At 43.7% G+C, this 144,179-nt stretch overlaps 1 protein-coding gene, 2 long non-coding RNA genes and 1 other non-coding gene across 6 annotated transcripts; 2 read left to right on the top strand and 2 right to left on the bottom strand.

Annotated features, from left to right (window-relative positions):
- Window positions 1-16,440: 16,440 nt before the first annotated feature.
- On the bottom strand, window positions 16,441-28,484 carry LOC129535121 (odorant-binding protein-like). Its single transcript, XM_055393730.2, has 7 exons — window positions 28,404-28,484; window positions 23,901-24,040; window positions 21,442-21,512; window positions 19,687-19,797; window positions 18,362-18,463; window positions 18,126-18,174; window positions 16,441-16,609 (listed from the first exon to the last, which is right to left on the bottom strand). Exons 1-6 carry the CDS (start codon window positions 28,428-28,430, stop codon window positions 18,155-18,157), a joined length of 471 nt encoding a protein of 156 aa, XP_055249705.2. The 5' UTR covers window positions 28,431-28,484; the 3' UTR covers window positions 16,441-16,609; window positions 18,126-18,154.
- A 14,651-nt stretch (window positions 28,485-43,135) lies between these two features.
- On the top strand, window positions 43,136-52,363 carry LOC148773014 (uncharacterized). 2 transcript variants are annotated; one of them, XR_016037017.1, is made up of 3 exons: window positions 43,136-43,220; window positions 46,604-46,741; window positions 52,098-52,363. It is a non-coding gene; the product is annotated as an uncharacterized LOC148773014 (long non-coding RNA). The 2 variants fall into 2 exon arrangements; XR_016037016.1 differs by lacking the exon at window positions 43,136-43,220 and adding an exon at window positions 46,378-46,504.
- A 268-nt stretch (window positions 52,364-52,631) lies between these two features.
- Window positions 52,632-115,958, top strand: LOC148773012 (uncharacterized). Of its 2 annotated transcripts, none has more exons than XR_016037015.1 (3): window positions 52,632-52,759; window positions 88,681-89,053; window positions 92,576-94,960. It is a non-coding gene; the product is annotated as an uncharacterized LOC148773012 (long non-coding RNA). The 2 variants fall into 2 exon arrangements; XR_016037014.1 differs by lacking the exon at window positions 92,576-94,960 and adding an exon at window positions 110,434-115,958 and having other exon boundaries at window positions 52,638-52,759.
- On the bottom strand, window positions 60,537-60,678 carry LOC148773013 (small nucleolar RNA SNORA67). The gene has a single exon (XR_016037022.1). It is a non-coding gene; the product is annotated as a small nucleolar RNA SNORA67 (small nucleolar RNA).
- Window positions 115,959-144,179: the final 28,221 nt, after the last annotated feature.

Here is a 144,179-nt window from a genome sequence, read left to right as displayed (position 1 = left end):
TTTGAACTGTGGCTTTGTAGAAGACTCTCGAGAGTCCCTTGGATGGCAAGGAGATCCAACCAGTCCATCCTAATGGAAATAAATCCTGAATATTCATTGGAAGGACTGATGCTGAAGCTGAAACTCCAATCCTTTGGCCACCTGATGTGAAGAACTGACTCATTTGAAAAGACCCTGATACTGGGAAAGATTGAGGGCAGGAGGACACGGGGACGACAGAGGATGAGATGGTTGGATGGCATGACTGACTCAATGGACATGAGTTTGAGTGAACTCCGGGAGTTGTTGATGGACAGGGAAGCCTGGCGTGCTGCAGTCCATGGGGTCGCAAAGAGTCAGACACAAGTGAGCGACTGAACTAGTGAGCTAACACAGTCTCTACAAATACTATTTCTTGAACAAAAGTATAATTCTCTTCATGTTAACTCTCATGTATGTGTACAACAAAGACTGCTCTTCCGTATGTTAGGATGTTGGTCTGTTTATGACACAGCATGGATATGTATGTAGAAGTGCAAAATTTTTGTTGGCATATAGCTGTTTTGCACTGTTGTGTTAGTTCTGCCATACAGCAAGGTGAATCAACTCTACAGGTATATGCATCCCCTCTTCTCTGGAATTCCTTCCCATTCAGCTCTCTACAGAGCATTGACTACAGTTCCCTGTGCTGACTGTAGGGTCTCCTGAGTTAACCTATTTATTCACAGTATCAGGAGTGTATATATGTGAGTCCTGGTCTCCCATATCCCCTCAACCCCCGCTTTCCCCTTGGTGTCCAGATGCGTCTGCTCTCTGTCTGGGTCTCTGCTTCGGCCCTGGATCTAAGCTCATCTGTACCCCTTTTCTGTTCATAGGTTCCACGCACATTAGTTATATACTGCGTTTGTGTTTCGCTTTTCGACATACGTCACACTCTATGACACTCTGTCGGTCCATCCACAGCTCTGCACGTGGTTGTGCGGTATTTCATTGTGTGTGTCCCAGATTCTTGCCTGGGAAATCCCATGAACAGAGGAGCCTGAAGAGGTATAGTCCCTGGGCTGGCAAAGAGTCAGACACTACTTAGCGAGTAAGCAACAACAAGTGTATCTTTACCCATTCCTCTCTTGGTGGACATTTATGTTGCTTCCATGTCCTGTCTATTGGAAATACTGCTGCTGTATAGTGTGGCACATGTACATTTTGGAATTGATGTTTTCTCTGGGTATACAGAATTTACCAAAACCTGGTGGAAGTACTTAATTCTGTCTACAAGACTCAGGATGAAATTAGAAAAGAAAATACTTTGATAGGAAGTCACGATCAGTGTCTGTGGGTGACTTTCTGTAAGTTTAGTGGAATTTTATCGGGGACCAGCCTCGATATGGCCCAGGGTATCCTCGGGATGAACGGCATCGGCGTCAGAGAGAGAGAGAGAGAGACAGGGGCTGATGATTCCTTGGTTTACGCTGGAAACCAATAAAACCCCAGCCCGGGGTTTGCTCTGTTTACGTAGGCCGCAGGCGCCCTCTCGAATCACTGGAGGCACCCCATCGGAGGCACCCCTTCAGGGCACCCCTTCGAGTGGTTCTTAGAAGCCCAGGCAGATAAGTAAACGCAGAGGGCCCAGCGCTCCAAGGATCTCAACCAGAAAAAGGAGAATAGAGAAAAGGACGGAAAAAGAGAAAGAATGACACGGGGAGACCAAGCTTCAGTAAGCAAGGCCCAAAACTTTATTTTCCAGTGCTGCTTTTATACCCTAAGTTATGCGCATAAGAAACAGACAAAGGGAGGTATAGAGTCACGCCAAAATCACGTGGGGTCAGCAGTCTTGACCCTTATCAGGATCAGGGCTTATTTTTGTGTGTCTCGTGATAAAAGTTTTAGGTGGTTTACATCATCTTCTGGCCAGGGGGCCTGATAACAGTGTATGGCCCTCTCTCCTAACAATAGGTTAGTTAGCAAGTAAAAGGCTTATATTCTTTTAAGGTGACTTTCCTAAAGTCAGGTGCTAGACACATAACAAAGTTATATTCCTATAAGGCACCGGTGTAGTGAGCTACAAGAAAGGAATTTATTAACTTAAGATCTGATGTGGTTAAATCAAAGGCTACTACTTATATTCTCTATATGTGATTAATATATTTCCAAGGATACAATAGATAGAGGAAACTTTGCAGCAAGCATTGATTCAACAATGAAATCTTTTTTAGTACTATTCTAATGATTTTAACTTCTTCAACAGATTCCTGTATTTTAGAATATTAGGCTTTCTGTCCTTGCATGGCTGGGAGGCTATAAACAGTCACACTCATAGTTGTAAGAGCCCGGACAAACTTGTCATGCAGGTTAGAAAGCTATCATAGGGGCTTGGATTGGAACACTCCTATTAAGCCGAGGAGAACTTTTAAACTACAGCTCTGAATTAATGTTTTCAGAGAAAGGTGGTTGGGGGGGAAGCCCCCGTAAGTATTAGAGGACTTGGTAAGAGGAGTAAGATAGTAAAGCAGTCAGACTCCAGTTTTCTTTGGGGTAGATGCTCAGGTAAGTCCAGGGGGTTCCTCGAGTCCTGATTAGCCTTTGCCTGTCAGGCCTCTTCCCCAATTGACCTTTGCCACGGGTAGGATTCCCTTGCTGGCTCCCGGCAGTATTTGTTCTTAGAAAACTTTTAATTAAATCTTGTAATCCTGTTGCTGCTGCTGCTAAGTCGCTTCAGTCATGTCCGACTCTGTGCGACCCCATAGATGGCACCCTACCATGCTCCCCCGTCCCTGGGACTCTCCAAGCAAGAACACTGGAGTGGGTTGCCATTGCTTTCCCCAGTGCATGAAAGTGAAAAGTGAAAGTAAAGTCAGTCAAGTCCAACTCTTTGCAACCCCATGGACTGTATCCCACCAGGCTCCTCTGTCCATGGGATTTTTCAGGCAAGAGTACTGGAGTGGGTTGCCATTGCCTTCTCCCTTCTAGCCCTGAAAACTTTCAAAGAGTCTACTCAATTTCTTCAGTGGATTAAAAGTTTTGGGTTTTTATTTTTTTTTTTTTTTGTCTATATCAGAATTAGTAACACACCTTTCAAGTAATGTCTGTATTTCATCAGGAGTGTTGTTTCCGGTAATATAAATCTGTTTATAGTTTCCTCATGATTTGTATCCATTGCGTTTGATGTGATGATTGGGTTTTTCCATATTAATATTGGCATCACAAATACACAAGTCACACATATATATGTGTATTATGTGTATATAAATCTACATAAATCCATATATGTGTATTTCAAATTTTTGACATATTTACGCCAGGTCTTCCTTTCAATATTACTTAAGAGATTCCCCATCTTAATTAGTGTCCAGTTGCCTAATTTTGTACCCACTCATTCAGTCCAGCATTTCCAGACCACCTGTGAAGACCAGAGTCCAAAGTCCAACAGCATAGACTCTGCTATACAGGTGGGAGGACTTAAATATTGCCCTTGACCTATGTTACTACCAACTAACCCATGGAAACATTCATTACTGGTGCTTTGACACTGGCCAGCTGGAACCCACTTGAAGGTCATGTCTATATAGGAACTAAAACATTTATTCTGTTAAATATCACTGAAGTCTAGCAATGCTTTCCCAGCTCTTGGACCAAATCCGTGAGCTTGGCCCCAACCCTTGGAACGTGCTGTATCTTGAAGATGGTTGATCGTTCAGACTGTAAATACCTCTAGCACCCTGGGGAGCTGATCCGTGTGCTCTGCCCAGGACAGTGGGAACGGCCTCTCCTTGGAAGGGCTACCATCCACTGCTCTCTGAAGCACAAGAGGCTGGAAGATCGTCTTTAGATGTTGTGAACAGTTGTAACTTCCTGACTGAGCTGTCAATCATCTTGTTCCTGCAAGCACTGCCCTGACTTCCTGTTACTATGAATTCACCAAGGCTCAGATCCTGGCCACCTCTGATTGCTAGTGATCCTGTCCTTAAGTAATTTCAGTCTTAATTGCAGAAGTCCAGGTGCTGTCAGACATTGTAATTTTCCTGTTGTGGCCAATGGCGTGTTACACTGTCTACGAAGCTAAGAGAGAGGAACACAAGTTCCTTCCCTGTAATGAATGAGATGCTTTCCAGGGACACTGTTCTTGACCAGCCTGCCCCCTCCCACGACAGTAAGAGGGTCCACAACCTTGTCCCACGATGACTTAGGCCTTTATCTCCTTCCCCCCAGACACCTCTAGAGAATCTCCTTTTACTTTCTCTCAGAACTGTCTCTGATGGAACTCCTATCCTACTATAGGCATATGTTTCCCTATAATTAAATTTAATATGCATATTTATGTGTTGTAAATTGGGGACTTTTGGTCCACACACAGGTGACTGAGCTGTATATTAAACCAATTTATTTAAACCCTCAGAAACAAACACCACCAAGCAGGACGGGATTAGTGACCAAGAATATGAGATGGCAGAGGGTATGCAAGTGTGAAGAGAGAAGGATCACGTTCATCAGGAACCAGGAAAGTTGTTTTCGTGTTGTGGATCTTGATTCCGTGGAGACGAGGATGTGTCTGGTCTCAGGGACTATTTCTGTAGGTGAACAAAACAGAAGCAAAGGTTTAGTAGAGTCGACAGAGCGATGACTGGCAGGGTTGAGCCTCAGGCAGTAGGCCGTCCAGGGTACAGGAGCTGGTCGCTGATCCAATGTCAGAATCCAGGTGGACCTCAGCACTCCACATCTCTGTGATATAGGTGGGGTTCCCTGTGGAATTTTCCCCAGGATGTACATGTGGGGTGACCTTTCCTATTGGGGGTGGATTCTAGGAGCTATGATTTCAGAATGCACGTTCAGGCTCTGTGATTGGAATTTTGTTTCGGGGGTCTTCAAGGGTTAACTTTTAATTTAGATTTTGTATTGGAGCACAGTTCATTAACAAATTTGTATTACCTTCAGGGCTACAGCAACCTGATTAGTTTATATGGATATATATTAATATCTATTTCTTTCATATTCTTTTCCCATTTAGGTTATTTGCAGAGTATTGCATATAGTTCCCTGTGCTATACAGTATGACCTTGTTGTCTGTCTATCCTGTATATAACAGTTTGTATCTGCTAACTCCAAACTCCCAATCCTTCTCTTCCCCCAACATCCTCTCACAAGGCAACCATAAGTTTGTTTTCTGTATCTGTGTGTCTTTTCCTCTGTTGTAAATTAATTGTTTCATGACGTATTTTAGTTTCCACGTATAAGTGATAGCATATGATATTTGTCTTTATCCTTCTGACTTCACTCACTATGACAATCCCTAGGTCCATCCACGTTGCTAAAAGGGGATGATTTCGTGCTTTTTATGGCTGAGTGATATTCCATTAAATACATACACTACATCTTTCTTATCACACTCACCTGGAAGCCAGTGTTTTCCTTTGCTTTTCTTGTGTGTGATTTTTTTCCCAAAGAAAACGAAAAACCACACTTTAGCCTAGATCAGTGTCATTTTCTGAGGCTGTCTTAGCTGAGAAATTTTAAAGATCCCACTTTAAGAAAATCTTCTCATGAGGAGGGATATAAACCAAATGCACATTTCAGACAGTGTGGTCGGAAGGGCGTTGACTGGTTTTGTCACCACCATGTGACATTAAACACTGATGTTGCAGGAATCCTGAGCTGTCTCTAATTCCAGTTTTCCTGGAGGAGGGACGTGTGTGGACAACCAAGGGGTCAGGACTGACAGGAAAACTAATTAGTTTCCACCAACTTGTGGGGATTCCTGCTTCTCTCTGATGACACTGGTCTGCAAAATTCCTGCAGGATAAGGCTTTCGCACCAAAGGTTCTCAGCATGAATCAATCAACCTCTTTGCAGTTTAATATGGCTCCAGAGAAGAGAAAATACCTAATGTAACAGGCAAAGTTCTCCAGTGATAGAATGTAAATTATTACGTCAAATGATCATTACCTACAGCATTTGGCAGGTGTGAAATCACCATGTGTCCTTATTAATTTATTCAATAGAACGGCGTTCAGAAACAGACTTACTCTGAGGTTGTTGAAGCGTCTTGGGTACAGGAAGGACAGTCCTCTGGGAGAAGATCAAAAGGACAGGAAAAAAATATCCACCGATTATTACAATTCGTTACTATTTCCAAGACCATTTTTTTTTTTTAAGTAATGCATTATATAAAAGACTTTTTATGGAGAACAAAATTTTAAGCAAATTGATTTGTTTTTTGATAGTATATTTACACATCAGGTGAATGATCTATTTAGGAAAAAGTATGATTCTGTTACCGCTTTCAATGAAATTCACAATATCTTTCTCTTCAATATTTTTCTTGGCTATCAGCTCATTGAATATCGCCAAGGGCTCCTCTTCAATATTCACTTTCACTGGAAAATACCACACAGAAAGCAGGATTTTGCCCCTAAGCACCCAGAGAAATTTTTCTGAATACAGAACAAGAAGCTGAGTGTGCAAGTCAGAGCTTCCCTTGTTATAAACTAAGCCTCAGACAGTTACCATTTCTCATGACTCCGATGTCTGCTGTCTGTCTTAAGAATTAAGCCCTGTCCAACTCTGTACATAGACACCCCCAACATCATCAGCAGGACCCCAAAGACTCAGGAGCTCCACGAATTTGGGGCTCCATGCTTCACAGTGGGAAACCAACTTGCTTCCTTCCCAACTTCCTAGTATCTGTACCTGCATTCCTGTCTTGTTCTGGATCCAAATAAATACAAAATAGAGTCCTCCCCTGACACACGTTATCACTCACACATGACAATGGAAGATGATGTGTTCTTTAATTAACCCACCATTCTACCCAATACCTTTCCTAAAAGAAGCACATGTTGTTCCGATGGTGTTCACACCTGCCAGCGCTTCTCTGTGGCTATGTGGGGCGATGTCAGTGTTTACAAGAACAAGGCATTTGAAAAATTGAACAGGATGAAGATTTATTGTACAAGTTTCTGTTTCAAGGCTTAGAATGTATCGGAAAACTGGTATAAACTGAGGAAATTGAGAATAGCCTCATTACAGCCACGGCTTGAAGTTAATTGAAGGGTTTAAAACAAAAAATAGAAGCCAACAAAAGATTGTAATTTCCTCCATGTAAAAAATGTTAAAACATAAAAGCTATTTCTAGTAAAACTCAGTTTGTTCTTTCTTTAATGTCAACAGGTGGGAATTTTTTTAGAAATCTCTGATGATCTGAACCTCAGATAAGCAGATGACAGCACCCTCATGGCAGAAAGCAAAGAAAAAGTAAAGAGTGGCAAAACCAACCAATATAATATTGTAAAATAATTTGCCTTCAATAAAAAATAAATTAACTAAAAAAAAAAAAACTATTAGATGAGACAAAGGCACTTTGATGAGATACGGAGGAGGTGGGAGTACAGGGATTAATTACATGTAAAGTGTCAGGGATACAGGAAAGGGGAAAATCTAGGAAACTTCCTGAATTTCTGGATCAAAACACTTGGTAGATTGTAATTCCGTTTATCAAGATATTAAAAATAAAAGAATTTTTAAAAATTAAAAAATAAATAAAAATTAAAGTTAAAATTATAAAGAATAGGGAAAAAGAAAAAAAGAATGGAAGAAAGAAAAAAGGAAAACGCCACAGAACCGCAAAAGCTCAACATAGAGGCAGAGGTTTGTAACAACAATAAAAAAAATGTGACTGAGGGGAAAAAAAGCTCAAAAGCTTACTTCAGTTCAGTTCAGTTCAGTCGCTCAGTCGTGTCCGACTCTCCGCGACCCCATGAATCACAGCACGCCAGGCCTCCCTGTCCACCACCAACTCCCGGAGTTCACTCAAACTCATGTCCACAGAGTCGGTGATGCCATCCAGCCATCTCATTCTCTGTCGTCCCCTTCTCCTCCCACCCCCAACCTTACTTAGATTTCATAATTCCAATAAAGTTGACAACTACAACATAGATGGGGGGAAAAGAAAAAAAGGAAAAAAAAAAAGAATCTACAGAACAAGTCAAAACATAAGAATAATAAATGTTTTTCCTGATCAAAAAAAAGAAAAAGTAAAGAGTAATGAAAGTGAAAGAGGAGAGTGACAAAGTTGGCTTCAAACTCAACATTCAGAAAACTAAGATCATGGCATCTGGTCCCATCACTTCATGGAAAATAGATGGGGAAACAGTGGAAATAGTGATAGACTTTATTTTTCTGGGCTCCAAAATCACTGCAGATGGTGACTGCAGCCATGAAATTAAAAGATGCTTGCTCCTTGGAAGGAAAGTTATGACCAACCTAGACAGCACGTTAAAAAGCAGAGACATTGCTTTGCCAACAAAGGTCAACCTAGTCAAGGGTATGGTTTTTCCAGTAGTCATGTATGGATGTGAGAGTTGGACTGTGAAGAAAGCTGAGTGCCAAAGAATTGATGCTTTTAACTGTGGTGTTGGAGAAGACTCTTGAGAGTCCCTTGGACTACAAGGAGATCCAACCAGTCCATCCTAAAGGAAATCAGTCCTGAATATTCATCGAACGGACTGATGCAAAAGCTGAAGCTCCCATACTTTGGCCACCTGATGCGAAGAGCTAACTCATTTGAAAAGACCCTGATGCTGGGAAAGGCTGAAGGTGGGAGGAGAAGGGGATGACAGAGGATGAAATGGTTGGATGGCATCACTGACTCAGTGGACACAAGTTTGAGTGAACTTCGGGAGTTGGTGATGGACAGGGAAGCCTGGCATGCTGCAGTCCTTGGGGTCGCAGAGTTGAACACGACTGAGCGACTGAACTGAACTGACTGATGATCTGATAATTCCACCCCTACAAGCTCATCTTTCTTGGGAGATTATGATCCAGGATTTAACTCAGTGCACATAAAGTCCAAGGTCCTGGAGACTGCATAATTGATCCTGTCACCATATCCTTATTTTATGGATAAAAGTCCTGACAAAGGAAATGTTACATGACCATGTTGACATGAATATAAGGATGTCAAACATACCCAGTATTCCAACAAATTGTGTCTCCCCACCGAGTGCAAACTTGTTGACAACACACAGCACCAGGACGTTGTCGGAAGCATACTTGATTCTAAGTTCATTTGTACCGAAAACTGTGAGAGAGAGAAAAGATGCAAATATCCAACTCTGCTTTGATTTATTATCAGTTAGATTTACGGTAGCAAATTGAGAATATTGGCAATGCTGCACCGTGTGCTGATCTCTTGCCTCACTCCACAGGTGGGATGAATACTATAGTTTTTATGACAGCAAGGAAAGCAGGCAAGACTTTTAATCCCACCATTTCATACAGTTGGGCTTCCCTGGTGGCTCAGATGGTAAAAGCATCTGTCTGCAATGCAGGAGACCCGGGTTCGATCCCTGGGTGGGAAAGATCCCCTGGAGAAGGAAATGGCAGCCCACTTCAGTATTCTTGCCTGGAAAATCCCATGGATGGAGGAGCCTGGTGGGCTACAGCCCATGGGGTCGCAAAGAGTCGGACACGGCTGAACGACTTCACTTTCACTTTTCTTTTATACAATTGACCTAATACTCTTAAATTGGAGTCGAATATGTACTCCTGAGGCCATGTAAAATCAGGAAGGTAGTTTAGGGCCGTTATAAAGAATTTAGGGATATAAATCTTAGCCAGCATCCTTGTGGCTTTGAACGGAAGTTGCCTTTACTGTTGAGCTCAGGGTTATTTCCTTGGGTTCAAGTTCATCCACCATACCTTTGATGAATTAAGATGTTATAAGTTTGTTTTTAAAAGGTATTCATGTTGATGTTTGGTAGAAACCAACTCAATACTGTAGGCAATTATCGTTCAATTAAGAATAAGTAAAATTGAAAAGTGTAAAGGACACTGACATGCAGACTCATGATAGACCCTTGAGACATGAGTCCATAAGGATGTTGGAAGTCCTATGAGTACGATATGAAATACAGGCCTATACATGGTTATGCTCATTGAGTAACACTCACAGTTGGGAGGAGACCTCCAGGCCGTGTGTCTGAACCCTTGTCTCATGACAAATCATAGTGCTTGTAAATCTTAGGGCCCAGAGCCTGCTCACCCCTCTGATTGTTAGTAAGAGTAGAATTCAGGTTATGGGCTACAGAAGGAAGTTGTACCAAGATTTCCACCCAAACATACTCTGAACAGTGAAACTCTCATACTTACAGTAAACAACGTAAGTGTTTTCATCTTTTTTTCTTCCCCAGAAATGCATTTTTTCCCAATTTCCATTCAACCTTAAAACAATAAATATCCACAGTGATTGATTTAAGTAATGAAAGCATGAGCTATAACTAGGATTTCCTTTGATTCTCCCCAAAGATTAAGCGTGAGGTGTCACCTTAGTGCCTGTGAGAAATGCAACCTTCAAAAGAGAAGAAACACATTTGCTAAGACCAAGTAACTATCAAGCGACAAGGATGGCTTGTCTAACGTATTAAATCTGAGCAGTAGTTCCAAAATTAACCGCAAAGACAAAGCAAGTCATGTTTAAAGCCAGAAGAACATGGAGAAATCTAGAGTTATAGGGAGAAATGAAAAGAATACACCTTTAAAAAAAAAAATACTTCCTGGAAACAGAGGTATAGCCATCATGACAGACATTGGGGTTCTCAAAACCCTGACAATGTTCATTAGAGAATATGATAGGAAAAATTCACAAAAAGTTAGAGAAAGAAATGTTTAGTTTTCTCAGAACACATACTTTTCTTCCATCACAACACCATATACAGGATTAAACACTGAAAGACACATGTACGCGTGCACACACATCGACAAACACACAAGTACACACAATATGCTTATATACCATAAGGAAGTTATGTATACATAATATAAAAAGGTATATATTGTCAGGGCTTCTGCAGTGGGTCAGAGGATAAAGAATCCCCCTCGATACAGGAGACCCAAGTTTGATCCTGGGTCAGGAACATTCCCTAGAGAAGGAGATGGCTACCCACTCCAGTATTCTTGCCTGGAGACTCCCATGGACAGAGGAGCTTGCGGGGCTACAGTCCGTGGGGTCGCAAAGAGTCGGATATGACTGAAGCGACTTAACACGCATGCCTGCATATATTGTCAACTGTGTAAGAAAAAAGAGTTTGATTGACTTTATATAGTCCATGTGTGATAACAGGTGTATTTGGTACATAGGAAGCATGCACATGAACCCAATATTCAAAGCGAAACAATCCAACAAAAAAAAATTAGATTAATTATCGAACAGACATCTTTGAAAACAATATCCACAGTGAATTGTGTTCACTGTTCTTAATAAACTGAAGTTACTCAAAACACCTAGAAAGTAGGAACAAAGCTACTTTCTATTACATGAAAAATATACACAACTTTCTGTGTACAAACAATATCCTTTCACTTGGCTTGAAACAAGTGACTCCCTGTATATGCAGACACTGAGATAAAATTGTAAACATTCTGCTGAGTGTTTAAGCCAGGGGAAAATGACGCAAGGTGCATAATCTTGCTGTCTGAAGTTCTAGAAGAGCAGAGAATAAGCAGATTCATTGTTATCTGCAGTTCAAGGAGAAGACATTAATGGCGAGAAAAAAAAAGAGATTTTTGGCAGAGTTGGAGGAATTTTGTATCTGGACTGTGGAGGTCGTGAAAAGGGTGTGCGCCTGTCAAACACGTTGAACTATGCCCTCCACAATCGTGCATATAATTACACATAAATACACTTCAGTAAGGAGGCTTCCCAGGTGGTGCTAGTGGTAAAGAACCCTCCTGCCAAAGCAGGAGACATAAGAGACACAGGTTCCATCCCTGGGTAGGAAAGATCCCCTGGAGGAGGGCATAGCAACCCACTCCAGTGTTCTTGCCTGGAGGAGCCCGTGGACACAGGAGCTTGGTGGGCTATGGTACAGAGGGTTTGCACAGAGTCGGACAATGATTGAGTGACTGAGCACGCGTGCACACTTTAGTAAAGCCGGTTTCTGAAAGAGCAGCCACATGAAAATTCAAACACAGAGCTCAAAACTGAAGAACAAAACATCAGCAAAGAGTAAGGCAATAGATAATCTTTAAAAATTTAGTGAAAACAAACAGGCATGTTTCCTAGGATCGGATATGTGTGTGTGTGTGTGTGTGTGTGTGTGTGTCTGTGAGTCTGTATCAGTACATGTGGTTGTAATTGATCCTAAGGATGCTATCAATACATACAAATATACTATATATTTATATATCTATAAACCAATCACTCCAAGCAGAAATAGTAGGTGTTTTTTTCTTAGTGTTTTTAATCCTCCATACACATCCCTGAGTTTGTATGCTCTTAGTAAACCATCTGCCGTGTAGTGGACATTCCCTGAGTGGTCCTTGAGGCTGTGAGTCTTTAGTAAACTCAGTGGTGATGAGATTCCAGGACATTCCCTGGAGGCTCACAGGGGAACTGACCCCATCCCAGCTCAGAGAGACTGCTCAGCCACACAGCTCAGGGGGTCACCCTATCAACATCATCCTGAGAACTCTCTACAGACGGGGAAGACACACCCTCCCTCAGGCTTGGGGTTTACAGCTGTTTTCCTTCCGGGTGATTTTTACTTACTCAACACAAACGTCGATCTCTATTGTGCCCTTTTTATCATCAATTTCAAGTTTAACAAGGGAAAACCCCAACTGGACGGTCTTGATCACTGAATTACTGGATGCAATGTATGCGACTCTCCATTTTCCTGAAAGCTGGGAGCAAAAATTCCGCTTAGAAGTTTTAGTCCTTGTCTTTTTCTTTAATGAAGCATAATCTTTCATGAGTTTCCCATCCCTCATGCAAAGCAGTCCACGTTGTCTAACTTGACTGAACAAAGCAGTATTCATAGCATAATGGAAAACTGAAGTCAGAGTGAAAGAAGGCATTGGAACATTTCTGAGAGAGGTTCAGCTCGGATGTCAAATGCAAGAGCTCCAACCGCTGTTGGACTGGTCCTCTTTCCATGTTACGAGAGCAGGAAAATTGCTTAAGAGTCAATTAATACACAATAGAGATGATACAGAGATCAAGTAGAACAGGTCCAGAGCCAGTAAATGGAGCAATGATCAGTTGCGGGGATACAAGTTTCTGATGGAGCCACAGAACAAAACCACAAAAGGGGCACACACACACACCCATATCAGACCACCCCTGGTACCTCCGAGAGACTTTGCTCAGCGTCCTCTTGGGCGGCACAAACCACACCAAGGAGAAGAGTCAGGAACAGAAGCTTCATCTTGTGTCTCTTGTGATCTTTCTTCTGTCAAGGCTGAGGGTGTCCCAGTGGTTGGAGAGGATGTGAATTGTGACGCTTTTTATAGGATCACTATGTTAGCATGACGCATCATGGACCAATGGTTGTCCCTCCTTACGACCTTGGTCTTCGAAGTTGTCTTTAATATCCTGCTCGGCATGGCTGAGCTTTCGTGGCATTTTGTCATTTTAATCACGAGGAATGTTTTAAGAGATGCTTAAGTGACTCTGCACACTTGACCTTTAGAGTGAGTGAGAAATCACAATACGCATCCGATATTTCAAGGTCAGGAAGCTTTCTTTTCCTTTATATCTTGAGAACAAACGGGGATATGCTGTCCAGGACACACATTCCCCACTCTTGTATTGTTTTCTTAATATTTAAGTTAATTTAAACATTGCCCTTAGGCTTTGTTGCCATCAACAAAGCCATGGAAATATTCATGACGCGTGCCCTTGTCATTGGCCACTTCTAACCCATTTGGAAGCTTTGTCTATGTAGGAAGTAAAACATTCGCTCTATTAATTCTGACTTTCTTGCTGTTCAGTCGCTCAGTCGTGTCTGACCCTCTGTGTCCTCATGGACTGCAGCACGCCAGGCTTCCCTGTCTTTCACTGCCTTGGAGTTTGCGCATGTCCACTCAGTCGGTGATACCGTCTAAGCATCTCATCCTCTGCCAACACCTTCTTCTCCAGTCCTCAACCCTTTCCAGCATCAGCGTCTTTTCCAATGAGTTGGCTCTTTGCAACTCATTGGAAAGAGCCAAAACTATCAGAGCATCAAAAATATCAGTGGCCAAAAATACCAGAGCGTCAGTTTCAGTATCAGTCCTTCCAATGTGTATTCAGGGTTGACTTCCTATAGGATTGACGGGTGTGATCTCCTTGCAGTCCAAGGGACTTTCGAGAGTCTTCTCCAACAGCACAGTTCAAAAATGTCAGTTCTTTGATGCTCAGGCTTCTTTATGGTCCTACTCACATTCAAACACGACCACTGGAAAAACCATAGCTTTGACTATACAGACCTTTCTCGGTAAACTGATGTTTTTGTTTTTATTACACTGTCTAGGTTTCTCATAGCTTTTCTTCCAAGGAGCAAGCATCTTCTAATTTCATAGCCATAGTCACTATCTGCAGCGATTCTGGAGCTCCCCAAAATAAAGTCTGTCACAGTTTTCATTTCCCTCCATCTACTTGCCATAAAGTGATGGAACCTGGTGCCATGATCTTAGGTTTTTGAATGCTGAGTTTTAAGACTGCTTTTTCACTCTCTTTTACTTTCATCAAGGAGCTCTTTAACTCCTCTTCACTTTCTGCCATAAGGATGGTGTCATCTGCATATCTGAGGTTATTGATATTTCTCCTGGCAATCTTGATTCCAGCTTGTGCTTCTTCCAGCCCCGCGTTCCTCATGATGTACTCTGCTTATAAGTTAAATAAGCTCAGTGACAGTATACAGCGCTGACGTACTCCTTGCTCGATTTGGAACCATTCTGTTGTTCCATGTCCATTTCTAACTGTTGCTTCTTTACCTGAATACAGTTTTCTCAGGAGGCAGATCAGTCTGGTATTCCTGTCTCCTTAAGAATTTTCTACAGTTTATTGAGATCCACACCGTCAAAGGCTTTGGCATATTCAATAAAGCAGAAATAGATGTTTTCCTGGAACTCTCTTGCTTTTTCAATGACCCAACGGATGTTATCCCATTGATGTCTGACTCCTCTACCTTTTCTAACACCAGTTTGAACATCTGGAAGTTCATGGTTCATGTACTGTTGAAGCCTGGCTTGGAGAATTTTGAACATTACTTTGCTAGCATGTGAGATGAGTGCAATTGTGTGGTAGTTTGAGCATTCTTTGGCATTGCCTTTCTTTGAGATTAGAATGAAAAGTGACCTTTTCCAGTCCTATGGCCTCTGCTGAGTTTTCCAAATTTGCTAGCATGTTGAGTGCAGCACTTTCACAGCATCATCTTTTAGGATTTGAAATAGCTCAACTGGAATTCCATCACCTCCATTAGCTTTGTTCGTAGTGAGGCTTCCTAAGGCCCATTTGACTTTTCATTCCAAGATGTCTGGCTCTGGGTGGGTGACCACACCATCAAGGTTACCCGGGTCATTAAGACCTCTTTTGTATGACTGTTCTGTGTATTCTTGCCACCTCTTCTTAATCTCTTCTGCTTCGGCTAGGTCCACACCATTTCTGTCCTTTATTGTGCCCATCTTTGCATGAAATGTTCCCTTGGTGTCTATGATTTTCTTGCAGAGATCTGTAGTCTTTTCCCATTCTGTTGTTTTCCTCTGTTTCTTTGCATTGATCACTGAGGAAGGCTTTCTTGCTCTTGTCTGGAACTCTGCCTTCAGAGGCGTACAACTTTCCCTTTCTCCTTTGCCTTTCACTTCTCTTCTTTTAAATATCGCTTAGGTCTTGGATTCTTTTTCCCAGGACTTGAACCAGATGTCTGAGCTTTTGCCCTGCTCTGGGAATACGTTCTATCTCTTGAGTGTTTTCTGGGTCTTGTTGATTGTATACAGCTCAAACACCATGGTGGGAGGTGGGGGTGCTGAACGGTGTGCTGTGCCCTTGATATTTAGAATGTCCAATCCCTGTAAATCCTAGTATCCACTGCTCTTTGAAGCAAATGAAGCTGGAGACCCCCTTTAAATGTTGAGAACAGTGACAGCTTCCTGACTGAACAGTCCATCATCCTGTTCCTTCAGCCAGTGCATTGACTTCATGACCCTATGGACTGACCAGGTCTCAGCTGCTGCTGAATTTTGGTTACTAGTGATAAAGTGGTTAAGAAACATCAGTCCTTGAACTCAGTTTCAGAAGGGTTCGTGCTGTCAGAATACGCATTTTTCCCGCTGTGGCCCACGGCATCTTTCTCTCTATGAGGCTCAGAGAGGGAAACACAAGCTCCTTTCCCTGTGATGAATATGATGCTTTCAGGGACACCTTTCTTGACCAGACTGTCCCTTCCGTTACAGCAAGAGGATCCATAACCCTGTCCCCTGACCTGTGACTGTATATACTTCTCTGTATCCTTTTCTGCTGGACTCCTCTAAGACATCTCTATCTAACCCCCATCAGAATTGTCTCCAGTGGAACAGCTACCCTACTATAGACTTATCTTTCTGGATAGTTGAACTGGATGTGCATATTTGTGTGTTTTAAAATCGGGCACTTTCTATAGAGACACACGTTGAGTCAGGTGTGTATTAAACCAGTTTATTTAAACCCTCAGAAATCAAACACCAACAGCCAGGATGTGACTAGTGAACAAGAGAGATGAGACGGGAAAGGGAGTGTGACTGTGAAGAGAGAAGGATCGTGTTGATCAGGAACCAGGAAAGTCATCTTCGTGTTGTTGATCTTGATTCCGTGGGGAAGAGGACATGTCTGGTCTCAGTGATTCTGTAGGTGAATAAAAGAGAACCAAAAGTTTAGGATAGTCAGCTGAGTGATGGCTAACAGGGCTGAGCCTCAAGCAGTAGGCTGTCCAGGGTACAGGAGCTGGTAGCTGATGCAATGGCAGAATCCTGGTGGACCTCACTGCTGCACATCTTGTGATGTAGGTGAGGATCGGTGTGGAGTTTTCCCCAGGATGTACGTAGGATCCTTTATCTGCAGGATGCATTGTAGGAGTCATGAACACAGGCTGCATGTTCATAGGAATGGTTCCTCTAAAGATGGCTTACAGACTCTGAGATTGGAGTAAACCCCTCTGTTTCCACAAGCTTTGCCTTTGGGGGCTTCAAGAACCTATTTTTAAATTTTGTTTTACATTGCAGGATAGTTAAGTATCAATGTGTTAGTTTCAGGCAGGTGTACAACAACATGATTAGTTTATACATACATGCATCTATCATTTTTCAGTTTCTTTTCCCATGTCGGTTTTTGAGTTCTTGCATATATTTACCTGTGCAATACACTGAGAATTTTTGGTCTATCCATCCTGTATATAACAGTTTGCATCTGCTAACACCAAACTCCCAATCCTTCTCTTCCCCAGCCTCCTCCTATCAAGCAACGACAAGTCTGTTTTCTGTATCTGTGAGTCTGCTTCTGCTGGGTAAATAAGTTCCTTCGTGCCACATTTTACTTCCCATATATAAGTGGCATCAAGATATTTGTCTCCCTCTTTCTGACTTTCTTCACCTGGTATGATAATCTTCGTTGTATCCATCTTGCTGCAAATGGCATTGCTTCATGTTTTTTAATGGCTGACTAATATTCCATTGGGCCTATGCATCACTACTTTCTTATCATATTCACCTGGAAGCTACTTTTTTTTTTTTTAATTTGCTTTCTTTCCTTCCATTTTGCCTCAGCGGAAAAATGAAAGTCACACGTTAGCTTAGACCAGTGTCATTTTCGGGGACTGTCTTAGTTGAGAAAGTTTTAAGTATCTCACTTGAAGAAAACCACCTTCTGAATGGGAAAGTTAATTCAGATGTGTGTTTCAGACAGTGTGGTTGGAAGATCTTTACTGGTTCTGTCAGAATCATGAGAGATTAAACACCAGCCTTGCATAAACTATGACCTGTCTTTAATCTCGGTTCTCCTTGAGGGAGGGAAGTGCATGGACAACCTTGAGATCAGGACTGACGGACACACGATTTAGTTTCCACCAGCTTGTGGCCTTTCCTGCTTGTCTCTGATGACTCTGGTTGTCCATATTCCTTCAGAATTCAGTTTTTCTCACTAAAACTGCTCGGCGTTCATCAACCAACCAGTCTGAAATTTAATAGGGCTCAAGAAATGCAAAGTAGCCTAATGTAACAGGAAAAAAAAAAGTTCTCTGGGGATAGAATGTAAGCCATTGGGGCAAAACATGGCTACTTGCAAATTTTGACACATATAAAAGCACAGCGAGTCTTTATTGATTTCTTTGATGGAACAGCGTTCATAACAGAGTGTGTTTACTTACAATTAGGTGGAGTTGACATCACTCTTTTTTCACTGGGCCTGACAGCCGTCTGGGGAGAGATCAAATGGGCAGGAATAAGATACTACCCGTTCCAGTAATTTTAGCATTTCTTAAGTAATGGATTATATCAAAAATTACTTGCGAGAGAACAAATTACAAGCAAACTGATTTGTTTCTTGGTAGTGTATGTACATACTGGGTGAAAGATTCAGGGGAAAAAGTATAGTTCCACTTACCACCCTTGGTGAAATCCACAATATTTTCCTCTGGAATCCCCAATTTTCTAACCTCCTCCTTGAACCTCTTCAGATCGTGGTCGTCAGCATCATCATCTTTGCCTGGAAATCACAATGCAGGAAGCAGAAATTTACCCATTAGAACCCTTAACCTTTGTTGCTGAAGATACAATGAAAAGAAGCAAATGTGCTGATCGGGTTTCACTTGGAATAACGGAAGAGAAACTCCAAACAGTTACCATTTCCCAGGACTCAGATGTCAGCTGTCCGTCTTAAGAATTAATCCCCATCCAACTGTGTAACCAGCCCTGCCCCCAGCATCAGCAGCAGGACCCCAAAGATTCACTGGGACTCCATGAATTTGGGGCTCCTTCCATCACAGTAAGGAACTCCCTTGCTCCTTGACCAGCTTCCTAGTATCTGTGCTCAGCTCTTGTTCTGCACCCACATAGATAGCAGAGCTCTCCCCTGATAGACACATACTCACCATGTCACACATGATAACAGGAGACAATTTACTCTTTATTTAACCCACAGTTCTACTCAGTACCTTTCCTGAACCAGACACCTGACATCCCCAGGGAAGCCTGGGGTGCTGCAGTCCGTAGGGTTTGCAGAGAATCGGACATGACTTATTGACTGAACAACGAACAGCAACAACTCCCCATGGTACACACAACTCTCGGTGTTTTGACGTGGCTATTTGGGGGTGATGTCAGTGTTCATGAGAACAATGCATTGGATAAATGGACAGGACAAATATGTATTTTAAAGGTTTCTGTTTGAAGGCTTGGAATACTTTGGAAAAGTGGCATAAAAATGAAGGAATTGAGGACAACTTTGTTATACGGTAAAGAATCTGACTGCCAATCCTGGAGACCCAGGTTTGATCCCTGGGTCGGGAAGATTCCCTGGAGGAGGGCATGCCAACCCACTCCAGTATTCTTGCCTGGAGAATCCCATGGACAGAGGAGCCTGGTGAGCTACAGTCCATGGGGTCGCAAGAGGCAGACATGACAGACTGACTACTACTTTCATTTTAGCCATGACTTCAAAAAAAAAAAAAAAACACTCAGTACTTTTATTTTTAACTTTTAACAGGTGGGAATCATTTTGAATTGTCCGTTGAACACTTCCCACCACTTCCATCTACTTTCTTCACCTGTCTTTCTATGGTAGATTACTTTCCAGGGCTCTTAGGTCGATGAACAGAAAGACCTAGCCCTTGTAAATGAATAATGAAAGCACGTGATGAATTACGGATAAAAATACGGCAATGCTGCTGTTACATGGCAAAGGGAATGTCGTCCGGTGGTAATACATACCCAAGAGCCCAATGAGTCTGGTTGTCTTGCCTGTTTCATCCACATTTTCACTATTCACTATCAGACCGTCGTCAGACACCAGAATAAAGTGGAACTGATTGGCACCCGCATCTTTGTTAGAGAGGGAAAATATGCAGAGTTAGCCCCACCTTGAATAATTCGTTATATTAGTAGATCACAGCACTATCACAGTGAGTTTAGCCTGTTGGCAGCGATGCCTTCTGTATTTATCCTACCGGCAAGCACAACTGCCTGTTAATCTCTGTCTCAGCGCTGTGTCGAATGCTGGAGTTGCTATGGCAGCAAGGAGAGAAGGCAAGACTTTTCCTTAGTCCCACCACAATTCCACGACAATTCCTTACTTCCACCATCTTATGCAGTTGACCGGTCACTCCTTGCTGTGTTACTAAGGGGTTTTCTAGAACATGCATTCTAATGAACGCTTTTTAAACAACATCAGCTCTTTATCAAGTCCCAGGTCAAAAAAACAAAAGTCTTTGCATTTCTGTTATCTCAGACATGGAATTGATTTCTGTTTAAGACCAAAAGCAACAAAGCATTTCAGAGAGTAGCACTGATGTGTATGCACGAGTGTGTTGTGAAATAGGTAGCTAGTGGGAAGGTCCTGTGTAGCACAGGGTGCTCGACTTGGTCTCTGTGACGAGCTGAAGAGGTGAGATGGGGAGACGGGGAGGTTATAGAGGGAGGGGATATCCGTGTACATAGAACTGATTTGGAAGCTGCCTGATAGGGAGCTCAGCTCAGTGCTCTGTGGTGACCGAGTGGGGTGGGTTGGAAGGGTGGGAGGTCGTAGAAGGTAGGATGTATTTGTGTACATTCAAAGGATTCATGTTGTACTGCAGATGCCAACCCAACACCATAAAGCAATCATCCTCCAAATAAAAATAAATTTAAAAGATGAAATCGGGGACAATCGGAGATGTTTCCTAGAGATGTGTTTTAAGGAAGCAATGAATAAATATTTTAATCACAAATTTTTTTAATATTTAATTAAAAGAGTAAAAAAGAAAAATCTTCATGTTATTGAGTGCCGACCCTGTGCGCGGCAGCCTTCTGAGCATTTTACATAAATTACTGTGTTTCCTCTGCCCCTCAGGCTGGGTTACGACAGAGCCCATTGCCACTCTTGTTGCTGTGAAGATGGTTTACCTCGCAGTGAGTTCCGTCCCCTCCTGGAGGGACACCCATCCTCTCTACCTGTCCACTCTGCCCCGTGTGTCTGGACGAGACGCAGCCCCGACCTACTGCATGTCACTTCTACACCATCTAGTCCATCCTGTCTCTCCTGGCCCCCATCACACCTTCCTGCAATCCCTCAGCAACATGGGAGGTGAAACCAACCCACCGTGTTCCCAAAACATGCCAACACCATCGCTCAGTGTCTGAAAACACTGACAATCATTAGAAAAATATTAGCTTGAGAAAAAAGGAAAAAAATAGCCGCTGAAATTCAGCCTCCTAGCCCCCAACAAGTACATGCTACTTGCCCAAACCCACTCTGCCTCCACAAGCCTTGGGTCACATTGGAACAACTTAAGTCAGATTTCCCGGGTCCTCCGGCCACCCATCTTTGGGAGGAGCTGTCCAAGGTCTGGGCTTGGACTCGTGCTTTCATGACAAAATGCAATGCTGGGGAGATTCAGGGACCAGTGCCTGATGTATGGAGTTCTTGAGGAAATTAAGACCGAGACTTCAACCTGAGTAAACGTTTACCTGTGAAGCACTCATACTCACAGTCAGCCGTGTAAACATTGTCTCCAATCTTTCTTCCTTTAACAGATGACTCTATGCATTTCCCATCGGTCCTTAAAGGCAGAACACCTTCCAGTTGGTTGATAGAAGTCATACCGATTTCACATCTCATCAGGATTTTGTTCCACCAGCCACCCTCGCCCCCCGACAATGCCCTGTGTCACGAATCATTTTATTGACTGAGACAGTGTGAGACTGACCAGAGAAACGTGTAACATCAAGTGACTCTCAAGTAACAAGGACTGTCATGTGGACACATGAAATTTGAGCAGTCATTCCAGGGATACACTGCCAATACAAAACAGGTCACGTTCACAAGCAAACAAGCATGGAGAAAGTCAGAAATGTAGGAAAGAAGAAGGAACATGCCAAATCTGGGCTTTAATCCTTTTCTTCAAGCTGAGAGGCACAGCTATCAACAGAGACCTTAGCGCTTTCCCAGTCCTGACAGTGTATTCTTAGAGTTTGCATACGTGCGTGCAAAGTCATTTCAGTCATGTGTGACTCTCTGTGACCCCCATGGACTGTAGCCCAGCAGGCTCCTCTGTCTATGGAAATCTCCAGGCAAGAATACTGGAGCGGGTTGTCTTTCCCTTCTCCAGCAGAGGTGTTCCCAACTCAGGGATCAAACTTGAATCTCTTAATGTCCCCTGCAATGGCAGTTGGGTTCTTTACCACTATCGCCATCTGCGAAACCCATTCTTAGAGGATATCATTGCCCCAAAGTGCAGGATATTAAAGAAAAAAAAATGTCTTTAATTTTATTAAAAACAAACTCTTGATGTATAAAAACACAGTAAGAGGACTTCCCTGTGGGCCAGTGGATAAGAATCCACCTGCCTATGAAGGGAACAGAGGTTCAATCCCTGGTCCCGGAAAATCCCACATGTAGAGCAGCAACTAAGCCCGTGTAGCACAGTTACTGAACCTGTGTTCTAGAGCTCATGCTCCTCAACTAGAGAAGCCATCACAGTGAGAAGCCTGAGCCCCGCAACTAGAGAGTAGCCCCTGGCTCGCCAGAACTAGAGAAAGCCTGCATATACCAAGGAAGACCCAGCACAGTCAGAAAAAGAAAAATTAATTAATTTAAAAAAACAGTATAAGAGGAATTAACATGAAAGGACATCTGTGTATTCAAACACATTCACCCACATACAAAATACATATGATATTTGACCTAGTGAATGATATTCAGATATGAAAGTGAAAGTCGCTCAGTCGTGTCTGACTCTTTGCGAACCTGTGGACTATACAGTCCGTGGAATTCTCCAGGCAAGAATACTGGAGTGGGTAGCCTTTCCCTTCTCCAGGGGATCTTCCCAACCCAGGGATTGAACCCAGGTCTCCTGCATTGCAGGAGGATTCTTTACTAGCTGAGCCACCAGGGAAGCCCAAGAATATGGGAGTGGGTATCCTCTCCCTTCTCCGGGAGATCTTCCCCAACCCAGGGATAGAACCCGGGTCTCTCACATTGCAGACAGATTCTTTACCAACTGAGCCACAAGGGAAGGCAAACAGTCCACAGACTCACAAACACCTGGACACGACTGAAGCAACTTAGCATGCACACATGTATGACATATGATGAATTATATATATGTATATACCATTATCTCCAAGAATAAGCCTCTGCATTCTTTCCCATTTCTGTTTACTTATTAAATTTTTTACTGTGTTTTATGTTAGTTGCTCAGTTGTGTTTAACTCTTTCTAACCCCATATGGGGCTTCCCTGGTGGCTCAGAGGTTAAAGCATCTGCCTCCAATGCAGGAGACCCAGGTTCGATTCCTGGGTCGGGAAGATCCCGTGGAGAAGGAAATGGTAATCCACTCCAGTATTCTTGCCTGGAGAATCCCGTGGACGGAGAAGCCTGGTAGGCTACAGTCCACGGGGTCGCAAAGAGTCAGACACGACTGAGTGACCGAACGGAACGGACCCCATACACTGCAGCCCACCAGGCTCCTCTGTCTGTGGGATTCTCCAGGCAAGAATACTGCAGTGGGTTGTCATTTCCTCCTCCAGGGGATCTTTCCCACCCTGGGTTCGAACCCGCATCTCTCGTGTCTCCTGCATTGGCAGTCTTTACAACTGGAGGCACCTGTGCTATACAATACATCCTTATTTATTAAGGTCTTTATTTCTCAAAATACGTACATGAGTTTGCATGCTCTCAGCAAGCAGTCTGCTGTGTAGTGGACATTCCCTGAGTGGTACTTGGGGCTCTGAGGCTTTAGTAAACTCAGTGGTGATGAAAGATCACAGGACATTCCCTGGAGGCTCTCAGGGAAACTGCCCCCCAGCTCAGAGACCCTGCTCAGTCCCCCAGCTCAGGGCGTCATGCCCGCAACATCACCCAGAGAGCTCCCTGCAGACAGGGGAGACACTCCCGGCCTCAGGCTTGGGGTTTACAGGTGATTTCCTTCTGGATTATTTTTACTTACTTGAGAAAGAAATGGAAGACAAGGGAGTCCCCTTCGTCGTTAAATTTGATGCTGCGAAGATAAACGTTGAATGGCCCGTTCTCACTGGTCTTCTCTGTGTTGCTGGAGGCGATGTAATGGGTTATCCATTCTCCTGAAATCTAAAAGCAAAATTCCCCTTAGAAATGTGAGTCACTCCCTTTTCATCCTGTTCGACGCCATCCTTCGGGAGTTTCCCTACACTTTCACTGGAGCAGAAGCTACCCTAGTTTATTGAGTGAAGCCCTGCTTATAAAGTTATGTGAAGATTCAAGTCAAAGGAAGAAGAGGGAATTGAGGGATTTCTGTGACCACTTAAGCTCTCTTGTCAAATGCAGAATTCCAGCGCAACAGTTGTTTGACCGAACCTCCTGTGATTTGGTCTTCCCTGCTGGCTCAGGCGATAAAGAATCTGCCTACAACGCGGGAGACATTGGTTCCATCCCTGGGTCAGGAAGATCCCCTGGAGGAAGAAATGGCAACCCACTCCACTATTTTTGCCTGGAGAGTCCCATAGACAGAGGAGCCTGGTGGGATACAGTCTATGGGGTCTCAAAGAGTAACCAACACCTTCACTTCACTTTCCTCTGTTTTACAAGAGCAGTGAAAATGCCTAAGAGACAAGGAAGGAAATAGGATATTCTTTTTTAAAAAATTAGTGAAAACAGACAGGTATATCTCCTGGGATAGGATATGTGTGTGTGAGAGAGAGAGAGAGTCTATATCTGTATATATGGCTATAATTCACTGTAAGTATACTATCGAATGGACTTCCCTGGTGGATCAGATGGTAAAGAATCTGCCTGCAATGTGGGAGACATAGGTTCGAAACCAGGGTTGGGAAGATCCCCTGGAGGACGGAATGGCCACCCACTGCAGAATTATTGAGTGGAGAATCCCACGGACAGAGGAACCTAGTGGGATAGTCTATGGGTTTGCAAAGAGTCAGACACAACTGACTGACTAACGCCTTCACTTCACGTTTATCTGTTTTGGAACAGCGGTGAAAATAGCTAAGAGACATTTAATAGACAGTAGAGACTGAGCTTCCCTGGTGGCTCAGAATCTGCCTGCAATATGGGAGAGCTGGGCTTGATCCCTGGGTCGGGAAGATCCCCTGGAGGAGGAAATGGCAACTCATTCCAGTATTCTTGCCTGGAGAATCCCATGGACAGAGGAGCCTGGCGGGCTACAGTCCATGGGGTCGCAAAGGGTCGAACACGACTTTGTGACTCACTTACTTAATGGGGGAGAGATAATACAGAGATAATATGAATCCAGTGTAGATGCCAATTAATGGAGCGGTTTTTCGGTTGGTGACAATGACTAGGTTTATGGATGCACGTGGAAAGAAGTGCCTGGTGGGCTCCTCTTCATAGGGTGGCAAAGAGTCAGACACGACTGACTACCCACTCCAGTATTCTTGCCTGAAGAATCCCATGGACAGAGGAGCCTGATGGGCTATACAGTCCATGAGGTCGCAAAGAGTCAGACACAACTGAAGCAACTTCACACAGCATACATGAATCCACATAACAGAAACCCCTAAAACACACACACACACACACACACACACACAAGGAAGACCTCCTCCCCCATCAGCTCGTTTTGAGTACCTTTGAGTGGTCTGCCTCAGCTGGACTCTCCTGGCAAGAACAAACCAGACCAAGGACCAAAGTCAAAAATAGGACCTTCATCTTGTTGGCTTTCATGGCTGACTCCACGTGGTCCTTCTTCCGAGGCTGCGGGTGTCCCAGTGGTTTGGAGAGGACGTGAACGGCTTCCACTTTTTATCCGATCCTGCTGCTGTTGGCGTGAGACACACAGGAACCAATGGCCGCTCCTCCTGAGACTGTGATGAGATAGACATCCCCTTCTGATATCCTGCTTGGCAGTTGAGCTTCCCTGGCAATCTGTCACTTTTATAATAAGATTATACACTTAAGCAGAGCTAAAGTGCATCTGGACATTTGACCTTTACACTCGGTGAGAAGTCAGGCTCTTTGAAGGTCAGGAACCTTTGCTTTTCTTGACATCCTGAGATTTAAAATGCGAGAAGCCATCCAAGATACATATCCGCAACTCCTCAACTGTTTCTTTGGCATTGGGGAAATGGGGTTTAAGCTTCCCTTCTAGAACTAAAGATGTGATGGATTTAGCAAGATTATAACGAGCACATAGAGACCCTGGCATTCTCTCGGGTTTCTCTCAGGTGACGAGGACAAAGGGTGTTCATCACTTCCTCCTCACAAGCAGGACAGTGTCTTCAGACACCCCAGGTAACCTCCTGGGAAAAGAGCATGGCAGCAGTTCATTGCCATCACCCCCTTTTCCAAAAACCCTCTTACCCATCTATTCTGTAAGATGTCATTTGCTCACAGACTCAATGATTTCTCCAGGCAAGCAAGAAAGCGTGAGACTAGTTCTTCTAACTTTAAATAGTTTGGAAGAAAAAAAAAAAAAGGAAGAAAACAAGTTTCCTCCCAAGAAACTATAAAATTCATATTTTAAGGCAGGACAGGAAAAAAAATGCCAGACATCAACTTCTGTCTTCTCTGCTGCTTTGGTCCTGTTGACTTTTCTCCTAACACGTAGGGTGTGTCTGCTCTACACCTTAACCCCAGACCCTCCAGATACAGGAGGGTGACGTTGACCACAGGGGTCAATTCTGTTTTTCTATCTTCCGTTGCTGCCCACATAACTTCCTAAAGACTAGGAAGGGGGCCTGGCATTCCCAGGAGGCTCAGTGATGATGAATTTGCTTGCCAGTGCTAGAGATGCAGGTTCGCTCTCTGGGTCAGGAAGATCCCCTGGAGTAGGAAATGGCAACCAACCCACTCCAGTATTCTTGTCTGACATAGAATGCCATGGGCAGAGGAGCCTGGTGGGCTACAGTCCATGGGGTCGCAAAGAGCTGGACACCACTGAGCATATAATCCAACACCCTAGAGGAGGAAGTGGCAACCCACTCCAGTATTCTTGCCTGGAGAATCCCATGGACAGAGGAGCCTGGTGGGCTACAGTCCTTTGGGGGGGTCACAAAAGAATCGGACATGACTGAGTGATGAAGCATGCACTCACAGGGGCGTCCACGTGACTTGCTTTTACATGCACGCCTGGACTATGCCTCCTTGGTCAACTTTATGTAAGATATCCGTGTGTCACTCTGATGAATATCCCTTTTTTATCAAAAACGTATAGGAGTGTGCCTTGGACGTGCAGCAGGCAGGACAGTCCTCAGGACGTTCTGGGATTCTGCTTCCCACTTTGTAATGCTCAGTCTGGCTTGAGTTAAATGCCCCCAGCTCCACCTCCCACCCTTTTTCTGGTCAGCTTGATAGTTCATTGAACTTTCACTGATAATCCTCCCTCTGTTATCTCCAAGGACAATGAAAGAGCCGAAGAACACCTTCTTTGGTCTTCTTCCAATTTTCATTCACGGGCATTTTCTTTCATAGGGATTTATCAAATGAATGCGCCAAATGTACATCAAGTTCTGACTGCAGAAATGAAGGAACAATGGCACTTTTATGGTTTCCAGTCCAGCTGAGGAAAAAACATTGACAGAATGGACTCTGTATTGCTTGCTTCCAGGACACCTCAGTGCTCAGGATTGCTGTTTGGTGTCAGCCCTTTGAGGAGGCTTTGGCTAACACGGGGTCTTCATATTTTGACTTTCTCTGAGAATGACCAACAGTGTTCCTTCAGGAACACCTTCTTGTTGTTCAGTTGCCAAGTCTTGTCCAGCTCCCTGGGACCCCATCAACTGCAGCACGCCAGGCCTCCCAGTCCTTCTCTATCTCCAGGAGTTTGCTCAAACTCATGTTCATTCAGTCCAGGATGTCATCCAACCATCTCATCCTCTGTCACCCCCTTCTCCTCCTGCCTTCAATCTTTCCCAGCATCAGGGTCTTTTCCAATGAGTCAGTTCTTCGCATCAGGTGGCCAGAGTATTGGAGCTTCAGCTTCAGCATCAGTCCTTCCAATGAATATTTAGGGTTGATTTCCTTTAGGATTGATGATTTGATGTCCTTGCAGTCAAAGAGACTCTCAAGAGTCTTCTCCAACACCACAGTTCAAAAGCATCAGTTCTTCATCACTCAACCTACTTTATGGTCCAACTCTCACATGGATACATGACTACTGGAGAAAACCTAGCTTTGACTCTAAGGACTTTGTCAGTAAAGGAATGTCTCTGCTTTATAATACACTGTCTAGGTTGGTCATAGCTTTTCTTCCCAGGACCAAACATCTTTTAATTTCATGACTGCAGTCACCATCTGCAGTGATTGCCTGAGGAAATGCAGTGTGTCACTGTTTCCACTTCTCCCCATCTATTTCAATGACATTATCTTTCTTTAAATCCTGTTCTTTTTACAAAATACTCATGTGTTTATTTGGCTGTGCCAGGACGTAGTTGTGGCCTGTGCAATCTGGTTCCAGCAATGCAAGCCAGCAATATGTGTTGGGAGCACAGAATCTTACCTTACTTATTTTGGTCCCAAGATACATCTTTCTGTAGGTTCTCTTCTATTTCTCTGTGCGTGCTCTGATCTAACGTCCTGCTGTGAAAGGTCATCACAGAAATTTGTTACGCCTCGTAACACTCACGCAGATTCTCTCACTCATCTCCATGACTTGTGTCATTTCCAGCAGGGATGATGATCCCAGTTAACACCCCACATCCATCCATCATCACCCTTCCATGGCTCCTTAGACACCTCCAACATCCCTGGGTTTTCCTCTGGACTCTTACCAACACATGTTCCCCTCGGAGTGTTTCTCAGGACCATGCCCTCTTAGGAAGAACTTTCTAACTGCCAGACAAGGGTAGATGACCTTTCTAACTGCCAATCAAGGGGAGATGAAATAGTTACTCTCAGGGATGATTGTGATGGGTGGTGGCAATCCTGCTATTTTGTAACTGAAGGGAGTCATAGCACCTTTATTCCCAACTATCTTTTGTAAGCGTTGACTAAACTGACAGCCACAGAATGACAAATAAAAATGGAACCCTCCTGCACAGACACTAACCTTATAAACCCCTGAACAGTGCTAAGAGTCCTTCCTGACTTTTGCCCCTCAAATTTAACCAGCTTTCTGTAACTATTGAGAGAGTCGGTTTCCAGGAAGGTTGATAAGAAGTCTGGGGTGGGGGGTCCCCAAGGAGAGAGGAATCTGGAATTCTCAAGTAAGAGGAAATGACAAACTTTTTTTTTTGTCTACATTCCTGAGTCTTAGTCAATTACACAACTCAGTTTAAAAGCTGTACTAAGGATCATGCAACAACAATATATCCTGCTTGAGGACAGATTCTCCTTCCTGAGGGCCTTGTGGCTAATCCTGTTATCTTGAAATGTGGATTGTGGGTCTAGTAAGATCTTTACAACCTCTGGACATTCTTTTGATTCATTGTAATAACTAATTGGAGAGTATATAAATCCCTGGCTAACACTGGCGGCGGGGAAGCCGGCACTCTCTGTCCCCCTTCTGACATATGTGTCAGAAGCTTTCTCTATCTCTTTTATACTTTAATAAAACTTTATTACACGAAAGCTCTGAGTGATCAAGCCTCATCTCTGGCCCCAGATTGAATTCTTCTCCTCCGGAGGTCAAGAGTCCCAGTGTCTTTCGTGGTTCAGCAACAACCTATCACTATGAAGCCTGTCTCTCCCAGTTTATAAATTTCTGATTTTTTTTTTTTTCTGTTTTCTCTGTGTTCTTTTTTTTTTTTTTTTTTTTAACATCTTAAGATTTCACAACTGGATCTAAACAGTGAAAGGAAGATTTTGACCAACACAACCTGTCCCCTCAAGGATTCTGTTTTGTTTCAATCTTTTTTAACCTAGGTAATTTTTTTCAATTTATTTTATGCAGTTTTCAAAGGTTAAAACTGATTAACACTTATTACAAAATACTGGCTATATTCCTTGTGTTGAACAATACATTCTTGAGTCTCCCTTATATCCAATAGTTTAGACCTCCTAGTCCCCCACGCTTTCCACTGGTCACCACTAGTTCTTTCTCTGTAACTGTGAGTCTGCTTCTTTTTTTGTAATATTCCCTGAAGTGGTAACATGCAGTATTTGCCTTTCTGTAACTTATTTCACTTATCATAATGCCCTCCACGTGGAGAAGGCAATGGCACCCCGCTCCAGTCCTCTTGCCTGGGAAATCCCATGGATGGAGGAGCCTGGTGGGCTGCAGTCCATGGGGTCGCTAAGACTCAGACACAACCGAGCGGCTTCACTTTCCCTTTTCACTTTCATGCATTAGAGAAGGAAATGGCAACCCACTCCAGGGTTCTTGCCTGGAGAATCCCAGGGATGGGGGAGCCGGGTGGGCGGCCGTCTATGGGGTCGCACAGAGTCGGATACGACTGAAGTGACTTAGCAGCTTAGCAATGACCTCGACGATCATCTCCATTGCTGTCAATGGCATTATTGTGTTCTTTTTTAAGGCTGAGTCCCATTCCATTGTCTATTCATACCACATCTTTATCCACGCATCTTTCAACACCTATTTCAATTATTTTTGTGTCCTGGATATTGTAAAAAAAAAAAAAAAAAAGGCTTCTGTGAATATTGGGGAGGGTGCTTGTATATTTTTGAAGCAGACTTTCATCTGAGTATACACCCAGGAGTGGAATTAGTGGGTCACACGTGAGCTCTGTTTTTAGTGAATCCTCCATTCTGTTTTGCTCAGTGATTGCACCAATTTGCATTCCTGTCAACAGTGTAGGAGGGTACCCTTTTATCACACTGTCTTCGATATTTATTATTTGTGCTCTTTTTGATAATAGCCATTCTTATAGGCGTAAGAGGAGATCTCACTGTGGTTTTGATTTGCATTTCCTTGAAAATTAGCACTTTTGAGCATCTGTTCATGTGACTGTTGACCTCTGCATTTCCGCTTTGGAAAATGCATGTTACAGGATACTCGGGGCTGGTGTGCGGGGATGACCCAGAGGGAGGATAAAGGGAGGAGGGAGGTGAGAGCGGGATTCAGGAGGGCGAACTCATGTACACCTGGGGCGAATTCATGTCAATGTATGGCAAAACCAACCAATATAATATTGTAAAATTTAAAAAAATTTAAAATAAAAAAAAAGAAAATGTCTCTTTGATTTTCTTCCCATTTTTAAATCGGGTTGTCTTTTTTTTTATGTTGAATTGTGTGAGCTGTTTATATTTGTTGCATATTAATCCTTTATCATGGATATCACAAGAAATATTTTCTCATTTCTAATAGGTTGTGTTTTTTCTTTTGTCACTGGTTTCTTTTCCTGAGCAAAAGCTTTTAAGGTAATTCAGGTCTTATTTGTTTATTTTTCTTTTATTTCCTTTAAGATTCAAAAAATAATCCCACAATTTTTGGTCAAAAATGTCCTGCTGGTTTTCCTCTAGGAGTTTCACAGTATTTGGTATTATATTTCACTCTTTAAGCCATTTTTACTTCATTTTTGTATATGGTATTAGGGAGTGTTCTAATTTCATCCTTTTACATGTAATTTTCTCAGCACCATTTATTGAAGTCAGTCCGTCAGTTCAGTCGCTCAGTCATGTCTGACTCTTTGAGACCCCATGGACTGCAGTGCACCAGGCCTCCCTGTCCATCACCAGCTCCCGGAGTGTACTCAAACTCATGTCCATTGAGTCAGTGATGCCATCTAACCATCTCATCCTCTGTCATCCCCTTCTCCTCCCGCCTTCAGCCTTTCCCAGCATCAGGGTCTTTTCCAGTGAGTCCAGAGATCTAGCATCTCTAGAGACTCGAAATCTCTAGTCTTTCCCATCCTATTGCTTTCCTCTATTCTTTTGCATTGATCACTGAGGAAGCCTTTCTTTTCTCTCCTTGCTATTCTTTGGAACTCTGCATTCAAATGGGAATATCTTTCCTTTTCTCCTTTGCCTTTCACTTCTTTTCTTTTCACAGCTATTTGTAAGGCCTTCTCAGACAGCCATTTTGCTTTCTTGCATTTCTTTTTCTTGGGGATGATCTTGATCCCTGTCTCCTGTACAATGTCACAAACCTCCGTCCAGAGTTCATCAGGCACTCTATCTATCAGATCTAGCCCCTTAAATCTATTTCTCACTTCCATTGTATAATCGTTAGGGATTTGATTTAGATCATAGCTGAATGGTCAAGTGGTTTTCCCTACTTTCTTCAATTTAAGTCTGAATTTGGCAATAAGGAGTTCATGATCTGAGCCACAGTCAGCTCGTGGTATTACTTTTGCTGACTGTATAGAACTTCTCCTTCAGCTACCAAGAATATAATCAATGTGATTTCAGTGTTAACTATCTGGTGATGTCCGCGTGTAGAGTCTTCTCTTGTGTTGTTGGTAGAGGGTGTTTGCTATGATCAGAGTGTTCTCTTGGCAAACTCTATTAGCCTTTGCCCTGCTTCATTTTGTACACCACAGCCAAATTTGCCTGTTACTCCAGGTAGCTCTTGACTTCCTACTTTTGCATTCTAGTCCCCTATAATGAAAAGGATATCTTTTTGTGGTGTTAGTTCTAGAAGGTCTTGTAGATCTTCATAGAACCATTCAACTTCCGCTCCTTCAGCATTACTGGTTGGGGCATAGACTTGGATTACTGTGATACTGAGTGGTTTGCCTTGGAAACAAACAGAGATCATTCTGTCATTTTTGAGATTGCATCCAGTACTGCATTTTGGACTCTTTTGTTGACTATGATGGCTACTCCATTTCTTCTAAGAGATTCCTGCCAACAGTAGTAGATATAATGGTCATCTGAGTTAAATTCACCCATTCCAGTCCATTTTAGTTCACTGATTCCTAGAATGCCGACGTTCACTCTTGTCATCTCCTGTTTGACCACTTCCAATTTACCTTGATTCGTGGACCTATCATTCCAGGTTCCTATGCAATATTGCTCTTTACAGCATCGGACCTTGCTTCTATCACCAGTCCCATCCACAACTGGGTGTTGTTTCTGCTTATTGAAGAGACTGCCTTTTCTCCACCATATACTCATGTCTCCTTTGTAGTAGATTTTTTGACTGTAAGTGTGTGGCTTTATTTCTGGGCTTTGTGTCCTGTTCCTTTGTCTTATGTGTGTGATTGTGTGTGTGTGTGTGTGTGTTGTCACTACCATTCTGTCTTGATAACTGTAGTTTGATAACATAGTCTGAAGTCTAGAAGCATGTTTCCTCAAGCTGTATTCTTCCTGAAGAAACTTTTGGCTGTTTGGGGGGTCTTGGTGATTGCAAACAAATTTTAAAATTATATATTCCTGTTCTGAAAAAAAAAAATGTCATTGGTAGTTTGATAGGGATGGCCATGAACCTGCAGATTGCCTTGTCCAGCGACCCCTGACCAAGGTTCCAGTGTACATAAACTCTCAGATGAGAGAATGAATCACAGGCTCATTTTTGAGCTCTCACCCTGGATGACATTCTCTACATAACACCTCTCCAATAGAAACATGATCATTGACCCACAGAGAAGATTATTGGTGATGCTGGTTCTGATGGAGCACGTTTAGTGTTGAACCTGGAATCTGCATTTCTAACACACACCCCTGGAGATATCAGTGCTTCTGGCCCAAACCACACTTTTAAGCATCAGAGTCTTCTCAAGAGATTTCCCAAAGCTTCTCCTGGTTCCCCATGGAGATTTCTCTGCCCTTCACCAGCAGCTTTGGATTTTCACCAAATCCGGTAAATTTTCTCTAAACTGTGTGTAGAGTATTTGTTCTCAACTAGCGACATCTCTGGAGAAGGAAAAGGCAACCCACTCCAGTACACTTGCCTGGAAAATTCCATGGATGGAGGAGCCTGGTAGGCTACAGTCCATGGGATTGCAAAGAGTCAGACATGACTGAGCAACTTCACATTCTTTCTTTCTTTCTATAGTTCCTTTTGGAGAAAGAAACGGCAACCCACTCCAGTGTTCTTGCCTGGAGAATCCCATGGATGGAGGGGCCTGTTGGGCTATAGTTTATGGAGTTGCAAAGAGTTGGACACGACTAAGCAGCTAACCAGAGAAGGCAATGGCAAGCCACTCCAGTACTCTTGCCTGGAAAATCCCATGGATGGAGGAGCCTGGTAGGCTGCAGTCCATGGGGTCGCTCTGGGTCAGACACGACTGAGCGACTTCACTTTCACATATTGGAGAAGGAAATGGCAACCCACTCCAGTGTTCTTGCCTGGAGAATCCCAGGGACAGGAGAGCCTGGTGGGCTTCTGTCTATGGGGTCACACAGAGTCGGACACGACTGAAGTGACTTAGCAGCAGCAGCAAGCAGCTAACACATACAGAGAGAGACGTCTCTGCCTCCCAGGAGAAACCCTTGTCATGCATGGTGATGATGTTTCTGGGTATCACAATGCAAGAGGTGGGAGGTGACACCTTTGATTTGGGCAGAAACAAAGATGAAGCAGGCTGCCTAACAGCCTGCAGTGCACAGGATAGCACCTCAGAGAGAATTATCTAGTCGTGTGCATCACGGGGAGGCTGAGAAGTCCTGAATCACCTGGGTTAACCTGCTGCTCTGACCCAGAATGAAGTGGCAGTCCTTGGAACCTGTAGATTTCTACTGGACGTGGTCTTTCCACCAGCGTCTCAGCCCCACTCTCCCTAACTCCTTCTCCCTCCCACTTTATCATCTTTTGTTCTGTTGATAAGCAACCTTCATGCTCCAGTGAGTGACCTCCTTGTCGGTCGTCATGGTCCTGGATTTTGGTCTTGGCTGTACCCCCAGTGCTAGAGCTGGTGAATGAATGGGGCAGTGTACCCCTGTCGTTCTCAATGATCAGGGTGTGCCACCTCGAATGTGTTTAGGAGGAAACACACTCAGGGACTAGTTGTCCTTGAAATACCTGAAGATAAAGGGAAAGATAGTCATGGCAGGTGGTTCCCTAACACAAGCGGGACTGTTTAAAGAAGGAAGTCCCCACAGGAAACCGATAGAGAATACAGAGGTAAGGCGTTAGGTGCTCCACTATGGCTGACTCTCTGCGACCCCAGGGACTGTAGCCCACCAGGCTCCTCTGTCCATGGGATTCTCCAGGGAAGAACACTGGACTGGGTTGCCATTTCTTCTCGTATGTAGTGGGATACCCAAAAAGTGCTTTTGAATTTTTACACAACATCTTATGAAAAAGTCTGAACGAATTTTTTGTCAATTCAATATATAGGGTAGTCCAATATACATTAACATTTTTATCCATATATGCACTCCCGGGTGATTTAGTAGTAAAAAAAAAAAAATCTGCTACCAATGCAGCAGACCAGAACTAAATCCCTGCGTTGGGAAGATCTCCTGCCTTGCCATGCCTCCTTCAGGGGATCTTCCTGACCCAGGGATCGAATCCTCATCTCTTATATTTCCTGCATTGGCAGGTGGGTTCTTAACCACTAGCGTCAGCTGGGTAGCCCTTGAGTAGAGTAGGTACCATGTATACTTTATTTCAAATTTCCCTAGTGGAAATGCTCACACTTTGAAGCTTTATTTGAGTCCACGCTTGTCACTGAGAACCTCTCAAATCTGTCCAGGTGGAGAAGAAAAGAGACATGTGAAAAGGAAAAAAGGCAACATATTCCATGACCTCCCTAATACTCTTGGACGATTTTAGGCTTGCGGGTAGATGTGGGCGGGATGAAGTTGCCTTCAGATATTAGACACCGGGCATCTTCTAGAGAAAAAGGTCCCATTGGGTCTCACCACTGTTTAGCTTAGACTTTGCTCTTTCTAGTTATCACTTGACCTGTTTGTTCTTTGTTTTCATTTTAGGATGTGTGTTTGCTTTTCTAAATGATGGACAATTAATTTCCCCTGTGGATATTTCTGTCCGTCAGCCTCTGGACATAGTCCTTGGCCAAAATGCTTATTGTCAATTACATAGGCATTGGTTTTTTTTATCCACACCCCCCGACCATGGCCTAGTATTTAGGGAGTGTCTGCTAACATCAATCTGGAATCCATTGTGAAGCGCAGTGAATTGCAGGCCAACCCTTATCCAGGTGTGTGCACTCAGTGAGGGACAAGTCTCAGTTTTCAGAAGGACTGGAAATCTCCTTTACTTTGCTGAAGCATAGTAGAGTGTATTGGGATACCCAAAAAATTCATTTGGGTTTTTATATAGCATCTTATGGAAAAGTCTGAGCAAACTTACTGGCCAACCCAATAGATACTATAGTCCACTGTGTATGTGTGTGAATCTGTGTGTGTGTGTGTGTGTGTGTTACTTGCTCAGACATGTCTGACTGTTTGTGATCCCTTGAACTGAAGCCCACCATGGAATTCTCCAGGCAAGAATACAGGAGTGGGTTACCATTCCCTCTTCCAGGGGGTCTTCCCAACTCAGGGATCGAACCCGGGTCTCCTGCATTGCAGGTGAATTCTTTACCATCTGAGCAGCCAGGGAAGCCCATAGTTCAAGATACAGTAAACCTTTATCCATATAAGAGAGTGTCTTCTGTAAGGTTCCTAACGCCCAGTGTCTGCTCTGTGTTCCTCGAGTGTTTATATGGGCTTCCCAGGTGGCTCTGTGGAAAAGAATCCACCTGCTAGTGCAGAAGACACAGGAGACCTGGGTCCAATCCCTGGGATGGGAAGACCCCCTGGAGAAGGACATGGCAACACACTCCAGTATTCTTGCCTGAAGAATCCCATGGACAGAGGAACCTGGCGGGCTACTGTCCCTGGGGTCGTGAAGAGTCAGACATGATTGAAGTGACTTAGCAAGAGCACGCAACACATAACAGGTGAGACCTTGTGAACCAGACTGAACTCACGATCCATTGAATGGTCCTCCAGACAGAGGAGATAGAATTCAAGGCAGAAAACGAGTCATTGACAAATATATCCCATGTCTCTAAGTTCTACAATGAAGCTTTCAGTTCAGTTCAGTCACTCAGTCATGTCCAACTCTTTCCAACCCCATGGTCTGCAGCATGCCAGGCTTCCCTGTCCATCACCAACTTCCAGAGCTTGCTCAAACTCATGTCCATTGATGGCAAGGTACAATCCAGGAGTGTGTTTTCAATCCATTTTGGTGGAAGACACAATTTCAGAAAAGTAAGGTTTTGAGTAAAGCTCTGATATTAGTTGCAAGAGTGAATTACGTGTTTGTCTGTGGGTAGGACCCACTCCAGTACTCTTGCCTGGAAACTCCCATGGATGGAGGAGCCTGGTAGGCTGCAGTCCATGGGGTCGCTGAGTCGGACACGACTGACGTGACTTAGCAGCAGGACCATCTGAGAAAGGGAATAGAAAATACAAGGGGGTTTTGAAAGGTCCTTTTAGGTGTAATTGTCCATATTCTAAAGATGTATTCTCTTTGACGGGGCATTTCCATTAGTAGAAATTTTAAAATGACTGACACATATAAATCTGACTCACTGGCTTCTTGTTTGTAAAATCGATATATTTAAAGTAAATTGACAATCTGCTAGCTCTGAGAGAGGGCTTCTCTGCTGGCTCAGTGGTAAAGTATCCGCTTGCCAATGCAGGAGACATGGGTTCAGTCTATGGTCCGGGAAGATCCCCTGGAGAAGAAAATGGCACCCCACTCCTGTATTCTTGCCTGGAGAATCCCATGGACAGAGGAGCTTGGTGGGCTACAATGCATGGAGTTGCAAAGAGTCGGATGCGACTTATCAATGGAACAATAACAAGTGATGCCATATCATAGTGCAAGATGTAAAAAGTTAAATTAATACATTAGATCTGAATGAATCAAGATAGGAATTATCCTCTAAAAATATTAGCATCTGAACAAGAGCAGAAATAAGAATCTCTCTATATTTTAATAGGAGGCCTAGCATGCTACAGTCCATGGGGTCACAAAGAGTCGGACAAGACTTAGTGACTGATCAGCAACAACGTTTATTTTAATATTTATGTTTCAGTTCAGTTCGGTTCAGTTCAGTCACTCAGTCATGTCCGACTCTTTGCAACCCCATGAATCGCAGCACACCAGGCCTCCCTGTCCATCACCAACTCCCAGAGTTCACTCAAACTAATGTCCATCGAGTTGGTGATGCCATCCAGCCACCTCATTCTCTGTCGTCCCCTTCTCCTCCTTCCCCCAATCCCTCCCAGAATCAGAGTCTTTTTCAGTGAGTCAACACTTTGCATCAGGTGGCCAAAGTATTGGAGTTTCAGCTTTAGCATCAGTCTTTCCAATGAACACCCAGGACTGACCTCCTTTGGAATGGACTGGTTGGATCTCCTTGCAGTCCAAGGGACTCTCAAGAATCTTCTCCAGCACCACAGTTCAAAAGCATCAGTTCTTCGGCGATCAGCTTTCTTCACAGTCGTGTGCAAAAAAAGGGCTGCCCTCCCATATAACAGCCTCTTTGTGCTGCTTTAAATAAAATATATATCATCACTGTGTAAATGATACCGACTTGTTGAGAGAACCTCAAAAAATTAAATGTCTTGGGAATGAAAGAGCAGTTTCAGATATGAGACATCTTAATATGAACTCGTAGGTGTATACATAAAATAGAGTTGTTGTTGTTGTTTTTTTTTTAATTTGTGGGTTTATTCTCCGCTCACCTCGTAAAAGGAGTAGATCTGTGTCCCTCATCCTCTCCTTCTGAAAACTTTAACCAAGTCTAGCACTTTCTCTTATTTGCATCTCTGAGAGGAGTCAACAGTGAAATGTTCTGACCCTCCAAGTTCTCAATGAAACATTGTATTTTGACAGGTCCAATTCCCTTCATAAGAGAAAGGACTAAGCAAATTTTTCTGTTTTATCTTGCGTCAACGTCAGTCATGAATCTTTCAAGAAATGGGTCCATTTCATCGAAAGTGTAGATTCAGGTGGAAGAGCTTGGTTTCTAGTTTTCTTCTACGTTTCCCTGCATTTCTGTAGCATTTGTGAAGACAATCCAGTTTTCCTTGTTAATAACGGTCACATCGCAAATGCACGGACCATTCCACAGTTGTCTACCTTGTTTATTAAGGTCCTGTCTTTCCCTTTAGAGGGTCATCCCACCCCCGCCTATTCCACTGTCTCTGAATTTATCCACCCAACCAAGCCAACCTTTCAGACATACTGCGAGGACCAGTGCCAGAACTGGAAATGCATACCTTCTATTATTCAGGAGCAATAGCTCAAATATTGCCCTTGACAGCTCTACTACTTCCAAATAAAGTCTTCAAAGCCTTCACTACTGATACCTTTAACATTGACCAGCTGTAGCCCATTTGGAGGCCATCTCTATGAAGGACCTAAAGCATTTAGTCTGATAAATATTGCTTATGTCTGGTTTTCTTTACCTAGGATGTGGACCAGATGTCTGAGCTGTGGCCTAACCCTTGGAATAAGTTCTATATCTTGAGCATTTACTAAATCTCCTAGATGGTGAACAGCTTGAACACCATGTGGAACTGAGCAATGTGCTTTGCTCATGACCGTGGGAGTGGCCAGTCCTTGGAAATATTAGTGTCCACCTGCTTTTGAAGCATGTCAGACTGGACAACCATCCTTAAATATGACAGTGAGCTCTCAGTCATCTTGCTCTTGCAAACCCTGCACTGTCTTCATGGTCCCATTGATCAAGACACAGTTGCTGTTCCATCTTTGATAGCTTCTGTTCCAATCGTTAAGACATGTGAGGGCTTCAGCTCAATTGCAGAAGTGTTGCTGCTGTCAGAACACGTATTTCCCCTCAACGACATGGCTTGTCATCTGACACTTTCTCTCTATGAAGCTCAGTGAGTGGAACACAAGCTCCTTTCCCTGGAATGAATAAGATGTTTTGTGGGGACATCTTTCCTGACCACAGAGTCCCCTTCCACTACAGTAAGAAGGTCCAAAACCCTGTCACAGGATGGTTTAATCCTTTGTTTCCTTCTTCCCCTGGACACCTCTAGGGCATCTCCACTTAATCCTTCTCACAAATATCTCTGATGAGCACCTATCCTATTAAAAGGCACAGCTTCCTGGATACTCACTGTGGATATTTGAGTGTTTTAAATCAGATGACTTTCGCACAGACACACGTGTGCAGGGAAGATGTTTAATCAATTTATTTAGACCCTCAGAAATGAAACAGCTCCAAGCAGGACGTGATTAGTGATCAGGAGAGATGAGATGGAAGAAGGAGTGTGAGGGTGAAGAGGGAAGGATCATGTTAATCAGGAACCAGGAAGGTCGACTTTCTGATGGTGACCTTGATTCCATGCAAACAAGGATGTGTCTGGTCTCAGGGACACTTTCTGTGGGTGAATAAAACAGAACCAAAGATTTAGTGAAGTCGACTGTTGGCAGCTGACAGGGGTGAGTGTCAGGAAGTAGGATGTCCAGGGTACAGGATCTGGCAGGTGGTCCAATGTCCAAATCCTGGTGGACTTCAACACTCCACATCTGCGTGCTGTAGGTGGGGCTCCCTGTGTAACTTCCCCCAGGATATACATATGGTGGGAACCTTTATCTACAGAATGCACTCTAGGTGGGATCATCTCAGGCTGTATGTTCAAGATGGCTTACAGGACCTGTGATTGAATTATGCCCTTCACCTCATTCCAGGAGAGTGGTCTCTCTGTGGGCTTTATGAGTTATATCCACCTGAAAGCTGTTGTTCTCTTTTGCCCTTAAAGATCTCCCTTTAAGAAAATTCCCTTCTGAAAGGGAATATAAAACAAACACATGTTTCAGACAGTGTTATCAGAAGGCATTGAACGGGGCCATCACAATTATGTGAGATTAAACACTGATCTTGCAGAAAATGTGAGTTGTTTTTTAATCCAGTTCTCCTAGTGTTGGGATGTGTGTGGACACACACGAGGTCAGGACTGACGGGAACACTAATTAGTTTCCGCCAACTTGTGGCCATTCCTGCTTCTCTCCGATGACTCTGGTCTGCAAGATTCTTGCAGGATAAGGCTCTCTCACCAAAGCTGCTTAGGATTAATCAAGCAACAATTTGGAATTTATTAGGACTCAAGAGAAGCTAAGTAAGCAAATGTAATAGACAAAGTTCTCTATCAATAAGATATAAGTTATTGGGGAAAAAAATAAATTGTTATCTGCAAAATTTGACAAGAATGCAATCACAGTACACCTTTATTAACTGATTTGATGGAACACCCTTGATAACAAACCATTTTCACTGGTATTTCTGAAATGCTTTTTCTCTCTGTCCACTGGTTAGGACAGTCATCTGGCGGAAGAACAAAAGGGTAAAAGTAAAAGACCCACAGCTTACTCCCATTTGCCAGTATTTCCAAGGTTTTGGTTTTTATTTTTCTTTGTTCATTTCTCTTCAAGTAAAGGATTATGTAAAAGATTATTTATGAAGGAAGAAAGTTTACATGAATTTGTTTGTTTCCTGATAGCACACATACACACCACCTGATTGATAAATTCAGAAAAACGTTTAATCCCACTGCCATTTTCCAGGATATTCATGACATTTTCTTCTGGAATTCCCCTTTCTCTAGTCTCCTCCTTGAATTTCTCCAAGACTCCCTCTTCAATATGATTCCCTTTGCCTGAAAAATTACCATGCAGAAATTTAACCATGAGGACCCCCTAAACATTTCTGAGTACAAAATGACCAAAAATAATCATAATATATGTGGAAATCATCTTCAACTGGTACAAGTGAGTCACTTAGAGTTACCATCTCCTATGACAAAGATAGGTGTTTGCTCTCTGTCTTAAGAATTAAGCCCATCAAAAGACACATGTACCCCAACGTTCACAGGAGCACTATTTGCAATAACCAGGACATGAAAGCAACCTAGATTTTCATTGACAGATGAATGGATAAAGAACTAGTGCTACATACCCTTATACAGTGGAATATTGTTGTTGATCCACACTAACTACTGTCTGATTTTTGCAACCCCATGGACTGCAGCACGCCAGGCTCCTCTGTCCTCCACCTTATCCCAGAGTTTGCTCAAACTCATGCCCACTGAGTCCGTGTTGCCATCCAACCATCCCATCCTCTATCAACCCCTTCTCTTTCACAGCACCAGGGTCTTTTCCAGTGAGTCAACTCTTCCCATTCGACTGCCAAAATATTGGAGCATCAGTGCTTCTAATGAATATTCAGAGTTGATTTCTTCTAAAACAAAATCCTAAGATTGACCGGTTGGATCTCCTTGTTGTCCAAGGGACTCTCAAGAGCCTTTTCCACCACCACAGTTCAAAAGCATCAATTCTCCAGCACTCAGCCTACTTTATGGTCCAGCTCTCACATCCATACATGACTGTTGGAAAAACCATAGCTTTGTCTAGACAGATTTTTGTTGGCAAAGTAATCTCTCTGCTTTTTAATATGCTGTCTATGTTTCTCATAGCCTTTCTTCAAGGGAGCAAGCACTTTTAATTTCATAGATTCGGTCACTATCTGCAGTGATTATGGAGCCAGAGAAAATAAAGTCTGTCACTGTTTCCATTGTTTCCCCATCTATTTGCCACGAAGTGATGGGACTGGATGCCATGATCCTAGTTTTTTAAATATCGAGTTTTAAGCCAGCTTTTTCCACTCTCCTCTTTCTCTTTCATCAAGAGGCTCTTTAGTTTTTCGCTTTCTGCCATAAGGGTGGTGCCATCTGCATATCTGAGCTTATTGATGTTTCTCCCAGCAATCTTAATGTCAACTTGTGCTTCATCCAGCCCAGCGTTTCACATGATGTACTCTGCATAGAAATAAATTAAATAAACAGGGTGACATTATACAACCTTGACATATTGCTTTCCCAATTTGGAACCAGTCCATCGTTCCATGTCCGGTTCTAACAGTTGCTTCTTGACCTGTATACAGGTTTCTCAGGAGGCAGGTCAGGTGGTCTGGGATTCCCATCTTTCAGAATTTTCCACAGTTTATTGTGATCCACACAGTCAAAGACTTTGGCATAGTCAGTAAGGCAGAAGTGGATGTTTCTCTGGAACTCTCTTGCTTTCTCCATGATCCAGTGGATGTTGGCAATTAGATCTCTGGTTCCTCTACGTTTTCTAAAACCTGCTTGAACATATGGAAGTTCACGGTTCACTTATTGTTGAAGCCTGGCTTGAAGAATTTTGAGCATGACTTCACTAGCGTGAGATGAGTGCAATTGTGCGGTAGTCTGAGCATTCTTTGGCATTGCCTTTCTTTGCGATTGGAATGAAGAATGACCTTTTCCAGTCCTGTGGCCATTGCTGAGTTTTCCAAATTTGCTGGCATATTGAGTGCAGCACTTTCACAGCATCAAGTTTCAGGATTTGAAATAGCTCAACTGGAATTCCATCACCTCCACTAGCTTTGTTCGTAGTGATGCTTTCTAAGGTCCATTTGACTTCACATTCCAGGATGTCTGGCTCTAGGTGAGTGATCACACCATCGTGATTATCTGGGTTGTGAAGATTTTTTTGTACAGTTCTTCTGTGTATTCTTGCCACCTCTTCTTAATATCTTCTGCTTCTGTTAGGCCCATACGATTTCTGTCCTTTATCGAGCCCATCTTTGCATGAAGTGTTCCCTTGGTATCTCTAATTTTCTTGAAGAGATCTCTAGTCTTTCCCATTCTATTGTTTTCCTCTATTTCTTTGCATTGATCATTTAGGAAGGCTTTCTTATCTCTCCTTGCTATTCTTTGGAACTCTGCATTCAAAGGGGTATACATTTCCTTTTTTCCTTTGCCTTTAGCTTCTCTTTTCTTCTCAGCTATTTCTAAGGCCTCCTCAGACAACCATTTTGCCTTTTTGCATTTCTTTTTCCTTGGGGATGATTTTGATCACTACTTCCTGCACAATGTTACAAACCTCTGTGAATAGTTCAGGCACTCTATCAGACTGAATCCCTTGAATCTATTTGTAACTTCCACTATATAAAGCTAAAAGGTGAAAGGGCTAAAGTGAAGTCACTCAGTTGTGTCCGACTCTTTGCGACCCCATGAACTATAGCCCACCAGGCTCCTCCATCTATGGGATTTTTCAGGCAAGGATACTGGAGTGGGTTGCCATTTCCTCCTCCGGGGGATCTTCCTGATCCAGGAATCAAACAGAGGTCTCCCGCATTGCAGGCATTACCATCTCAGCCACCAGGGAAGCCCTTCCACTATATAATCATAAGAAATTTAAAATGTTAACTCCTAGGAAGTTGAAGTTACTTTGAAAGGATGATAAGAACATTCTAAGTATCATTGAGGGAACATGGATAATAAGATTTTGGTGTCTATCAGACTTTTTCCAAGACAGAGACATTTTTATATTGATAGTACAAGACTCTGGCACTCTGGGAATAAAATGGTCATATGCATACAATTCTGTGGAACTAGGTTCCTTTATTTTGTGACCGGTGCTGCTACAGAAAGATTTTGATTTAGTCATTTGTTTTTAATGCCCTTTTGTCTTTCTTTGTATTGGATAAGACCTTAGTTCGACAAAAGGTGGTGGTTTTAGTTGCTAAGTCATGTCCTACACTTGCGATCCAATGGACTGTAACCCGCTAGGCTCCTCTGTCCATGGGATTTTGCAGGCAACAATACTGGCGTGGCTTGCCATTCCCTTCTCCAGGAGATCTTCCCAAACCAGGGATGAAATCCAGGTCTCCTGCACCACAGGCAGATTTTTTACTGACTGATACCAAGGAAGTCCTGGTATACAAAAGGTATTCTTCTGCAAATATAAGGTAGCACTGTGTTCTGTTGGAATCTGCTATCATTCATTGAAAGATTTAAGGTTTCAGTCAGTTCAGTCACTCAGTTATGTCCAACTGTTTGCAACCCCATGAATCACAGTTAAATGTAGCAAAAGATATAAAAAATTTGGAAAAGAAGTTATGTTCAGAACTACTCTTGAAGAAGGAATTCATAGGGCCTGGACTCCATCTCAGGCCTGTTCATGCTGATCATGCTCGGCCACCTCTCCAACGGACTCTGAACTCTGTGCTTAGTGCCTATGGAAACTACAATAGAAGGATAAGACCCCCTCTGGACAGAAGAATCTTGAAGACCACATCCAGGATACTCATTGCCTAAGAGAAAACATACTCTAATCATCCCTGCCTCCAGACAGGTCATAAATTCTTTCCGTATCTATCAGAGTGTAACCGCAGGCTTCTTGATTATTAACTGTTTGAACACCTAACAAATGAATGATGGGGTCTACTGTGATTGTATTTACCCTTCCCTTGTTTATGTGAGTCTCCAGTAATTTGGGGTGGTGGGTTCGGACACGTACACATGGAGTATAAAAGATTTTCACAAATGCTGGTCGGGGTCCTTGGCTAAGAGGAGACTCTGCCCTGGGCCCACCGGTGTCATCAACTGCACTCCACTATCTGCATTGTCCTTCTGAGTGAGCTTGTTTCCTGAAACACATGGCTACAACACTCTGAGTGTCTAAAATATTTCAAAGAACAGTGGAAGAATGCTTGTACTTTATAGCAAACCAAGATTTTCTATCTTCTGAAACTTCAAGGAAGTCTCAGAAATGACACAGCAGTAAAAATCACATGGATTATTATACATTTACCATTTAAATTAGTATAGCATAAGAGGTAAAGAACACGCTTGCCAGTGCAGCAGACCTAAGAGACACAGGTTCGATTCCTGTTTGGGAAGATGCCCCAGAGGAGGAAATGGCAACCCACTCCAGTATTCTTGCCTCGAGAATGCCATGGACAGAGGGACCTGGTGGGCTACACTCCCTGGGGTCACAAAAAGTCAGACATGACTGAAGCAAGTTAGCAGGCAAGCACAAGCAAAAAGAGAACTAGAAAGTTACTCTATTGTTTCAATTTAGAAAGAATTTTCCTTTTAGGGGCCCTCTGAAACAAGGGCCCTTACAAATGAACTTGACCAAACACAGCTGTGACTTTGTGGTAAGGCATCAATAAAATTACCATTAAAATGGAGATCTTCTGCAATCTGTTTAAATAACAATTGCTTGTAAATTCTTGGGGCTTCCCTTGATACCTTGGAAGTCACAGACAGAGAGGAGAATTGTGGTGACATGAAGCATTTTTGAAATGTGGATTTTAAATCAATACCACCCCTCCCCCCACCCCCGCCACCAACCCGCCCCAGGGGACTTCCCTGGTAGTCCAGTGGTTAAGACTTTGCCTTCCAGTGGATGCAATACAGGTTCGATCCCAGGTCAGGGAGCTGAGATCCAACATGCCTGCGTGTGGGCTAAGTTCCTTCCGTCCTGTCTGACTCTTTTGCAACCCCATGGACTGTAGCCCACCAGGCTCCTCTGTCCGTGGGATTTCCCAGGTAAGAATACTGGAGTGGGTTGCCATTTCTTCCTCCAGGGGAATCTTCCCAACCCAGGGATCAAACCCACGTCTCTTATCTTTCGTGGGTTCTTTACCACTAGCGCCAGCTGAGAACGCTGTTCTTAGTGCTACTGGTCTTGTTGGCAACTGAAGTGTGGTTTCTGCAAACATTTTGCAACAGAACCTTCATCGTGTGCTTGCAGATTGACTATAGACAGAGAGAAGGCACAGCCAGAAGTGCAGACATCTGTCTGCAGGCTTCTCAGACTCCAGAGGTTGAACTGGGTCGTTTGGGGACACACAGGAAGTCTGTGTCTGGCCACAGGGGTGAGTGATTCACACTGGGGACCTCTATGAGCAAGCTTGGCTGACGTCCCAGACACCCACGGTCAGTGCTGGTTGACACGACTCAATCTTTATTTCCACCTCCCATCCATGCACCCAGCAGCTGGTGTAAGCCTCTGCCTTCTATCTTTTCTCATTCCAGGACACAAGAGGAGAAATAGCTCTTTCCATGGGAAATTGCCACAAAGGAAAAAAAATTAAAACAGGAGTTGGCACTGAACCCTGCAAGGACACTGAAAATATCTTCTCAGAGGTGGCATGCCAGAGAAGACGTCATGAGGTAAGGACGTGTTGTGATCTCTTGTACGTCTCGGGGTGGGGGTCATTGAAATGTAAGTGCCTTCCTGGTCAGTCATCGCTTTAGCTCATACCCATGTGACGTCCATGAGCCCTGCTGTGCCCTGGGCCCTGAAGTGCATTCAAGAGTTACTTGGAAAAGAGAGACAGATGGACACTTGTCTAGACAACTTTCCTGAAGGATTTTACAAGAGAAAAAAAAAAGTGTGGCGGACTTGGAGACACACAGGTGCTAAAGAAACTCTTTTCATTTAGGTGGAAAAACCAAAAGAAATAAGTAACATAACAGAAATAAATAATTCAGGAAAGAGGGGAATAATCACATCTAACAAATATATATTTCTCAGACCATGTAGTGTTGTCAACAAATCTGAAAAAAAACAAAAAACCCTTACAATTTAATACTTGCTCAGGAAAAAAGAGTTGAACAAAACTGAAGCCACTTAGCAAGCACACACATATAGTGTAATGTAATTTGTATGATGCATAATTAATATATTATATATAACAAATGTTAGAGATGTGTATTATATATAAAATATACTTTTATAGTAAACACAAACAGGTTTATTGTGTCATATATAAAATTTAACTTGAACAAAGCAGAGTATTTTTGCACACATATTAAGCAACTTACTGAAAATTTTAAATATATCCTTGTTGGCATGAAACATGACATTAATCCATCCTTGGAAGATCATCCCTATTTACATTTTATGATTGAGCAAATAAAAGCAAAGGGCCAAAGAGACTACACATGGCATGTCCTTCTGTAAATGTGGGGAAGCACAGCTTTTTCAGAATTTCAAAGGAAACACATCTAATATTCACCAGTCCCACACAGACTGCATTGCAAGACTCTGATTTTCCTGTATGGGTGGATCTGTTTGATGAGAGTGTGCAAAAGGCCTGATACGCTAGGTGGGGTGTTTCTTGGACCGTCACTTTCAGGGGTAGAAAAATCTCATCCAAATCTCACATTTCTGGGCAGCACTTGAGATACAGTGCTGACCATGGTGGTTGAGAACTTGCTGTTTGCACAATTCACCGTGTAGATTGCCACACGGAATAAAAATTTAAAAAAAAAGAAAAAGAAGTTCATGCAAAGTTGTTGATCAGCAAAAGCTGGTTTAATAGAGAAGCATGAACAATGCACAAATTAATTCAATGCTTTTTTCCCCAATTCAGTAGACTACTTTTGGTACGCAGACCTTCCTCAGAGTTAGCACATCTCATTGCAAGTATCTGCGCTGTGTATATTTGATGTATTTGTCCTTGTAAATGTGTGCCAAACATACGCATGTGTGTGCGTGCTTGCATGCCTGTGTTCATCCAAACAGCTTCCCATGTTGCATTTAGCATCAGCTTATAGAAAACTCCTGGTATATTAAAATTGGATACGGACGTCAAGAATCTCTGTTTGGTTTTGTCTTCTGTTAGAATGGGTTTTTGTACTGTTTTGTTTTGTTAACCTTTTAGCTTGAGTTAAAGATGTCTGTTCCCTGGGTTGGGAAGATCCCCTGGAGAAGGGCATGGCAACCCACTGCAGTATTCTTGCCTGGAGAATCCGAAGGACAGAGGAGCCTGGAGGGATACAGTCCATAGGGTCGTACATAGTCGAAAAGACGGAAGTGACTTAGCCCACAAAGATGTCTTTAACTCTGAGATTAAAAGACAGTTTTATGGCTTTTAATGCTTTTCCTCTTAGAATGTGGCGTTCGAAGGAAATGCACCAAAAATTGCTTTTAAAATTACAACCCTTCAGTGAATCTTCAGTTCTGTTCAGTCAGTTCAGTTCAGGCGCTCAGTTGTGTCTGATTCTTTGCGACCCCAGGAATCCCAGCACGCCAGGCCTCCCTGTCCATCACCAACTCCCGGAGTTCACTCAAACTCATGTCCATCGAGTCGGTGATGCCATCCAGCCATCTCATTCTCTGTCGTGCCCTTCGCCTCCCACCCCCAATCCCTTCCAGCATGAGAGTCTTTTCCAGTGAGTCAACTCGTCGCATGAGGTGGCCAAAGTATTGGAGTTTCAGCTTTAGCATGAGTCCTTCCAATGAACACCCAGGATTGATCTCCTTTAGAATGGACTGATTGGATCTCCTTGCAGTCCAAGTGATTCTCAAGAGTCATCCAGCACCACAGTTCAAAAGCATCAATTCTTTGGTGATCCGCTTTCTTCACTGTCCAACTCTCACATCCATACATGACCACGGGAAAAGCCATAGCCTTGACTTTTGTTGGCAAAGTAATGTCTCTGCTTTTGAATATGCTATCTAGGTTGGTCATAACTTTCCTTCCGAGGAGTAAGTGTCTTTTAATTTCATTGCTGCAATCAGCATCTGCAGTGATTTTGGAGCCCAAATAATAAAGCCTGACACTGTTTCCACTGTTTCCCCATCTATTTCCCATGAAGTGATGGGACCAGATTCCATGATCTTCGTTTTCTGAATGTTGAGCTTCAAGCCAACCTTTTCACTCTCCTCTTTCACTTTCATCAAGAGGCTTTTAGTTCCTCTTCACTTTCTACCATAAAGGGTGGTGTCATCTGCATATCTGAGGTTATTGATATTTCTCCCGGCAATCTTGATTCCAGCCTGTGCTTCTTCCAGCCCAGCGTTCCTCATGATGTACTCTGCATAGAAATTAAATAAGCAGGGTGACAATATACAACCTTGACGTACACCTTTTCCTATTTGGAACCAGTCTGTTGTTCCATGTACAGTTCTGACTGTTGCTTCCTGACCTGCATACAGGTTTCTCAAGAGGCAGGTCAGGTGGTCTGGTATTCCCATCTCTTTCAGAATTTTCCACAGTTTTTTGTGATCCACACATTCAAAGGCTTTGGCATAGTTAATGAAGCAGAAATAGATGTTTTTCTGGAACTCTCTTGCTTTCTCCATGATCCAGCGGATGTTGGCAATTTGATCTCTGGTGCCTCTGCCTTTTCTAAAACCTGCTTGAACATCTGGGAGTTCATGGTTCACATATTGCTGAAGCCTGGCTTGGAGAATTTTGAGCATGACTTTCCTAGCGTGTGAGATGAGTGCAATTGTGCGGTAGTTTGAGCATTCTTTGGCATTGCTTTTCTTTGGGATTGGAATGAAGACTGACCTTTTCCAGTCCTGTGGCCACTGCTGAATTTTCCAAATTTGCTGGCATATTGAGTGTAGCACTTTCACAGCATTATCTTTCAGGATTTGAAATAGCTCAATTGGAATTCCATCACCTCCCCTAGCTTTGTTCATAGTGATGCTTTCTAAGGCCCACTTGACTTCACATTCCAAGATGTCTGGATCTAGGTGAGTGATCACACCATCATGATTATCTTGGTCATGAAGATCTTTTATGTACAGTTCTTCTGTGTATTCTTGCCACCTCTTCTTAATATCTTCTGCTTCTGTTAGGTCCATACCATTTCTGTCCTTTATCGAGCCCATCTTTGCATGAAATGTTCCCTTGATATCTCTAATTTTCTTGAAGAGATCTCTTGTCTTTCCTATTCTGTAGTTTTCCTCTATTTCTTTGCATTGATCGCTGAGGAAGGCTTTCTTATCTCTCCTTGCTATTCTTTGGAACTCTGCATTCAAATGCTTATATCTTTCCTTTTCTCCTTTGCTTTTCGCCTCTCTGCTTTTCACAGCTATTTGTAAGGCCTCCTCAGACAGCCATTTTGCTTTTTTGCATTTCTTTTCCATGGGGATGCTCTTGGTCCCTGTCTCCTGTACAATGTCACGAACCTCCGTCCATAGTTCATCAGGCACTCTATCTATCAGATCTAGTCCCTTAAATCTATTTCTCACTTCCACTGTATAATCATAAGGGATTTGATTTAGGTCATATCTGAATGGTCTAGTGGTTTTCCCTACTTTCTTCAATTTCAGTCTGAATTTGGCAATAAGGAGTTCATGATCTGAGCCACAGTCAGCTCCCGGTCTTGTTTTCGCTAACTGTATACAGCTTCTCCATCTTTGGCTGCGAAGAATATAATCAATCTGATTTTGGTGTTGACCATCTGGTGATGTCCATGTGTAGAGTCTTCTCTTGTGTTGTTGGAAGAGGGTGTTTGCTATGACCAGTGCGTTCTCTTGGCAAAACTCTATTAGCCTTTGCCGTGCTTCTTTCTGTGCTCCAAGGCCAAATTTGCCTGTTACTCCAGGTGTTTCTTGACTTCCTACTTTGCATTCCAGTCCCCTAGAATGAAAAGGACATCTTTTTTGGGTGTTAGTTCTAAAAGGTTTTGTAGGTCTTCATAGAACTGTTCAACTTCGGCCTCTTCAGCATTACTGGTTGGGGCATAGGCTTGGATTACTGTAATATTGAATGGTTTGCCTTGGAAATGAACAGAGGATGGCAATTTTTTTTTTTTCTCTTGACTCTTTGGGGGAAAAGAAATGTGGCGTTCCAAACTTCATTCAATATATCTTCCTGTACCTTTTAAGACTTCTTTATAAACACTCCAAATGCTTGTTTGGGTTTACCATTGATTCCTTAAGAAAACATATTTATATATAAAACCCTCTTTTTATTGTAATTCAAATAGCCTCTCAAGTCATCTTTCCTTTAGAAGTCAAAACTGCACAATTTTCTTCTATTTTTTGCTTTCATTGTACCTGAAGGTGCATTTTTCAGAACTGTCTTCATCGCATAAAATATCCTTGAATGTGCTACATCTATGGTTTTTTAAAACACGAAGCTCCGTGTAGGTAAGAAAATTTCCTCTAAGCCATTCCCTGTAAAATGTTGTTCAACAAAAGGCTTTATTTTTGTCTTCACTTAACAGGTGTGGTTCTGGTTATAAAATGGGACAGATTTAAAAGGTCCCTCTTTAAACATATTTCCACGCGCTGCTCGTAAAGAGAAGGGTGTTATATATGAATTCCCACAGATGTATCCAAATCATGAATATTTTAAATACTGAATTCCAGGAAGCGGGCAATGTGTTCAGTATCCTTTGTAGACTAGAAGCTCTTATCACTTATGAGCTAGGGATCTCTGTGTAAAAGTTAAATGAGTTCCAGTGCCTTAACAGTTGAAGCATTATGTAGGCTTCCTATTTATAACATACGTTCAATGAGACCTGGTAAATGGCCAAGACAGTTTTTATCCAGGCAGGCAGCGTTTAGTTGAATACGGTTGGCTGATTTTTCTGCAAGGGAGACAGAAACAAGCAAACAACAAATCAATTGCTATTTTTAAAATAAATATTTCAGGGGTTTCAGTAATTTCTGTAAAATAGGCTAAAACATTTTTATTTGTACTGTCTTCTCTGTAAAGTATTTCTTAAAGTTGTTTTTTTTTTTTTAAAGCATTTATTTATTTATTTTATGGCTCACTAGAAAAGACCCTGATGCTGGGAAAGATTGAAGGCAGAAGGAGACAGAGACGACAGAGGATGAGGTGGTTGGATGGCATCGGCGACTGGATGGACATGAGTTTGAGCGAGCTCCGGGAGCTGGTGATGGACAGGGAGGCCTGACGTGTTGCGGTCTTCGGGGTCACAGAGAGTCGGACATGACTGAGCGACTGAACTGAACTGAACTGATGGCTGTGCTGGGTCGTTATTGCTACACGTGGGCTTCCTCTGCTTTCATGGAGTGGGGGCTCCTCTCTAGCTGTGGTGCAAGGGCTTCTCACTGAAGTGGCCTCTCGTCGCAGAGCGCACGGGCTGAATACCCCCCGGGATTCAGCAGTTGTTGCCCCTGGGCTCCAGAGCACAGGTTCAAGACGACTGAGTAGCTATTCCATTGCATGTATCTACCACGCTTTCTTTGTCTTTATCTGCTCATCTGTCCATGGGCTATTGTAAACAGCGCCGCAGTGAACACAGTGGTGTGTGTGTGTTTATTTTTGGATCAGAATTGTCCTTAAATATATGCCCAGGAGGACACCTCACACTTCCAACAGGTTGGGTTGTTAATACTTCTTGCACTCTCTCTGTCACCCACGTGCCATGAAGAAATACTTCTCTTCGATCGCCGAGCATTCGAAGATTTCCCAGGTAACTGCTTGGTTTTGAGCTCAATTCTGTTTTTGACTGTAGAATATATAACTGATAGAACTCCAGCCTTTGAAAGTATGCTATCATCTACTCTATGACCCAGAGTCTGGCATATCCTTGTGGGTGTTTCACGGGCAGTTGAAGATACAGTGTGTTCTACCCTTGGGTGAATGTTCTATGAAGGTCAGTTATTCCATGCGGTTTCACAGGGCACCACACGTCACCTGTGCTCTTGACAAGGTTCTTTTTGTTACTACAGTGAGTGAAAGAGGAGGGCTGGACTCTGAATCAGTAACAACAGATGTGTGTATTTTCCACGTTACATCTCTCTGAACAGGGCTTGTCTATTTTGAATCTGTTATTTGCGTACAGATATTTGCAATCTCTTTATAACTTGCCGGTTGATTTAAGCGCCTTATCATTAGGAAATGTCCGTTCTTGTGCTTAGTGAATTGACAGTTGCTCAGTTGTGTCTGACTCTTTGCAACCCTATGGACTACACAGTCTGTGGAGCTCTCCAGGCCAGAATACTGGACAGGCTCCTCTGTCCAGGGGATTTCCCAGGCAAGAATACTGGAGTGGGTAGCCTTTCCCTTCTCTAGGGGATCTTCCCAACCCAGGGATCGAAGCCAGGTCTCCTGCATTGCAGGTGGATTCTTTACCATCTGAGCCACCAGGGAAGCCCAAGAATACTGGAGTGGGTAGCCTTTCCCTTCTCCAGGGGATCTTCCCAACCCAGGGATCAAAGCCAGATCTCCTGCATTGCAGGCAGATTCTTTACCAGCTGAGCCACCAGGGAAGCCTGAGATCTCCTTTGTCTACTGTTAATACAGCTACTTCAGCTTTTTTTCTATAGTTGACTGAAAGTCCCTGGTTCAAACAGTAAAGAATCCATCTGAAATGCAGGAGACCTAAGTTCAATCCTTGAGACAGAAAGATCCCCTCAAGAAGGGCAAGGCAACCCACTCCAGTATTCTTGCCTGGGATATCCCCTGGACAGAGAGGCCTCATGTACTCCAGTCCATGGGGTCACAAAAAAATTAAAAAAAAGAAGAGACGGGAGAGTAGAAGATGGAGACAGAGGATGAGATGGTCGGATGGCATCACCAACTCAGTGGACATGAGTTTGAGCAAGCTCCAGGAGATGGTGAAGGACAAGGAAGCCTGGCATGCTGCAGTCCATGGGGGTCACAGAGAGACAAGACTTTGTGACCAAACAACAAATAAAAACAGCTTTCCTATGCCTCCTGTTTCCACAGTAGACTTTCCTATCCACTTAATTATTTAAGCTGACCACATTGGATCTTAGTTGTACCACGCAAGATGTAGTTATGGTGTACAGGATCATAGCTGAGCCTCATATGAGCCTGACCTCATAGTAGTTGAGTCCCCTGACCGGGATCAGTCGTTGAGACTCCCAGGCTTCCTTGCTCTGTGGCGTGTGGGATCTCACTCCCCTGACCAGAGCTCAAACCCACGTCCCCTGCAGTGGGAAGCAGATTCTTAATCACTGGATGGCCCAGGAAGTCTTCCCATGCACTTATTTTAAACTTTCAGGAGTCTTGTAATTCACACGCACCTCTTGTAAGTCTCACGGTGCTGGGTTTTAAACCTTGGTTGAGTCTATGCATTACGTAGCTGTTTGAATGTCTTGATGTCATTTTTACTTTTTCTCTAACTTGGTGAGGTATCATATAGATAGCATGGACCGCCTCCATTGAGAAGGAACACTTCAGGGAGCTTGAAGAGTATTGTATAATCGTTGTAACCACACGCTCCCCGCCACCAATGTTGCACAGAACAACGCAGCACCCCAGACTGTCCCCACAAGCCCTTTTTTCAGACACCTCCTGCTACTGTTTGTAGCCCTCAGGCAAGCAATGATGTGTTTTCCATCACCAGACACAGTAGACGGGACATTACAGAACGCCAAATACAGGAAATAAGACAGCATGTACTTTTCTGTGTTTGTCTTTCTGGCTCACCGGGTAGCTTACAGAGCTGCAAATATCAATGTGTCCAACCACCCTGAAGCTACGTGCGCACATGTGCTAAGTCACCTCACTCTTGTCCGACTCTTTGTGACCCCATTGACTGTAGCTCCCGCTGCTTTGTAGCTCAGTCTATAAAGAATCTGCCTGCAGTGTGGGAGACCCAGGGTTCGATCCCTCGGTTGGGAAGAGCCCCTGGAGAAGGAAATGGCAACCCACTCCAGTATCCTTGCCTGGAGAAACTCATGGACACAGGAGCCTGGTGGGCTGCAGTCCATGGGGTCACAAAGAGTTGGATATGACTGAGCAACTAACAGTTAGACCGTAGCCTGCCAGGCTCCTCTGTCCATGAGATTGTCCAGGCAAGAATACTGGAGTGGGTTGCCATGCCCTCCTCCAGGGGACCTTCCCAAACCAAGGATCGAACCCACGTCTCTAGAGTCTCCTGCATTGGCAGGCATGTTCTTTACCACTGCACCCCATAGTTCTAAAACTAAGTCCTATTCTAACTGTATGTACGCAGGCTTGCTCCACTTTTCTGTTTTCTTTCTTTTCTTTTAGTGACCAATGGAATGCTGCATTTTGTATGATAATCAAATTTTGCGGAATGTCCACCCTCTTTACCTGAACAAATACATGTGTGTTTGGGGTTTTCATTTCTTTCAGTAGGTACATACAAGAGGAATTCCTGGGTTGTATGGTAAGATGACTTTTTAAATAGGCTTTCTCTCTTAGAACTGATTTATGATCCCAGAGATTTATGATCTCAGCAATACTGGAAAGAAGGGACAGACTATTCTCCCACCTCCCACGCCCACAGGGACACAACCTCCTCCCCTGTTAGCAACACCCAGCCCTACAAGTAGTTACAACTGATGAGCTACACTGAATTACCAAGATACCCTCAGATCTGTACTTTGAACTCGGGTTCACTGTCCATGTTGTAGATTCTGTGGGTTTCCTTGTTGTTCAGTCGCTCAGTCGTGTCTGACTCTTTGCGACCTCGTGGACTGCAGCACACCAGGCCTCCCTGTCCATCACCACCTCCCGGGGCCTGCTCAAACTCATGTCCATCGAGTCGGGGATGCTATCTGACCATCTCGTCCTCTGTCTTCCGCTTCTCCCCCTTCCATTTGGATGAGTGTGTATTGACCAGTGTCTGCCATTATCATAGTATACAGGGTGATTCCACTGTCCTAAAAATCCTCTGTGCTCTGCCTACTCACCCCGCCTCCCAACCCCTGACAACCACTGACCTTTCTTTTAATTTATACTTTTGGTTTTGTATTTGGATATAGCCCATTAACAATGTTGTGACCATTTGTGGGCAGCGAAGGGACTCAGCCATACATAGACATGGATCCATTCTCCCCCAAACTCCCCTCCCATCCAGGCTGCCACGTGACATGGAGCAGAGCTCCCTGTGCTGTCCAGCAGGTCCTTGCTGGTTCTCCATGTTAAATACAGCAGTGTGTCCATGTCCATCCAAGACTCCCTGACTATCCCTTCCCCCACCCTTCCCCCTGGGAACCATGAGGTTATTACAGAGGGCTGAGCAGAGTTCCCTGTGCTGTCCAGCAGGTCCCTGCTTGTTCTCCATGTGAAATACAGTAGTGTGTCCATGTCCATCCCAGACTCCCTGACTATCCCTTCCCCCACCCTTCCCTCCTGGTGACCATAAGGTTATTACAGAGGATTGAACAGAGTTCCCTGTCCTAGATAGCAGGTCCTTGTTGGTTCTCCACTTTAAATATTATCTCTACATATTTTAGAATGATAACAGTAGTGGGAGATGCAACAGCGGGTTTTTCTTCAGATGTGGGACTAGTTCATGTCGAACCGCAGTTTGGGGAGCAGGACGGGGTGGGGAAGAAATCGTGTACCGTTCTCCGACAGTACATGTTGTGTTGACAGCAGCGCTAAGGGCCGTATATCCACAAGAACGTCATGGCCAGCATCTGACAAAGGGGCAGTACACACAGTGAAACAAAAATAGAGAAGGGGACTCCCCTGGTGGCCCAGTGGTTAAGAACGCGCCTGCCACTGCAGGGGGATACGGGTTTCACCTCTGATCTGGGAAGATCCCACATGTCATGGATAAACTCAGCCCGTGAAACACAACGGCTGAGCCTGTGCTCTAGGACCTGTGCTCTGCAACAAGAGAAGCTGCTGCAATGAGATAACCGTGCACCACGATTCAAGAGTAGCCCACACTCACTGCAACTGGAGAAAGTCCACTTGCTACAAGGCAAACCCAGCACAGGCATAATGCATACATACTTACGGGAATAAAAAAAAAAAGTAGATAATTCTAAAGAACCAAAGAATATAACCTGTAAGAGACAGCATGAAGAGTCAGAGAGACGAGATGGAAGAAAAAAAATCAACACAATGATACAGACATAGAGCAGCATCAAACAGGCTTTGAGGGATGTATCAAAAAGACCAACATGAGCATCACTGTAGCCCAAAAAAGCAAGCTTTTGCTCTGTATCTGTTATTGCAGATTAATTCCAAAAAAAAAGAAAGTGTTAGCTATAACATCACATGTGAAATCACTCACTGGGAAGCCCTCAAACAGACATTTCTCCAAAGAAGATGCAAACAGTCAACAGACATATGAGAAGGTTTTCCGGCATCATCCACCATCAAGAATCTACATGGTTGAGTGGTTATATCAAACATTTTTCATTTCAGGAAGATGTATCAGTCGAAAGATAGACAAACTATTGCCATGGTAGGCAGTGCAAGTGTTCATGCCTTGGTCATGTCGGATTCTGTGACCCCACGAGCTGTAGCCCACCAGGCTCCTCTGTCCATGGGATTCTACAGGCAAGAATACTGGAGTGGGTTGCCATGCCCTCCTCCAGGGGATTTTCCTGACCCAGGGATTGAACCTGAGTCTCCCACGTTGCAGGCAGATTCTTCATCATCTGAGACATCACAGGTATCCTCGTAAAAAGATTAAACTGAATCTGAAGCATTAAAATTTACACGGGCCTCCATTTACCTGTAGTAGTAGTCAATATCGGAGAAGGCAATGGCAAGCCACTCCAGTACTCTTGCCTAGAAAATCCCATGGACGGAGGAGCCTGGTAGGCTGCAGTCCCTGGGGTCGCTATGAGTCAGACATGACTGAGCGACTTCACTTTCACTTTTCACTTTGACACATTGGAGAAGGAAATGGCAACCCACTCCAGTGTTCTTGCCTGGAGAATCCCAGGGACGGGGGAGCCTGGTGGGCTGCCGTCTATGGGGTCACACAGAGTCGGACACGACTGAAGTGACTTAGCAGCAGCAGCAGCAGTAGTCAATATGATTAAAAACTGACCATACAAGTGAAAGTCGCTCAGTCATGTCCGACTCTTTGCGACCCCACGTTCTTCTATACAGTCCATGGAATTTTCCAGGCCAGAATACTGGAGTGGGTAGCCTTTCCCTTCTCCAGGGGATCGTCTCAACCCAGGGAGTGAACCCAGGTCTCCCACATTGCGGGCAAATTCTTTACCAGCTGAGCCACCAGGGAAGCTCACAATCAAATCTTCCGTGCATTCTCAATAAAATTGTGGTCTTTGGACAGGGAGAATGTATAAACGTCTAGCCTAAACCAAAACCAACTAGACAGCAACAAAAAATAAGTAATGATACCAAATTAAATGTTCAGCCCCGTAGGGACATATCCATTCAAATGAGGAAAAACACAAAACTGTTTATCACCACTCCTGTTATTGACATTGCTGAGGCTGGAACGATTAGCAGGGCCGATAGGCAATACAAAGGCATAAGAATATAAAAAAATTTCCACAACTCAATAGCATAAAACCAAGTAACTTGATTAAAAACATGAGCAAAGGGCTTTAACAGACATTTCTCCACAGAAGCCACAAACGGCCAATGGATATAGGGAAAGGTTTTCCATGTTACCAACCATCGAGAAAACACATCGTCAAGCGGCGTTTTATATATTGTTTGCTTACAGACACAGATGCAGAACTCAAATACCCTCATCTCATTCTACAAACAGGCAAGAAGAGCCAAACTTGTAAGTAATCATATGTCAGTTGCCAAAAATAAGGTCACAAATCTTTTATTTCATAGTGGTTTTGATGTTAATTCTTATATAGAAATTCACAGATATTCTAATGATTCTCTTCCCTCAAAATACTATTCTCCTTAAGTATAATGTATTTTCTGGGAAAATAACTACAGAATTTAGTATGACAGAAAGCTAGGTCCACTGGGGGTTTGTCAGTGTTACCGTCATTATAGCATGGAGGTAAAAAGCAAAAACCTAAGACTTTTGATTATTTTCACAATCAATTTCCTTTTAAAAGGAATGAGAGGAAAATAATACTGCACGGCAAGCTAGTTTCAATGCAAGATTGGTCAGAGCAACAACAGGAAATGTGGCCTTTTCAGTCATAACCTACCGATTCACTCTTTGGAAATCAAGAACCTACATCAAAGGAGGGAGAAACACCAAGGGCCTACTGTAGAGTATACAGAATCGTATTCAATATCCTGGGTATAAACAGTCATGGAAAAAATATGAAAGAGAAGACTTGTATGTGAAAGTGACGACCAACCTAGAGAGCATATGAAAAAGCAGCGACGTTACTTTGCCAACAAAGGCCCACCTCGTCAAGACTGATTTTTCCAGTGGTCATGTATGGATGTGAGAGTTGGACTGTAAAGAAAGCTGAGTGCAGAAGACTTGATGCTTTTGAACTGTGGTGTTGGAGAAGACTCTTTAGAGTCCCTTGGACTGCAAGGAGATCCAACTAGTCCATCCTAAAGGAGATCAGTCCTGAGTGTTCATTGGAAGGACTGATGCTAAAGCTGAAACTCCAATACTTTAGCCACCTGATGTGAAGAGCTGACTCATTTGAGAAGACCCTGATCCTGGGAAAGATTGAGGGCAGGAGGAGAAGGGGACGACAGAGGATGAGGTGGTTGGATGTCATCCCTGACTCGATGGACATGAGTTTGAGTAAACTTCAGGAGTTGGTGACGGACAGAGAGGCCTGGTGTGCTGCAGTCCATGGGGTCGCAAAGAGTTGGACACAGCTGAGTGACTGAACTGAACTGATGTGTAAACGAATCCCTTTGCTATATAGCAGAAATTAACACAACATTGTAAATCACCTGTACTTCAATAAAATAAAGACAAACAACCTCCATAGAGATACTACAGGGGAGGGAGAAATCCCTCCATCCCACTCCTCCAATCCCTCTTGAGTTCTTGTGGCTGGACTAATAATAAAATTAACCCAAGACAGATGAACAGGAAAAAAAAAAAAACGTATTTTTTTTTGCACTCTTTTTTTTTTTTTTTTGCCTCAAAAAGTGACATTTATTCAAAAAGTCAAAGAAAAAAAAGAAAAAAAAATGACAAGATGTCCATCCTTGGGCTCCCTTCCCTCCCCGCTCCTGCTGCTCCTCAGACCCCTCCACGGTTTCATCCCTGGCTGGTGCTAGGTAGCACAACAGCCCCCCTCAGATGAGGTCAGCAACATTGAGGGGCATTTCCTCAATGGAGGTGTTGTAGAATGTCTCAATGTCTCGAAGAGTTCTCTTGTCTTCTTCTGTCACCATGTTAATAGCCACACCCTTACGGCCGAAACGTCCACCACGACCGATTCTGTGGATATAGTTTTCCCTATTGGTGAGGAGGTCATAGTTGATGACTAAGGAAACTTGCTGTACATCAATGCCTCTGGCCTATGTAAAGAAAGGCAGTTTCAGGGTGTGAATGAGAAAGCACAAGTCTATCCAGAACTAAGCATACATATAGGCAGCCAAAGGAAGGCAAAGGAAATAAATACCCCTTTCCTCAGAAACCTGAGGCGTGCCAGATTTTATTCCAAGTTGCTAATTTCCTGAAGAGGGGCATTAGTAGGACCCTTGGAAGAGGGAATCACCTTGGATATTTTTGCACTCTTTTCACTTACAAAATTGGAGTACAGTTGCCTTATGATGTGTTTTTCTCAGTTGCTCACTTCTGTCCGACTCTTTGCGACCCCATGGACTATGGTCCACCAGATGAGACTCTCCAGGCAAGAAAACTGAGGTGGGTTGCCGTTTCCTCCTCCAGGGGATCTTCGAATCCAGGTCGCCTGCATTGGCAGGAGGGTTCTTTACCACTGAGCCACCGGAAGCCAAAATAAATACTGACCCAGGGACAGTTTAGCTCCTGCCAAGAACCCTGCCCTTGGAGAATTTCGAGGCCCTGCTGTCACACCTTGGTTTATTTTTTTGGCTGCAGTGGGACTTCACTGTTGTGTGGGTTTTCTCTGGTTGTGACAAGCAGGAGCTACCTACTTGTGGCCCCCCCAGGCTCTAGATCACAGGCTCAGTCACTGTGATACACGGGCTTTGGTGCCCTTCAGAATGTGGGATCTTCCCAGACCAAAGATCAAAGCCACGTGGCCTGCAGTGGCAGGAGGATTCTTGACCACTGGGCCACCAGGGAAGTCCTTCCATATCCTTCTTAGTCTGGTTGTTTTCTGCGCCGACTGGACTCCAGTCACGATGGGAAGCTTAGAATGCTTGCCTGTGACAGACACACATTTCACCTCAGCCTCTGTCCATCTTTGCTAGAGAACTACCAAAACCATCCTTTCTACCTCCTACACCCACATAGAGACCACATCTGTCATCCCTTTACACTGAACAGAAGCAGAAGATATTAAGAAGAGGTGGCAGGAATACACAGAAGAACTGTACAAAAAAGATCTTCACGACCAAGATAGTCATGATAACGTGATCACTGACCTAGAGCCAGACATCTTGGAATGTGAAGTCAAGTGGGCCTTAGAAAGCATCACTACGAACAAAGCTAGTGGAGGTGATGGAATTCCAGTTGAGCTATTTCAAGTCTTGAAAGATGATGCTGTGAAAGTGCTGCACTCAATATGCCAGCAGATTTGGAAAACTCAGCAGTGGCCACAGGACTGGAAGAGGTCAGTCTTCATTCCAATCCCAAAGAAAGGCAATGCCAAAGAATGCTCAAACTACCGCACAATTGCACTCATCTCACACGCTAGTAAAGTCATGCTCAAAATTCTCCAAGCCAGGCTTCAGCAGTATGTAAACCGTGAACTCCCAGATGTTCAAGCAGGTTTTAGAAAAGGCAGAGGCACCAGAGATCAAATTGCCAACATCCGCTGGATCATGGAGAAAGCAAGAGAGTTTCAGAAAAACATCTATTTCTGCTTTATTGACTATGCCAAAGCCTTTGACTGTGTCGATCACAATAAACTGTGGAACATTCTGAAAGAGATGGGAATCCCAGACCACCTGACCTGCCTCTTGAGAAACCTGTATGCAGGTCAGGAAGCAACTGTTAGAACTGGACATGGAACAACAGACTGGTTCCAAATAGGAAAAGGTGTACGTCAAGGTTGTATATTGTCACCTTGCTTATTTAACTTATATGCAGAGTACATCATGAGGAACGCTGGGCTGGAAGAAGCACAGGCTGGAATCAAGATTGCCGGGAGAAATATCAATAACCTCAGATATGCAGATGACACTACCCTTATGGCAGAAAGTGAAGAGGAACTCAAAAGCCTCTTGATGAAAGTGAAAGAGGAGAGTGAAAAGGTTGGCTTGAAGCTCAACATTCAGAAAACAAAGATCATGGCATCTGGTCCCATCACTTCATGAGAAATAGATGGAAAAACAGTGGAAACAGTGTCAGACTTTGTTTTTTGGGCTCCAAAATCACTGCAGATGCTGATTGCAGCCATGAAATTAAAAGACGCTTGCTCCTTGGAAGGAAAGTTATGACCAACCTTGATAATATATTAAAAAGCAGAGACATTACTTTGCCAACCAAGGTCCGTCTAGTCAAGGCAATGGTTTTCCCCGTGGTCATGTATGGATGTGAGAGTTGGACTGTGAAGAAGGCTGACCGCCGAAGAATCGATGCTTTTGAACTGTGGTGTTGGAGAAGACTCTTGAGAGTCCCTTATACTGCAAGGAGATCCAACCAGTCCATTCTAGAGGAGATCAATCGTGGATGTTCATTGGAGGGACTGATGCTAAAGCTGAAACTGCAATACTTTGGCCACCTCATGCGACGAGTTGACTCACTGGAAAAGACTCTGATGCTGGGAAAGGTTGGGGGCGGAAGGAGAAGGGGACGACGGAGAATGAGATGGCTGGATGGCATCACCGACTCTGTGGACATGAGTTTGAGTGAACTCCGGGAGTTGGTGATGGACAGGGAGGCCTGGCGTGCTGTGATTCATGGGGTCGCGGAGAGTCGGACACGACTGAGCGACTGAACTGAACTGAATGTGTATTGATTCTTGCAACCCCACGGACTGTAGCCCACCAGGCTCCTCTGTCCATGAGATGCTCCAGGCAAGAATACTGGAGTGGGATGCCATCTCCTCCTCCAGGGGATCTTCCCAACCCAGGGATGGAACTCAGGTCTCCTGTGTGGCAGGCAGATTCTTTACCGTCTGAGCTACCAGGGAAGCCCAACATCAATTCTCATACAGATATTCAACAGATTTTATATTTCTTTTGTTGTTGGTCTCTGATGCCAGAGACATCTTTTTTTTTTCCCTTCAGTTGCATGCGTCCATCAACATGCAAGGAATTAAAGATATTGAGTTTGATTTAGTAGAAAGAGGATTTGGCACGGGAAGGACTTGCCACTAGAGGAGACAGACACAGCTGGGGAGGGTTAGCACAACTTGGAAGCTCATTGTTGGAAGAAATCAAGACTGTCTCATAAGTGGAACTCACCCTGGCAAACGAATCCAAGTCAAACGTCTGAGTCAAAGACGGATTGCTCTCTCAGCACGCATGATTATGAACCTTCTGAAAGTTCTGTGAGACACAGGAAAATAGCTCTAATAGGCCTCTCCCCCTACCCCAAAAGTGTTGCTCAGTTTGTCTGATTCTTTGTGGCCCCATGGACCGCAGCCCGCCAGGCTCCTCTGTCCATGGGATTCTCCAGGCAAGAACACACTGGAGTGGCTTGCCGTTTCCTCCTCTAGGGAAATGTTGCTGACCCAGGCATAGAACCTACTTCTCCTGTATCTCCTGCATTTCCAGACGCATCATTTACCCACTGAGCCATCAAAGAAGGTGGTCTCTGTCTTTTCAGATCTTCCCTTTTGCTGTTTTGTCTCACTTTGATGACTCTATATATTCCTTGTTTTGTTTCTGTTTTTTTTTTTTCCTTTTTCCTGGGTTCATGCTTTTCTCCCAATTCTGGAAAAGTCTTACCTATTACATCTTTTGAGTCTTACCTGTTTCCCTAATTTGCATGTTCCTCTTTTTTTGTGACTGATGAGATGTTAGACCTTCATGTTCTGTATTCCTTACAAATTTTTCTCCCGTTATATCCCTGACCTGCTCTTTTCTGTAACTTTTCCATTTTTTTTTTTAATACTTTTCTCCTACTGGACTCCTCAGACCTCAAAGGGCCTGGGAATCAAGGAGTCACTCTTCGACTGGAACAAATTCTCCGTGCCTGCCGTGCGGGCGCCGCGACCCACGGTCTCAGCTCACAGCGGCCCCGGCTCTGCCACTTTTCCATTTTTGTATTCAGTGATTGTTTATTTTCGTTTTTTAAATTTAATCTGCTTTGTATTCTTTCATACATTTTTTTCAATTAAATATTTGTTTTTAATTATTTACTCTGGGGGAGGAAATGGCAACCCACTCCCGTATTCTTGCCTGGAGAATCCGATGGACAGAGGAGTCTAGCGGACTACAGTCCATGGGGTGAAAAAGAGTCAGACACCACTGACATGACTTAGCACATTTATTTATTTGGCTGTCCTGGGCCTTAGCTGCAACATGAGAACTCTTTGTTGCAGCATGTGGGATTTAGGTTCCCCCAACCAGCGATTCAACCTGGGCCTCCTGCATTTTAAGAGTGTTAGCCATTGGACCACCAGGGAAGTCCCTCTTTCATAGGTTTGAACTGGATTTTTAGATTTGAAGAGTTTCTAGAATGTCAGTGTTGTTCTTTTTAGTGTCAGAGTAATTACTTTCTGATTATAGCCATACTCATCCCCTTTAGGAGACGTTTATCATCATCAGAATGCTTTTAAACATTTCGGACCTGGTATTTTTATTCCCCTGTATCTCAGGGAAATAGCTCTGAGTGGCCCAAAGGCAAAGACAGAATCGGGAGGAGATGTCACCTTTTGGAATTTGCCATCAGCCTAATTAATACACATTTCTGGCTGTTCATGCTCAGTCGAGTCCTTGTGACCCATGAACTGCAGCACACCAGGCTTCCCTGTCCTTCACCACCTCCCAAAATTTGCTCAAACTCATATCCATTGAGTCGGTGATGCCATCCAACCATCTCATCCTCTGTCGTCCCCTTCTCCTCCTGCCTTCAGTCTTTCCCAGCATCAGGGTGTCTTCCAGTGAGTCAGCTCTTTCCAATGTACCACTTATGCTCTCACAGTGAAGTGGTTTCCCCCAGAGATATTTGCTGTGGCTTCTACCAGGAGCCAAGATAAATACTGACCTAGGGCCAGTTCAGATCCTGCCAAGAATCCTACCCTGGAGGGTTTCCAGGTCCGGCTCCCAGGTCCAGGGTTTGTTTTGTTTTTTGGCTGCACTGGGTGTCCCTCGTTTCTCGAGTTTCCTCTAGCTGTGATGAGTAGGGGCTACTCTCTTGTTATGACTCCCGAGCTCGAGAGTGCAGGCTTAGTAGTTACGGCATACAGAGTTAGCTGCACCAGGGCACGTGGCATCTTCCCGGACCAGGGATCAAACCTGTGTCCCCTGCATGGGCAAGGGTGAATTCTTAACCGCTGGACCACCAAGGAAGTTCTTCCACCTACCTCTCAGCCTTGTCATCCCCTGTGTCCACTTGCATACTGGGCTCGAGCCACGGTGGGCTACTGAGAATGCTTCTGATGCACTGTTTATATCAGTCTCGGTCCATTTTAGGGCTTCCCTGGTGGCTCAGATGGTAAAGAATCTGCCTGCAGCGTAAGAGACCCAGTTTCAATCCCTGGATTGGGAAGATCCCCAGAAGAAGGAAATGGCAAGCCACTCCAGTATTCTTGCCTGGAGAATCCCATGGACAGAGGAGCCTCGTGGGTGACAGTCCATGGGGTCCCAGAGAATCAGACACCACTGAGCAACTAACACGTTCCACTTAACCTTCCTGTCCATCTTTGCTAGAAAAGCACTAAATCCGTTCTTTCTACCTTCTGGGCTCACAAATACATCACATCTGTCATCACATCTGTGACATTTAACATGGCAAGTGATTGGGTTCTATCCAGTGCCCCTGGATCGATGCTCCTCTCAAAAGTAACCAGTCAACAGCTCTGACATCATCTTGTACTTTCTCTTTCCTGACCTACAAGTTGGAACCCTAATCATTAAGCTCTGAAATCTGAAGGTTGGAACATAAGTGTCTGAAAAAAATAGTGTACTTCATGTTTGCGACTGGATTTCCCAAAGACCCAAGTGGTGCTAGTGATAAAGAACACTCCTGCAGTGGAGGAGACATAAGAGACAGAGGTTCAGTCCCTGGGTCTGGAAGATTCCCCTGGAGGAGGGCATGGCAACCCACTCCAGTATTCTTGCCTGGAGACTCCCCTGGACTGACGCTGCTGCTGCTGCTAAGTCGCTTCAGTCGTGTCTGACGCTGTGCGACCCCATAGATGGCAGCCCACCAGGCTCCGCCGTCCCTGGGATTCTCCAGGCAAGAACACTGGAGTGGGTTGCCATTTCCCCCTCCAGGGCATAAAAGTGAAAAGTGAAAGTGAAGTCGCTCAGTCGTGTCCAACTCTTAGCGACCCCATGGACTGCAGCCCACCAGGCTCCTCCATCCATGGGATTTTCCAGGCAAGAGTACTGGAGTGGGTTGCCATTGCCTTCTCCCCTGGACAGAGGAGCCTGGTGGATTACAGTTCATGGGGTCGCAAAGAGTCAGACACTACTGAGAAACTAACATCATAACTCAGAATGGTCCCTGTAGTTCAATGTGGACAAATGTTGGAGAAAGAGCATGTAGAGCTGAGTCCTGTGTGCTGAGATTTGATATTTAGCAAGCAGGTAAGGAAGCAGGTCTTTTCATAGGAGAGACAGGAGAGGTGAATTACGTTCCCATCAGTTGAAAACCAGTGGCTTCCCTTCACATCAAAAGTGACCACATTTTCCTTTGTGAAAAAGTGTTTCGACATCCTTAGAGATGCTTTTGTGGATGTTTTCTGTTAAATAGGAATCGTTAAAGGATTATCAGGGCTGTTTCTCTGAAGTGTTTCTCTGTGCAAGGTCTATGACTGCCATAATGACCAAGAGTTTCCTTGGTCTCACCGACCTGCGGATTCATAATCTACAGAAGGAAAGCCTACGATCTGCTTCTTTAAAAGCTTGAGCAGTTCTTGCAAGTTCCCAAGTTTGAAAACTACTGACCTCATGAAATCCCTGACAGTCGTGTAGTCTTTAAGCCATCTTCACCACCACCTCACCTACCGCCAGCACCCTTATCAGCACATCCTGGGATGTCACACTTTATCACCCAAATGAGGACTGAATCAAACAGTTCACTTATGAAAGAAGTGGGGAAGTTTAACGAGCTTCACCCTTCTGCCATGCAACTTGATATTTTAAAGTAATTGTATAGAAGTATACGTGATTTACAATGTGGGGTCAATGTCTCCTGTAAAGCCAAGCGACTCAGTTATACAGGTACATACATTCTTTTTCATATTCTTTTCCATTATGGTTCATCACAGGTTATTGAACATAGTTTCCTGTGCTGTAGAGGAGGACCTTGTTGTTTATCTATCCTATATACAACAGTTTGCAAATTCTAATGCAAATTCTAATTGGCAAATTCTAATCCCAAATTCTCAGTCTATCCCTCCCCTAACCCCCACCCCCTTATCAATCACAAGTCTGTTCTGTATGTCTGAGTCTGTTTTGCAGATAAGTTCATTTGTATCATTTTTTTTTTAAGATTCCACATGTACGTGATATCATATGGTATTTGTCTTTCTCTCTCTGACTTACTTCACTTAGCATGATCATCTCTAGGTCCATCCATGTGGCTGCAAATGGCATTACTTCATTCTTTTCATGGCTGAGTAATATTCCCTTGTGTACATATATATATGTAGATAGATACATAGATAGCCACAACTTTTTTACCCATTCCTCCAGTGATGGTCATTTAGATGGCTTTTACTGGCCTGATATTTTGAAATGTCCATTTAATGCTATTTTTCACCTGTGAAAAGAGTCGCAAAGAGTTGGACACGACTGAGCGACTTCACTTCACATTTTTCACCTGTGAAATATGTACCTCTTTCTATTGAGACGGCCCAGTAGGAAACTCGTAAAACTGCAGAACTGTGAGCCACCTTAAAAATTAGTCCAGTTTTTTTTTCCCATTCAACACTTAAAGGAAACTAAATTCATAGAGAAGTTACCTGAGTCGTGCATATCCTCTAGAGAGAAAGGGGGAAATGTGGTGCCTAATCTCATATCTTTGGATGTATTTCTGTTGCTTTGTCTACCAAACCGTATTCCACAATTTACATTTCCATTACAGTCACCTACAGTAGGCTTCTTAGGTGGTGCTAGTGGTAAAGAATCTGTCTGCAATTGCAGGAAGAGAAGAGACGTGGTCGTGTATGGATGTGAGAGTTGGACTCTAAAGCTAAGTGCCAAAGAATTGATGCTTTTGCACTGTGGTGCTGGAGAAGACTCTTGAGAGTCCCTTGGACTGACAGGAGATGCAACCAGTCCATCTTAAAGGAAATCAGTCCTGAATGTTCATTGGAAGGACTGATGTTTAAGCTGAAACGCCAATATTTTGGCTACCTGATGCAAAGAGTTGACTCACTGGAAAAGACCCTGATGCTGGGAAAGATTCAAGGCATGAGGAGAAGGGGACGACAGAGGATGAGGTGGTGGGATGGCACCACCGACTCGATAGACATGAGTTTGAGTAAACTCGGGGAATTGGTGATGGACAGGGAGGCCTGGTGTGCTGCAGTCCATGGGGTCGCAAAGAGTCAGACACGACTGAGGGACTGAACTGAACTGTACTGTTAGAGACGTGAGTTAGATCCCTGGGTTGGGAAGATCCCCTGGAGGAGAAAATGGCAGCCCATTCCATTATTCTTCCCTGGAGGATCCCAGGGACAGAGGAGCCTAGCAGCCTACCATCCACGGGGTGCCAAAGACTCAAACATGACTGAGGGACTAACAACAGTAGCAGACTAATATACAAATGTAGATTATATAAAAACCTTTTTGTCCAACATATCACTCACAGAAGCCTCCTGAAGGTGAGTCAGTGGGGTTGGGAATTCTCTCCAACCAGCCTCTCTTTACACAGATCTGCTCCCGAGCTGTCAGTCCCAAGTTACTAATAGTTCCTCTCTGTGGCACAGGCTGATTAAAAAAATATATTTTTTATGAGTCCTTTTATCGCCAAACTCTCTCTCAGAACTCCCGCCAAATGTGCCGTCAGCAGTGATCAAACACTGGGACTTTGTGCAACTCACAGACAGTTTTATGTTCAGGCTCCCGTCTTATCAGAGCTTCGCTCCAGGTGCTTTTTGATGTTAGAATCTATTAAAATCAGCAAAGCAGAACTTCTCTAAGTCACACTGTCTGGGCTCTTATTAAGGAAACTGGTCCTTCCGTGCAGGTGGTCCAATCGCACCCAGAGAGTCAGCATCCTGAGCTGTAATGTTCTAGGATCACGATGTTCCAAGAGCTTTTTTTTTTTTTAACTTGAGAAATTTTTTTATTATACATATTCATTTATTATATACATATAAGTATATATGGCTTCCCTGATAGCTCAGCTGGTAAAGAATACACCTGCAATGCAGGAGACCCTGGTTTTGATTTCTGGGTTGGACTATCCCCTGGAGAAGGAATAGGCTATCCACTCCAGTATTTTGGGGCTTCCCTAGTGGCTCAGTTGGTAAAGAACCTGCCTGCAGTGTGGGAGACCTGGGCTCGATCCCTGGGTTAGGAAGATCCCCTGAAGAAAGGAAAGGCTACCCACTCCAGTAATCTGGCCTGGAGAATTCCATGGACTGTATAGTCCATGGGATCGCAGAGTCGAACACAACTGAGTAACTTTCACTTTCAGATATATATATATAATTTCTTGGGCTCCAGAATCACTGCAGACAGTGACTGCAGCCATGAAATTAAAAGATGCTTGCTCCTTGAAGGAAAGCTATGACAAACCTAGTGCATGCATGTGTGCTAAGTCCCTTCCATTGTGTCCGACTCTTTGCGACCCTGTGGACTGTAGCCCACCAGGCTCCTCAGTCCATGGGATTCTCCAAGCAAGAATACTGGAGTGGGTTGCCATGCCCTCTTCCAGGGAATCTTCCCGACCAAAGGATCAAACCCAGGTCTCTGCATCTTCTGCATTGGGAGCAGATTCTTTACCACCAGTGCCAACTGGGAAGCCCCTGTCGAAACTTAGCTAATCCCCAAAAGTATATCACAGAACAGGATTCAATGAGGCTGTCTGTAGTAGATTAGAAAGCTTAATATCCTTTTTCAATAACAAAATAAACCTGATATCTGCCCTGATGTATACAGCATTAACTGTCTTGTTATAAAAATCATGTCACATGAAGTAAACACTGGATTAAAGCATGTAAACAAATCAGAAGTTTAATTAAATATATATCCAGTTTGTGAAGTGACCAGCAAGCTGTCACAATGAATTTCCTAGTAAAAGACAAGGCGGATTACTGAGACACAAAATAACATGGACGAATAAAAAAAAAAAAAAAAAAGGAAAGTATCAAGACACCACAAAACAAACGTAGAGAAGCAACAGCCGCTCCCCATAAAGAAGCAACTCTTTGGGGTCGCAAAGAGTCAGACACAACTGAAGCGACTTAACATGCACGCATGCACACCTTTGTCAGAATTGTGTTCAGTTCAGTCACTCAGTCATGTCCGACTCCCTGCGACCCCATGAATCACAGCACGCCAGGCCTCCCTGTCCATCACCAACTCCCGGAGTTCACTCAAACTCATGTCCACAGAGTCGGTGATGCCATCCAGCCATCTCATTCTCTGTCGTCCCCGTCTCCTCCCACCCCCAACCTTTCCCATAAACAAATAGATGGGGAAGCAGTGGCTGACTTTGTTTTTCTGAGCTCCAAAATCACTGCAGATGGTGATTGCAGCCAGGAAATTAAAAGACGCTTTCTCCTTGGATGGAAAGTTATAGCCAACCTAGACAGCATATTAAAAAGCAGAGACATTACTTTGCCAACCAAGGTCCGTCTAGTCAAGGCTATGGTTTTTCCCGTGGTCATGTATGGATGTGAGAGTTGGACTGTGAAGAAAGCTGATTACTGAAGAATTGATGCTTTTGAACTGTGGTGTTGGAGAAGACTCTTGAGAGTCCCTTGGACTGCAAGGAGATCCATCCAGTCCATCCTAAAGGAGATCAGTCCTGAATATTTAGTGGAAGGGCTGATGCTGAAGCTGAAGCCCCGATCCTTTGCCCACCTGATGCGAAGAGCTGACTCATGGGAAAAGACCCTGATTCTGGGAAAGATTGAAGGCGGGAGGAGAAGGGGATGACAGAGGATGAGATGGTTGGTTGGCATCACTGACTCAATGGACATGGGTTTGGGTGGACTCTGGGAGTTGGTGATGGACAGGGAGGCCTGGCGTACTGCGGTTCATGGGGTCGCAAAGAGTCGGACACGACTGAGCAATTGAACTGAACTGAACCAGATATGGACAACATAATGATTTATTTTTAATATATTTCTAAATATAAACATTTATATATATGATGACTTGAGGAATGGAAAGAACTCTGAACAGATCAATAGCTCTATCATAAATCTGCTAGAGTAAAATGTCCACGTCTGTGGGTACAACATGTGCATTCACTTCCAACTTTCTTGTGTTTGAAAATTTTAGTGTTCCACTTTGGAAAAAGCCTGTAATCACTTTATATTGTGTGTGTGCTCCACTGTGTCTGCATCTTTGTGACCCCAGGGACCATAGCCCACTGGGCTCCTCTGTCCATGGGATTCCCAAGGCAAGAATACTGGAGAGGGTTGGCACTTCTTCCTCCAACCCAGGGATGGAACTCATGTCTCCTGTACTGGCAATCAGTTTCCTTACCTCTGGCACCATCTGGGAAGCCCAACAACTATTAATATATCCTAGAAAAAGCTAAAACATGCTGCTTCCTTGGGGCCAAGAAAATAAAAAAGACTTTGCATAAGTTACCTAGAAGTGGAGACACCAGTGTTCTGAGTGGACTTTGAGATGGTCATCTTTCTTTTTAAGAAACCTCCAACTGAGGCATGTTAATGACTTTGCTTTATGTTGCTTTAGCTTTCATCGGAGGTGGTATTTTTGATTTCTTCATAATGGCAAGCAAAATGTAACCTGCATTTAATTGAGCATGATGATACAACAAAGATTTGTGCTTCTTTGTTCAACCCAAATATGCAGAGAGCATATGAATTTATAAACTGGAACTCTACAGTGAATTGGGTCATAAACACATTCTTCCACCTGTTTTGTACACACATACAAAATATGATTACCAGGAGTGGCCATGACCATTTGCTTCTCTGTCAGACGTTCTTTATAGATGGCAGTTTTGGTTTTGCGTATTTGTCGCTCAGTCATGTCCAATTCTTTACGACCTCATGGACTGTATGTGGTCTGTAGCCCGTCCTTGGAATTCTCCGGGCAAGAATACTGGAGCGGGTTGCCATTTCCTCCTCCAGGGATCTTCCTGACTCAGGGATAGAACCTGGGTCTTCTGCATTGCAGGCAGAGATATATTATAGAAGCAGTTTCCACATTTAAGTCAATTCAAATCATAGTCTCTGGATGAGAAACTCATAGTAAAGATGCAGTTCAGTTCAGTCGCTCAGTCGTGAACTGAGTCTTTGCGACCCCATGAATCACAGAAGCATCAAATCTACAAAGCCTTTGACGGGACCTCTATGGTGGTCCAGGGAATGAAGCTGCCACATGCTGCATGGTGTGGCAAAAAAAAATGAAATATAAACCAGAAGCAACATTGTAACAAATTTAAAGACTTTAAAAATGGTCCACCTCAAAAAAAAAATATCTAAAAATGAAGCACTTGAATCGTGTCTCTGTACTATATTAATAATAATTACTAACATGATAATTAGTAGTTTAGCTAATCTTTGTGCAAGAAATGACCACAGACAAAAAGCCAGGCACTGCAGAAAGTGTTATTTCATTGGGCCCTTCAGTCAAGGATCAGATGGTAAAGAATCTGCCTGCCAGTGAAGGATGTGCAGGTTCGATCCATGGGTTGGGAAGATCTCCTGGAGGAGGAAGTGACAACCCGCTCCAGTATTCTTGCCTGGAGAATCCCATGGACAGAGGATCCTGGCAGGCTCTAGTCCATGGGGTCACAGAGTCAGCCTGAAGCAACTTTGCATGCATGCACTGTTGATCTGAGGGAACTGTATTCAATATCTTGTGATAAACTATAATGGAAAGGAATATGTTAAAAAGAATGTCTGTATATGTATAACTGAGTCATTTTGCTGTTCAGCAAAAATCGGCACAACACTGTAAATCAACTCTTCTTCAACAAAAAAAAAATTTAATTTCAACAATTTTTTTTTTAAAAAAAGAACTTTCTCAGTAGTTGCAGAAGTCATTCAAAGATTGTAACCGTATCCATTGAGATGTTATCACTCTCCACTTGCTCATTGTCTCTTCACTGAGATATGTTCATTTTTGGGTTTCCCAGGTGGTGCTAGTAGTAAAGAACCCGCCTGCCAATGTAGGAGGCATAAGAGACACGGGTTCGATCCCTGGGCTTGAAACATCCCCTGGAGAAGGAAATGGCAACCCACTCCAATGTTCTTGCCTGGAGAATCCCATGGACAGAGGAGCCTGGTGGGCTACAGTGCATGGGGTCGCAAAGACATGAATGAGTGACTTTCACTCTCTTGTGTCATTAAGCCACAGGGTACAGACTGGATTCAGTACATTGTTTGTGCAAATTCTTTGTGTCTTTGTGGTGTTCTCTCAGAAGCTGTCTGCTGTCTTCAGAGTGAATTTGGAGAAAGATAGGAATTTTGGTTATATCTTTATTTTCTGCAAATGCATATTTTTATATGTAAAATCCATTTCACATTGATCCATCGTTGGTTAGGCTGGGATTGCAATGTGCATGAACCATGCTGAACACTGTCTCATTGTAACTCACATATCCTTAGAGGAAGCAGCTGAATAAGAAATTCAGAGACACAGATTGCTGTTTGTAAACGGAAATATTTGAGATTTGCAGCTTTCCCACCTAAATCCATACAGAGGAGTTTATATCTTGAAGCATGAAAAAGAGAAAAGGAACATATTCTTCTCCTAAATCTTTACCAGCTTTGGATTCTTTGCCAGCTGAGCCACCACGTAAGCCCAAGAATACTGGAGTGGGTAGCCTACCCCTTCTGGAGAATCCCATGAAGAGAGGAGCCTGGTGGGCTACAGTCTATGGGGTCGAAAAGAGTCGGACGTGACTGAGCATGCATGCACACTGGTGTTTACAGAGTCAATAGGAAAGTCATCTCTTCTCACCAGACACATTAATTCATGTTCAGACTCCATGGTTCTTTTCTATGTCTGTATCAGTCTGGCTGAGTCAGACGTTGCTGGTGGGATGTGTAATCTGCCTTGTGGCATGCCAGCTCTTGCCTGGTGGCACATGGATCCCCCAGTCGTGGGGCACAGACTTAGTTGCCCCACCATAAGTGGGATCTTGACCCCCTGACCTGGGATGGAAACTGAGTCCTCTGCATTGAAGGTAAAGTCTTAACCCCTGGACCCCCAGGACAGTCCCCAGACTCCATTTTTTAATATGTGCGATCCACAGCTTTTTTTTTAGTGATTGTCTTTTATCTTGGAGAACTGTGATTCCTGACCAAAAAGCTCACCTTTGGGCATTTTTCACTATGAACTAAGAAGTGTCCCCAGTGTGTGTGAAATACAAATGAATGAGTTGAATCCACCCAATTCAGAATATCAGATTTACTGCTGACAAAGAACACGCCAGAGGTTCTGCATAATCCCCACCTGAGCAGTAAATGAGTGAAGATAAAAACAGTTGCTTTCAACAGTGCAGAGGCTGAGGGTGTTTATGTACAGATCCAAGAAGCAAGGCATAGTTCGACAGTAAGGCCTCAGACCAGACAGTCGACACAAACACTCAAAAATGCTTTGCTTTTCTCATTCCAGAATTTCAGAGTCCACCTAGAGACATCTTCCTCTGAGACAGCTGACTGATAAGAAGCTTTTGTGGTTTTGTTTGTTGTTTCTTTGAAAGAGGAACAAATAACCTTGCAACATCTAACTTGCCAAAGTGAAGTGAAGTGTTAATCAATCTGTCGTGTCTGACTCTGCGACCCCATGGACTGTAGCCCACCAGGCTCCTCTGTCCATGGGATTCTCCAGGCAAGAATACTGGAGTGGGTTGCCATTTCCTTCTCCAGGATCCTCCCAAACCAGGGATCAAATTCAAATATCCTGCATTGCAGGCAAATCCTTTACCATCTGAGCCTTTACCAGGGAAGTCTATGGCAGTTCGATTATTTCCAAGACTATCGTTTAGCTCTTCCAGCGTGTTTCTACAAAATAGGTGAATATGTTTAACACACTCTTTGGTGTCTTTGATGGGAAAAGATAAAATTCTCTATTTCTCTCAGAGAAACCACCACTAAAACCACCTGCAAAATAGGAAAGGATGCATTCTTTGCCGAGTGCTGGTAAGCACGCCATGCAGTCTTCCACGTGATCGTGAAAATAACAGTTCATGTCGACAAAGTCTGAAACATCAGTGCATCATGGCTTCTGACAGGCTCTGTATCTGAAGAGAGAAACCAAACACAACAAAACAATCGCAGAAACAGCAACAATCACGGAAAGACTAGGTGGGAATTTGGAAATGATTAAGGGACTTACCCTGCTCACAGTTTTAGCGCTAAAAGCTGGTTTGAATACACCCTGGTCGAAACAGAACACTCTGTCACGAAATTCTTTAAACCTGTGTTCAAAGCCAGCCTTAACACTTTCTAGATGTGTAGGGTGTGATGCGTTCTGGAGTCTTTTAGTCTTCCCATCAGCATTTTAGAGACTACGCAATGGGAAGCCACTCCAGTACTCTTGCCTGGAAAATCCCATGGATGGAGGAGCCTGGAAGGCTGCAGTCCATGGGGTCGCTGAGGGTCGGACACAACTGAGCGACTTCACTTTCACTTTTCACTTTCATGCATTGGAGAAGGAAATGGCAACCCACTCCAGTGTTCTTGCCTTGAGAATCCCAGTGACGGGGGAGGCTGGTGGGCTGCCGTCTGTAGGGTCACACAGAGTTGGACACGACTGAAGTGATTTAGCAGCAGCAGCAGCAGTGGGTGCATGCCTGCTAAGTCGCTTCAGTCGTGTCCCACTATTTGCGACCCCATGGACTGTAGCCCACCAGGTTCCTCTGTCCATGGGATTCTCTAGGCAAGAATACTGGAGTGGGTTGCCATGCCCTTTTCCAGGAGGCCTTCCCAACCCATGGATCAAATCCAAGCCTTCTGCGGCTCCTGCATTGCAGGCAGATTCTTTACTGCTGGGCCACCGGGGAAGCCCAGAGTTTATTAGTACTTGCTCCAAAACCGGCTGTGGAAATCAATTTACATAAGTTGTGTAGAATATTCAGTCAAGAGTCTGCCACAGCATATGAAGTCAGTCAAGGGAGATTCCGAAGGAATGTCGGCAGTGAGTTTTCATATTCAGCCATGATCCGAATCAACTTGAATATCAAAATTCCTTTCTATTCAAGGAGGATAACTGAAGAGAATTTGGGTGGTAAAGTATGTCTTTAATCCATATGGCTCTCATTTTACTACATGTTTCTATAGGAATTAAGGGCTTCCCAGGTGGCTCAGATGGTAAAGAATCTGACTGCAATGTAGGGGACCAGGGTTCAGTCCCTGGATTGGGAAGATCCCCTAAAGCAGGGCATGGCAACCCACTCCAGTATTCTTGCCTAGAGAATCCCATCGACAGAGGAGCCTGGTGTGTTACAGTCCATCGGGTTGGAAAGATTTGGACAAGACTTGGTGACTAACATTCCATTGCATTCTGTAGGAATTAATGATAGGATGAGTCTGTGTGTCCTGAGAAAGGGAAATTGCAAGTTAATGCAAGTTGATTAATATCGACTTAATTAGTATGCAAGTTGATGCTGTTGCTGACCCACAGCCCTCATCCTTGACTGAAGGCCATCTTGTGGCTGGAACGTCACACATTTACCGCAGACGCTGTTTGGAAATTAGCTTCTGAAACCCTATTTAGCCGTGTCTTCCTACAGGCATGACAAATGTGAATTTAAGGGTGTGATCCGGCGGCCTCACAACTCATCATTCATCCAAAATTGGAAGGTGTTAAAGAAAACTGTGACATCTTATCTTTCACCTACGATCTTTATATTGACATTTCAAGGTCTGTAGGTGGATCCCCTTCACAGTTGATTACGCTTATTGCTACTCTATTCTATTTTGGGGGCTTCCCCAATAGCTCAGTTGATAAAGAATCTGCCTGCAATGCAGCAGATGCCAGTTCGATCCCTGGGTTGGGAAGATCCCCTGGAGAACTGATACGCTATCCTCTCCAGTAATCTTGGGCTTCCCTGGTGGCTCAGCTGGTAAAGAATCCACCTGCAATATATTTTTTTTAATATTTATTTATTTATTTGGCTACTCAGGTCTTAGATGGGGTATGTGGGGTCTAGTTCCCTGACCAGGGATCAAACCTGGGCCCCCTGCATTGGGAGCACAGAGTCTTAGCCACTGGACCACCAGGAAAGTTCCTCAACTTGTTCTTTATATGGACAGGGAGGCCTGGCGTGCTGTGATTCATGGGGTCACAGAGAGTCGGACATGACTGAGCGACTGAACTGAACTGATATATTTATACATATATAATATACATATCTAATATATATTCTATATATTTAGAAAAATTATATATATATAGAATGTTCTTTATATACATATATATTTACATAGGTATGTGTCTGTGTGTTTGATGGGTGGGATAAATTGGGAGATTAGGACTAACGTGTGCCCACTACTGTATATAAAAGAGATAACCACCAAGGACCTATCGCATAGCAAAGGGTTGCTATATTCAGTATCTTACAATAACGTGTAATGGAAACAAATCTCAAAGTATAGCTGAATCATATTGCTGCACAGCTGAAACCACCACACTGTAAATCACCTAATGTTTCAACTTTTAATCCATTGGGGCAATGAAATATGTACGTGAATTAATCTTCTCTCTGAGAGTGAACTATCTTGATGAAGAAAGAAATGATCTCCTCCACGAGTAACCTAAAAGCACAAGTTAATATCCGTTAATAGGCAATTTATTATCAAACGATGGCTCTTGACTAGAACAATGCACCTGTTTTTACTGGCTCATAAGCCACCCTTCTCTTCTTGTCTTTCTCTAAAAGGCTGGGCTGTTCTATTCATGGGCTTCCCTGTGGGGTAAAGATGGTAAAGAATCTGCCTGCAACACGGGGAGACTTGGGTTCAATCCCTGGGTCGGGAAGATTCCCTGGAGGAGGTCATGGCAACCCACTCCGGTATTCTTGCCTGGAGAAGCCCATGGACAGAGGAGCCTGGCGGGCTACAGTCCAGGGGGTCGCAAAGAGTCGGACACGACTGAGCGACGAAGCCCAATACAGCCTGTTCATAAAGAAAGCGACGTTACCAAACACTGTGTTCTCTGATGTTCTAACTATTGCTTTGGCAAGCTTCATAAACTGTAACAGCATTGTGTCACTGCCTTAGAAGGGACTGGATATCATGTCTTATATTGAAGGGACCTCCCCCCTTCAAAATGCCCCCGTTATGATCATCTATATACCCTTTGGGTTTTATGTGTGTGATTAAGCTGCTGTGAATTTAAGATCACTTGCATGCAGCAGGCATAGGAAAAGGGAGGGAGCACATGGTTTCCAAAGTTTGCGTTCTGTAACAAATCCAGGAGACATTAGCCATCCCTGTTAAGAGGCCGTGACAGTGTCTGACTGTGTTTACACATTGTTTAAATCCACTTAAACACCTTTCTGCTCCTCGTGAAGCTCCATTTAGAAAGCTAGTGTGTTTTACATCCTTGTTCAGTACTTCCTTTATCTGAAGTAACACATGAACCCTTCTGAATAGGCAAGAAAAAAAAATCCTCTAAGATTTCTTTATAATTTTTCTCTAAAGCTTTTTTCATGAAGTGAAGTGACGTGAAAGTTGCTCAGTCGTGTCCGATTCTTTGTGACCCCGTGGACTATGCATGCAGTCCAGGGAATTCTCCAGGCCAGAATACTGGAGTGGGTAGCCTTTCCATTCTCCTGGGGATCTTCCCAACCCAGGGATCGAACCCAGGTCTTCCACATTGCAGGTGGATTCTTTACCAGCTGAGCCACAAGGGAAGCCCAAGAATATTGGAGTGGGTTAACCTATCCCTTCTCCAGCGGATCTTCCAGACCCAGGAATGAAGCAGCATCTCCTGAATCGCAGGCGGATTCTTTACCAACTGAGTTATCAGGGAGGCCGGTAAAATATATCAGCATAGACGATGCATTTGCTTTCCATAATGCTAATAAGCTCTATAATGCTCTGAATATCCATTGTTAATTATTTTAAACCGTCTCATCGGTATGAAACGTTGAACCACTCATTATCAGTTAGAAGTAGCAGAAATTTACCACAATAACAGGATTGATTTCAACATAGCACATTTAATCCAATAATGGTTACATGCAATATCCCGTTTAATATAAGCTGGCAGTCAGAGAAAAGGACTTAATATACCGCTTTTACGAGCAGAGTGCCATATGCGTACATCTAAGGTTCCAAAACTGGAGCAGAGTAAGTGATTTATAGCTAATCCTGTTTAACACATTCCACAGACAATTCTCCAGCTGTCTGGGAGCCGTGTGAATGAGGTCTATGCTAACATTTTATTTATTGACGTATTTGTTAATTTCTGGCCGCACTGGGTCTTCCCTGCTGCACACGGGCGTTGTCAAGCTGTGGCGAGCGGGGGTTACTCTCTAATTTCAGTTCTCGGGCTTCTCACTGCGGTGGCTTCTCTGGCTGTGGAGCAAAGTCTCCTTAGTTGCCCCCTGTCAAGTGGAGTCTTCCCCGATCAGTGATCAAACCCATGTCCCCTGCACTGGCAGGTGGATACTTAACCACTGTATCACCAAGGAAGTCCCAACTAGGTCTTAAAAAGATGAACAGAACAGGACCATTCTGGCAGGGAACAGCCACACCGCGAGTGTCCACGTGTCAGTACTGCATCCATGTTTGCCATCAGCGTGGACTCAGTTCCTAGAAATACTGTGATCGCTCAGTCATGTCCGACTCTTTGCGACCCCATGTACTGTAGCCCTGCCAGGCTCCTCTAGTCCATGCGGTTCTCCAGGCAAGAATACTTCAGTGGGTTGCCCTGCCCTCCTACAGGGGATCTGACACCACACTCCATCAGCACTTCCCTAACCGAAAGGAGATTATACTATCGTGTAGGTGATGGCAACCCACTCCAGTGTTCTTGCCTGGAGAATCCCAGGGTCGGGGGAGCCTGGTGGGCTGCTGTCTATGGGGTCACACAGAGTTGGACACGACTGAAGTGACTTAGCAGCAGTAACAGCAGCAGGTGTTGGTGTTATTATATGAGCATTGAGAAAACTCAGGTCTCCATGGGTGAGGAGAATATTTACTGCTGGAGGAGAAACTGCTAGCTCTGACAAGAAACAGAAACCAATGGGGGGGGTAGGCGGCATCATTTGGAGGCTGCTCGTTAAGAAGTTTATCCCAGGAATCTCCCCCTGGTGGCCCAGTGGTTAAGACTTTGCCTTCCTATGCAGGGGTACAGGTTGGATCCCTGGTCAGGGAGCAAAGAATCCACATGCTTCATGATGCAAAGAAAAAAATACAATATATAAAATGGAAGCAACATTGTAACAGATTCAGCAAAGACTTTTTTAAAAAGAGATAGCTCTAAAAAAAAAAAAGTTTATCCCATGGTAGGCAAGACCCCAGGGACTGTAGTTAGCCAAGCTCCTCTGTCCATGGGATTTTCCAGACAAGAATACTGGTGTAGGTTACCATTTCCTCCTCCAGGGGATCTTCCCCACCCAGGGATCGAACCCATGGCTCTTACATCTCCTACATTAGCAGGTGGGGTCTTTACCCCTAACGCCACCTAGGAAGCCCAGGTAAGGAATAGGAGTAGCATAGTATATGAGACAAAATTAATGGTGTAAGATGAATATCAAGGTAACATGAGAGTATAGCCCGTTTAAAAGGTTTACATTGCACCTGGAGTCACATTCGAAGAAAAGCGTGTCCACAATTCTAAGCACATCCAAGCAGCAGTACGTGCTAACAATTCTAAAGGAATGGAAACAGCCCTAGGCCACGATGTCTTGTCTCAATTATTGCATTTTGATGGGTAGTGATTTAGGTAATTTTCCCTCTGTGTATCCTTGGTTCTGATGTAAACATGTTCAAATCTCCAAATCCCCAGTTGGTAAAGAATCTGCCCGCAGTGGGGGAGACTTGGGTTCTATCCCTGGAAGAGGGCATGGCTACCCACTCCAGCATTCTTGCCTGGAGAATCCCCATGGACAGAGGAGCCTGCCGGGCTAAAGTCCACGGGGTCGCAAAGAGTCGGACAGGGCTGAAGTGCCTGAGCACAGCACAGGAAAAGGACAAATAATGCACACACTGTTCTGGGTCTCAAACGCAGATGCAGAGAGAACAGAGAACATGTTTAAAATAATAACGTCATGGATGGAAGCGTGTACAGAACTATGCTTGGAAATCAGGGTCAGTGCAGGGTGGTCTGCAATATGTGTCTGAACTCCAGCTTCTTGGGGAATTATTTCCATAAAGAAATCAGGGGGAAAAGGGCACCATCAGATGTGGTGACTGCTGAGGGCTGACTTCCCTGTGTTCTCAAGTGGTGGAAGGGGCAAGGGAGCTGTCACTTCCTGCTACAGTCATAGTCGAAACTACAATTTTTCCAGTGGTCATGTACGGACGTGAGAGTTGCAACATAAAGAAGCACCAAAGAACTGATGCTTTCCAACTGTGGTGTTGGAGAAGACTTGAGAGACCCTTGGACTGCAAGGAGATCCAACCAGTCCATCCTAAAGGAGATCAGTCCTGAATATTCATTGGAGGGACTGATGCTAAAGCTGAAACTGCAATACTTTGGCCACCTCATGCAAAGAGCTGACTCATTGGAAAAGACCCTGATGCTGGGAAAGATTGAGGGCGGGAGGAGAAGGGGATGACAGAGGATGAGATGGTTGGATGGCATCACTGACTCGATGGACATGAGTTTGAGCAAACTCCGGGAGTTGGTGATGGACAGGGAGGCCTGGCGTGCTGCAGTCCATGGGGTCGCAAAGAGTCAGACACGACTTGGCCACTGAACAACAACACGAATAATCCCCTTGGGGTTGGATTTCTTTCTTTCTTAAATAGCTTTACAAAGTTGTGTCAGTTTGTACTGTAGGGCAAAGTCAATCAGCTATACATATACATATATCCAGTCTTTCTTGGATTTCCTTCCCATTTAAAGTGGTGCTGGGAAAACTGGACAGCTATGTATAAAAGACTGGAATCAGAACACTCCCTGACACCATACAAGTAGTGTTAGTGGTAAAGAGTTGGCCTGCCAGTGTGGAAGATGGAAGAGACGTAGGTTCAATTCCTGGATCAGGAAGATCCCCAGAAAGAGGGCATGGCAACCCACTCCAGTTTTCTTGCCTGGAGAATCCCCATGGATGGAGGTGCCTGGTGGGCTACAGTCCAGGGGATGTCCCAAAGCATCGGACACGACTAAAGTGACTGAGCACACACGCACACACACACATCTAATAGAGAAAGGCAAACTCCAAGCCCGTGCATGTTACCGCTTGAAATACATTTGTCAGATAACATCAGAGATGCAAGGTATTGTCTAAAACCTTGCTGGCATCTCTGAATTGCTGAACTCACTTCTGGATTTCTTGAACTCACTTGCAAATTTCTGAACTCACTTCGGAATTTCTGAACTCCTGAATTCCTGAAGTCATTTATGGATGTCAAGTCAGTGGACCCGTTGAATGGTCGAAACCAGCATTCCCCGATTCTCTTTGGCACCGGTCACCAGTTACCGGAAGATAGTTTTTTTCCACAGAATGGGATGGATGGTGGTTTCACGGTGATCCAAGGACATTGCATTTACTGTGAACTTTATTTCTGTTATTATTACATCAGCTCCACTGCAGATCATCAGGCGTTTTAGACCTGGAGGTGGGGGACCCCTCCCCTACCTAATTAGGTTAACTATGCCAGCGGATCTAGCCCCATGCCCAAGAATTTGCATTTGGAACAAGCATCCTGGTGATGTTGACTTCATTGACCCAGACACTGTATTTTGAGAATCCCTGGTTGAATAAATGGGAAAAATCTAAATGTCAAATAATTTTTCTTTTTATTTTTTTTGAAGACACAAACTGATTTATTTTTTATTTCTTTTTATGTTAAAGGCAATTATTATTTTTTATTTTTTAATATAAATTTATTTAAGTGGAGGCTAATTACTTTACAATATTGTATTGGTTTTGCCATACATTGATATGAATCCGCCACAGGTGTACATGCATTCCCCATCCTGAACCCCCTCCCACAATGGCCTTGGGTCCCGTGAATGTATTCATTTATCCCAGTGATTATTAGATAATAACTTGCTGCCTAAGTGGTTAATTTTTTTTTCTATTCATTTTATTCTGCTTATTTATTTTTTAAGCTGAGTAGCTTCTTAATGACTACGAAATGAAAACATCATCCTCACTTTGAAATTGTTTTGCCTCAGGAAACAGATCAACAAGACAAATCAAAACAGATCAAACTAAACACATCAACATGCTAAATAATATCAGTGGAGTGATAACAAATCTTAAGCTGATATATTAATGTACATTATGCCGTACTTAAAGGAAACTGCTGAGAACTACACTCCGTGCTGTATCTTTTCTTACGGTGTCAAGAAGCAGTGAAATTCTAAAGCTAAACAAATTGTGACAAGCATATTTAGCATCACTACAAAGGGAAGTTTTTGGAAAGCAAACTAATCAAAGCATCTTAGCTAAGTAAGCAAATGGCCCTGTATCTGCTGATAGAACAATTAAACCAGCTTTTGCCTCTAATTAAGAAAGATACATACACCCCAGTGTTCGTGGCAGGCCTATTTACAATAGCCAAGACATGGAAGAAGCCTGAGTGCTCACCAGCAGGTGATTGCTTCAAGGCTACATGATACATATACAAGGAATATTACTCAGCCATAAAAAAGAATGACGTTTTGCCATTTGAAGCAACACAGATAGACTTGGGGGGGCGGGGCGTTGGGCTAAGTGAAATAAGTCAGACAAATACTTAATGATCTCACTTATATGTGGAATCTAAAAATTTTAAAAGATACGTAGCAAAAATAAGCAGACTCAGAGATGCACAGAAGAAGCTAGTAGTGACCAGTGGGGAGAAGGAAGCAGGGAGGGGTAATACAGGGGTAAGGCATTAAGAGCGGCGAACTATTCTCAATAAGAAAAGCTACAAGGACATATTGTACACAGGAAATGTAGCCAATATTGTATAATGCCTATAAATGGAATACAACCTTTACAAGTTGTGAGTTACTATATTGCACACTAGTAACTTATATAATGCTTCCCTGGGGGCTCAGCTGGTAATGAATCCTCCTGCAATGCAAGAGACCTGAATTCAGTCCCTGAGTTTGGAACATCCCCTGGAGGAGGGCATGGCAACCCACTCCAGTATTCTTGGGCTTCCCTGGTGGCTCAGAAGGTTAAGAATCTGCCTGCAATGCAGGAGAGCTGGGTTCAATCCCTGAGTTGGAAAGATCCCTTGGAGGAGGGCATGGCAACCCACTCCAGTATTCTTGGGCTTCCCTGGTGGCTCAGAAGGTTGAGAATCTGCCTGCAATGCAGGAGACCTGGGTTCGACCCCTAGGTTGGGAAGAAGTGATTGTGCAACTATATAGTTAAATTTGAAACAAAGTACTTCACGGGTAATTTTTTTAAAAATAGCAAAATTGGGCCAGGAGCAAAACTGGCATGAGTGACACAGAACTTGTACGTGAGTGCAAGGACAATCACATATGATATATTTCTCTCTCTTTCCGTCTCCCTCTGATTTTTTAAATATTTATTTATTTGGCTATACCGCCGGGTCTTAGCCACTGGACCACCAGGGAAACTCCAACATGTATTTCTGAACATGCTCATCTTATGCTGAATGTCCTGGGGAAGCGTCCTTTGCTAAATACATTTCCCGAAGATGATTCCATGACATAATTAATCCCTCTATCACATCTGCAGCCATGAAATTAAAAGGGGTTTGCTCCTTGGAAGAAAAGCTATGACAAACACAGCATATTAAAAAGCAGAGACATGACTTTGCTGACAAAGCTCTGTCTAGTCAAAGCTATGGTTTTTCCAGTAGTCATGTATGGATGTGAGAGTTGGACCATAAAGAAAGCTGAGTGTTGAAGAACTGATGCTTTTGAACTGTGGTGCTGGAGAAGACTCTTGAGAGTCCCTTGGACTGCAAGGAGATCCAACCAGTCCATTCTAAAGGAGATCAGTCCTGGGTGTTCATTGGAAGGACTGAAGTTGAAGCTGAAACTCCAATCCTTTGGCCACCTGATGTGAAGAGCCGACTCACTGGAGAAGACCCTGATGCTGGGAAAGATTGAGAGCAGAAGGAGAAGGGGACGACAGAGGATGAGATGGTTGGATGTCATCACTGACTCGATGGACATGAGTTTGAGCTAGTTCCAGGAGATGGTGAGGGACAGGGAGGCCTGGCGTGCAACAATCACATCTGACTTTAAAAGTTATCTAATCATTGCATTGTGTTTTTCTTTAAATGCAGATAAACTAGTTTTCTGAGTTGCGGATATATGCACAACAGACCTTCCCCGTTCAAAAATATCTTCTTCTGTTTAATCTTCTATTAAAGTTTTGCTGTACATCAAGCGCTGGTCTGTGATTTGTGTCCTTCTCTCTTAAACCAGCTTTCTGTATTTCTGGTCTGTATTCTGGGAAATCTTGGGTCATTGTGAAGGGGCTTACCTGTCATTTGCAAATAACAGTTTCAAAGAACTTGTTACTATTCTGGTTATTTAATATCATATATATGCATGCATTATTAATAGAATATATATATATATATATATACCAGAACTTAACAAATACAGACAGCCAGACCACAGGTGTGGGTTTTTTTTTTCCTCCAGCACTCTGTTCTCTCAATAGGAAACTAAAGATATTTTAGGGAAAATTCTGTAAGAAGTTGTTTGCAGCCCTGAGAATACACTGCTGTCCTCCCATGATTGGGTAACTTATTTCCTCATTACTATCTATGTGCTGACATTGCAAGTACGTACTTGTTGATGTATTTCTGTTTTAAAAGTATGACTATTTTATTGAATGTGTCTTCGCAAACACAAAAACCAGCATTTCCTGTATTACTAGCTAAAATGTTGATGAATCGTACAGAATGTGAAGCAATATTTTTGCTGCTTATATGAATGAGTTGTATGTATACATATATATATAGTTTTATATATTCCATAAAATTCTATATATTCTGCAGCCATATATATGTACAGTTTTATAGATTCCATAAAATGAAATTCTATATATTCTGAGGTGTATTATTATTCCTACAGAGTCATACATGTATATATAGTTTTATATATTTCTAAAATACAATGCTATATATTCTGGTGTATATTATTATTCCTTCAAAGCATGCTTAAATGAAAGCAAGATGCTTGTTTTTGCCAATGGAGTTATAAACAAGCAACCGTCTTTTGGAAAGTCATATATATATATATATATATATATACAGTTTTATATATTCCATAAGACAAAATTCTACATATTGTGTAGTGTATTATTATTCATACAGTCATATACATATATATATGACTTTATATATTCCATAAAATAAAATTCTCTATGTTCTCAAGTGTATTATTCATACAAAGCTTGCTTAGATGAAAGTAAGATGCTAGTTTTTTGCAGTGGAGGTACAAACAAGCAATCGTCTTTTGAAAAGGCCTTAGTCTGGTTGTCCCAGAAACCTGTACCCAACCAAGGCATCGATGTTGCAAGTACTTTGAGAGATAGGGGCCAGTCATGCCAGTAACGGGCAGTTTTTCCCATCCTTCACCCCCTGGGGTAAAGGGAGGCCTCCTTTCTCTGTGGAATGCTGGTTTCCAGTTCAGGTTGAGGCTCAGAGTGACCCCAGCCCCAGAGCAAAGTGGTGGGGTACCTGACTCCAACTTCCGTTATGTAACTGATGGACACCTATGTCTGGGCACTAACTGGCTTGCATATACCTGTTACTTACTCATCGTGCAGCCAACCCATGCCCCCATGGCCAGGAAAGAAAAAAATATATATCAAGTAAATGAGAACCCAGCCACCAACAGTCCTGACGGCAGAGTCAGGACTTCACTGTCAGGACACTTCGCCGTGGGACATTGGCTGCTAAGGAGTCAGTGCCAAGGTCTTCATGTCAATCACTGCTTCCCTTTCACTCCACTGCTGGAGCCCTTTTTGGTTTTACTGTTTTCACTCTGTTGCTTACTCCTTGGAAGGAAAGTTATGACCAACCTAGACAGCATATTGGAAACCAGAGACATTACTTTGCCAACCAAGGTCCGTCTAGTCAAGGCTATGGTTTTTCCTGTGGTCATGTATGGATGTGAGAGTTGGACTGTGAAGAAAGCTGATTGCCGAAGAATTGAAGCTTTTGAACTGTGTTGTTGGAGAAGACTCTTGAGAGTCCCTTGGACTGCAAGGAGATCCAACCAGTCCATTCTAAAGGAGATCAATCCTGGGTGTTCATTGGAAGGACTGATGCTGAAGCTGAACCTCCAATACTGTGGCCACCTCATGCGAAGAGCTGACGCATTGGAAAAGACCCTGATGCTGGGAAAGATTGAAGGCAGGACGAGAAGGGGATGACAGAGGATGAGATGGTTGGATGGCATCACCAACTCAATGGATATGAATTTGACCAAGCTCCGGGAGTTGGTGATGGACAGGGAAACCTGGTGTGCTGCAGTCCATGGGGTCTCAAAGAGTCGGACATGACTGAGCAACTGAACTGAAGTGAACTTTCAGAGAAAAAAAAAAAAAAAAAGCAGTCAGCGATGTTTTTTTGTTTAGAAATTCACTTTGTGAGTAGCAGAAGGTATTACGAGTGGATGGAACAAGCAAAAGACAACTGCGGGACTGACTTAGAGAAAAGCAGTGACAAAGGCACATCAAAAACACCAGGAGGTATCACCTCGCACCTGTCAGAACGGCCGGCACCAAAAAGACGCGTGAGGACGGGTGTGGACGCGGATGTGGAGGAAAGGAAACCCTCGCAACCCTGTTGCTGGAAATGGAGACCGGTTCGGGCACTCTGGAGAACAGTACGCAAGCTTCTGAAAAGGATTAAAACTAGAGCTACCAAACATTCTGGCAATCCCACTCCTGGGTATTTATGGGAAGGAAATAAAGTGATTCTGTTGAAGAGGTGTTTGGACTCGTGTTCATAACAGCGTTGTCTACAGTTCCCAAGACATGGATGTCAAGGGATGAATGGATAAATAAGACACGGTACATATACTCGATGGAAAGGTGAATTCTTTATCCACTGTGCCACCAGGAAAGTCTTACAAAGATTTTTTTTTTTTTTTTTTGATGTGGACCATTTTAAAAGTCTTTGCTGAATTTGTTACAATATTGCTTTTATTTTACGTTTTGATTTTTTTTTTTTTTTTTGGCAGTGAGGCACGTGGGATCTTGGCTTCAGGGATGGAACCTGCACTCCTGCTTTGGAAGGCAAAGTCTTAACCGCTGGACTCCCCAGGGAAGCCCCAGATTAGGGCTATTTTCTTTTGAATATATAACCCTGCATCCTGTACCAGGCCTTAACAATAATCTCCCTCCTTTACTAGGTGGTTAACTCCTGACTGAATTTCTATTTTGTAAATTGGATCACAATTTTAACGAGTCATTCAGGTTAAAATTGCTCATGCAGCCTCAAGTAAGCCACCTACTGTCTTGGGAACAAACGGGGATCAGAGAAGTTAATGGATGAGTTTCCTTCATTCCTGGAGGTTGAATGCTAGAGTGAGAAGGCAGAAAACACGCCAACAGGTAAATATGTTAAGGAAAATGTTTGATTTCAAAAGTTGTATTATCTGGTATATGAAAGACTTAGTAACCTCCTGCAGTCTGGTTCACATCCCTTTAATTTACTCACATATTTTTCATAGAACAAACACCTTACAGTTCTGTGTTCTGGCTTTATCACACTTTTGATAAAGTGTGATGGCATTATCTTAATTGAAAATCCAACATTACCTTACGCTGTGGACTGCACATATTTCTAACGATGGTTACCGCATTTTAAAAATGATCATTAAATGGAAACAGAAAAAAAAAATAGATGAGACCATCATAGCTTAGTCTGTGTTTAAAAGCCTGTATTAATTTCCCATCAAAGTCAAATGGATCACACTGAACGCATTATGAAGCGTTAGTGATGCTGTTATTACCCAGGATCTGTAAATAACGCTGGTTGCTTTTTGGAGTCAGAAGTCAAATACTGGTTTTTATCAGGATTGTTCCCCGTAGGCGAGTGTGTCTGTGTGTGTGCGTGTTAGTCGCTCAGTCGTGTCCAACCCTTTGCGACCCATAGACCGCCGCCTGCCAGGCTCCTCTGTCTATGGGATTCTCCAGGCAAGAATCCTGGAGTGGGTTGCTGTTCCTTCTCCACAGGATCTTCCAGAGCTTTATGATGCAGGGAATTCAAACCCACTCCTCTGTGACAGCTTTCAGGGGTGGGCCGGGGTGTGAGGGACGTTCAAGCGGGAGGGGACATACACATACCTATGGCTGATTCACGTTGGTGTGTGGCAGAAGCCAACAAAATATTGTAAAGCAATTATCCCGCTTTTAAAAATCAATTTAAAAAACAATATACCATGCATAACAGCAAATCAACAAGGAAATTGCCAGTTCCAAGGCTATCAGTTTTCCAGGGAAGAAGGACAAGCGTTAAAGTAGTGGTTTTAGATAAGAACCAAAGACACACAGATAACTGTATGTGTGAATCTGCGTAATATCTAACTTTCTCATCACACAGCGTAGGGCAGGCTCTTAATTGCTGTCAAAATATATAGTGTTGATAACACTCAACAGTGTAAGCACCAATTATGCCTTCTGGTGTCTGCTGATTAGTATAGAAATATTCAAACTCATTATTGTCAGTCCGAATCCTTTGATATTTAGATTATTCCCTTTTTACTGTCTTACCCAGATTAAAGATATTATAATGTTCAGTTGTTAAAACTTTAGCCAGAGGCTGCCATAGTGACATGTCTCTCTTTTTCTGTTGACACAATTTTTTTGACTTCATCTTGAAAAGAAAAGAAAAAGAGTCCTCTAATTTAGAATGATTAACTCAGGTTTATTTTCTGCATTGGCTTTGAGAATTGAACCTTTCATCTTTATAATGATATAGAATCCTTTTTTTGCCTAACAAGCGAAAAGAAATGAATGAATACTTTCTTTAAAAAAAAAGCTTTTTGGTTTCTGTTGGAGGCATAGCCAATAAACACTGTTGTGACAGTTTCAGGTGGACAGCAAAGGGACTCATACATAGACATGGATCCATTCTCCCCCAGACTCCCCTCCCATCCAATGTCATGTCCAACATGACATTGAGCAGAGTTCCCTGTGCTGTCCAGCAGGTCCTTGCTGGTTCTCCATGTTAAATACAGCAGTGTGTCCATGTCCATCCCAGACTCCCTGACCATCCCTTCCCCCATCCTTCCCCAGGTGACCATAAGGTCATCACAGAGTATTGAGCAGAGTTCCCTGTGCTGGACAGCAGGTCCTTGCTGGTTCTCCATGTTAAATACAGCAGTGTGTCCATGTCCATCCCAGACTCCCTGACTATCCCTTCCCCCATCCTTCCCCCTGGGAACCATCAGGTTATTACAGAGGATTGAGCAGAGTTCCCTGTGCTGTCCAGCAGGTCCTTGTTGGTTATCCGTGTTAAACACAGCAGTGAGGAATACATTTTTTAAAAAACTCAATGAAGAATTCCTGCACTGATTTAGAAGAAGAGACAGCTTATTCCTAGGAAGTATTTCTGGGAAAGTTAGACAACTAGAGCTTATCCCAAGGAGGAAGAAGTTGGCTTTAATCGGACTGTCATCAGTGTGAAGGTATCCAATGTAATTTTAGATCATTGGTGGGGTATGCATTTTTATTTCAGTGGTACTATAGATACAGGGGCTTCCCTATATAAAGAATTTGCATGCAATGCAGGAGATATAGGTTCAGTGTGTTGGGAAGATCCCCTGGAGGAGGAAATGGCAACCCACCCAAGTATTATTGACTGGAGAAACCCGTGGACAGAGGAGCCTGGTGGACTAAGTTCCGTATGGTCACAAAGAGACAAGACTGAGTAACACTTTCAGGTGTTGTGGGTTTTTTTTTCCACAGACACACAGTAAGTACATTACTAAATAAATAGGAACATAAAAGGGATTCCCAGATGGTGCTAGTGGTAAGCAACCCAGCTGCCAATGCAGGAGACGATAAAAGATACAATTCAGTCCCTGAGTTGGGAAGATCCCCCGGAGGAGGGCATGGCAACCCACTCCAGTGTCCTTGCCTGGAGAAGCCCGTGGACAGAGGAGCCTGGTGGGGCTGCAGTCCACGGGGTCGCACAGAGTCGAACCCGACTGAAGCGACTTAGCACACACGCAAGATCATAAGAATGTATAGGAATGATTGAAAGCTCAGAAGAAGTCATTCTTCCATGGACACGTCTTTAAAAAAAATTTTTTTTTTTTTTTAAATTTTTGACTGTGCTGAGTCTTCAATGCTGCCCATGGGCTTTTTTTTTTTTTTTTTTCTCCTTGTAGTGTGTGGACTTCTGATCAGAGAGGCTTCTCTGGTTACATAGCGTGGGCTCTAGGGTGTGTGGGTTTGAGTTGTTGAGGCTCCCCGGTTCTAGACCACAGGTTCAGTAGTTGTGACACCCAGGCTTAGCTGGTTCGTGACACGTGGGATCTTCCCGGACCAGGGATCGAACCCGAGTCTCCTGCATTGGCAGGCAGATTCTTTACCACCGAGCCCCCAGGGAAGCCCTCTATGGGCACGTTTTACAAATACAAGTGAAAATAGCTCGGCAATTTCTTACGCTCGCTGGTGGGTTAATTGTTAAAATGTTATAGCATCAGACTGAACGCTGGGGCGTGACATCTATTTTAACAAATGACCGGCACGGTCTTTTCCTCCTAATTATGTGTGTACAGCGCTATGCTTTATTGCAACATGCCTCTTTATTACTTTCTTCCTTGAACCCACTTACTGGATTACTTACTCACCAAGCTATCTTTAGCTCTTCAGGTTTTGTTAAAATTTTCTCTCACACAGGCATTACGTTTGCCTCTTGGGTTTCAACATCCACCACCTCCTTGCCACAGAGCTGAGAAGAAACAGTATAATATACATATACAGACTGTATATATTATACAGACTGTATCAATTCTGTAGAATTTAATTCAGAGGATATATCCTATCTCAAATAGGTTTAAATGCAGGCTTTTTCGATGAAGTTCAAGTCATATCCTTTGACTCAAGCCCTTGTTTGCTTATCAGTTCAGTTCAGGCGCTCAGTCGTGTCTGACTCTTTTGATCCCTGTGGACTGCAGCACACCAGGCCTCCCTGTCCATCACCATGTCCCAGAGTTTACTCAAACTCACGTCCATTGAGTCCGTGGTGCTATCCAACCATCTCATCCTCTGCCGTCCCCTTCTCCTCCTGCTCTGAATCTTTCCCAGCATCAGCAAAGAGACATTTGGGGGATAGCAGCAATTCTTGCTGCTCAAGGGTGTTATAGATTAATACCTATTAAAAATATTTTGAACTGTTAATAATGAATAACTGGATATGTGCTTGATACCCAATTTATAGTTTACATTAAATAGGTTTAATTTATGTATCTATGCAACTTGTATAAGTACTATATATAGTATATACTTTTTATGTTCATGTAAATTATATATATATGTTTTTATGCAGTTTTACAACATACACGTATATATGACTGAAGTGACTTAGTACAGAACACAAATGTATATAATTTGTATATATACATATAAGTTGTACAAATGTATGCGTTGTATACATATACAAATTGTGTGTTGCTGTTTAGTCACTCAGTCATGTCAGACTCTTTGCAGACACCATGGACTGTAGCCCACCAGGCTCCTCTGTCCATGGGAGTCTCCAAACAAGAATACTGGAGTGGGTTGCCATTTCCTCCTCCAGAGGATGTTCCTGACCCAGGGATCAAACCCAAGTCTCCCACATTGCAGGCACATTCTTTACCACTGAGCTACCAGGAAAGTCCAAATCTGTTTAAGCATAAATTTCCTGGTGGCTCAGATGGTAAAGAATATGCCTGCAGTGTGGGAGACCTGGGTTCGATCCCCTGGTGTGGGAAGATCCCCTGGAGGGGGAAAGCACACATAGAAATTATAAAAAATTTTATGAGAATATATGAATTATGCTTTCTATACAAATTGTATATATATATATCTGTGCAAGTTATACAACCTGTATAAAAATATATAAACTATGTTTTATATAAAGGAACAAAATATATATTGAGAAAAAAATGTGAAAAGAATGCAAAGTAGATCTTGCCTCATTTGATTTTATTCATATTCTTCAGTAACTCTTCTATAGCCCTTTGAGATTCACAGAACGAAATCCGAGGTGTCAAGGAACGGTGAGAAAATTTACCCGAGAAAATATTAGTTTGAATTTTCTTTCCTACTTTTCTATGAATAGGTCCACGGACAAACACAATTACTGATAACATTGCAAACGAAGCGTCCTCTATTTTATCCGCTTATAGGTTGCCTCGGAGAAGGCAATGGCAAGCCACTCCAGTCCTCTTGCCTAGAAAATCCCATAGATGGAGGAGCCTGGTAGGCTGCAGTCCGTGGGGTCGCTAAGGGTCGGACACGACTGAGTGACTTCACTTTCACTTTTCACTTTCACACATTGGAGAAGGAAATGGCAACCCACTCCAGTGTTCTTGCCTGGAGAATCCCAGGGACGGGGGAGCCTGGTGTACTTCCGTCTATGGGGTCACACAGAGTCGGACACAACTGAAGTGATTTAGCAGCAGCATAGGTTGCCTATGTCATCAATCTGTTTATCTATTACCTATCTCATCTATGTATCTGGCTAGCTGATTATTATTATTATCTTTCTGTCTCTCCAACTACCTATCTGTACATCCATCCATCTATACGTCTATCCATCCGTTGGTCAATCCATCCATTCCATCTATCCATACATACATCCATCTGTACATCCATCAGGCTATTTATCTGCCTGAAAATCTATTACGCGTCCATGTATCCATCTATCGATCTATGTACCAAGCTAGCTATTACCTAGTAATCACGTATCATCTTTCTAAATCTTGACGGACTAGCTCAAATACAGCTTTGTCTTTGAAGCGTCTGTTAATTGCAACAATTGCGTGTAAGGAAAACGATGAATCAGGGGTTGAGTGAACCCCAGTGTTTTTCACTGTCTTCTCTGCTAAAATATGCATCTTGTTATCCACCTTTTTTTGTTGAGCACTTACTTTTATCCATTCACACCGTAGGCAAGTGTTAGTCGGTCAGTCGTGTCTGACTCTTTGCAACCCCATGGACTGTATCGCGCCAGGTTCCTCTGTCCGTGGGATCCTCCAGGCAAGAATACTGGAGTGGGTTGTCATTCCCTTCTCCAGGGGATCTTCCCGACCCAGAAATCAAACCTCGGTCTCCTGCCTTGCAGGCAGATTCTTCACCCTCTGAGCCTCTGGGGACGCCCCACACTGTAGGTAAGGCGAACCTAAAATTCTGAAATCATGTGAAGATGGAGCTCGTAATGAACTCGTCATCTAAGCAAGCTACTCCTCTTATATGTTTGGTCATTGCTATCTTCTTGTCTCTGCTGCCTACTATCAAAGCTTTGCGTTCACGATAATAAAAATAATACTGTAAAAGTGTTTATATATTTGTATGTGATAGTAGTATAACTGCAGACAAGGCAATGGCACCCCACCCCAGTACTCTTGCCTGGAAAATCCCATGGACGGAAGAGCCTGGTACGCTGTAGTCCATGGGGTCACTACAAGTTGGACACGACTGAGCAACTTCACTTTCAATTTCTTTTTCATGCATTGGAGAAGGAAATGGCAACCCACTGCGGTGTTCTTGCCTGGAGAATCCCAGGGATGGGGGAACCTGGTGAGCGGCCATCTATGGGGTCGCACAGAGTCGGACACGACTGAAGCGACTTAGCAGCAGCAGCAGCAGCAGAACTGCCTGCTATTTTTCTTTGTTTTACTTGTTCTGAACTGGAATATAAATGCTTTCCAGTATTCTCAGTTACACGTGTATACTGCTATACAACAAAGTGAATTAGCTATAGGCACACATATACCCCCTCCCTCTTAAGCCTCCCTTCTACCCACCCCACCCACCCACCCACCCCTCTGGTTCATCAGAGAGCACCGATCTGAGCTCCCTGTGCTCTCCGGCAGCTTCCCACTGGCTAGCTGTTTTACACATGGTGGTGTGTATACGTCAGGGCTACACTCTCAATTCATCCCACCTTCCCATCCCCTCCCCGGTGTCCACAAGTCTCTATTCTCTACCTGTGTCTCTATTCCTGCCCTGCAAATGGGTCCATCAGTGCCATTTCTCTAGATTCATACACGTATGTATGTGCTAGACACGGTTTGCTTTTCTCTTTCTGACTTGCTTCACTCTGCCGTAGACTTCTGCATCAACACTGAAGCCTTTGAAGGCCAAGCAGCAGTGTCTGGATCTCCGTTTATCATCTCCGGCCGATGCTGCAAAGCCGGCAGTGGGTAGCAGAGTGGAAGGCGGGCTTCTCAGGCCCTTCTGACTCTGTCTGTGTCACACGGATTTGGCTGTGATGACGGGGTGTGTGTGTGTGTGTGCACATGTGGAGCGGCATGTCACAGGGAAGGGTATAAGATTCAGGGACAGACTGAAGGCCCGGGAGATATTCCACGCCACACGGAGCTGTGCAGTGGGGTGAACTGCCCTGTGCCTTCTTTACAGCATAAACGTAGAGTGAACTAGAACCGCGTTTCACAGGGGGACATTCTAATCCTGACATGCTCTTGGAGAAGACTCATCAGATGACTGATTTTGACTCAATGAGCCAGACTATAGATTTCCTGAAAAATATGAGGGCCTTGCATCAACATCCTGTTATGCTTTTCATTTCTTTCTTTTACTGAAATATAGTTGATTTGCACTGTTGAGTTAATTTGAGGTGTCCAGTAAAGTGATTCAATTACATAAAGATGTATTTCTTTTTTTATTCTCTTCTGTTGTAGGTTATTGCAAGATATGTAGTTCAATGTGCTGCATATTAAGTCCATGTTGCCTATTAATTTTATATCTAGTAGCTTGCCTAGAAAATCCCATGGATGGAGGAGCCTGGTAGGCTGCAGTCCGTGGGGTCGCTAAGGGTCGGACACGACTGAGCGACTTTACTTTCACTTTTCACTTTCACACATTGGAGAAGGAAATGGCAACCAACTCCAGTGTTCTTGCCTGGAGAATCCCAGGGAAGGGGGAGCCTGGTGGGCTTCCGTCTATGGGGTCACACAGACTCGGACACGACTGAAGTGACTTAGCAGCAGTAGCAGCAGCAGTGTGTCTATTTTTTAAATAAAAATAGATCAATGTGATCATTTCCTGTCAGATTTGTCTTCTTTTTGGCTATGTCACCCTATTAAAGGCCTTTTTAATTTTTTTTGTTAAATTGTGAAACTATGATAACCTTTACAGGAGACTTGGAAAACACAGGAGAAGATTCCATGTAATTCCACTGTATGTTACAATCATTTTTTAAGTAGGTAAATTAAGACTTTTCAACACCAAACTCTCAAAAATTAATAGGATGCATACTCTAAAAGGTAAAAGGATATAATAGACCTGAAAAGCACAGTGAACCAATCCAACATAATTAAGATTTACACCATTTTCACACAACAGAAAGATTCAAATTCTATTCAAATCCCCATAGACTATAAACTAGGAGACGTTGGAACAGATCCAGGGACGTAAAACAAGGTGCAGAAATTCCACAGTCTGATGGTATGGAAATCATACAGAGTCTGCTGTCTTATCAGGTAGCGTATGTATTTTAAGTCCAGCGTTCTAATTTATCCCTCAACCCCCCTGCCCCTTTGCTAACCATGCGTTTAGTTTATACCTCTGTGACTCGGCTTGTTTTGTAAACAAGATCATTTGCATCATTTTTTGACATTCCACATGTGAGTGATATCTCGTAATATTTGTCTCTGTATGGCTTACTTCACTGGGTATGATCATCTCTAGGTCCATCCATGTTGCTGTCAATGGCATCGTTTCCTTCATTTTTATAGCTGAGTGCTATTCCATTGTGTATATATATATATGGAACTACGTCTTCTTTATCCATTGCTCTGTCAATGGACATTTAGGTTCCCTCCGTGTCTTTGGCTATTGTGAACAGCGCTGCTATAAACATTGGGTGCATGTGTGTTTTCAAGAGTCCTATTGTGTTTGCATGTTTCACTGATGAAAACAGCTTTAAAATCAAGCTGATTCAATATTCCTTGCTACAGGACAGGACCTTCCATAAAGGAAAATTTGTAATTTGTGAAAAAGTGCCAGCGTGGGTCGCTCAGTCGGACCCGACTCTTGACGACCCCCATAGACTGTAGCCCACCAGGCTCCTCTGTCCATGGGATTTTCTTCAGGCAAGGTTACTGGAGTGGTTTTGCATTTCCTCCTCCAGGGAATCTTCCCGACCCAGGGATGGAACCCATGTCTCCTGCACTGCAGGCAGATTCTTTACCGACTGAGCTATCTGATAAGACAACTAAATATTCATATTTAGGGTGGATTACAAAGGATCTCTTTGAGACCAAAAAACAAAAAAAAAACTGATTATCTCTCTACAGAAAAATACTCTTGAACATCTGGACATCTTCCATATAATTTAAAGGGACTAACTGGCAAAGCCCCATGTGGACGTCTCTCATAAAACCAGACAAAATGGGGTTTAAACTCTGTGGGAACATTTTCTGAGTTCCAACAAGCTCCTATGCAATAAAGAACCACCATTGCAGTGTCATATAGAAGTATCATGCTGCTGCTGCTGCTGCTAAGTCACTTCAGTCGTGTCCGACTCTGTGTGACCCCTTAGACGGAAGCCCACCAGGCTCCCCCGTCCCTGGGATTCTCCAGGCAAGAACACTGGAGTGGGTTGCCATTTCCTTCTCCAATGTGTGAAAGTGAAAAGTGAAAGTGAAGTCGCTCAGTCGTGTCCGACCCTTAGCGACCCCACGGACTGCAGCCTACCAGGCTCCTTCATCCATGGGATTTTCTAGGCAATAGTACTGGAGTGGCTTGCCATTGCCTTCTCCGAGAAGTATCATAAACCAAACTAGTAGGGCTCTCTAAATACATTCACCAAATGAAATTACCTACTATTACTTAAGTAGGTATCATAGAGAGCCCTACTTGAAATATCAGAGTATCATAAACAAGACTAAATAAAATCACCAAATAACATTACCTACAGTTACTTAAGCATGATTTTTTAAAATTCTTCTTTACCTCATTCATGTATTCATTGCAAAAGTTGGGACACATTTTTCACACTCAGTGGCCTTCTCTCTCTCTCTCAAACTGTAACTCAATTTCATTAAACTCTAATGCTTGATAATGAAGGATGAATATTTATTTAGCTCCGTTATGTAAATTCCCTGCTATCTCAAATTCCAGACATCCAGGTGATGAGACATTAAGTAATTTTGAATCAGGTGAGGATATATAAATTATCAGACTACTTAGTAAAGTAAAGTTTGCCACATCTTTTTTTTCATGTAGAAAAAGTAATGGTTATGGGGAAAGGTCCTGAAAAAGCTAGGGAATATATGAATTGATGCTATCAAAAAAGGGTATTGGAGAAGACTCTTGAGAGTCCCCTGGACTGCAAGGAGATCCAAATCAGTCCAACCTAAAGGAAATCAGTCCATCCTAAAGGAAATCAGTCCTGAATGTTCATTGGAAGGACTGATTGATGCTGAAGCTGAAACGCCAATACTTTGGCCACGTGATGCAAAGAACTGACTCATTGGAAAAGACCCTGCTGCTGGGAAAGACTGAAGGCAGGAGGAAAAGGGGACGACAGAGGATGAGATGGTTGAACGGCATCACCGACTCAATGGACATGAGTTTGAGCAAACTCTAAGAGATGGTGAGGGACAGGGAAGCCTGGGGTGCTGCAGTCCTTGGGGTCGCAAAGATTTGGACACGACTGAGTGACTTAATAACAAGAATCATGAATCCGATTACATGACATTCTGGAAAAAGCAAAGCTGTAGAGACAGTAAGATGATGAATGTTCACCGCCCCAAAAAATAACGGCTTCATCCCTTCATCCCACGCCCCTCTCTTCCCCACTAACCATTCATCATCTTGGGGCATGGGATGATGGATGAAGCAGTTATTCTGGGGGGCGGTGAAACTACTCTGCAGAACAGTATAATGATGGGTCCAGGTCACCATGCTTTTGTCCAAACCCATAGAATGGACGACACCAAGACAGAACACTGGTGTAGACCATGGAGCCTGGATGATGATGACATGTCTATGGAGGTTCATCAGTTATAAACAATGTACCGTCTGATGGGGGTTGTTGTTAATGAGGGACGCTTTGCATCTGTAGGGCATAGTGGATGTTTGCAAAGCCTCTGTACCTTTTTCTCAAATTTGCTGCGAACCTGAAATGGCTCTAAAAAGAATCCAGTCTTTGAAAATAAAATGGTAGTAGCAGAGAGATCTGGCAAGGTGAGCCATCTTAGAAGGTGTCCGTATGTTTGCCCTAGAAAATAATTACCTTTAAATGGGGTCATGCATGCATATTAAGTCACTTCAGTCCTGCCCAACTCTTTGCGATGCCATGGACTGTAGTCTGCAAGGCTCCTCTGCCCATGGGATTCTCCAGGCAAGGTTACTGGAGTGGGATGCCATTCCCTTCTCCTGCGGATCTTCCAGACCCAGAGATCGAACATGCATCCTTACGTCTCCTGCGTTGGCAGGCAGATTCTTTACCACTAGTATGACCTGGGAAGACATTAGAGTGTGAAACTGAAGTCGCTCAGTCACATCTGACTCTTTGCAACCCCGTGGACTGTAGCCCACCAGGCTCCTCCATCCATGGGATTCTCCAGGCAAGAATACTGGAGTGTGTTGCCATTTCCTTCTCCAGGGGATCTTCCGGACCCAGGGAATGAACCCAGGTCTCCCGCATTGCAGGCAGACACTTTAACCTCTGAGTCACCAGGGAAGACATTACATGAGATCAACCCAGCTTAAATACTTTGAGTCATTTCTTTGCAAAAAAATTTTGCTTTTTGGCTGCCCCAGGCCTTAGTTGCAGTATGTGAGATTTTTATTGTAACACATGAACTCTTAGTTGCAGCAAGTGGGATCCAGTTCCCCAACCAGGAGTCAAACCTGGACGCCCTGCCTTGGGAGTGCAGAGTCTTAGCCACTGGACCACCAGGATGTCCCAATATTTTGAGTTCATTTTGAGACAGAGAGAGAGAGGATTTCAGTGCAGTTCAGTCGCTCAGTCATGTCAGACTCTTTGTGACCCCATGGACTGCAGCACACCAGGTTTCCCTGTCCATCACCAACTTCCAGAGCTTGCTCAAACTCGTGTGCATTGAGTCGGTGATGCCATCCAACCATCTCATCCTCTGTCATCCCCTTCTCCTCCTGACTTCAATCTTTCCCAGCAGCAGGGTCTTTTTCAATGAGTCAGTTCTTCACATCAGGTGGTCAAAGTATTGGAATTTCAGCTTCAACATCAGTCCTTCCAATCAACATTCAAGACTGATCTCCTTTAGGATGGACAGGTTGGATCTCCTTGCAGTCCAAGGGACTCTCAAGAGCCTTCTCCAACACCACAGTTCAAAAGCATCAATTCTTCAGCGCTCAGCTTTCTTTATGGTCCAACTCTCACATCCATACATGACCACTGGAAAAAGCATAGCTTTGACTAGATGGACCTTTGTCGGCAAAGTAACGCTATTCAATATGCTGTCTAGGTTTGTCATGGTTTGTCATAGTTGAACAGTATGAAAAGGCAGAAAGATATGACACTGAGAGATGAACTCCCCAGGTTGGTAAGTGTCCAATACGCTACTGGAGATCAGTGGAGAAATAACTCCAGAAAGAATGAAGAGATGGAGCCAAAGCAAAAACAATGCCCAGTTGTGAATGGGACTGGTGATAGAAGCAAGGTTCAATGGTGTAAAGAGCAAGACTGCATAGCAACCTGGAATGTTAGGTCCATGAATCAAGGCAAATTGGAAGTGGTCAAACAGGAGATGGCAAGAGTGAACGTTGACATTCTAGGAATCAGTGAACTAAAATGGCCTGGAATGGGCGAATTTAACTCAGATGACCGTTCTATCTACTACTGTGGGCAGGAATCCCTTAGAAGCAATGGAATATCCCTCCCAGTCAAGAAAAGATGCCATACTCAGGAGCCAACCATACATGCGTGAGAAACTTCTGGGCACATGTATCAGAAAAGTAATAGAGAACTGATTTTAGCAGCCTTGAAAAATGGTGCAGAACCCACAGGAACCTCAGGACACACTGAAAGAAGAGTCAATCCAAAGGCTATATTATACTCACACCATGGAATTTTATAGAGCATTGAACATAAATTCTAGTAACTGCTTGCCTGCTTGCGAGTGTGAATGCACATAAGTACTGGTTAAAAATACATATATATATATATTCCTCAGGGAAAAATAGAATGTGGTGCTCTTGCAATAAAGTCCTAAATCTGCACACAACAGCACACATCCACTTTACCTACATGTAGGGGTCCAAACGCATATCCGTTCCGTTCAGTCGCTCAGTCGTGTCCGACTCTTTGCGACCCCGTGGACTGCAGCCTACCAGGCTTCTCCGTCCATGGGATTCTCCAGGCAAGAATACTAATCTGTGATATTTGTTTCTTCTCTTTCTGACTTACTTCACTCTCTATAACAGACTCAAGGTTCATCCACTTCACTCCACTTGACTCCGTTTCACTCCTGTCTGTGGCTGACTGGTGTTCCGTGAGTCCCGACTGTAGACACGCTTTGCTTGTTAAGATCTCCACTTCAAGAAGCGATTGGTAGTAAAAGATTTAAGTCATAGAGGCTACATGATGAAAACAGATGAGCTCAGAGATTGAAATGAAGCAGCTAGAGATTAATTGCCTGCTAGGAGAGAGAAAAAAAGAAAAGAAAAAATGTGAACGCTACCCTGAAATGCCCAATTACTGAATACACACAAAGATTAGGTGTTTTTAGGAAAGCTGTTCTGGTTTCTTTTGTTTGTGAGTTTGCTTTTCTATTTAGGAAAGCTCTCCGAACAAAATGACTTTCATCGGAGTGATGCCTAAGTGACATTGTGAATGTCACAATAAAATTATACCATTAAATTTGCTTTGCAGACGCGTTCCTGCAATTTACCTACAGCATAATCTCCGCTTCATAAAGTATATGCCTCTCCTCTCTCTCCTGAGAGTCATCACAAAATAACCACACACACAGCACAATTTTAAGCCAGTCGAAACAGCTCATCATTTTTGGAATGATGTTGCCTATTGTATATTCTGCTTCTTCCAAAATGAAGAGATCAATAAAATGGAATAGAGTTGTTTTTACAGCAGACCGCCAAGTTAAATTAGGAAAAATTGCCATAGGTGTTACGTTATGTAAAAAACACAAATATATACGTTCATCACATAACCTTAAGTATGGGGAATAAATTTCCTATCATTCTATTTTTTTATAGCTGCATAATTAAAATCCATGAAAAGCAAATGGCTTATTAAGGCTGAAACAGCTACTGTCAGGCCCAGACATGAAACTGGAATTGTTGGTCCACAGATGCTAATTCTCCATGCACTAAAGTGTTTACATTTTAAATATTATGTATGTGAGTTAGTGTTTGCTATGAACGAGTGTATTTATAAATTCAGAAAGTCCATCTATCAAACTTCTGGAATATCTTTTTCTTTATTTTGACAGTTATAGGCAATGTTAACATTTGTAGGGCTTCCCTGAAGGCTTCGCTGGTAAAGAATCCACCTACAATACAAGAGACAGAGGAGATGTGGGTTCAATCCCTGGGCCGGGAAGATCCCCTGGAAGAGGGCCTGGCAACCCACTCCAGTATTCTTGCCTGAAAAATACCATGGACAGAGGAGCCTGGCGGGCTGCAGTCCATCTGGTTGCAAAGACTCAGACATAACTGAGCAACTAAGCACGCAACATAATTCACATCAATATTATAATTAATATTACATTGACGGTATTCTTGTGCAAAAGCAAAACTTCTTTTCGAAAGAATGGTATCCTTTATGCTAAAGTAAACTTCATTGTTATATTCATGGAGTATGAGATGGACAGGGTAAACTAGGGATCCTTGAATCCTTAGAAAATGATGGCCATATGTAGAGAATGATTTTAGAGTGCCAATAATTATTTTAAAAAAAGAAAAACAAGGATACGTCTTAGCTAGCAAACCAACACAGCAAACTCATTTTCAAGGTGCAAATAGTCAAACAGTTGTACCCTATTAAAAATACATGCTTACTTGTCCACACACTTCTTTTTTTATATAATTTTACTCATCTGTTTACTTTTGGCTGAGCTGGGTCTTTGCTGCTGTGCAGGGTTTTCTGTAGTAACAGCGAGCAGCGTCTACTCTCTGGTCGCAGAGCACTGAGCTCAAGCCATACAGGCTTCAGTAGTTTGGCACGTGGGCTCTACAGTCATGGCTCCCTGTCTCTAGAGCGCAGGCTCAATAATTGTGGTCCATGGGCTTAGTTGCTCTGTGGCACGTGGGATCTTCCCAGATCAGAGATCAAACCTGTGTCTGCTGAGTCTCCTGTGTTGGCAGGCAGATTCTTTACCCCTGAGCCACCGGGGAAGACCCACTCACTTCTCTTTCAAGAGTCACTGCCCCCGGGAGCCAGCGATGTCTTATTAGCAAGGATTGCACACAGTGAGAAAATCAGCCAGTGTCTTCTGCAAAGTGCAGAGGCTATGTTCCCTTCATATTTAAAACAGGCAGCAGTCACTCAGGTGGGAGTCACAGAAGATTAGCCAGGCAACCGACATGAACCGGGGGAAAGGGAAAATTGTTTGTGACTGGTGACAGGAAAATGCATTGCTCTTAAAATGAGGTCACGATCAGAGTTGGAGTGCAAAAAATGTGAAATGTGTGTAAGCCTTCATACACAGCAGGGAGGGACCGTCTTAGCCTGTCTGTTGATATTTTGAGAAATCACAAAGATACCATATTGTATATATACAGTATATGCACACATGCTCAGTGCATATATGTGTAATGTGTGCATATACATATACATGAGGTGTAGATACATGTGTGTGCATATTTATACATATACTGAATGCATAATGCATTATATATAATTGCATTAATATATTTTACATATCATATTATAATATAATATTATATAATTTTATATTTATATAATATATGATTATTATTAATATTATATTATTATACATGTTAATTATATATATTATTACTATAATTATATATAAATATATAATGTATATAATTATATTATATTAATATATAATATTATAATATACTATAATTATATATAAATATACTATTATAATATATAATAATTATATATTATATTAATATAATTATTATATTATATATATACTGAATATGTGTATATGCATTAATATACAGAAACACATATGCAGTGTATATATATATATGTATATTATAATGTGTGTATATGCATTTTATATATGTGTGAATATATATATACACACACTGAATATGTAAAATGTATAATCAGCATACTATCCCTGGTGGCTCAGATGGTACAGAATCTGCCTGCAATGTGGGAGACCTGGGTTCAATCCCTGGGTTGAGAAGATCCCCTAGAGGAGGGATTGTCCACACCAGTTGCCATGTATTCTTGCCTGGAGAATCCCCATGGACAGAGGAGCCTGGTAGGCTACAGTCCATGGGGTCATAAAGAGTCGGACACGACTAAGCGACTTCACTCACATACTGTATATACATATATTGGATTGGGCAAAAGCTTTGTTCACGTTTTTCTGTAAGATGCTTTGGGAAAACTCAAATGAACGTTTTGGACAACCCGATATATATAATCTGTTTATATATAAAATCTGTATAATCTTTCTATATTTATGGTATAATCTCTCTACATAACGTCTTCCTATATTGGAGCTTCCCTGGTGGCTCAGATGGTAAATAATCTGCCTGCAGTGTGCGAGAACCAGGTTTGATCCCTGGGTTGGGAAGATCCCCTAGAGAAACAAACGGCTACCCACTCCAGTATCCTTGCCTTGCAAACTCCATAGACAGAGGAACCTGGAGGGCTACAAGTCCATGGGGTCCCATAGAGTCAGACATGAGTAAGTGACCAACACTTTCACTTCCAACATATATAATCTGTTTATATATAAAATCTGTATAATCTTTCTAGATATATATACAGTATAAATATAATCGCTCTATAAAATATCTTCCTAAAGACTATATCGGAGAAGGCAATGGCAAGCCACTCCAATACTCTTGCCTAGAAAATCCCATGGATGGAGGAGCCTGGTAGGCTGCAGTCCGTGGGGTCGCTAAGGGTCGGACACGACTGAGCGACTTCACTTTCACTTTTCACTTTCACACATTGGAGAAGGAAATGGCAACCCACTCCAGTGTTCTTGCCTGGAGAATCCCAGGGACGGGGGAGCCTGGTGGGCTTCCGTCTATGGGGTCACACAGAGTCGGACACGACGGAAGTGACTTAGCAGCAGCAGCAGCAAAGACTATATACTGTGTGTATGTGTATTTGTTTATATGCATGTATAGTGTATTTAGGACTTCCCTTGTAGCTCACTGGGTAAAGAATCTACCTGCAGTGCAGGAGACCCAGGTTCGATCCCTGGGTTGGGAAGATCCCCTGGAGAAGGAAATGGCAACCCACTCCAGTATCCTTGCCTGGAGAATCCCATGGACAGAGGAGCTGGTGGGTTGCAGGCCATGGGGTCACAAAGAGTCGGGCACGACTGAGTGACGAACAGTGTATTTAAGCATATACATTGTGTGTACACATACAGACTGTACATACACGCAGCATTGTGTATTCATATGTATGTATATGCACAGGGCAATCATGCATATATATAAACATGTGTAATCAGACTGTGTTTCTAGAGCAACAAATTAAATCCCTTTTAGAAAGATAATAATCCAAATTACTGGGCGATAGAATGACTGGACTTTCTGTGTGCAAAGTCAGACATGAAATTCCTTGGGCATCCCTCCCAGATGCAAGCTACAGGATGATTCCACATGGGCGTTTTAGCCTGTCATGTAATTATGATCCATAAAAGCTACTCAAGAAAGTCTTTGGAACTCACAGTGACATAAAATTAATGCAAAAGTAATGGATATTGTTATTATGATGAGATTCTTTTCTCTTTAATTGGCTTAAAAGAAATTCCATTAAGAGAATTCCTGTATCCAGTAATTTTACTGTCCATTTTATTTTTCAAAAATTAAAGCAAATGAACTATTTTATGATTTCAGGCAAATGTGCCCTTGTGGCCATTTTAGAAGTGCTCATTGCAATGAAACTTTGTTGCCATTCATGACAGGAACCACAGATGTAAATAACCTTCTTGGAGAAACACATTTTCATTTATATATTGAGGTGTGAGAAAGATTAACGACAGCCAGTCACCAAAAAGGCCCTGTTCATATGTAAAATGAGTAGGGAAGAGAGAAAAATGGGGTCAAGTATTTTTCACCGTTTTTTAATTTTAACCTCATTTTTTGTAAGTTGATGATCATTCTGCAATTTATATCCTCCGCAATCTACATAGGGTTTGCAGCTAAGTAGATTAAGACCATAGGAAACTAAGTACTGATTGCCCACATGTAAGCAAATGTTCCTTTTTTACATACGTATTTATATTTATCTATTTTTATTTGCCTGTGCCAGGTGTTAGAAGTGGCAGGCAGAATCTAGTTCCCTGACCAGGGATCAAACCCTGCCCCTCTGTACTTTGAGTTCAGAATCTTAGCCCCGGGACCAACAGGGAAATCCCATAAGCAAATGTTTTTTATCTAGTATTTGTAAGTATTTCTACTAGATTTTCAGAATTGGAGTGAAAAATGCCATAGCTTTAAAGTTACTCATTCTTGTGGCACAAACAAAAATCTTTTGTGACTGTGTATAATCCTGCTTAAAAATGGTGACTATTCATATGAAAACCAACTCTTGGAAGTAACAGTCAAACAGGACTTTTTTTTTTTTTTTTTCTGAATTAACATTGAACTTGGGGATCTCAGCACATTCACAGCTTAAAAAAAGTTAATTTTTTTGTTGGAATTGGATCAGTGTTTATGGATGCCATCCTCATAGAAAAGACCAACTTGTTTTATCACTAGATACTAAAATTTATGTTTCTAGGTCGAACAATGTAGAACAACTTCTTATGTGTTGTGCCCATAAAGGACTTGAAGGTTGTACCTTCATGGATACCATCTTTTCTCTTTCCACATTGAGGTTGCTAAGCAACAGTAACTTCTTGACTCACTCATCCACCATCTTGAGATGACTGGTTAGATACACCCCTTTTCTCTGGGATAAGTCCAGACTCCTATAACCATCTTTGGAGATCGTAGGCAACCTTGGAATGTGGTGGGAATAGACAAGTGACATCGGTTTCCATTTGGGAGTATGACGCCTAATCTCAGGAGTCAAGTTGACCGGCCCACAGGGGGCTCAAGTGTTGGTGTAAACATCATTTCTGGGTATGATGGTTAGAGTGGTTCTGAATGAGATTCACATCTGAGAAAAGCAGATGATTGCCCTGCTTACCTTGGCTGGGCGTGACCCAATCCACGGGGGGCCTGAACAAACCAAAGGAGAAAAGGTGGATTCATTGTCTCTGTGCCTGAGTCTTTGAACTGGTCATCAGTCCTGTCATACCTTTGTACTTGAACTCGGAGTCATAATAGAGCACCAGATCTCTAACGTTGCCAACCACAGATCTTGAGAACTGTCAGTCCCCGAAATCGTGGGCCAATTCTGTAAAATTTATTGAGACAGAGATAGAGACAATGTCAATTCTGTATAATTTACAGAGACAGAGACAGCTAGATAGACACAGACATATGGATGGATGGATGGTTACATAGATACGTAGATAGGTACATAGATAGAATGGATGGATGGATGGATGGATAGATAGGTAGACAGACTCGATGGATGGATGGTTGGATAGACAGATAAATAGATAGACAGACAGACTGGATAGATAGAAATAGACAGGTACACCAAATGGGTGGATGGATGGATGGACTGATAGACTGGATGGATTGATAGATTGATAGAGAGACAAACTGGATGGATGGATAGATAGACTGGATGGATAGACAGACAGACTGGATGGATACATAGATAGAAATGGATATATAGACCAGGTGGATGGGAAGATGGATAGATAGATAGAATGGGTGGATTGATGGATAGAAATAGATAGGCCAGATGGATGGATGGATGGATAATTAGACTAGATGGATAGACAGACAGACAGACTGGATGGATAGATAGAAATACATAGACCAGATGGATGCATGGAGAGATAGACAGCCTGGATGGCTAGATAGACAGATTCGCATATTGGCTCTTTCTCCGGATAGCCCTCACTTATCTAACACAATAAGGATCAACATTTCTTAAACGAAAAAACAAATACCACATCTAATCATGTAACGTATTTGGAAACCTTGAGGGTCAGTTGTGGTGGACCCAAGAATTTTGAGATCTGTTCTGCTATTTTAGTAGGCAGGGCCCAAACATGCTAAGCATTTTGACAGGATGCAAGAGAGTTCTGTACAAAGAATTGTCCCTTTTACCTTGCAACTTTCAGATACCCTCACTTAAATGTAAGTGGGAAAAAAAAAAAACAGGTTTTGTACATACACAGATTTGTGTGTGTGTATATATATATATATATATATGCGTGTGTGTGTGTGTGCGTGTGTGTATGCATATATAGTCTATATACTGATTATACATACTATAATGCAGTATATGTATTATACACATCATATATATGAATATATGGTGTCTATAGCTAGTGTGTACACACTATATATATATACACAGACATATATAATATACACATATATGTACAGTGTGTGTATACCCACACGTGTAAATATACAGACCTGTGTGTGTGCTCAGTCGCCCAGTCATATCTGACTCTTTGTGACCCCAAGGACTGTAGTCCGCCAGGCTCCTCTGCCCACAGGATTGTCCAGGCAAGAATACTGGAATAGGTTGCTATGCCCTCCTCCAGGAAATCTGCCCAACCCAAGGGTTGAAGGCGGATTCTTTTACCACTGAGTCACCTGGGAAGCCACATATATACACATGGGCTTCCCTGGAGGCACTGCTGGTAAAAAAAAAAACCCCCACCTGTCACTGCAGGAGACATAAGAGATGTGGGTTCCATCCCCGGGTGGGGAAGATCCCCAGGAGAAGGGAATGGCGCCCCACTCCAGTGTTCTTGCCTGGAGAATCCCGTGGACAGAGGAGCCTGGTGGGCCACAGTCTATGGGGTCACAAAGAGTCGGACACGACTGAGTGACAATATATACAGTGCATACAATTGCTCTCTCTGAATCCAGAAACTAAATCCCATTTTACACACGAATGCAAGCAATATTTTGAATTGTTCTCATACACATTGAATTTTCACGGAAGACAATTTAACTATGTAATTTCAGGGGAAAAAAATTTACTTTGTATCTTTTAAAGTCCTTTCCTAGGAAAACCTTTCTTTCAAGACATACTTAGAGCAAATCCTACCCAGGTTGCAAGTATAAGTTCTATCGGAAGTAACAAAATCTTTCTACACCGCTAAGACGATAAGCAAACTTCTACAGCGTTTCCTGATAAAAGTTCAGAACGAATTTTAATCCTGGTACCATTCCCTCATTTTTAAACACAATCCTGCCTGGTAGATAAAGGTGAATGTTTCACTGGGACTGTGTATCTCCCATTTTATTTTCCCCCAGCCTGGGGACAACAGGAAGGGAGATCTTTCCACCCCTGAAAAGAATTTAGGAAAAGAGAGAAGCTTGATGGTAACGAGATTATTGTTTTCATCATTTTCGTTTCACATCTGCTCTGTCTGCTCTGCTACCTTCAAACACCAAATGTTTCCTTGCTGTATTTTTCCCAGTAATTTTTTCTATTTGGAAAATCCAAATACTCTACAATCATTGACGACTACATTGTTTCCTCCCAGAGAAATGGATAATAACGCAGCTGAGCCTACTCCAGCTTCCACAACCATCCCTTCCTGAAGACTTCCCTGGCTGCAATCAGCAACAGAAGAGTCTTTCCCGCACGGCAGGGACTTGCCCTCCATCGATGAATATCTGATATTCTCTCACGCCATTTCGGGAAGCCTATTATTTTTGCAGAAGTGGGCTTAAAGCAACCTCTGAGTCATGAATGGCTCCAAAGACATCTTTCAAAAAAAAAACGAAAACGACAAAACGTCCTTTACAAAGAGTTGTTCTGAGCCCTCATGGCGAGGGTCAAAGCACTTGCAAAACCCCTGGTGGCGTAAGGGACCCATCTGGAGTGAATTGCTAGAAAATAGCCCTGGAAGCAGAATCTCCTTAGAAATCATCTTCCTTGAAAGGTGAACAGGTGAAAATCAGATGGCGGAGAGAGATAGGCGAGGATGAGGGTCTTGCCTGGAAAGGTGGAGGGAAGTGAGAGCAATCTAGCCCCATAGCAAAACAGCTTCCCATTCTGTGTATTTCCACAGGCCATTTCTTGAGAGTCCCTTGGACTGCAAGGAGATCCAACCAGTCCATTCTAAAGGAGATCAGTACTGGGTGTTCATTGGAAGGACTGATGCTGAAGCTGAAACTCCAATACTTTGGCCACCTCATGCGATGAGTTGACTCACTGGAAAAGAGTCTGATGCTGGGAGGGATTGGGGGCGGGAGGAGAAGGGGACGACCGAAAATGAGATGGCTGGATGGCATCACCGACTCTGTGGACATGAGTTTGAGTGACCTCCAGGAGTTGGTGATGGACAGGGAGGCCTGGCGTGTTGTGATTCATGGGGTCGCGTATAGTTGGACATGATTGAGAGACTGAACTGAACTGAGCTGAACAAAGGCCCTGTAGTTCACAGTCCATCAGAGGGGCAGCGTCCTTTGAAGCAGGCCTTTATGTATGATTAGGATAATGAGCGCTAACGGTGAACAGTGTCGGATTCGTGATCTTGGAAGAAGATTTAGCTTTGGGACCAGAGACCAGGCTTGATCACATAAGAGCTTTTGTGTAGCAGAGTTTTATTAAAGTATGAAAAGGGACTAGGAAAGCTTCTGACAGAGACATCAGAAGGGGGACAGAAGTGCCCCTGACTAGTCTTAGCAAGGGAATTATATACTTTTTAGTTGGTTGTTCAGTTCAGTTCAGTCTCTCAGTCGTGTCTGGCTCTTTGCCACCCCATGGACTGCAGCACGCCAGGCCTCCCTGTCCATCACCAACTCCGAGTCTACTCAAACTCATGTCCATTGAGTCGGTGCTGCCAACCAACCATCTCATCCTCTGTTGTCCCCTTCTCCTCCTGCCTTCAATCTTTCCCAGCATCAGGGTCTTTTCCAGTGACTCAGTTCTTCCCATCAGGTGGCCAAAGTATTGGAGTTTCAGCTTCAGCATCAGTCCTTCCAATGAACACCCAGGACTGATCTCCTTTAGGATACAGTGGGTGGATCTCCTTGCAGTCCAGGGACTCTCAAGAGTCTTCTCCAACATCACAGTTCAAAAGCATCAATTCTTCTGTGCTCAGCTTTCTCTCTGGTCCAACTCTCACATCCGTACATGACTACTAGAAAAATCACAGCTTTGACTTTCTAGATCCACTCCCACAATTTACATTTTAAGATGAGAGGATTAGAACTAGCAATAGGAAGATTTTACCAGAGCCACTCCCATAATATACATTTTAAGATAAGAGGATTAGTCAGAAGGTTCTCAAGAAACAGAAACATGTCCTCAATCAGGATACATTGTTGTTTTATTATCGTTATAATCAGGGTTTAAGCTGAGTTGTGTAATCATTAGCTCCTTTGGGGCTTTAAGAAAAACAAGTTTTATGTGAGTATGACTAAGAAATCTAGGGAAAAAAGTCTGTCCTTATCTCCTCCTCCAGAGCCCCAGACCCTTCTCTCCTCCTTGGGGACCCTGGACTTCCTCTCAACCTACCTAGGAATCTACCTCTCCCAATAACAAAAGCCCCAAAACGCAACTTGAAGAAACAAGTTTCCAACACGGAGTCAGAACTGGCTTCTTCTCTGCAACAGAGGCAGAGGGAATGTCCACCAAAAAAGCCCTATGAGCCACGATTCTGGGCTCTAGCATAACTGATGTACCTTTCTGCCTGGCTCCCCTTCCTAAAACTGGGCAAGCAGCCACGTGTGAACTGCCTCGGGGAGCCCCTCCACCTAACAGAGTACGGCCCGAATCGCCACAGTTTCCACACTGTCGGGATTCTCCATTTCCCTTTAGGCTTTGGGGAAAGTTTTTCTGGGGCTACAGAGGGGCTTTAGAGAAACCAAGGTGTAGCTCATCTGGATAAAGGAACATCGGAGCAGTGCTGGGGCGTGAATCCCTCAGGTTCCATCAGGGAGAAAAACATCTGATGAGTATAAGGAAGTGAAAGATGCGTGGTCCTGCAGAGAGAGAAAGGTCACGCAACTTGTGGTACTTTTTCTTCTATTAACATTTAAAGTGAAACTGTTGGTCGCTCAGTTGTGTCTGACTCTTTGCGACCCCATGGACAGTAGCCCTCCAGGCTCCTCTGTCCGTGGGATTCTCCAGGCAAGAATACCAGAGTGGGTTGCCCTGCCCTCCTGCAGGGGATCTTCTCAAATGCGGGATGGAACCTGCATCTGCTTTATTGCAGGCAGATTCTTCACCATCTGGGCCACCAGGGAATTATGTCTATGTTATTTCCATTTTTAAAAATTCTGAAAGGGACTTCTCTGGTTGTAGTGGCTAAGACTTCACCTTCCAATGCAGGGGGTGTGAGCTCAGACCCCGTTGGGGGAGCTAAGACTCCACATGCCTCACAGCCAAAAAAACCAAAACACAAAACAGAAGGAATATTGGAACAAGTGCAATAAAGAGTTTAAAAATGGTCCACATCAAAAAAAAAAAAAAAAAAACTTATAAAGAAGTCTGATAAAAACAACGCTGGTGTGAAACAAAAGTCCATTAAAGAACGTGGAAATCAGAAAATGATAGTCTTGTATGTGAACTTGAACAACAGTGGGAGTAAATGAAATCCCCCGTTTTCTGTACTTTGGAAAAAAACAAGTTTTCCGGGTTGGCAATCATCAATCCAGCATTGCCTGCAATATTGCCAAGCTGAGATACTGCTGTTTTATTCCATGTTTAGTGATTGTGTGCTAAGTTGCTTCAATCGTGTCCAACTCTTTGTGACCTTACGGACTGTACCCCGCCAGGCATCCTCTGTCCATGGGATTCTCCAGGCAAGAAAACTGGAGTGGGTTGCCATGCCCTCCTCCAGGGGATCTTCCCCACCCAGATATCAAACCCGAGTCTTCTGCATTGCAGCCAGATTCTTTACCATCTGAGCCACCAGAGAAGCCCCCTATTTAGTGATTAGGGAAAGACCAATATTCATAAAATGTAGACAATTTACAGCCAGACCCACCCACTCATCAAGTAGCAGTTAGGTACTGAACTCCTGCTTGGGCAATGTTGGAAACCCCATGGATTTAGTCGGAAATGAAACCATCCTGGAGCAAATGTGAGATTTATTGATTTGGAGCCAGCTGGGGAGGTGTAGATATCAAAGGAAAAGCCAGGCGCTTGGTCTTAAACATTATTCTGAGGGGCGATCATTTCAGTGAGAGGTGAAACATTGAATCTCCCCTTGACAGGCAAGTCTTGCATTCAGGACAAGTGTCACTTTGCACTAGGAGAATATCGATGGCACGAAGAAAGCATGACCCTCTGTTGTGTGGGGATCCCTTTGGGAACACCTTCTGTATTTTTTAAAATTAAATATCATCCAATGGTCGTTCCTGCCATGCGTGTGAAGACCTCCTCTTTCTTTCGCGTAAGGAGTGAGCTAGCTAGCTGTCTATCATCTGTATCTATCTGCCTATCCATCCATCGATCTATCATGTTGATCGATCTACCCATTATTCTATCATATCTGTTTATCTATGTATCTGTCTATCCATTGATTCATCTGTCTACTGATCTATTCATCCACCCATCCATTGATCTATCTATCATTTCTGTCTGTCTGTCTATCTATCTATCTGGGCTGCCCTGGTGGTTCAGATGTAAAGAATCCGCCTGCCAATCCAGAAGACTCAGGTTCGACCCCTGGGTCGGGAAGATCCCTTGAAGAAGGGAATGGCAACCCACTCCAGTATTCTTGCCTGGAGTATCCCACAGACAGAGGAGCCTGTTACGCTACAGTCCACGGGGTCACAAAAGAATCAGACACGACCTACCAACTTAACAACAGCAGCATGTATCGATCCATCCATTGATCCATCCATATCTACCATTTGTCTATCTGTATCTCTCTCTGTCAACTGCCTGCTTATCTTTTATCCACATCTACCTATATATCTACCCACCCCCCATCCATCCATCATATCTATCTACAAATATATTAATACATAAATATATGTTTTAATAGTAACATCATGCACTCATATCAGCTTCACCACATTAACTATCTGAAATAGTACCAGGCAGTAGAATTTAGAGCATTCACCATATTGCACAAGCATCATGTCTGTCTAGTCCCAGAAATTCTTCGTTACCCCAAAAGGGATGTCCAGTCTTCTTGCCCGATGCCCCGGGGGCCCCCGAATCAGTGCTCCACCTCTACGAATTCACCCTGTTCTGGAGGTCGTCTCTAAGTGGGATCATACACCATGTGGCCTTTTCTGCACCTGGCTCCACGTTTTCAAGGCTCATTCATGTTATGACATGTTATCAGAGCTTTGTTCTTTTCTGTGGCAATATTATCTTGACACAAATATATAGATGTAACGAAAGGAGTAACCACTGGGGTATCCAGCCAATCTAAAAGGATCCTGGGTCCTGAGAAACCCACAACCGGATGTCTGCACCCTCTTGTCAAAGCTTCCAAAGAGTTTTCAGCAGACCTGCCCTGTTCCCCGTCTCCAGGTCCCCTTCGGTTTCTGCTTGGCCCTCTCGTCTCACATGTATTCAAGGGCTGAGACGATTAAGTTTCAATTAATGGGCACTTCCCTGATGGTCCGGTGGCCAAGACTCTGGGCTTCCAAAGCAGGGGTGCCAGGGTTCGAACCCTGGTCTGGGAACTAAATCCCACATGCTACAACTGAAAGATCCTATATGCCACGAGTAAGACTAACTGCAGACAAATAAATATTTAAAAAAAAAAAAAAAGTCTCAATTAATGGAGCCATTCTCTTTGTTTCATCCCAAACTTCTGAGAGAATTTCCTCTTTATTGAATAGCTTCGTACTTACTGTCAAGTACAAACAGATTCGCCAGACATTATTTAAGCCAGAAAGCATGGGCCCTCCTTCCCTGGTGGAATCGGGAGTTTTAATTAGCAAGCCCTCCGTGGAAAAAGTGCCAACGTGTTTTCCCTAACCTAGTGAGAGAGTGGACGAATAACCCTCCCAGGAACATGTCCGAAACGCTTGGTGTGTTTAGGAAGCATCCTGAGGCTTCTTTTTAATTAGCTTCAGAAGCCCCACGAACAAGGTCACTGCAGTTGCATTTCACTGACTTTGTGAGGACATCAGGTCCGTTTAAAATGCAAAACCAGTGCGTCTCTGGTTGGGACAGCGGCTTAACAGGAACCTCAGTGGATGTTTTCCAGCAGACAACATCAGCCGTCTCGTTTTCTCCTGTCAGACACCTCCCCTCCCTGAGATCCAGCTGCGTAATATTTTTACTCCATCTCTCAGCGGTGGATGAACCGTTCCAGTCAGTGAAGTACAAGCCATTGCTGCAATGACAATTGGGGTGCGGCGGAGTGGTGGGGTGAGGCCCAATTGTAACACATTATGCTTGGACATGGGAGGGACTGGGGGCAGGAGGAGACGGGGACGACAGAGAATGAGATGGCTGGATGGCATCACCGAACAGAGAATGACACGGCTGGATGGCATCACCAACTCAATGGACATGGGTTTGACTGAACTCCGGGAGTTGGTGATGGACAGGGAGGCCTGGTGTGCTGTGATTCATGGGGTCGCAAAGAGTCGGACACGACTGAGAGACTGAACTGAACTGAACTGAACTGATGCTTGGACATAATGTCATTGATTTGTGGCAGTTGCTTGAAAATATAAATGAGCTTATAGATAAATATCCAGGAAACATGGGAATCTTCTTTTTTCTTTTTTTGGAACACAGTTATGGCCATATATATTTAATTGAAAGCGTAACAGTTTCAAGCCTTAGAGATCATTTTCTTTAGCTGTGCTGTAACAGTGAGGAAACGGATTCATACTGATATCTAGAAATATGTCCAAGATTATTGTTTTCTGTGGTTGTTGTTTGTTTGCTTGCTTTTAGCCGTGGTGTTTGGCTTGCAGAATCTTAGTTCCCTGACCAGGGATTGAGTTTTTGCCCCTACGGTAGAGATCTTCCCAATGGCTCAGATGGTAAAGAATCTGCCTGCAGTGCAGGAGACCTGGGTTCCATCCCTGGGTCAGGAAGATCCTCTGGAGAAGGGAATGGCAATCCACTCCAGTAGTCTTGCCTGGAGAGTCCCATGGACAGAGGAGCCTGACTAGCTACAGTTTGTGGGGTTGCAAAGAGTCGGACACAACTGAGCGACTAACACACACACACATACGTACATTCGGTGGAAATGCAGAGTCCTCACCGCTGGACTACCCAGGGAGTCCAGGATTTTGTAGCAAGAGATGTCCCTAGTGGTCCAGTAGTAAAAGAATCCGCCTTTCAATGCAGGGGACATGAGTTTGATGCTTGGTCAGGGATCCAAGATCCCACGGGCTGTAGAGCAACTAAGCTCATGCACCTCAACCAGCGAAATCCCCGCAGCACAGCAAAGAGCCAATACGGACTAAAAAAGTTCACAAAGTAACATAATGCAAACAACCAACTGATATACACAAAATTCAACCTGACTAGGAATCCAAAATGAGATCTTACAGCAATAAACTTTTCATTGCCATGCAGAGCTCAACACTGACTTTCTGTTCAGAACTTTTATACTAATAGTTGGAAAAACAGGAGAAAAAAAAAAAAACAGGTGGGGAGGAAGGGTCATAGGATGTGAATATTTTAGTAGAAGGGTTGAGGGATGCAGGAAAATGATTGAGAAGGTCTGTTTACAGATTTTTTTTTTTAATGGACCAGAATTCATGTTCATATCCATCTCCATTTATTATGAGATCTGTGTGTGTTTCTCAGTGACAATCCGGAAACGAATGTAATGTGCAAACATTTACACTCGAGCTTACAGGAAGACTTGAAATCCAGTCCCCCTAAGACTGAATTCCCTCGCCCAGTGGGTGATTAGTCTCTCTACCAGAAAAGCTCCGTTCCCTTCTTGACTTACCTGGGGTCCTCTCAAGATTGAGGAGTATCAAAGAAAAACCAAGCAGAACCCTGTGGGGAACCTCCCTGGTATAACACCCGCTCTGAGTTCCCTGTTTTCTACAAAATAGAAAGGCTTTAGTTTCCTGGAACTTGGGCTTTCAGGTGGCTCAGATGGTAAAGACTCTACCCGCCAGTGCAAGAGACCTAAGAGATGTGGGTTCAATCCCTGGGCTGGGAAGATTCCCTGGAGAAGGGAATGGCAACCCACCCTACAATTCCTGCCTGGAGAATCCCACAAACAGAGGAGCCTGGAGGGCTACAGTCCATGGGGTCGCAAAGAGTCTAACACGACTGAGCACACACACGTGCTGATGTACATCTTGGGTGGCATAATCCATCTTTTCCCGGGCATAGTGAAGTTGGCCACCATGTTTATTGGTTATTGGTTTATTGGTTATTGGTTTATAGGTTTATTGGTTATTCAGATACTGTGTTCTTATGTGAGGGTCCTGGTGAAGGCTTTGATGTTTCTCCCATTCCTGTGTCTTTTTCCTTCTTGGTTCTGAGCTGATCTTTATAAGCTCTTTGTGATGACATGTGCTGTAAATTCCATACGTGATGGCATGACTGTACTTTCTGCCCTTTTCAGCTATGTTTCCAAAAGAGGAGTCTGGCTGTTTGCTGCTCAGAAGCCAGTAAAGAGGCCAGGATGTCGGAATGGAAAGCTTGCTTTATTGTGGATGCTGGCAATGGGACAGCGTTTCCCTGGTAACTCAGATGGTAGAGAATCTGCCTACAATGCAGGAGACCCTGGTTCAATCCCTAGGTCAGGAAGATCCCTTGGAGAAGGGAGTGGCAAGCCACTCCAGTTCTTGCCTTAGAGAATTTCATGGACAGACCATGGGGTTGCAAAGTGTCAGACACGACTGAGCGACTAACACGTCACCTTTAGGACTGGGGGGTAGGGTGTCCAAAAGCTAACTCTCCAGCCAACCCCTGAAACTCAGCGGGCAAGAGCCTTTATAGACAGAGGGTGGGGGCTCCATGTAGAAACAGCACAATCATCTCTGACAGTCAACTTGAAATTGGTCGTCGGTGATCTGAGCAGCATCATCTCAGTTTTTTTAGGTATAGTTGGTCTCCAGGCCTAGGGTCCATTTTTTCCCATTTCTTGAGGCTTGTTCTTGGAACGGTGACAACATATGTTGTGGCTACATTCTGATGGTCACGTAGTTAACTTCTCCACTGTGTAGGGCTTCCAGTATCTGTACGACCACTCAAAGGACATGGCTCAGAATATTCTGAGAAGGAACTAGAAGTCCTTGACTTTCCTGAGTGAGTTCAGTTCAGTTCTATCGCTCAGTCTTGTCCAACTCTTTGCAACCCCGTGGACTGCAGCACGCCAGGCTTTCCTGTCCATCACCAATGCCCGGAGTTTACCCAAACCCGTGTCCATGGAGTCGGTGATGCCATCCAACCATCTCATCCTCTGTCGTCCCCTTCTCCTACCACCCTCAATCTTTCCCAGCATCAGGGTCTTTTCCAAAGAGTCAGCTCTTTGCATCAGGTGGCCAAAGTATTGGAGTTTCAGCTTCAGCATCAGTCCTTCCAATGAACACCCAGGACTGATGTCCTTTAGGATGGACTGGTTGGATCTCCTTGCAGTCCACGGGACTCTCAAGAGTCTTCTCCAACACCACAGTTCAAAAGCATCAGTTCTTCGGTGCTCAGCTTTCTTCACAGTCCAAATCTCACATCCATACGTGAATACTGGAAAAACCATAGCCTGAGTGAGTACACTGGTTATTTGGCTGCCTTTGAGTGTTTTCCTTTGTTTCTAAATGTTCACACTTTCCTGGTTAAATTTATTCTCCGGCTAAAGTTTTCCCACAGACAATTTGTGGGCAGACGATACAGTGGGGCAAGACCATCGAACTCTGCTCCGTTACAGATTCGCTGGGTGAGGAGCAGTTCCGAACTGTAATGTCCTCAGTCTACCAAGAGTCTCCTAATATTGAGGACTTCCTGTGTATTGCTTTAAAATCTGACTTGACAGTGAGCTCATAAAAAAAATGTTCTGTAACACTGTTTTTGTTTGAGCAAGCTCCGGGAGTCGGTGATGGCCAGGGAAGCCTGGCATGCTGCAGTCCATGGTTGGGGGATGGGGAGGGTGGGGGTAGGTGGGCAGGTCTTAAAGAGTTGGACATGATTCAGCGACTGAGCTGAATATTATTTTATAGATCACCCTGCCCAGTACAGCTTTCCGCGTGTGCTCAGTCCTGTCTGACTCTGTGTGACCCCATGGACTGTAGCCCGCCAGGCTCCTCTGCCCTTGAGGATTCTCCAGGCAAGAATACTGGAGTGGGTTGCCTTTCTTTCTCCAGGGGCTCTTCCCCACTGGGGAATCAAACCCATCTCTTGCGTCTCCTGCTTCGGCAGGTGGATTCTTTACCAGCAGCGCCACCTTCTGGGATGACGGAGAGGTTATGATTGTTGCAGCCGGACGCAGCAGAACGCAGTTGGCTGCAAGCATTTAGATGGGGGTGGTCTTACTGAGAAAAAGAATTTAAACTGTGCTTTCTGCTCGCTTTACATGTGAATTGGCGTCTGTGGGTGGCGACTGTCTTACTAAAAGATCGCAGCTGCAGGTGATTTATCCTTGCACGTTTCTCAATCCCAGGTGGCTCGGAAAGTATCTTCCTGCCAGCGCAGGAGTCGTGGCTTTGATCCCCAGGTCAGAAAGATCTCCTGCAGAAGGAAATGACAACCCGCTTTAGTATTCCTGCCTGGAGAATCCCTGTGGACAGAGGAGCCTGGCAGGCTACAGTCCATGGGGTCGCCAAGAGTCAGACACGGCTGAGCGACTGAACAACGGCCTTGTGTTCTAGGCATTTTTCATACAAAACGGTCTGAATCCTGTTCCCTTGGTATATTTTCTGACTTTGTGCAGTGTTTTTATGACGACTTACTATATCTTTATATCCAAAAAGACAGTTAACACTCTGGCAGGGAGCTCCTAAAACCCTTGGAATTTCCTGAGAGATAGGAGTTTCTTTGTAATTCTAAAGCAACCTGGGGTTATGCTATTGAATTTATGCTAATGAGCTGATGGCAGATTGCTGTTCGGTCCCCCAGTCGTGTCTGACTCTGCGACCCCGTGGACTGTAGCCCACCAGGCTCCTCTGTCCGGGGGATTCTCCAGGCAAGAATACCGGACTGGGTTGTCATTCCTTCCTGCAGGGGATCTTCCCCACCCAGGGATCAAACCCAGCTGTCCTGCATCGTAGGCAGTCTCTCCCACCTGAGGGTTTTGAGCAGTCCCTTGCTGCTGATCACAGGACTCCTACTGCCTGTATTGTACCTGTTTCCTCAGTGAGCAAACCTGACCTCCCCAAAGGTCTGGCACTGCTGTGATGACATGTGTGAACATTACATTAGCATCAGAACGTGAATCAGTGATCCTGAAGCCCTCATGGATTCTTTCCTAACATCCCTGAAAGGAATCTTCTGAGGGTACGCCGCATTCCAGAGGGGGTTAAAAAAAAAATTTTTTGTGTGTGTGCTCTAGTGAAGGCATGAATTATTGAATATGCCAACAGCAGAATATATTTAAAATTCATTCTACTGGTTTTGAAATTTTTCATCAATTATGGAATAAGCCATATTGAGCAGGTAAAGTGTCTAAAATACCTTATTGCCTCAGCTGAATCGAACTCACTGTCAGGATCTCAAGCAGTGAGATGCTAGGGAGCCAACAAGTGTAGCATAATATTCAGCAGAAGTCAAGGCTGTTTTTCAAGTAGGCATGAAAATACTAGACTCCAACCAGTGTTGGAAAACAGTATAAGTGCAGGGACTGGCAATTACATGAACTTCGCCATCATATGACATTCCAAAATAGAAGCAGAGCAAGGCTGATTTCTGTTCTCCTCTGTTTGAACATCTTCATTATTTTATTTTTCCTAAAAAAAAAATTATTTTTCAAATAAGTGCTGGGTTGAGGGTTCGTTTCCAGATCTCTCAGTTAAATTTTTTTTTTTTTTTTAACATTTGTGGGCTCACTCAGTCGTATCCAACTGTTTTGCAACCTCTTGGACTGCAGCCTGCCAGGCTTTGCTGTCCATGGGATTCTCCAGGCAAGAATACTGGAGTGGGTGGCCATGCCCTCCTCCAAGGGATCTTCCTGACCCAGGGACCAAGCCCAGATCTCCTGCATTGGTGGGCAGATTCTCTCCCGCTGAGCCACCGTGGAAGTCCTTTTACTATTAAACCTGTTGGTTTATTTGACTGCACTGGGTCTTAGCTGCAGCACACAGGATCTTCGTGTGGGATCTAGTTCCCTGACCGGGGTTGGAACCTGGGACTTCTGCATTGGGAGCACAGAGTCTTAGCCACTGGACCACAAGGGGAAGTCCCTTCCCCTGGATTTTTTTTTTTCAAGAGATAGCTCATCCTAGATGTTATACGCAGGAGTGGAAGTGCTACGTCTCAGGAAAACACAACACACTTTACAGTCCAATCAGTGTATCTCCACGGTGTTGTGACGCCACTGTTTCGAGTCCTCACAAACACCTGCTTCCATGTGACTGTTTAATTCTTCCGAGTTTCTTGGTGGAAGCACCTGTCTTACTATCGTTTTTGTCTTCTTTTCGTCATTCCTACAGAAAGCTGTAAGTTTTTCGTGTATTGTTTACCCAGTTTTTTCTATGAAATGTCTGTTAATGCCTTAGCATGTGTTTCCTAGTGATTCTTTTCTTTTTTAAAAAAAATCTCAGCTCAGTCGCTCAGGCGTGTCCGACTCTTAAACAAATCGACTTGATTCCTTTATGCCTTAACATACTCCTGAGCGTGCATTCCCTTCTGCATACTATTAAAATGTTTCTCTTTATAAATACCTCATCGTTCTGCTTCCAGTTCAGAGCCGTTATGGACATGTGAGGCATCTTTACTGGATAGAAATGATGGACTTTCACTCGCATTTGAATCCATCTCCCCTTTTCAGTGACAATTGGCATCTTGAAAATATCTTCCGCTATGGTAGCATCATCACTATATAGTCTTTTTAAACAGTGGGCTTTTTTTAATATTTATTTATTCATTTGGCTGCCCTGGGTCTTAGTTGCAGCATGAGAAATCTTTCCTCTTCCCTGCAGCACGTGGGATCTTTTTTCTAGTTGCAGCTTGTGAACTCTGAATTCAGAGTTCAGTTGCGGCATACGGAATCTAGTTCCTTGACCTGGAATGAAACCCTGGCCCCCTGCATCGGGAGTTGCAGAGCCTTCGCCACTTGACCACCAGGGAAGTCCCTTGTCTTTTCTCTTTTTTTCTAATAAATCTTCATATTCATGACGACAAGGGCTCTCAGATGAGTATCTCCTTTTTTATGTATCAGCTGGTGGTTTGGGCACCCTCACCAGTTTTTCCATAGTGGAATTGGATATAGTGCTTCAGTTTCTAAAATTACACCTTTTTGCCTTTAAATCCCAAACTCGAAGCAACAGCGTTTTGCGAGAAACGACTGTAGAAAGCAAAGAACTCTGAAAAGTAGTGATTTGGCCATAATGGAAGCTTGAACACATTTGTACTGCCTGCGACTGTTTTTAAGTCAAAACTGTTTCTCTTTGCCTATCAGTAAATAAACTTTCTCTGAGATTCTTTCTCTGTGAAGTTTTAACAGATAAAAAAATCATCTCGTTTAAAATCTACAAATGCAAGAGTGGAAAAACCCAGCTTCACATAGAGTGTGTAAAGTGTGACACTTTATTTCCACAAATCGTTGTTTATGTACCTGTATCCTTTTGTTAAATGCTTTTGAAAGTTGCATATTGTAAGTGAATATACACTTTTCCATTCATGTACACATCTGTCAATCTATCTGTCATCTATCAATGTAACGATCTGTGTGTGTCTGTTACTCTCTCAGTTGTGTCCGACTCTCTGCGACCTCATGGATTATATAGCCCGCCAGGCTCCTGTGTCCATGGGATTCTCCAGGTGAGAATACTAGAGTGGGTTGCCATTCCCTTCTCCAGAGGATCTTCCCCACCCAGGGATCAAACCCAGGTCTCCTGCACTGCACGCAGATGCTTTACCATCTCAGCCACCAGGGCATCCATCTGTTTATCATCTGTATGTGTCCGTCTGTCTATCTCTCTGTCTGCCTATCCATGGAGAGAATGGAAAATTGTCAAAAAAAAAAAAAAAACAGAAACAAGAATTCCCTGGCAGTCCAGGGTTAGGATGACAGTCTCAACTGCTGAGGGCCATGGTTCGATCCCCAGTCACAGAACTAAGAACCCACAGCCACGTGGCAAAAAAAAAAAAAGAAAAGCCAAAAAAAGAAATAGAAAAGTATAAAATGACAGTAGCAGTTATCTTGTCTAAGTGGTGAGATAATTATTTTCTCTGGGTTATCTATATTTTTCTAATTTTTAAAATGAGTTCATCTAACTTTGAATTAATGTATGGTGGTGATGGTCTAATTGCTGAGTCGTGTCTGACTCTCTGTGACCCCATAGACTGAAGCCCACCAGGCTCCTCTGTCCATGGGATTCTCCAGCCAAGGATCCTGGAGTGGGCTGCCATTTCCTCCCCTAGGGGATCTTCCTGACCCAGGGATCGAACCCACGTCTCCCGCATTGCAGGTGGGTTCTTCCCCAACTGAGCCACCAGGGAAGCCCCAATACGTACTTTTGTCAAGTATGAATATTTCTACTCACATATGAATATTTATTTTGATGTTGGATTTCTTCAAAGATGTCTGTAGAAACTGATCTGGGAAGAGGCTTCCTGTCTTTCTCCAAAACAGCACTTTTGAAAGAATGGCATCCCTTGTGTGTTCCTACAGACACTGTTTCGAACTCTGAGATGGCGAGGAGTAATCCAGTGTGGATAACGGAAGGAATGAAGCCCCACGGGTCCCTTCCCAACGTGAATCTTCATTTCTGTGTTAAAGCATGCTCACGCAAAAACAGAGCCTGATGATAAGAGCCAGAGAATCTTGATACCAGCCAAGTAACAGAAAAAGTTTAGCAATTTCCACAAAGGAAAAGGGTTTTTGACCCCAGAAAGAAGCAAACTTAAATGGGACAGGACTCTTCCACAGTGTCAGCTCTAAAGAGCGAATAACTTTCTTTTTATTGCTCAGTATGAATTATTTTCCTCATTAAAGTCATAACTGATTCTAAAACACTCCCAACTTTCTAGAACTTCCATGAAAATGCCCACATGTTGCAACAGTGAATTTTCAACCTCACGGATACTGCAAATGATGGGTATTTCAGGGAAGAGAAATGATAACGTCATTATTTTTCCTTAAAAGTTTTACCTATTATTCTTACTCTTTGCTGTTCCACTTTGTCCCAAATATACACACCGTGGCTTCCCAGGTGGCACTGCGGTTAAGAATCCTCCTGCCAATGCAGAAGACTCGGGCGATGTGGGTTCCATCTCTGGGTTGGGAAGACCCACTCCAGTATCCTTGACTGGAGAATCCCTTGGACAGAGGAGCCTGGCAGGGCTATGGTCCACGGGGTCACAGAAAGTCAGACATGACTGAGCACAGGCAGGCATACACTCTTAGAATCTCCCCAAACGTGACCCAGTTCTCAGATTATAAAACACCAGGTTGCATTAAAGCAGAGTAGAATATGCTACAAAGTACCATGAAAGAGCATTTGCTTGTATTGGAAACATTTAAAACAAACTGATGCTGGGTTTCTGGGAGACATGTGCTTTCAGGAAACAACTAAGTCACGGGTCTGGGCATCATTAAAAGACACATCAGTGACTTTCTCCATATGAGACTTCCCAGTCCCATTGGAGGTGACAGATTGCCTGCCATCATACTGTTGCACCCCCTTTAGCAGAAGAAGGGGCGATTACACAGAAGTGTGTCCATCTTGTGAGATCCACAAAGAAAGAGGTGATTTGCCCTCTGTCTGCTCCTTTCATCTGGGTAATAAAGTTTATCCCCCAAGAGGAAATTTGTCTGCTCTCATCAAGAGGAGAAGGCAGAATATGCATCTTTTCTGTGGCCAGATTGTCATCATTAGAACACGATTTCACAAGATGGAATACGGGCGATGAAATGGCTCATCTTGTCATTTTCTCTTTTTAGAGTTGCTTTTTTGTTTTGCCTTTGTGTTATGTATTTGGCCGTGCCGGGTCTTAGCGGTAGCACTTGGAAGCTTCGATCTGCACTGTGGCGTGTGGAATCTTTAGTTGTGGCGTGTGGAATCTTTAGTTGCGGCGCGCGGGATATCCGATCTTTGTGCGGGATTATTTAGCTGTGGCACGTTAACTCTTAGTGGCAGCCTGAGGGACCTACTTCCCTGACCAGGGATCGAACCCACCCCCAACCCCTGCATTGGGAGGGCAGAGTCTTAGACGCTGGACAGCCAGGGAAGTCCCCTAGAGCTCCATTCTTAACTCCCCTTTACAGTGGACTTAAGGTCCTCTGTACCTTTCCTTTAAGCTTCTTAAATGATCACTCTTTTTCTCTTCTCTTCTCAAAGTCTCCTTTAAATGTTTCTCACAGAACTCGTCCAATTGATAACGCAGTGATCTCAAACACAGGTTCCTCTTCTCAGCCCACTGTTGGCATTTTGGACCAGAGAACCCTGTTCTGGGGGTTGTCCTGTGCATTGCAGAGTGTGCAGCAGTATCCCTGGTCTCCCCCCAGGAATGTTGTTGATGTTGTTCAATCACTCAGTCATGTCCAACTCTTTGCGACCCCATGGACCGCAGCACGCCAGGCTTCCCTGTCCTTCACCATCTCCCAGTTTGCTCAAAGTCATGTCCATTGAGTCAGTGATGGCATCTAACCATGATCACACTCTGAACCAATATGCTGCTCCTGCTGCTGCTAAGTCGCTTCAGTCATGTTCGACTCTGTGCGACCCCACAGACAGCAGCCCATCAGGCTCCGCCGTCCCTGGGATTCTCCAGGCAAGAACACTGGAGTGGGTTGCCATTTCCTTGTCCACCGAGCCAATATATGAGGACTCCAAATCTCTCTTCATCTTGACCACAGAGTGACACAACATTCATATTTTCTGTGGATTTCACCATAGTAAGGAATAATCCACATTTGGGGGAAAGAATCAATATGCAATAAATTAATAAAGAAGGCACTCCGTGGCGAATACATAAAGAAAGAATGGAAACAGTGAGACTTTATTTTCTTGGGCTCCAAAATCACTGTGGGTGGTGACTTCAGCCATGAAATTGAAAGACCCTTTTTCCATGGAAGAAAAGCTATGACAAACCTAGACAGCATATTAAAAAGCTGAAACATTACTTTGCCAAAAATAGTCAAAGCTATGATTTCTCCAGTAGTCAAGTATGGATGTGAGAGTTGGACTATAAAGAAAGCTGAGTGCCGAAGAATGGATGCTTTTGAACTGTGGTGTTGGAGAAGACTCTTGAGAGTCCCTTGGATTGTAAAGAGATCAAATCCGTCTATCCTAAAGGAAATCAGTCCTGAATATTCATTGGAAGGTCTGGTGCTGAAACTGAAACTCCAATCCTTTGGCCACCTGATGCAAAGAGCTGACTCACTGGAAAAGACCCTGATGCTGGGAAAGATTGAGGGCAGGAGGAGCAGGGGACGACAGAGGATGAGATGGTGGGATGGCATCACCGATGGACATGAGTTTGAGTGAGCTCCAGGAGTTGGTGATGGACAGGGAGGGCTGGTGTGCTGCAGCCCATGGGGTCGCACATGACTTAGCAACTGAGCAACAGCAGATACATAAGGAGTGACGTGTGATAAGGGGAAGGAGACGTCTCCCACGGTAATAGAAAGGAACTGGAGATTGACAGCCAATTTCCTCAGCTAACTCTTCTGTCCCAGAAGAAGGAAGGAAAGACAAAGTTGCTCTCAGCACTTTCTGAACGGACAGCGTTTGCTTTCTGTATCAGCAACTGGGATGCTTCACAGCCTTACACGTATGTCATCTTACCTTGCCCAGAATGGTCCCGACAGTCTAACTGCTATCTTTCCGCTCCTGAAAAAGAAATGCTGAGACTATTAAAATACATACTATATACTTGCACGTTACATAGCAGAAGGACTTCTTATAAGATAAGGAAGTGAATACTATCTCTTTGTACAGGACAATCATGCTTGTTTGTGTTAAATACCAGTCCGTGCCCTGAGATAGGGCTTTCCTGCTGGCTCAGTGGTAAAGAATCTGCCTGCAATGCAGGAGATGCAGGTCCAACGCCTGGGTCAGGAAGATCCCCTGGAGAAGGAAATGCAACCCACTCCAGTATTCTTGCCTGGAGAATCCCATGGACAGAGGAGGCTGGCGGGCTGCAGTCCATGGGGTCGCACAGAATCAGACATGACTGAGGCAACTTGGCACACACACACTTAAAGGTAAGTTGCTGCTGCTGCTGCTGCTGCTGCTGCTAAGTCGCTTCAGTCGTGTCCGACTCTGTGTGACCCCATAGATGGCAGCCCACCAGGCTCCCCCGTCCCTGGGATTCTCCAGGCAAGAACACTGGAGTGGGTTGCCATTCCTTCTCCAATGCATGCAAGTGAAAAGTGAAAGTGAAGGCGATCAGACGTGTTGGACTTTTCGCGATCCCATGGACTGTAACCTACCAGGCTCCTCTGTCCATGGGATTTTCCAGGCAAGAGTACTGGAGTGGGGTGCCGTTGCCTTCTCTGAAAGGTGAATTAGTTTGAACCTAAACTGAAAGAACACTGTTCAACTTTGGAGTTTACTATGATTCTTTTCATTTTAGTTAATCAGAGAAAGGCTGAAACAGAAGTTCAGGAGTGAAATGAGGACAAAAGGGGTGTTTGATGCCGTGTTTTTTGTTTTTTAAAGATTGTTATAAAAGATGACAAAAACATCCACTTCAGAATGTCATGCTCCTTTTGAGCTCTGTGTCGCGGCAAAATGGCATTCCCACCCCCACTCAGGGTCGCGAAAGACTGCTTCAAGCAGACCCATAAAATGTGTGTAACCTCAGAGGTGTCTGATTTATATATCTGAGCCTGTCTCTTTTCTCCTTAAAATGCATCAGTAGTTCTTTGCTGCGGAGCAGGCAATGGCAAGCCACTCCAGTACTCTTGCCTAGAAAATCCCATGGATGGAGGAGCCTGGTAGGCTGCAGTCCATGGGGTCGCTAGGGGTCGAACACGACTGAGCGACTTTACTTTCACTTTTCCCTTTCACACATTGGAGAAGGAAATGGCAACCCACTCCAGTGTTCTTGCTGGAGAATCCCAGGGACGGGGGAGCCTGGTGGGCTTCCGTCTATGGGGTCACACAGAGTCGGACACGACTGAAGTGACTCAGCAGCAGCAGCAGTTCTTTGCTGTCTCCAGGTGGAAGCTGAACACCTTCACGTGAGCAAGACCCTTCATTATGTAAACCCCTGCTAATCTGTTCTAACAGACTCCTTCTTGTCCCTAAACCTTGTCCCTAAACTTCAGGCTATCACCTCTTGCCAGGCCCCAACACTGGTTCATACAGCTGTGCTTTAATGGGCAATACCTAGAGTCTGTGGCTTTGCCGAGGTTGATCCCACTCCGTATAAAGGCAACCCCTGTTCACCCTCTTCATCTAGAAACATCTCATCAATAAGTCAGCACGCAGCTCACCTGTTAGCTTTCTTAGCATCTTCTAACCCTCCTAGGCTACACGGGATTTCAGATTTCCCCCGAGCACAGCTGGATCACTGCACATGTGATTCTGTCTCACTCTCTCTTGAGAATTTTATTACATATTTGTATCCCATCCACAATGAAGGATCAGGTCCATGTTTAGTTAACATTTAAACATCCAGGGCGCAGCTTGAGTAGCTGCAGAGAATAAATATGATTACCTCTGTAATGATTACATCAGTGGATGCGTGGCCATGCCTTTGCCTTCTTACCTGGGCTATCTTTTTAATTCTTACTCTAGCATTTATTTTATTCTGGAATTCAGATGCCTTTGATGCAGAAGATCGAATGCTCAGTGATTTCTAAGCAGCGAGAGAATGATCTCATCCTATTTATTATTATTTTTTTTTCCATCAGGAATGTCTGAGATTCCACCAGACCTATTAATCAGAGGGCTCAGTTCAACATGAGAGGCTGTTGGATACTTGTCAAATTCAGACAAATGAATTACTTCAATATATGTCTGATAAATGTTACATCAGCAGCTGATTAAACAGCCATTTATAAAGCAAGCTCCTTGTGAGCTCAAAGTCCATGCATCTAACTGATACACTTCATGTGAATCGTAGCGTTTATATGTCTTCATAAAGATCTGTGTGATTCCTTTATCTCCACCAACAGCAAAGTATCGGTTAATCTATCCATCTACCTGTAGTTAGATATCACATACTTTTTAAGACCAGATATAGTGCTGGAGATAGACACGGGGATTTTTTTTAAAAAAAAGACAAATGTGGTTGCCAGCCTGATAAAGAAGTCACCTTCACTGGTGAAAAATAAGCAATACGTTTTCTGGGGGTTTATTCTAGGCTGGTAAAGAATCCGCCTGCAATGCGGGAGACCTGGGTTGGATCCCTGGTTTGGAAAGATTCCCTTGGAGAAGGAAAAGGCTACCCACTCCAAGATTCTGGCCTGGAGAATTCCATGGACTGTATAGTCTGTGGGGTCCCAAAGAGTCAGACGTGACTTGCCAACTGCACCCGAACAACAGCATCAACGACAAATGGAGATCTCCAACAGCCTGACTTGATCACAAAGTAAAACAACGTCTCAATAAATGTGTGATAGAACCCTCTACTGTTTAAAAGTGTGTGTGTTCGTTGCTCAGCCGTGTCTGACTCTTTGAGACCCGGTGGACTGTAGCCCGCCAGGCTGCTCCGTCCGTGGGATTCTCCAGGGAGGAATACTGGAGCGGGTGGCCATTTCCTCCTCCAGGGAAAGTTTTACCTCTTTGGGTTTCTGTCTGTTTGTTCGTTGCTGCACAGCGTGTTTGCGCCTGCATGCGGGCTTTCTCTAGTTGCTGTGTGAGGGCTTCTCAGTGCAGTGGCGTCTCTTGCTTTGGAGCACCAGCTCTCGGGCACTGGGTCTCGAGTACTTCTGTTTCACAGGCTCATTAGTCCCGTGGCGTGCGGAATCTTCTCAGGGGAGGGATCGAACCCATGTCCCCTGCCTTGACAGGTGGACTCTGAACCACTGGACCACCTGGGAAGTCCAAGAAAGTCCACGTTTGCTTTCTTTTGTGTTCTGAGAGATGAAAAGGCTGTCAGCCCTTCTTTCCTTCAAATATCACACTACCAGCTTACACACGACGCTGACTTGGCAGAAATCCCTTCTCGTAGTTGGTAACACATCAGCAGACTGTGCTATCCTCCTTCACTCATGAATTTTAATAAAAGGTAGTTTATTGCACATATTAACTAAGCTGCTAGATGGCTCACCAATCCATAAAAATAAAATTTTAGACTGTAAACAGTCCCTGATTAACATCCGTCAGTGAGTTCAGTCGCTCCAGTCATTTCCAACTCTTTGCGACCCCATGCACTGCAGCACGCCAGGCCTCCCTGTCCATCACCAACTCCTGGAGCTTGCTCAAACTCATGTCCATTGAGTCAGGGATGCCATCCAGCCATCTTATTATCTGTCGTCCCCTTCTCCTCCCACCTTCAATCTTTCCCAGCATCAGGGTCTTTTCCAGCGAGTCAGCTCTTCACATTAGGTGGCCAAAATATTGGAACTTTAGCTTCAGCATCAGTGCTTCCAATGAACATTCAGGACTGATTTCCTTTAGGATGGACTGGTTGGATCTCTTGGGAGTCCAGGGAACTCTCAAGAGTCTTCCCTAGCATCACATGTTAACATATAAGCTGGTTATTACTGGGAGATGTGACTCACTGGGCATAAAGTTTCAGTTACATTCTCTAGAAAGCTACTCTACACAACCCTGTACATATAAGTCACATGGTGCTGTGGACGTAAAAGTGTTCCCTAGTGACTCAGATGGTAAAAAATCTGCCTGTAATACGGGAGACACAGGTTTGATCCCTGGGTCTGGAAGATCCCCTAGAGATGGAAATGGCAACCCACTCCAGTATTCCTCCCTGGAGAATCCCATGGACAGAGGAGCCTGGTGGGCTACAGTCCATGGGGTCGCAAACAGCCTGACACGGCCCAGTGACTAACACTTTCACTTCATGTCTTGATAAAGCCGTTTAACAAAATGAAATGCTAGAATTATTTCACTGACTATCAAGAAGAAACAAATGAAGTAGAACCTCGTGAATTATTTGTTGAATTGCAGGAATCTGGAAAACTCCAATTCAGCAAACAATGCAAAATCTTTTTCTTGAAAAAGATTGGAATATTCAAAACATAAATACAGATCTATTAACTTGATGCGTATTTACAGTGGTGGAGGTCTCAAAATTTGTCCTCATTGCTTTCTGTTGAGATTCTTAAAAAGACAAAAAGAGACCTTTTCATGAAAACTCAGGACTGCGAAGTAGCTATACATTCTGAAATAGAGATGTAAATGTATTCTGAACAAAACACTAATTTATTCTTGCTTCTTTGAATCATCCTGTCAAATTGTCACTTCTCAAATGATGAACCTAAAATATCCTTGGGAATTGCCTAGCAGTACCCACTCCAGTCACTGCAGATGGTGATTGTAGCCATGAAATTAAAAGATGCTTGCTCCTTGGAGGGAAAGCTGTGACCAACCTAGACAGCATATTAAAAAGCAGAGACATTACTTTGCCAACCAAGGTCCATCTGGTCAAAGCTATGGTTTTTCCAGTAGTCATGTATGGATGTGAGAGTTGGACTATAAAGAAAGCTGAGCCCAGAAGACCTGATGCTTTTGAACTGTGTCTTTGGAGAAGACTCTTGAGAGTCCCTTGGATGGCAAGGAGATCCAACCAGTCCATCCTAAAGGAGATCAGTCCTGAATATTCATTGGAAGGACTGATGCTGAAGCTGAAACTCCAATACTTTGGCCACTGATGCAAAAAGTTGACTCATTGGAAAAGACCCTGATTCTGGGAAAGATTGAAGGCGGGAAGAGAAGGGGACAACAGAGGATGAGATGGTTGGATGCCATCACCAACTCAATGGAGATGAGTTCGGGTAAACTGCGGGAGTTGGTGATAGACAGGGAGGCCTGGTGTGCTGCAGTCCATGGGGTCGCAAAAAGTCAGACACAACTAAGCGGCTGGACTGAACTGACCCACTCCAGTGTTCTTGGCCTTCCCTGGTGGCTCAGATAGTAAAGAATGTGCCTGCAATGCGGGAGACCTGGGTTTGATCCCTGGGCTGGGAAGATCCCCTGGAGAAGGGAATAGCTACCCACTCCAGTGTTCTTGCCTGGAGAATTCCAGGGACAGAGGAGCCTGGCGGGCTACAGTCCATGGGGTCGACAAGAGTCAGACAGGCCTGAGCAACTTTCACTTTCCAGTAGTTAGGTCTCCACGTTTCTAGCACAGGGGGCATAGGTTCAATCCCTGGTCAGGGAACTAAGATCCTGCATGGATCGAAATCGAGTCTTCCGAGTCTCCTGCATTGCAGGCGGGTTCTTTACCCACAGAGCCACCTGATAAGCCCCTCATGCCACTAGGCATGGCCAAAGAAAAATTTTTTTTAATTTAAAAAAAAAAAAAACCTTGAGTAAACATTTTTCCTGGCAGTCTATTAAGAAACATTGCCATTTGTATCACCAATAAACCCTTATCTATTTGTATCATTATATTGTATATGACACTCTGAAAACATGAGCGTACCCGTAAGACTTTCCTTCCAGCCTTGAAGTTTTTCAGCATGGCAAGTACCTCTCATCCATCTTGGCGTATTCAGACTTGAACCCAGTGCCAACGCTCACAGGGGATCCTCCCAGTGTCGACTCTATTCCTGAAAAGCGAGAATTCAGGGACGGGAGATCTCTGTACTGAAATAAGTCGTCACCAGCCCCCTCCGTTTTCAGTCGAGAGCTTGATTCTGTATGTTCCCAGAAGCCATCTTCACAGCTGATCACTTCTCCTCTGACAAACGCGCTCCACAACTGTGGAAAAATAAGATGAGATTGCAGAGCAAAGTAAATATTTAATTAAGAAACAGCTGATCAGATTCCCCTTCGCCTTTTTCTATTTTTATTTTTTTCCTGCTGATAGTTAAGCAGCTCCATCTCATGGAAGAACATTGCCATTAATATTTTAAAACTCCTTCAGCCTTTTTTTTTTTATTTCATTTCAATTTTCTGCCTCATTATTTTTTTAGTGACCTCCATCACCAAATTGATTTTGACTGAGTTAGTGCTGGAGATATATATGTATATAAAACTTTTAAATTCACTTAGACTTAGAAATTATGTAATCATAAACTGAGAATTGGTCATCCTATTTAAAAGGAGGCTCTCTGAACAGGGAGCCTTAGAATTAAACTGCCCTCAAACGACAGATAATGTGGTTTCTCATAAACTTTCATGAAAAGTCCAACTAAATATAGTCAGACTCTTAACAGACTAAATGCAATGAATTGCTTCCATGAAGAGAAACAAATATTCCCTTTTTTTTTTTTTTTAGTGGAACAGAGAAAGGAAGTTTATTGACATGTGGACAAAATCCACATTTGAACTAACCATAGATTGTACGGTAAAGAATCTGCCTGCAATGCAAGAGACCTGAGTTCAATCCCTGGGTGGGGAAGATCCCCTGGAGAAGGGAAAGGCAACCCACTCCAGTATTCTTGCCTGGAGAATCCCATGGACAGAGGAGCCTGGCAGGCTACAGTCCATGGGATCGCAAGGAGTCAAACACTCCTGAGCGACTTTCTCTCTAAGAAACAACCCCGTGTCTATTTTTAACACTATCACTGCCATTTATTGAATGTGCCATTTACTGCTTTAGTAGTGTATATGTGTGTGGGCTCAATTGCTCAGTCCTGTCTGACTCTTTGTGACCCCATGGACTGTAGCCCACCAGGCTCCTCTGTCCATGGGATTCTCCAGGCAAGAGTAGTGGAGTGGGTTGCCATCTCCTTCTTGCAAATATTTTTAAAATAAGAAAAAAGAAATCTCAGTTTCTCTATTTTTCACAATTATAAAATGCAGCAAATTGGATGCAAAGGTTTAATTCCATTTAAGATTTCCATATGCTTTATCAAGTACGGTTGCCTTGATTTATGATAAAGGACAGCTCACTTTACCCGTGTTGTCAGTCGTGTCTGACTCTTTGTGACCCCGTGGACTATACAGCCCGTGGAATTCTCCAGGCCAGAATTCTGGAGTGGGTAGCCTTTCCCTTCTCCTGGGGATCTTCCCAACCCAGGAATCGAACCCAGGTCTCCCACTTTGCAGGCAGATTCTTTACCAGCTAAGCCACCAGGGAAGCCCAAGAGTACTGGAGTGGGTAGCCTTTCCCTTCTCCAGTGGATCTTCCTGACCCAGGGATCAAACTAGCGTCTCCAGCATTGCAGGCAGATTATTTACCAGCTGGGCCAACAGGGAAGCCCTCATTGTCTGTACTTAAAGATAAGTTAAAGAAAACCAGCTATACATTGTGGATAGTAGCCTAAAGCCAATTTTTTTTTTTTTTGACGTGGACCATTTTAAGTCTTTACTGAATTTATGACAATATTGCTTCTGTTCCATGCTTTGAGTTTTCAACCACCAGGCATGTGGGATCTCACCTCCTCAGCCAGGGACCAAGTCCTCACCCGCTGCCTTGGAAGGCGAGGTGCTCAGCACTGGACCTCCAGGAAAACTAAAGACAGTTTTCAAACACAGTGCTACAGGTTGTTTTTAAAAGTCTACCAGATACCTATCCTGAAGGCACTCTTTATTTCGTAGACATCTCCACATTTTGTTCTCAAAGAAAGAAAGCAGCCTCTCCTGTTTTATCTCTTAAACATGACAGGGAGTTACATAATATTCAGAATGGTGATTGTTTCTGGAGAACAACAGAAGCGAAATGGCGGCGGGGACTGAGGATGGATCTGTATTTATGATCAGCGTCTATGGATCAGGTATCTGTAGGCTGCAACATGCAGAGTGTTTCACACAGCAACAACAAACAGGTACACGCATCCGTCAGGCTACAGAGATAATAATCTGAGTGACGTCCGAACTGTGAAATGATAAAGTCTCTTGAGAATGATTCAGAGTGATCAAAATGGGACGGAATCAGTCTAGTAAGTTGGAAAGTGGAATGGAAACTTGGGAATTGCCCCCAAGTTGCGGAGAATGCAGGTCGACTCCTTTTAATCCCAGAGTCTCAGTATCTTTCAAAAGACGGGCGCAAGTGGGTGAAGACGTTTGCCTGTTGGAGGGTGTGTTTAGCAGTTTTCAGAAGGACATTTTTATATCACACTCCGGCAAAAAGAAAAAAAAAAAACGCTATAAACAAACTGTGCAAGTCTTACCTTGTGGGCTTCTCTTGTCACTCAGGGATTTAAAAAAAAAAAAATCACCTGCCAAAGCAGAAGACACGGGGGTGGGTCCCTGAGCTGCGATGATCCCACGTGCCACAGAGCAGCTAAGCCCACACGCCCTAGAGGTCACTTTCCATAAAAGACGTTACAGCAAAGAAGCCATCAAAACACAACTGGAGAGTAGACCCCGCTCCCTGAGATTAGGGAAAGCCCTCTGGCAGCAGCAAAGACCAAGCACAGCCAAAAATAAATAAGTAAAATCTTAAAAATTAAAAAAAAATTGTTTAAAAAAAGACTCTCCTTGAAGGTACCACCTTCGGCTATGGGGCACGGCTCCAACGTATTTTTCACCCAGCTTCCAGGTCTCAGCGTTTCTTCTCATATTCAAATAATCCCCCGTGCCCCTTGATAACCATCTTCTGCTCCATCTGACTCACAAGTTGTTGGTCTTCTCCAGAAGCACGGTTCTGCAAAACAAATATTTTTGTTAATATTTAAGGGCTCAGTCAATGAAGGAGTTGGCGTTGGTGTTGTGGTAAAAAAAAAAAAAAAAAAAAATTTATTTGCAAATTGGAAAATGAAATCCATTCCATGTCGAGTTTTATGCCGAGCGTCTTTACTGACATTCCATAAAAATGTCCAAAAATAAAGACAGTTGATGTAATAACCCTCTCTTTAGAGTGCTCAGTTGCTCGGTCGTGTCTGACTCTGCAACCCCATGGACTGTAGCCCGCCACGCTCCTCTGTCTGTGGGATTTCCCCGGCAGTTCATTCCCTTTTCCAGAGGGCTTCCAAACCCAGGGATCAAACCTGAGTCTCTTGTGTCTCCTGCTTTGGCAGGCGGATTCTTTACCAACCAGCACCCCCTGGGAAGCCATCTTTAGACTGATCAGGCATCATTTGACGGACTTCTCCCTCTTGCTGGCTTCCCCCAGCACTGTGTCCTGCTGCTACAAGCCTGTTCCCTCTTCCCCAGGGGGTCTCCCACGACCCCCGAAAGGGGACAGGTCTCTGCACCTCACCAGAGGACGGGACCAGGCTCCCAACCATTTGTCATCAAACACTCTCCTCCTAGGCATCATGGCTGAGTTTGTTACATTTACATTAAAGAGATCTCAGCCACCGGGAAATACTCTGTGACCATCAAAAAAAAAAAAAGGATGAATCTGTTCGTATCATACCAATGGGACCACCACCACCATCTCTCGTCATTAATTCTCTCTCTTTGCCTTGTGTGTGTAAAAAGCCAAGGTGTATGCCTGTGAAAGGATGTCTTGGCATTAACACAAGTGTCTAGAAGAAAGTGAAGGTTGCTTTCTAAGGCAAGTTTACAATTGCCAGTATCTGAAATGTGATGGAAAGGAGTTGATGTTTCATGGGATTCTCTTTTGTGGTCATCCTTTGTTATGGTCAGATGGAATTACTTGTTTAATGCAAGCACGGTTGATATAAATTTTCATAATCTACCAATTTGTATGTCTTTTAGAAACTTCGTGGGTGACATTTTCTTACCAACTTACATGCATTCCAATGAGATGTGCAGGGATTCCGCCCACAAAGGTTTTCATTTAAAGAATAGGTTAATGAGATACACATATATTTTGTCATTGAGTTGGGTGTCTATTTCGCACTCATAGCTGTGTTTTTTAAACTAACGGCGCTGTGGTCGAATAACCTGGTCTATAAAATACAGACCTTGAAGTGAACTGTTAAAAGTGAAAGTGAAGTCGCTCAGTCGTGTCCGACTCTTTGTGACCCCACTGACTTTAGCCCACCAGGCACCTCTGTCCATGGGGATTCTCCAGGCAAGAATGCTGGAGTGGGTTGCCATTTCCTTCTCCAGGAGATCTTCCCGACCCAGGGATCGAACCCAGGTCTCCCGCATTGCAGGCAGATTCTTTACCATCTGAGCTGTTAAAGGAAAATATCCATGTACTTCCACTTGTTCAAAAAAAAAAAAAAACTGAAATCTTTGGGCAAACCATAGAAAGCCCGTGAGGAGCATACATATGGTTGTACAACTGGATGCTTTTACTCAGTGCAGCAAGAGAGGATGCAAACCCTGGGGGCCATGGGCTGTCTCAGAGAGAAAATGCTATGATTGAGAGTTGCAGGATCTGGACGCTGGTGGGTGCTGCAGGAAGTGTCTAAAGAACCAGGAGTGTATCTGGATCGCAGGTTGTTGGAGTATCGAGCTGTTTCTGTGATGGCGTGCTTCAGTAATTCATATCTCCGGGGAGGGCAGAAAAAGGCTACTCACACTCAGTCGTGTCCAACTCTTTGCGACCCCATGGACTGTAGCCGGCCAGGCTCCTCTGTCCATGGGATTCTCCAGGCAGGAATAGTAGAGTGGGTTTCCATTTCCTCCTCCAGGGGAATCTTCCCGACCCAGGGATCGAACCTAGATCTCCTGCACCACAGGCAGATTCTTGACCATCTGAGCCAACAGGGAAGCCCAGATTGCTAGACTCAGGGTTGAGGCAAACCCTCAATTTGTTGAAAAAAAAAAAAAAGTTTGCGAAGTATAAAAAACAACCAGGTCTGCCTGGGTGTGACTATTTAGACATAGCTGTCCCTCTCTACTTGTGTCTGTGATCATCTCTTGAGTTGTATGGGATGACTTTATTTCCAGGAAGTAAATTCTGCTAGTGCATTAGAACCTCATGCAGAAGAATTATTTATTGGACAAGAATATGCCTTTTTTTTTTTTTTTTCTGGTGCAGGCTGCTGATGTTTTTCTAACTTAACGTGAAAGTTGACTTTCTTCCGGCTTTAGTTGTCAGAAAGGTGGGAAGAATTCAAAAAAAAACACAGAGGTCTGTCTGCCAAGCGGTTGGCTCTGTTCAACCCAGGCAGTTGATGGAGCATCTCTCAAGCCTGTGTTTTATCTGGCTCCGTCAACATTCATAGTGGGGAAACTGGCAAGTGAAAATCAGTGACCGTCACTATCGGTCCCAGGAAAATGGCTTTTTCAGTTCCCTGTAAATTGCTGAGATCTGGAAATGCGTTCTCTGTAAGCAGCCAGTACGAGTAGAAAAGTCACTGGGAGGAAGAGAATTGAGGGAGGAGGCTGATTAAGAGAAAGAAATTCAGTAATAACGTTATGCTCATAAAAATCTATATAATTCAGGATAGCACAGGCCATGGAAGGTCCGTAATAACAGCCTGTTCACAGGCCCAAATAATGGAGATGTTTTTGACGGTTAAACAGAATGATAATTTTAGGCTATTACTGTCTCAATGTCCTGATAATATTTTCCAACCAACCCTTTTTGCTAGTCTCAAAATTGCCTTTTCTTTGAAATCACACCATTAGGCAATGCTGGCGCAGAAACAGAATTTAGAGATGACTTGCGACCCAAGTGACTATTTTATACATGTTTCCGAAGCAGGAGAAGATAGGAAGCAGTTACGTGTGGCAGATACAGGGCGGGGGGGAAATTCCAGCCATTTTCTTTGCAAAGCCTGTATCGTTTCTGCACACGTTTTAGTTCAACGGGTACGTTGTGTTCCATGACTGTAGAAATCCTTAACCCAGTTTATGCCACTGTTATTGTTTTATCAACAAATGTTGAATTGAAGACATTCGCTTCTAAATCATTTGTCACCAGTATGTGCCTTCTTTGATAGATTTTGAGCTTTTCATCCATTTCCTACAATGTGTCTTTTTAAGTAGCCATTGTTCTTGCCATTCCGTCATGTCTGACACTGTGACCCCATGGACCGCAGCACGCCAGGCTTCCCTGTCCTCCACCATCTCCCGGAACTTGCTCAAACTCGTGTCCATTGAGTCGGTGATGCCATCCAGCCATCTCAACCTCTGTCACCCCCTTGTGTTTTCTGTTCCCTCTTTCTGGCCATATCCAGACAGGAGAGTGGCCGAATCCTTGTGCTCCATTGAGTCCCTGTCCACGTTGCTTTTCTGTCATTAAGCAGCTTGTAAAAATTATATTCTTTTTGGCAAACCGTGGTCTTTCCCCATCATCACTCTCCAGAGTTATCCCCATGCACAGAGAAAAGAAGTGAAATTATCGGAAAAGAATTGGTTGTTTGCAGACTATTTGTATCCCCCCAACCTCAGTGACGTAAACCAAGTTCATTAGACTGTGTGTTTCCTCTTCAGGAGCATATGTAATATATTAGGAAATGGATGTCCTAAGCTTTAAGTGGGCTTACCTGGTGGCTCAGCTGGGAAAGAGTCCACCTGCAATGTGGGAGACCTGGGTTCCATCCCTGGGTTGGGAAGATCCCCTGAAGAAGGGAAAGGCTACCACTCCAGTATTCTGGCCTGGAAAATTCCATGGACTATGTAGGAAAAGGAGTACGTCAAGGTTGTATATTGTCACCCTGCTTATGCTTTTGAACTGTGCTGTAGGAGAAGACTCTTGAGAGTCCCTTGGATGGCAAGGAGATCCAACCAGTCCATTCTAAAGGAGATCAGTACTGGGTGTTCATTGGAAGGAGTGATGCTACAGCTGAAACTCCAATACTTTGGCCACCTCATGCGACGAGTTGACTCACTGGAAAAGACTCTGATGCCAGGAAGGATTGGGGGCAGGAGGAGAAGGGGATGACCGAGAATGAGATGGCTGGATGGCATCACCGACTCTGTGGACATGAGTTTGAGTGACCTCCGGGAGTTGGTGATGGACAGGGAGGCCTGGCGTGCTGTGATTCATGGGGTCGCGGAGAGTCGGACACGACTGAGCGACTGAAATGAACTGAACTGAACTGAATATAGTCCATGAGGTTTCAAAGAGTCAGACATGACTGAGTGATTTCACTAACTTAACCTTTAAATACATGCAATGTTTTTCCTTCCCAGAAAAGGTAACAGGAAACATTTTTCAGAGAAGCTCAATTGCTAACGTTAGGACAATGTATCTTATGTAAAAGGCACTGTGGAAATGCAAACCCTCAATAACTTTGTTAAATATGAGAGAGAATGTGTTTGGGGAAATTCTGTAACATCAGAAGCAACTATTTCATCCCGTACAGAACATATACTTCCTCCGCACTAAGGAAACATGAAGTGGATAGTCATCCATCACGGGTAACCCTTTTTAAGAACTTCCTGGATCTCTGTGAATGTAATGCTGCCTGAAATTACCAGAGTATTTTGAAACCATAGGGGTTTGGAAACACGCTACAACGGTTTTATTTCACTGGTTTATGGGCTCCTTTGGGTTCAGGCTCCCGTGAATCACCACAGCCGAATAGCAACTGGCTTAATCCTGTCTGACAGATGCAATCTTCATGACACTGAGAGAGAAAACCCAATCTCCCACCTAGCACGTGGAGATTTGAGTATTTAGTGAAAAATGGGGCTACAGACTGAGCTGGGTTTCACTGTACACTGGCATGCAACAAAGCACATCTGATTCCCTGTTAAATTCCTCATTACACTGACATTACAGTGAAATGATAATGAAATAGTCAAACAGTAAGAACGTGGATAAAGTGTAGCTATGCAAAATATATCAGTGGCTCTTAAAACCTTAATATGTAGCTGTTAAGAAAAACTCCCATAGTCACTCTACAGCATGATTCTGTTTTTTTTTTTTTTTTTAAGTTTCAGCACAATCAAGTGACACTGATAGTGGCTTATATAGGAGTATGCAGCTTTATAAGGGTAAACTTCATAAATGAAGGGAATGTTCAATAAAAATTCAAGATATCAGTACTTAGGGAAGTAGCTTATAGATTGGTTCAAATTCTTGGTAACATTCTCATTCTTCCTTCAGCTTGTGGGCCCATAGGTGAGTATTTTGCTGTTAAAAGGGAATGAATACATGAATGGGTGGAGAGGGATGAGGATGGATGAACAGAGAGATGGTAGGATGAGTAGGCTGGCGGATGGCGGAAGGATGGATAAGTTGGCTGGATGGAGGATGGATGGACAGATGAGTAGGTGGATGGATGGATGGATGATGGATGATGGATGGATGACAGATGGACAGATGAGTAGGTGGATGGATGGGTGATGGATGGACAGATGAGTAGGTGGATGGATGGATGATGGATGGATAGATGAGTAGGTAGATGGATGGATGATGAATGGATAGATGAGTAGGTGGATGGATGGATGGATGATGGATGATGGATGGATGACAGATGGACAGATGAATAGGTGGATGGATGCATGATGAATGGATAGATGGATGGATGGATGATGGATGGACAGATGAATGAATAGGTGGATGGATGCATGATGGATGGATAGATGAGTAGGTGGATGGATGGATGGATGACAGATGGATAGATGAATAGGTGGGTGAATGCATGATGAATGGATAGATGGATGGATGAGGGATGGATGAGGGATGGACAGATGAATAGCTGGATGGATGCATGATGAATGGATAGATGGATGAATGGACGGATGGATGATGGATGGACAGATGAATGAATAGGTGGATGGATGGATGATGGATGGATGGATGACAGACGGACAGATGAATAGGTGGATGGATGCATGATGAATGGATAGATGGATGGATGATGGATGGATGGATGACAGATGGATAGATGAATAGGTGGGTGGATGCATGACGAATGGATAGATGGATGGATGAGGGATGGATGAGGGATGGACAGATGAATAGCTGGATGGATGCATGATGAATGGATAGATGGATGAATGGATGGATGGATGGATGATGGATGGACAGATGAATGAATAGGTGGATGGATGGATGATGGATGAATGGATGACAGACGGACAGATGAATAGGTGGATGGATGCATGATGAATGGATAGGTGGGTGATGGATGGATGCATAGATGGACAGATGACTAGATGGATGGATGGGTGACGAATGGACAGATGAATGGATAGACGGATGAATGGATAGATGGATGGATGGATGGATGGATGGATAGATGGATGGATGATGGGTGGATGGATAGATGGATGGATGGATGGATAAATAGGTGGATGGATGGATGATGGGTGGATGATGATGGATGGATGGATGATGGATGGATGAGGGATGGACAGATGAATAGGTGTATGGATGCATGATGAATGGATAGGTGGGTGATGGATGGATGCATAGATGGACAGATGACTAGATGGAAGGATGGGTGATGGATGGACAGATGAATGGATAGACGGATGAATGGATGGATGGATGGATGGATAGATGGATGGATGATGGGTGGATGGATGATGGGTGGATGGATGATGGGTGGATGGATGATGGGTGGACAGATGAATGAATAGGTGGATGGATGGATGATGGATGGATGAGGGATGGACAGATGAATAGGTGGATGGATGCATGATGAATGGATAGGTGGGTGATGGATAGATGGATGCATGCATGATGAATGGACAGATGACTAGATGGATGGATGGGTGACGGATGGACAGATGAATGGATAGACGGATGAATGGACATATGGATGGATGGATGGGTGAATAGGTGGATGATAGATGGGTGGATGATGATGGATGGATGGATGGATGCACAGGTGAATGGACAGATGACTAGATGGCTGGGTGGGTGATAGAAGGGTGAATGCTCGGATGTGTAGGTGGCTGGAAGGATGAGAACAATGTGACACTGAGCCCACACTCTGTGTCTTACGAAAGGAAAAAAGGTGCTCCACCGTGGCTGCATCTTGACTTCTAACATCTCTTTATCTTCTTAAGAGCATGGTCTTATTCTAACTGCTCCATCTCTCCTAAGATCGTGATGTTTGAACTACTCAAGGTTTCACTCTCATTTGGCTTATGTTTTATTCATTTATATGATCAAGAAGCCTGGGTTGATAGACAGGATTATAAAACAGTACCCAACAACCTGTATCTTTGTAGAAGTCTCTCCCTTTGGTTGTGGCAAGGTCTGAGAATATGGTCCGTATAGGCAAAGCTATGGTTTTTCCAGGAGTCCTGAATGGATGTGAGAGCCATAAAGAAGGCTGAGCACCAAAGAACTGATCCTTTTGAGCTGTGGTGTTGGAGAAGACTCTTGAGAGTCCCTTGGACTGCAAGGAGATCCAACCAGTCCATCCTAAAGGAA

The sequence above is a fragment of the Moschus berezovskii genome, chromosome Y (assembly GCF_049115385.1).
Source record: "Moschus berezovskii isolate FMDL1 chromosome Y, NW_MosBer_1.0, whole genome shotgun sequence".
In the NCBI taxonomy this organism is placed as follows: domain Eukaryota; kingdom Metazoa; phylum Chordata; class Mammalia; order Artiodactyla; family Moschidae; genus Moschus; species Moschus berezovskii.
Note: the sequence above shows the minus strand (reverse complement) of the source record. Positions and strands in the feature narration are given on the sequence as shown.

Excerpts from the sequence above, each read along its gene's own strand:
- LOC129535121 (XM_055393730.2), bottom strand. The coding sequence starts at position 28,430 with ATGTATCTTGGGACCAAAATAAGTAAG. Across the intron at positions 19,798-21,441 it reads CAATGTTTACACGGCTGACT|ATGCGGGTGCCAATCAGTTC; the intron begins GTGAGTATGAGT and ends TCTCTAACAAAG. Across the intron at positions 18,175-18,361 it reads TGTGGATTTCACCAAGGGTG|ACGGCTGTCAGGCCCAGTGA; the intron begins GTAAGTGGAACT and ends ATCTCTCCCCAG.